Source organism: Malania oleifera, chromosome 1 (assembly GCF_029873635.1).
Source record: "Malania oleifera isolate guangnan ecotype guangnan chromosome 1, ASM2987363v1, whole genome shotgun sequence".
NCBI classification, from domain to species: domain Eukaryota; kingdom Viridiplantae; phylum Streptophyta; class Magnoliopsida; order Santalales; family Ximeniaceae; genus Malania; species Malania oleifera.
The window spans coordinates 81,819,964-81,964,142 of record NC_080417.1 but is presented as its reverse complement, the minus strand read 5'-3'; the positions used below and the strand labels follow the sequence as shown (position 1 = coordinate 81,964,142).

The 144,179-nt window shown below is 38.1% G+C and overlaps 2 protein-coding genes across 6 annotated transcripts; one reads left to right on the top strand and one right to left on the bottom strand.

Moving 5' to 3' along the window:
* The first annotated feature begins 49,966 nt into the window (after positions 1–49,966).
* On the top strand, positions 49,967–114,279 carry LOC131164255 (uncharacterized). Its single transcript, XM_058121704.1, has 9 exons — positions 49,967–50,428; positions 76,004–76,050; positions 76,128–76,230; positions 77,796–77,882; positions 95,277–95,360; positions 104,498–104,551; positions 113,537–113,617; positions 113,886–113,931; positions 114,026–114,279. The coding sequence occupies exons 1-9, from the start codon at positions 50,126–50,128 to the stop codon at positions 114,079–114,081; spliced, it is 861 nt and encodes a 286-aa protein (XP_057977687.1). The 5' UTR covers positions 49,967–50,125; the 3' UTR covers positions 114,082–114,279.
* Positions 114,280–114,552: 273 nt separating this feature from the next.
* On the bottom strand, positions 114,553–124,050 carry LOC131160792 (uncharacterized). 5 transcript variants are annotated; one of them, XM_058118245.1, is made up of 14 exons: positions 123,787–124,037; positions 123,232–123,329; positions 123,051–123,137; positions 122,798–122,966; positions 122,019–122,657; positions 120,563–120,705; positions 120,270–120,467; positions 120,088–120,178; positions 119,830–119,995; positions 119,334–119,444; positions 119,156–119,252; positions 115,688–115,728; positions 115,172–115,282; positions 114,553–114,897 (listed from the first exon to the last, which is right to left on the bottom strand). In XM_058118245.1, exons 1-13 carry the CDS (start codon positions 123,952–123,954, stop codon positions 115,263–115,265), a joined length of 2,028 nt encoding a protein of 675 aa, XP_057974228.1. In that variant the 5' UTR covers positions 123,955–124,037; the 3' UTR covers positions 114,553–114,897; positions 115,172–115,262. The 5 variants fall into 5 exon arrangements, with proteins under 5 accessions (XP_057974228.1, XP_057973454.1, XP_057975629.1 ...); XM_058117471.1 differs by lacking the exon at positions 115,688–115,728 and having other exon boundaries at positions 123,787–124,050; XM_058119646.1 differs by lacking the exon at positions 115,688–115,728 and having other exon boundaries at positions 122,019–122,582; positions 123,787–124,050.
* Positions 124,051–144,179: the final 20,129 nt, after the last annotated feature.

Below are 144,179 nucleotides of genomic sequence, written 5' to 3'. Positions count from 1 at the left end.
AATTAACTCAAATTTCAGTATATTTTCATCTAACTCAAGATCTGGATTCAGAAAAGCCTGATAACCATGAAGATCCTAAAATCACCTACTTACCCTGATTTTGGGATGGAGCCCGAACTTCTCAAACCAAAATTCTGCTCCAACTAAGTTGTAGAGAATCTCCCCAGAATCATCATGGTAACTTCTGATCGTCAAATTGGGGGAAAAACAGGGTTGGAATCTTAGAGAGAAGGTGGAAAGACCAAATTTTAGAGAGAGAAAGTGAAGAAAGCTGATTTTCTTGCCAAAATCTAATTTTTCTCATATTTATAGATGGTTGGCCACGTGGCTTCGTCGACGAGACATATGGACTCATCGATGAACCAAAGAAGGGAGTTCATCGATAAACCAAAGGGTCTGAACGTCCCCTTTTCGGTATCTCTTCGTTGACTAGGCACTGAAACTCGTCCAAGAGCCGTATATAGGCATTCGTCAACGAAACCAAGGGGTTCATCGATGAACCCTGATTTTATTCCTTTTTAATTTTCCTTTTATTTTTTAGGTCTCTACATTCTCCCCTCCTTATAAAATTTCATCCTCGAAATTTGCTATCTGTTCTATACACCATCCTCCTGAGGAAAAACTTGCTACTTATTTTATTAATTACCTTCACTTATGGTGGAGGAATATCATAGTTACATTCATGGTTCTGAGAGATTACAATTATATACATAAAATAAAATTATCCCAAAACCAAAAATACTACCTATTCCATAACGTAAAATACAACTTATACACACATTAACCTACTCTGCATATAATAAAACCAAACTATATTTACTTTACCTAAATTATTACCATTCCTTTTCTGTCTAATGCTAGTCCCCACTTAACAGATGTGGGTATTTCTGTTGTATCTCCTTCTCTAACTCCCACGAGGCCTCCTCCACTACATGATTCCTCCACAGAACTTTTACTAGTGGAATTTTCTTGATGCGCAACTCCTGTTCTTTTCTATCTAAAATATGTACTGGTGTTTCCTCATATACTAGAGTGTATTTGAGCTCTATCTCCTTGTAGTTGATCACGTGGGAGAGATCTGGGATGTATTTCCTCAGTATGGAAACATGGAATACATCATGAATCCTGAATAGAGCTGGAGGTAAAGCTAGCCTATAGGCGACTGAACCCACTCTCTCAAGTATCTTGAATGGGCCAATAAACCTAGGGCTCAGTTTACCCTTCTTCACAAACCTCATGGTTCCTCTTAGCGGTGCTACTCCCAAAAATACCTGATATTCTACATCAAATTTCAACTTTCAGCAGCGAGTATCTGTGTAGCTTTTCTGCCAACACTGAGCCGCATTCATTCTGTTTTTAATAAATCGGACTTTATCGTGTGCCTGCTACACTAACTTTGGTCCCAAAACTCGTCTTTCACCCATTTCATCCCAGTATAGTGGAGAATGACACCTCCTACCATATAATGCCTCATGAGGTGCCATCCCGATGCTGACCTAGTAGCTACTGTTATACGCGAACTCAACCAGCGGTATATACTGGGTCCAACTATCCCCAAAATCCAGCATATATGCTTATAGCATATCCTCAAGTATCTGTATCGTCCTCTCTGACTACCCATTAATTTGGGGATAAAAATCTATGTTGAATGATAACTGAGACCCCAAAGCCTCCTATAAACTCCTCCAAAATCATGATGTAAATCTTGGGTCTCGATCTGAAACTATAGATACTGGCACACCATGAGACCGAACTATCTCTTGTATGCATAACTCTTCCAGTCTGTTCATAGAGTAGTTAACTTTAATAAGAAGAAAATAAGCGGTCTTCATCAATCAATCAATGACCACCTAAATAGAATTCTGTCCATGTAACGCCAGCGGTAACCCTCTAACAGAATCCATGGAGATATGATCCCATGTCCACTTAGGGATGTGGAGTGGTTGTCGTTGTCCCGCCGGTCTCTAATGCTCAGCCTTTACCTACTGGCACATCAAGTAGTGTTCCACAAACTCAACAATCTCCCTCTTCATGACGCTCCACCAAAAGGATTCCTAAAGGTCCTGATACATTTTAGTGCTACCAAGATGCACTGTGTAAAGGGATTTGTGTGCCTCCTCTAGGATAGCCCTCCTAATCTCAGCATCCGTAGGTATGCATAGCCTGGTACGGAACCTCAGAACTCCATCATCTGAAATACTGAATTCCTCCCCTTGATCATTCTGCACTTTATCTATCAGCTCTACCAATTCTGCATCATTCCTCTGAGCAACTTTAATCCTCTCCTGCAAGGTAGGCTGTAACACTATGTTGGCAATAAATGACTGTTGATCATCCTCTACTAGCTCCACATCGAGCCTCTCCAAATCTATTTGAATCGGATGCTAAATCTCCACTGCTGACAATGCTGCTCCCACTGATTTTTGACTCAAAGCATCAGCCACCATGTTTGCTTTCCCTAGGTGGTAACTGATAGTACAATCATAATCTTTAATTAGCTCCAACCACCTTCTCTGCCACATATTTAATTCTTTTTGGGTAAAGAAATATTTCAAACTTTTATGGTCAGTGAAGATCTCACATCTCCCACCATAAAGATAATGCCTCCAGATCTTTAGAGCATGCACCACTGCAGCTAACTCTAAATCGTGTACCAGGTAGTTCTTTTCATACTCCTTAAGCTACCAAGAAGCGTGAGCAATAACCCTCCCATGCTGCATCAACACGCACCTGAGTCCCTTTTGGGATGCATCACTATATATAACAAATTCATCCTCTCTTGATGGAATAGATAATACTGGTGCAGTGACTAGTCGCTGCTTCAACTTCTAGAAGCTCTGCTCACACTCGTCAATCCATTTAAATCTCACATTTTTCCTCATGAGTTGTGTCAGTGGACCCGATAATCTAGAAAAGCCATCCACAAAACACATGTAGTACCCTGCCGGACCTAAGAAACTCCTGACCTCCTGAATGTTCCTCGGTCTCACCCAATTCACCACTACTTCTATCTTACTCGAGTCTACCTATGCCATCCCCAGAGATCACATGCCCGAGGAAAGTGACTTGCCTAAGCCAGAATTCACATTTCTTGAATTTAGCGTATAGGTTCTTTTCCTTTAATACCTACAATACAAACCTCAGTTGATCCTCGTGCTCCTCAAAACTCTTCGAGTAGACCAGTATATCATCAATAAATACCACAACAAACTATTCTAAGTACTGATGGAACACTAGATTCATTAGGTCCATAAACAATGCTGGTCCATTAGTCAATCCGAACGGCATTACCAAGAACTCATGGTGCCCATACCTGGTTCAGAAAGTTGTCTTCAAAACGTCCTCTACTTTAACTTTTACTTGGTGATATCCCAATTGAGGGTCAATCTTGGAGTAGACCTGGGTCCCCTAGAGCTAATCAAATAAATCATCAATTCTGAGAAAAGGATATTTATTCTTAACTATCACTTTATTTATCTCTCTATAATCAATGCACATCCTCATAATCCCTTCTTTCTTTTCACAAACAAAACTGATGCTCCCCAAGGCTACATGCTAGGCCTAATAAACCCTTTATCCAACAACTCTTGCAATTGATCTTTCAATTCTTTCAGTTCAGTTGGAGCCATTCTGTACAGTGTTTTAGATATCGATGCTGACCCTGGTAGTAAATCCGCGGTAAATTCTATTTCTCAATCTAGTACTAACCCAGGTAATTCTTTCAGAAAAACATCTGTAAATTCTCTAACTACTGAAATATCAACTTGTTTCAATTCTTCCTTTGACATCTCCTTTATATAAGCGACATACCCCTGGCAACCACCCTGAAGCAACCTCGTCACCTGAATAGCCGAAACTAACTGTGGTGAGGCGTGTACACATGACCCCACGAATCTGAATTCCTGCTCACCTAAAGGTCTAAAGATCACTTCTTTTTTATGAAAATCAATGCTGGCATAATTACAATTCATACCCAATATCACATTGAACCCCTGCATGTCTAACACCATGAGATCGGCTGGTAATACTTTCTCCTGAATGCCCACAAGATAGTTTTTTAAGTGCCTTCTACACCTCACTACTGATCCAGCCGGCGTGGCTACTAACAGTTCAACATCTAACAGTTGTGCCTCAACCCCAAATAATTTAGTATATCTCAAAGACACAAAAGAATGGGTGGCACATGAGTCAAAAAAAACAACAACTTATATGGTAAAACATTAATAATACCTATTACAACATCGCCTGCAGCCTCCGCTTCTCCCAGCGTCAATGCATAAACCCTCGTCGAGGCTGTGTTTCTCTACTGGCTGCCACCCCTGGGTGCCTAATTATGTCTTCGGATCTATCTAGGGGCTAGTGCACTATTCGGTAGCCAATGACATTCTCGTGCTATGTGTTTAGGTCTACCACATTTGTAGCAAACATTGTTTCGCTACCGGCATCCTCCCATATGTTTCCTACCGTAAATGCAGCAAATAGGGTATTTCTACTAACCCTGGTACCCATGATCTCCCCTCTCCTGTCTCTCAGCTCTACCATACATATCTCCCCTCCAATGGGCCTCGATTAGACCCTGCCTGAAATCCCAGAGGCGTGGGCCTCTTTCTCTAACTCAGGGTCCCTGCATCCCTCTGGCTACTCTCCTCAGCCACTGTGGCCTTGTCCACCAATTCGGAGAAATCCTGCACATTTAGAACTGCCACCTGCTTGTAGATATCCTGCCTCAAGTCCCTCTTAAACATCCTCACCTTTTTAACCTCATCTGGAACAACATAGAGGGCAAAGCATGACAGCTCAATGAACTTTGCCGCATACTGCTGGACCATGAAACTCTCATGGACCTTGAAATGTTTTCAAAATCATGAAAAATATGTTTAATGAAAGACCCAAGAAAAGAAGCCAAGCAGATTTTTAGTTAGAAATGAAAATTTGAGAAAATGAGGACTTCGGTCACCTGAACTCAAACCTCAGTAGCCTGAAGAATTTCTTTGGTTGCCTGAAGATTAAGTTCATTCGCTTGAAGAATTAAATGGAGAAGGCAGAACCTGGCCGAGGCTCTTCGGTCCCCTGACCTTGGAACCTCAGGCGCCTGAAGTTGAGTTCGGTTGCCTGAACTCGCAGGAAAGCCTAAAAATCAATTCTGTATTAAAAAGAAACGCGAGTATCTTATTGATCCAACGGCTAAGATTTATTCTAAGGGTAATATACTATATATTATGAATATCTAAACCCTAGAACACAAGGGAAGACACACAACAAGAAAAATATACATCTCATTGCAACACTTGAACCCTAGAGCTGATTTTCTACACTTCAATCTTCTTCCATCTTCTTTGGGCAAATCTCTACTGAAATCAAAAGGGCATTCATTCATCCAACTAAACTTTAATCCAGTATTAAGGTTTGATCTTTCAAGTTATTACTTTTCAAGAACCTCTCACTTCTTTACGTGTTTATCATTAGAAAGAGGTTTTGATCTTGAGTGTGTATTCACATATAAAAACTGATTTTTGAAAAGATCATGTTTTGAGAAAAACTTGTTAGCTTGGTTGATTGATTTGTGATTCAAGAAGTATATAAACACACACACACACACACACACACACACACACACACATATATATATATATATATTGTTCATAGGGCTTCTTATTGAAAAACCTACTTTGATTAAAATATTGGAACTTGAAAGAAGCTTTGTGATTTTGATTGAGTTTGTATTCAAGACAAAGATTTTGTCAACTAGTTCACTTCAAATATACTTGTGCATCTTTACAAAGTGAATCAAGAACCCTAATATACTCCAAAGCATTTCAAATATTTCTTTACTTGGGAGTTTTTAATAAAAAGGGTTTTGTGTGTTGAAGCATATCATATATAAAACGATTGTATCATTTTCATACATTCACGAGCTTCAAGTTATATCATATGTTAATGTACTAGGAAATTGAATTGTACTCACAAGCTTTTGTTAGAAGCATTGTTTTGAGTGTTATTTTCAGATTTCATTGTAAACACGGTTCGGGTTGTGAACTGGGTGTGAGAAGGAAGCTATACCTCTTGTGAGCAGTGGATAAGGAGGGAGCTGTACCTCTTGTAAGCAGCAGTTTGTAAAGGAAGTTCCGTCCCGCTTTAAGAAGTAGGGTTTTTAGTGAATCCTTGAGTGGTTGCTTAAGGCGAGGACGTAGGCCAACTCGGCTGAACCTCGTAAAATCGCATTTTTCTTCTCTTTTCCTTTTACTCTTTATTTTTCGTGTTATATTTAAATTGAGTATATTGCATGCATAGATAGGATTGTCACACACAAACATAATTGATTAACAAGAAGTAGTTGGTAAATTTATAAGAAGTTTGTAAAAGGAAATTAAGTGGATTAATTTTTTTTAATATCCAATTCACCCCCCCCCCCTCTTGGGATTACACCATAATCAACACCTTGGTATTGTTTTCCACAGTACCCTATAGTCTACAGAATCTAGCAACCTAGGCTCTGATACCAAATTGTAACGACCCAAAAATTCATGCCATTTATATATATATATATGCTATATAATCGTATTACTCTGATACCCCTGATAACATCTACTATAACATCTCAGTCCCAAAGTGGGCACCGAGGAATACTTGTTCATAAGATAACACACCTATGCATCGGAAAACATAAAATCATAATACCATAAATACAATACCAGAAATTTAGTATTTTTTCCAAAATATACATACACGTCACTCCAAAAACATCCACCAGACCTCCTAAGATCTACTCAAAAATACATCTCCCTAAAACACTTATCCTATAGACAGGGCTGTACAAACGTCATCTCTATCTCTGAGCCTGATCTGCTCATCTAGTTGGGTCGCCTGAAATGTGTTAAATTATTGGGATGAGAAAACTCTCAGTAAGATGAAATATGCAATTACCAGTGTGTGGCAGTTGAGTTTACATGAATATTATACTGTTAAAACAATTGTAACTGAGATAGCATGTAAATAATATACAGTATAACTCACACCTATGTGGCTTAAAATACAACTGTTTCTAAACTTTCTAATTAATCATACTTTTAGTAATTATAAATATATCTGTTGTTTTTCTATAAATCTATATATATACATAACCGTATAAACTTCCTTGGATGGTTGTATGTCAATTTAACCCCCCATGACAGGGTTGTGCGGCCCGTAGGCGGGACTAAACACTGGTTAGCCTACCAGTGCTAGTCTAACTATATAAATATGTTTGTAGCACGAAAGCCTGCTCAACCTGATCCAAACACCAAGGAGCCCTCTACTCTACCTGTGGCACAATCGAAATTCAACACCACACTCTATCTGAGATGTATGGTTGCACTACTATACTGTATAGCTACGGTACCATGCTCTGTAAACTATTTTGTTCCATCAGGGTCTGATACTAAGTAATAATATATCTATATAATTTTTATCTGTTTTACCATGATTTTGTATCAACTGTAATTACCATGATGCTGTAATTCTCAGTATTAACCATGAGGCTATAATATAACTGTATATTTGTATCAAAATTTAAAGGCAAGCAAGAACTTGAACAAAAATTAAATCTTTAATGAATTAAACAATAACTAGACACGATAAAAATACGAACTTTAATAAGAGTAACCCTAAACTAAATCAAGCTTCAACAAAAATTAAATTTTAAAAAGTACAACTAATTTAATTTTAAAAAAAAAAACACATTTTTTTTCTTTTTGTATTTTATTCTTTTTTTAAAATAAAAAAAAACCAAACCTGACTTAACTTAATTAAATAAATAACTCGAATCGCTAATTAAATCTACCGCTAAATTTACTTGAGAAAATAAATAAACTACAATAATAATAAAACACCTTAAACAATATTCAAAATTTAAACTTTTCAAATAAACCTCAATAAAAATTTAAAAATATTCAACTAACAAAAAAAGAAAAGAGGAGAGAGAGAGAGAGAGGAGGAGGAGGAGAAGGAGGCATCGAGCAGGAAACAAAGTCACAATTAGTGCATTCAAATTCCCAAACCGAACACAAAATCATAGAGAGAGAGAGAGAGAGAGAGAGAGAGAGAGAGAGAGAGAGAGAGAGAGAATGAGCCGTGACTATGGCTGCAGTGACCCTAGATGTGGTTGCAGTTCAGGTCTTCTGGAGTTCGTGGCAGCAACGACTCATGGGTGGCTGGCCAGCAAATCAGCAAGAAGCAATGGAGGATAACCGTAGCATAACAGGAGCAGAGGGTGGCTAGCTGGAGCAGCAGAAGCCTTAAGCAGTGGCTTCGGGTGGCTGGCAGGAGGAAGAACTCTTCACAGCAGAATTTGAGCTGGCAGCAGGTACTCTATTGTAGCAACTACACGAAGCTTGGATGGTTGGCTATGCGGGAGGGGCTCGTGCATGGTTGGTGTTGCTAGAGCAGAGGGGCTGGCAACGGCTAGATTACAGGACGACCTAAACAGAGAAGAAGAAGAAGAAGAAAAAAGAATAGTAGCAAGGGAGGGGAGAGAAATAAGGGAAAGGGAATAAAGGAGGAGGAGGGAAGAGGGAGAAGGGAAGCTGAGAGGTTAGAGAGGGCAGGGAAGGAAGGGTTATACCGCAGCTGGTAAAGAAGAGAGAGGGAAGGGAAGGGAAGGGAGAGTGAGAGAGTTGGGGTCCTGGGGGCCTATTCCAAAAGAGAAAATAAAAAGAATAAATAAAGGGGGAGAGGTGGGGATGCCCTACCCAGCGAGACCCATGGCTGGGTCACATCATTTGGTTTTGTATTTTTTTTTTTTCTTTCTTCTTTATTTTTTTTTAGAGAATGAGCCCCATTTTTACTCTCTTTAAACTCGTTTCTCTCAAAGCTCAAAACACAAAAATTTTAGATAATCTTCTTATCTTTCTCCAGAATTTTGAATCGTCTCGATCGGAACTTGGACGAAAAAATTATGCCTAAATTACGAACTAATGCCGGTTTTAACTCCCAATAATTTTTTTGCAATAAAAAAATATCAAAAATTCATAAATTACTCAATAAAACCCAGATATTATAAATATGACACCTTATTAAAATATTGAGATTAATTAGGCATTTAATTAAAAATATAAGGCCTAATGCCCGAATTAAAACGCCTAATTACACAGTTTAAGCGCATAATCACACCCCCCAAATAACGTTTTGCTAGTTTCTAACAAATAACATGAATGAATTTCAGGGCGGTATCCAAAATTACTAACTCCAGCAAACATGAAATTAATATCATTTCACATACAAGAATATAACTGAATTTCACACAAGCTTGTTCATATTCAACGCACACAACTCCGAAGCACGTCACTCATGCAAGTTTCATCATTATATAGCATTTAAAAATAGTATACCCACATGAAGTTAACCAGCGGTACAATTCAGAGTTAATGCAGTCATATAATTTCGAGTATAAACAGGTAAAATCTTGAGGTGTGAGTGATGTGTGTGACTCTACACCTAGGATACCAATGGACACCTACAAAACGATCATTTTGACTCAGCCTAACTGGTATACCCTCAAGAACACTCAAAAGGAATGGGTTCACTCGTCATATGTAAGGAGGAGTGTCGCGATCAAACATCCCACATATTGCAATGAACAAACGCTAAGTGTATGGAGTGGACTAGTCTAAAAATGATCTAGCCTATTTATGAGGTGTTGGGTCCTTCACCCTAGCATCTTCTCACCTACTCGCCATGTCCAACCGAGACCACCCTAGATCAACTTATTCACAAACTTGACGTAAATACATCTGAGGTAATAAACTGTTGAGGAGGAATCTTCATATGTGGAGAACATGTGTCGTGTCCTTGACTTTTTGTGGTATTTTTGTGGAGCAGGTATTGGCATTTCATTTCATGTGCATTTCTATTTCTTATTCTTTCTTCTGCTCATTCTTCATTTTCTGTCTTTTCTTGGTCAATTAGGACAATCATTACACTTCTTTTGTTGTCTTCATACCATCAATGGGAATTAAGTTCGAACAATAGTTCATGAACTAAGTCTATTTCTAGGGGTGACTCAGCCTTCACATCTTGAGCAGGCTACAAGATTTAGGTTTCTATCTACCCACTAGATGTCACCTCTAGGCTAGCAAGTCAAAAATAGAGACTAGTGTACAAAGAATCGTCCAGAAGAAAAGAGAACTAAATTTTGTGAACTCTGATTTGATGTTAACACTCAAAAGGATGATAAATAGCTCAAGGATATCTCACAAGGTGTCATAGTTGCCACGGGTGTTCTCTTAGTGCTCACAAGGAACCCTAAGTGCAATGAATCACGTGAATATGTCTATTCAGCCTCGTAAGATGTCATGTACATACAAGAGATTATATAGCCAGATTAACACGAGTGTACTACCAATCAATTCTTCATGGAGTTACAAAGTCGTATAAAGAGAAACTACACATAAATGACTCAAGTGTGTAATTCTTAGCTTATATGCAAGTATATGAAGGGTATAAGTCAGTGTTAATCATGGCATAATCGTTTATCCTCAATGCTCTTTCTTTCTTTCTTTTGATTTTTTTTTTTCAAATTAATATATAAAACTCAACAAGTATATGTGCACAGTGTCACATGCAAATGCTCACCCCCCCCCCCCCCCCCCGGAACTAAATTGGAACATTGTCCTCAATGTGAAAGCATAGGAGAAATAGAAAAACTATGCACGGGAGAAGTAGGGCATACCTGGGTGGAGAAGTAATGGAAAAGAAAAACTAAACTACAAGAAAATGTACCTGAAAATTAACTAAAAATAAAATGAGGCAAAACAAAATGAAAAGAAGAGAAAGAAAAACATCACAGTTATCTGGCGGAGGCTCTGGAGGAATTTCATCTGGTGCGTGCAAGTCTATAAATTGAACTAGCGGGTCTCCAAATTTGAGCCGCCTCAATGAATCAGTCTTCATACCTACACGAAAGTCAGCCTCAAATGAATTAATAATCTTCAAAATACCAGACAATACGTGTGCAAATTGACTTTCTTGTTTTAACAAGAAAGGGTCTTTATTCAGCATATTTTCAGGAAATTTACTTCTTTACGAACTGGTGTTTGAGGAAAAGTTGTTGGAACAGTTACCTTTAGTTCTTTAGAAGCATTAGCATTAAAATTTTTACCTGGTTCCTTGAAAGTTAAACATTCGCCATTTTACTCACCCTCTTTATCGGGTGTACCAATCATCTTACCACTACAAGGATTTGCTTCAGCATTGAACTCCTTCATATTTATTCCAGTCGGGAGTGACGGTTCCACAGATGCCAAGCTCTGAGGATAAGGTACCATAGGTTGGTACTCCTTATTAGTATCAGCCTCCTTATTAACTGACTGCTTCACTTCTAGGCTCGTTTCCTCTGATTTTTCTTTGACTTCATCTGTTTCAGCCGTAACTTTAGGTGTCAGGACAACTAGTTGTCCGGCGATGAGCATCGCAGGTTGGGGAACTTCTTTCCCACTTCTCAAAGTAATAGAGACCTCCGCTGTCTCAAGAGAAACATTATGTATTTGTTGTTGTTGCTGTTGGTATTCTTGAGGACTAGGCTGAGGTTCCACTGGAAATTCCTCTTTTTCGAAGTTATCCAACTGCGTGCTTATCGCATTAACAGCATCATGCAATTCATTTATGTCTTGAGTATACTAATTAACTTGAATCTTCATGAACTGCTGGAGCATATTCGCCATCTGCGTCATGCTATCATAAGGAAATCCTAAGCGCACAGCTCTGAAGGATCTGTTGTGGCTGATACTGAGGCAGAAGGGTGTCTGGGTAATATGTTGGCTCATATGTATCTCCACCACTGATTGTGCTGATGGGTTGTACTGTGATGGGTGCCTGATTGTATCGTGTATTCCACTGTGGGACACTTTCAGCTAGGTAATCAAAGAATGATAGTGCCTGATCTGGTTCCTTGCTGAAGAGTTCTCCGTTGCACATGTTCTGGACAAAGTGCTTGCAATTAGGAGTAAGAGCTGCATAGAAACAATTAACTAACCTTCATGATTCAAACCCATGATGTGGACAAGTACTTAAAAAATCCTTGAATCTCTCCCAACAAGCCTGAAAAGTCTCGTCACCCTGCTGCATAAACTAAATAATCTGTTCCTACAAAAATTGAGTTCGCTGTGAGGGACAAAACCTATGCAGAAATTCACACTCCATATCAACCCAATTAGTGATAGAGTGAGGTCTCAAGGAATTAAACCACATCTGCGCCCTATCCTTCAAAGAGGCAAGAAATAAACGTAGTCTAGTAGATTCATCAGTTCTAGCACGAGAGAAAAAAATATTACAAGTCAAATCGAACTCTGACAAGTGCCGATAAGTGCACTCAAATTCCGTCCCGTAGAACTGAGGTAGCAACGACTTCCTCCCGCACTGCATCATGAAATCAAGTTCTTCATTAGGTAAAACAGTTTAAGATGGTGTTATGGTGTATTGAAGCTGCAAAAAATCCATAAGCGTGCATGGTGCAGGTGCGGCCATATTTATTTTTATTTTTAAAAAAAAAACTTAATTTTTTTTTCCTTTTCTTTTTATTTTTCATTATACTAATTAAAATGATAGGAAAAAATGCTAATTTGAGACTAAGACTGACATTCCCCGACAACGGCGCCAAAAACTTAACTCACTCAAAAAATGAGTAGCTCGGAAGCTATCCCAAGTATAAGAGGTCTGTCGTGTAATATTCAACCCAAAGACTAGATCATCTTCTCAAGGAATATGGTTTAATCTCAAATTTTATGTATTACTAATCGAAAATAAAAAGTCAAGATTGTTTGAGATTTCTTTCGACAAATTAAACGAACACGCAAATTAAACCCTAATTCTAGCATGCACTGAATTAAATAACAAGAACGAAAATCCTACGTCTAATCAGGCAGACATCGAAACACGCGTTAAACTTTAGAATAGAAACTAAAGATGGTAACTTTAACACGTAACTAAAATATGCAATAATGGAAACTCAATCAAACACATACACGAACGATAAAAACCGAATCTTTAACAAAATCAAGAACATGAACCAAAATCAAAATTTTAAGGCAAGCAAGAACTCGAACAAAAATTAAAAATTTAATGACTTAAACAATAACTAGACACGATAAAAATACAAACTTTAATAAGAGTAACCCTAAACTAAATCGAGCTTCAACAAAAATTAAATTTTAAAAAGGACAACTAATTTAATTTCTAAAAACAAAAACAATTTTTTTTCTTTTTGTATTTTATTCCTTTTTAAAAAAAAAAAAAACCAAATCGGACTTAACTTAATTAAGTAAATAACTTGAATCGCTAATTAAATCTACCGCTAAATTTACTTGAGAAAATAAATAAACTGCAATAATAATAAAACACCTTAAACAATATTCAAAATTTAAACTTTTCAAATAAACCTCAATAAAAATTTAACAATATTCAACTAACAAAAAAAATAAAGAAAGGAGGAGAGAGAGAGAGAGAGAGAGAGAGAGAGAGAGAGAGAGAGAGAGAGAGAGAGAGAGAGAGAGAGGCATCGAGCAGGAAACAAAGTCACAATTAGTGCATTCAAATTCCCAAACCAAACACAAAATCATAGAGAGAGAGAGAGAGAGAGAGAGAGAGAGAGAGAGAGAAAGAGAATGAGTCGTGACTATGGCTACAGTGGTCGTGGTTGTGGCTGCAGTTCGGGTCTTCTGGAGTTCGTGGCAGCAACCACTCATGGGTGGCTGGCCAGTAGATCGGCAAGAAGCAGTGGAGGATAACCATAGCACAACAGGAGCAGAGGGTGGCTAGCTGGAGTGACAGAAGCCTTGAGCAGTGGCTTCAGGTGGCTGGCAGGAGGAAGAACTCTTCACAGCAGCATTTGAGCAAGCAGAAGGTTCTCTGTTGTAGCAGCTACACGAAGCTTGGATGGCTGGCTGTGCAGGAGGGGCTCGTGCATGGTTGGTGTTGCTGGAGCAGAGGGGCTAGCAGCGGCTAGGTTGCAGGATGGCCTGAACAGAGAAGAAGAAGAAGGAATAGCAGCAAAGGAGCGGAGAAAAATAAGGGAAAGGGAAGAGAGGAGGAGAAAGAGGGAAGAGGGATAAGAGAGAAGAGATTAAGGGAGAAGGGAAACCGAGAGGTTAGAGAGGGCAGGGAAGGAAGGGTTGTGCCGAAGCTGGCAGAGAATAGAGAGGGAAAGGAATGGAGAGTAAGAGAGTTGGGGTCCCAGGGGCCTCTTCCAAAAGAGAAAATAAAAAGAATAAATAGAGGGGGAGAGGTGGGGATGCCTTACCCAGCGAGGCCCATGGAAAAAATTCGACCCGGCTGCATGGTTGGGTCACATCAATTGGTTTTGTATATTTTTTTCTTTCTTTCTTCTTTTTTTTTCTTAGCGAATGAGCCCCGTTTTGACTCTCCTGGAGCCCATTTCTCTTGAAACTCAACATGGAAAATTTTAGATAATCTTCTCATCTTTCTCTATAATTTTGACTTGTCTCGAACAGAGCTTGTAGAGAAAAGTTATGTGCAAATTACAAACTGATGCTGGTTTTAGCTCTCGATAATTTTTCTGTGATAAAAAAATACCAAAAAATCATAAATTGCTCAATAAAATCCAAAGATTATCAATAGGACACCTTGTTAAAATATTGAGAGTAATTAGGCATTTAATTAAAAATATAATCCCTAATGCCCGGATTAAAATGCCTAATTATGCAGTTTAAGCACGTAATCACGTTCGTTCACAAAACCTGGGGGTTCGTCAACGAACCTTGCTTTTATTCCTTTTGAATTTTCTTTTTATTTTCCGAGCCTTTACACCTATGCTCGTCAATGAGTAGATACTGAGAGCCAGAAAATCTCAGAGCATAAGACTCATTGATGAGATGATAGACTAGTTGACGAGTGGGCTTCTTGGACTCGTCGACGAATCCCCTATTCTCGTCAACAAGTGCGCTTGGATTATGAGAAAATATTTGAATTTTGAATGTAAACGGTGTAATGGTTGGGGATTCAGAGGGAAAGCTCTGAGGGCTTGTTATATTTGCTCTTCTGGGCATATTTTGATAAGAAAAAAAAAAAGTAAGAGAGGGGTAAGAGAAGGAGAGAAGATCATTGAGTGTGTATCTTTAATTTCTGTAGTGAATCTCTTACTAATTGCTCCCATAGATGTAAGCTTTGCCAAACCACGTAATTCCTTGTGTTATTTTCTTATCTTTACTTTCTTTATATTTCTATGGCTATGGAATAATAATGTATTTCACCATTGGGATTGTTGCATATGGTATTGTTTGATCCTTTACAATGTTTATTCTGCTGTGCATTGTTTGAAGAGGCGTTATTTTCACAACAATAATCCAGTAGCCTTAATGAATTCTACCCAGACCAATCGTCAAAGAATGAGGGTAAATCGTCGATGAATGAGGCTAACTTGTTGATGAATGCTATTTGAGTCGTAGACAAATTTTTCCAGTTGCATATTATGTTTTTCAGCCCAGGTCACTCATCGAAGAAAAGGGGTAATCCATCGACGACTGCAGGTCACTCGTCGATGATTGGGTGCAATTCATTGACAATTAACATTAGGCCCTGAGTACCAACACTTAGAAAATGGCTAGTTCTTGAGCCAATCAAAGGGATTTCACACCCAACGGTCAGATAACGACTACTTGGGGTTATTGGCTATAAATATGAACTATTAGAATGAATTTGACAACCTTTTGGAGCATTATTAGTGAATATTTGATTTGTGTATTCATTCTAGGTTTTCATATTTGCTCAAAGCTCTTTTGCACCTTATTCTTGTTATATATCATTTGCTCAAAAGAGTAGTGTAAGGATTTACCTTGTATCATCAGCTCAAGCAGGAGAATTTTCTATATTCTCTTCATTTAATATTGATTGATTGTGAGATTGAAGGTTCTTGGTGAACCATTTGTAAGGATGTTCTTAGTGAACTCCTTGTTGTAACTCTTGGTGAGCAGCTGGGATTGGTTCTCGATTTGTAAATGCTTCTCCATCTTGAAAGGAAATTAGATAGTGAATTTGGCATTCCTTGAGTTGGTCTCAAGGCATGGACGTAGGCTAGATGCCAAACCACATTAAATCTTGATGTTAAGCTCTTCTCCATCTCATTTACTTTATTTTCTTGTGTTGTTTACTTTGCAATGTATTGTGATATAAATCACTTGTATCTTGCCAAGATTTATTGTTTTGTAGAAATATACATTATCTGCGAAAAATTTCTATTCTCTTCCCCCCCCCCCCTCCCTCCTCTAGACACGCTCTTGGGCCGACATCTTTGCATGCAACTAAAACCCAAACTAGGACCAGTCCAAGCTTAATTCTAAAACCCTAGGCCTATTTAAATTTGAGCCTGAAACTTGAAACCAATCTAACCCAGCTCAACCTAATTCAAACCTAGCCTAGTCTAGGCCTCATTATCCAAGACTCAAACCATGTGGCCCGACAAAAACCTACTCACATACTTAGGCCCAAAGCCAATTAGCCAAAACCCATAATCGGCCCAACTTTAAATAAAACAAACCCAAGCCTAATATGTTTAACCATAAACCCAGCCCAACAAAACCATACCCTAACTGTACCCTAACCAAGTATGACCTCACCTGACCCAAACTCCTCCCCTCACTGTTTGGCTCGCGAGAATATGTGAGAGGCTATGTAGGAAAAGTTGAGAATTATCTAGAAAAGAAAGGAAAACAGAGAGAGAGAGAGAGAGAGAGAGAGAGAGAGAGAGAGATATATATATATATATATATATATAGAGAGAGAGAGAGAGAGAGAGAAGGGGGTTTATTTATGAAATAATCCTAGTATCTACGGGTCATTTGGCAAAGAGCTTGAAGCTATTTGCACTCGTGTGTTGTGTCCAAGCCTGCAAAAAAATAGAGAGAGTGAAATCCGAAGAAGATTGAGTGTTAGAGAGAATGAGATGAAAAACGTAGAGAAAAAAGAATGATATATAAAAGGTCGAGGAAGAAAAATATTGAGGGAGAGATCAGAAGGTAAGAGTGAGAGAAAGAGAGAGATTAAAGAGAAAGAGTAGAGTCTACTTGAGACCACCAGTGGTGGTGGCGACGGCTCGTGGTAGCGAGTCTGTAGCGAGAGAGAGAGAGAGTTTAAGAGAATTTGAGGAAGAAAAATGGAGAAAATAAGGAAATTAAGGGAAAAAAAACAAGAATAATAATAAAATATATATATTTAATATTTTTTTTTTTAATATTTTCCATAGTGGGCCACATGTCACCCATTGGGTGGTGATATGTGGCACATCCTAGTCTGCTTATTTTGGGTGATCTCACTAGTGATGTGACACGATCTAGGTCATCCGTCTTGTGTTTTTTGTGGAAGGTTGGATCGCTGCCTAAGCAGTCCCTGATTATATCTTTGAGCTAGTAGCGAAGTGTCATGTCGCAGGTGATGTTATGATGACTTGCCACATGTTGTTTTCGTAATTTCCCCAAAAGAAAAGAAAATTTAACCTATTTTTTGTAGCCACGTGTCACCCTTGGATGGGTGACACGTAGTATGCCTTTGGCCTCTCTCTCTCTCTCTCTCTCTCCCCTGATCAGATCAACCCAATTTGACTTGAGTTAACCCAGTTCACCCTTGTTGACTAATCAAACTAGTTGAACTGGTTTGGCTCAATTTATCTCCCTGAACTGCTTTCCCTTTTTTTAAAAAAAAATTAAATTTATTTTTAATTCATTTTCAATCAAAAAAATTGAAAAAAAAATTGGAGAAAAATCTTGAAAAATAAAGAAAATTCTAAAAAAACTATTTTTTGCTCATTTTAATTTTGGTCATTTTTAAATAGTTTCTTGTGTGGTTTTCTTATTATGTGCTATGCTTGTAGCAGGAATCTATGTCTCTTCCTTTCTTTTATGCGTGCATATGCCTGCTTGTTTGTGTAGGAACCCGAACCCGGAAAATAAAAGAAATAAATAGAGGGAATAAATAAGAAAAGAAGAAAAGAAAATTTAAAAAGGGCAAAGAAGTAGGACTCATCGACAAATCCCCTGTTTTCGTTAATGAGTGCCCTTTTGTGACTCGTCGACAAAGTCCAAGCGTCGTCGACAAAGAAATCTCAAAATTTGAGAAATTTCAAGCTTATGGTTCATTGACGAACCCTTCTTTTGTTGACGAACGTTCTTCTGCAACTCGTCGATGAATGCTCCATTTCGTCGACAAATCCGACCGGGTCAACGGCCTATAAATAGGCCTTAAATAACTTAAACATTAAGAAATCAAAATCTCTCTCTCTCTCTCTCTCTCTCTCTCTCTCTCTCTCTCTCTCTCTCTCTCTCTCTCTCTCTCTCTAACCCGCAAACCTTGCCCTTCTCTCTTTGATTTCTCGTCGTTCGTCGCCCGAATCGATGATTGGAAGTCACCACGAAGTTGTAGGGGCGAATCTCTACAAGTTAAACAGAATGAAATCGTGTTTTGGGGTTTTCTAGGCATCACCCCAAAGTTGAGGTAAGGGTAGAAATGGGTTATATATTTAGCAGTTAACTGATTAAATGAGGTGTATGGGCTTGGGGATGTTTAATGATTATTATTCTGGGGTTGAGTTGTTTGAACTGGGGAAATGTGTTTTCAGGGTTTTTGGAGCCCCGTGTCACCATGGGTTGGGCTTTAGGAGCATCGTAGGAACTCTATCAGTAAACAAGTAAGGGGAATAAGTTAAGTCGGGTTTTTATTAAAGTTGAACTAATTAAACTGCTATATATATATATATATATATATATGTATGTATATTTATGATTTCAAGGGTTATTTTGAAAACTGACCGTTCAAAGTGGACTTTATAAATTTAGGATATATGAAATGGTATTTTGGATAAAACAAATGGTGGAAAACTAGGTTTTATCTTACGAACTTCATACTGTGTTTTCTTGGTTGTTTAAATGGCTATGTTCAAATATTGAAATTATGTGGCAGGTGAATAATCGGTATGGGTTATGGTATAATTAAATTTGGGTATGGTTGTGAAAAATACTGAATGGTTTATGAAATATACTCAAATTGTCTTTGCAAAATATTGAGTTTTATTTAATAGCTACAGGTCGGGTTTTACTTGACGGCCAGGGGTCGAGTTATATTTAATGGCCAAGGGTCAGGTTTTATTTAATGGCTATGAACCAGGTTTTGTTTGACGGCCGGGGGCCAGGTTTTATTAAATGGCAAGTTGTAAATGAAATGAGATTTATACTATAGTTTTTATTACTTAAATTACATGATATGATTTGAGAACCCTGAGGACCACTTGTATTGTGAGCATAGTATTGTTGCTATGGAATTATTTTGAGACCGAGTGCATCCACATTGTACTGAGAAGTGTAGGGTGGTCTCCGCCATTTAGCCTGCGTAGGATGGAGTACCTTCCCTGGAGTCTGGACCAAGAAATGGTAAGGCTAGCAGACATGCAACTTAGTTGTGGATGCCTATAGACTTACTTGCAGATGGTTACTTTGATTGTGTCTGAGTTGATCCCCCAGGGCATAAGTCCAGCTTTCGGACCGCACAACCTGTACCATGGGGGAAGTAAATGGTGGTTAGTCCTAGGGAGTGTCTTTTATCCATGTCTGATAATTTATGTAAATGGTGTTAATATGTATTGAACTGGTTTATGTTGATGAAGCAAATGCGTATGTTTTAACTGTAAAGGTGTAATTATTTTTCAAGTGATTTAAAATGCATAAATGTTTATGGTGAAGTAAACTCTCCACCCGAGGGCTTGCTGAGAAAGGCGATTGCCCTGATAAGTATCAGTTGCAGCCACACCAAGTTGCATAACGTATTAAAGCAGATGGGAGCTACATGTATGGGCTTGTAATCTCCCCTATCCTTGGGAACTTTTTCTAATAAATAATTGTGTGTCAGTGTGTGGGTATGGTTTTAGAATGGTTTTATAACTGTGGTTAGTTAACCACTAAAGATATTTTGCATACATTCAAATGCACGTTGGCCATACACTGATATTAACTTAATCTACCTTACTGAGAGGTGTCTCATCCCAATATACAAATCATCTTTTCAGGACCATCTCGAGATCGTGCTTAGTGAACTCCGGGGCGGGGTGATAGCTAGTTTCAGTTTTTGTGAGTGTTTGTAAGAACTCTAATGTAATTAACTTATGTTTGAAGTCCCTGGATGTGTATTAGGGTTGTATGGGCTGAGAAGGTTCTTGTATTATATTATGGTTTGTAATATGGATATTGGAGATCTTCATGTATAAAGGTAGTTTAGAACTCTAGTAATGTATTATGTAAAATGTATCATTTATTTCTGCTGCATTTATATAATTAATATGGTATGAGGTGCACAGATGTCACTGAAGTTGCACCTCGAGCCCCACGAGGCGAGTCGGGGTGTTATAGGTGGTATCAAAGCCTAGGTTTGCTAGGTTCTACAGACTTTGACAGTTGATAATTACCAAAGTATAGGTTGAGATAAGTTAAGGATAGGAACTGGTAGATTAGGCGAGTCTTGGTTTGGAAGCTTAGAGACGGTGATCCTTTGACGATCTTTTGAGTTTTTTTCTAGAATGGCAATTTCAGTAAAACCATGGTAAATCCATCGATGGTTTCGTTTCTAGGTTAAGAGGCTGGAACTTGGATGCGTAAGTTGGAACGTTAGGCCGAGTGAGTATATCGTTGTCTTGGTGCTGTGATTAAAGGCCGATACGTTAATTTGACTAAGTTTATACGAGTGACGGAGGGTAGTGTGGTTTGCAAGAGGCAAACCGTCAACGATTTTATGGAGGAATATAAAATCGTTGCCTGTTTTCTTCAAAAAGAGGTCTTTGCAATTTAGGTTTTCCGTCGCCAATTTTGGGACCCCCTAGAAAAATTGTTGACGGTTTTATGGCAGAATTGTTTAAATGATTCTTTTAACTGCAAACTCAAATGTTATATTATATCTTCTTTCCATACTTGCATCAACCATGATAAATGTAGAATTTCTAAGTTGGTTTCTATCCTATCTTCAGAATGGATTCCAGAGGGAAGGACATCGTGGCCGGAGGGGATAATCATGTGGATAATTCCAGTGAGGATGGTTGATGCCTTGGAAGTGCTGCGAAGTATAGCGCAACAGGCAAGGAAGGAAACTCGGAGAGACTCTAGAGAGCAAGATCAGCCACCGGTTGGTTGAGGCTACACTTTTCAGCAGTTCACCCGAACGAATCCGTCGATTTTTGTAAGAGGAGCGAACCCAGTCGCAGCTGAAGATTGGGTTCAGGAGATTGAAGAACTATTGGGTATGCTTAAGTGCATGGAGGAGTAAAAGGTGTGGTATGCCACTTTTAAATTAGTGGGGGAAGCGAAAAGGTGGTGGAGATCAGAAAAGCTAGAGGAGGAACAGCCAGGATCTGCGACTATAACCTGGAGCCATTTCAGGGAGGTGTTCTTCGATAGGTACTTCCCTTGTAATGACCCAAGGAATAATGGTATTTAAATAATAATTAAGAGAAAGGAAAATGGAAATAGCAAAGAGGAGGTAGCAGACTTCATTGACGATGTTGCACTTTGAGCTCGTCGACAAGGGTGCACTTCGTCGACAAGAAGATACCGAGAGGGGGTTTTAGGCAACTCTAAATTTCATCGACGAAGGGGAGAGTTCGTTGACAAATAGCCTCTTGACCTCATCGACGAGGTGACGTGGCTCGTCGATGAATCCTATTGTATAAATAGCCCAAACCTCATATTTTTATGCAAAAAAATCAGAAAAAAAAAATACCCTCTCTCTCTCCTCTACGGTTTCTCTCTCTTCTTACTTCGATTTTGGCTCCATCGTTCATCGAATCGACGATCTTAGGCCACCACGACACTCCTAGGGAAGTTCTCTCCAAGTCTGCTGAAGCGGATCGTTGGTGGGACTGAGTTGAAATTCATCCTTGGTTTAAGGTAAGGCTTTTTATCCAAATTTTGGTCTTGTCATAGTTATAGGAAATGTTATTCAAAGAAAAATACTAAAGTTTAGTTCTGAGAGTTGTCGTTTCAGGGTGTTGGACGGGGAACCCTGCGGGTGCAGGACAAGTACATTTTAGGGGGTTTCTTTTCAATTTCTCGTAAGGGAATAAACTAAAGCAGTTATTTTCTATGCAAACTATTATTATTTATTAGCAAATTAAAATTCAAGAAGCTTGTATAATATATATGAGAAGATTGGTAAAAATGCATATTTGGGAAAATACTACTATTATGTTGAAATGTATATATATGTATGAAATGCCAGAAATTATGACTGTAGAATATAATGTATGGTTTTATAAAACAATGTGTGGCATGAATATTATTTTACGTGAGAAGTATTATGATATGGAAATTGTATGAATGAAATATATTTTCAGAAATTATGCAATAATGCAGTACATTACAGTTTCAAAATACATGATAAATGATTTATTTATTCAAAATGATATGTACGAACTATTTAGCGTAAGGCCGTGATTGATAGTAGGTGCAAGGTCGTGTATGATGTATGATTTCGAAGCAAGGTCGTATGTATATGTATGATTTTGGCGCAAGGCCACAAATATGAAAGTAATCGGCGCAAGGTCGTATGTATTATGTTATTACAGAAAATGCTATCAATCTAATTATGTTAACCTGTATATTATCATGTATTATGTATTATCAGAACCTGGATTATGGTTCAGTTCAGTTACAAGTGCATGGTACCGTTGCTATATAGATCAGATATTATGTTCAGACTTGTGCTAAGGTGTCCGCTATGAATGTCAGATGAGTCCCCATTACCCTCGGGTTCGGGTTAACCTTATTATTAAATATGTTTTATTATATGATTAGATTAGCAAGTCGTTACATCCCTACTGCTACCAGAGAGGCTAAGGCAGAAGATTTCCTAAATCTAACTCAGGGACACTTGACCGTACAGCAACACGTGACCAAGTTTATGGAGCTATCCCGCTTCGCTCCATGCATAAACCCAGACGATCCAAAGAAGGCCTGGAGGTTTGAGAAGGGTTTGAGGCAGGGAATATGCGCATAGGTGGTGGCGTTGTTGACTCAAAGTTTTTCTGAGTTCGTGGACAAGGCCATGGCAGTTGAGGCCAGCATTCAAGAGGGCGAAAGACTAGCAGTAAACCAAAAGAAAAGGCCCTTGCCTCAGGGATTTCAAACTAGTACCAGCTAGGGTACATAGAGGAGGCCTAGTAATTTCACAAGCCAGTAGTAGGAAATGGGATATCAATCCCATTAGGGGAATCCACTGCATCCTACCTGTCCTAGATGCCATCAGAGGCATTGGGGCAAGTGCAAGGTTGGACCAGCGGGCTGCTACTAGTGTGGTGGGGCTAGACACTTGGTGCGAGACTGTCATGCGATATTGACTCACACTCCTCTATAGCATTAGTATTAGGGAGGTAACCAGGCACCCCCGAGGTTGTCACTAGAGGGGCCCCACCTAGGAGCGAGTGTACTTGCTTATGCCGGGAGATACGGAGAACGCCGGCGACGTGGCGACAGGTACTATTTCCATTTTGTCGAATAGTGATGTTGTGTTATTTGATTTAAGTGCGATGCACTCTTTCGTATCTTAGGGATTGGTTAAATTGTGTGGAATAGAGACTTAGTTGTTAGATGCCGAGTTAGGTGTGGTCATGCCAACAAGGTTAAATGTTGTGTGTAGTAAGGTGATCAGAAATTACCCAGTGAAGATTCAGGGGAAAATGCTGCTTGCTAGCTTAATTTTTTTTTATATGCATGGGTTCGACGTCATTTTGGGGATGGATTGGCTAGCATCCAACTATATGAGCATTGACTGCCACAGGAAGGAGGTAGTGGTCAAACCTTCTAGGGAGCAAAATTTTAAATTCATCAAGTCGTGTGTGCGCTTTACACCACAGATCCTTTCAGCAATTCAGGCAAAGAGGTTACTTTTAGAGGGTAGCCAGGGGTATCTTTCATTTGTAAAAGAAGCATCAAAGGAGGGACTTAAGCTAGAGGATATCCCAGTGATAAAAGAGTTCTTGGATGTTTTTCCTGAAGACTTACCAGGATTGCCTCCTGATCGCGAAGTTGTGTTTACCATTGAGTTAAATCCAGGGACAACCCCAATTTCTAAGGCTCCATATAGAATGGCTCCGCCTGAATTAAAGGAGCAGCTACAGGAACTTCTTGACAAGGGGTTTATCAGACCGAGTGTATCACCTTGGGGAGCGCTGATGTTATTTGTAAAGAAGAAGGATGGGTCGATGAGGATGTGCATCGACTACTGGGAAATTAATAAGATGACAATGAAGAACAAGTACCCGTTACCCCGCATTGACGATTTGTTTGACCAGCTAAGGGGCACACAGGTTTTCTTCAAGATCTATCTACAATCCAGGTATCATCAGGTGAAGGTGAAATTAGAGGATGTACCAAAGATAGCTTTCCATACCAAGTATGGCCATTATGAATTCTTGGTTATGCCGTTTGGATTGACAAATGCTCCTGCAGTGTTCATGGATTTGATAAACAGGGTCTTCCACCAGTATTTGGACCAGTTTGTGGTAGTGTTTATTGACGATATACTGGTGTATTCAAAGAGCCTAGGGGAACATGAGGAACATCTGAGAATAGTGTTTCAAGTGCTGAGAGAAAGGAAAGTTGTATGCTAAATTTAAGAAATGCGAGTTCTGGCTGGAACAGGTTGCATTTCTGGGTTATGTAGTGTCTAAGGAGGGAATTTCAGTGAACCTAATCAAATTTGAGGCAGTAGTTGATTGGGCGAAACCGAAGAACATGCACAAGGTTAGAAGTTTCTTGGGTCTAGCAGGATACTATTACCGGTTCGTTGAGGGGTTTTCGAAGCTATCAGGTCCTCTTACGTAGCTTAGGAGAAAGAATAGGAAGTTTAAGTGGACCAGTGAATGTGAACAAAGCTTTTAGGAACTAAAGCAACGACTAGTCACTGCCCCAATGTTGACCATTCCATCAGGAGAGGGTGGATTTGTGATCTACAGTGACGTATCTCATAAAGGACTCGGGTGTGTCTTAATGCAGCAAGGAAAGGTTATTGCATATGCTTCTCGCCAACTCAAGGAGTACGAGAAGAATTATCAGACACACGACTTGGAGCTGTCGACTGTAGTTTTTGCATTAAAAATCTGGAGGCACTACCTATACGATGAAAAGTACGAGATCTTTACTGATCATAAGAGCCTTAAATATTTTTTCACCTAGAAGAAATTGAACATGAGGCAAAGAAGATGGCTTGATTTGATTAAGGACTACGACTGTACCATTAGTTACCACCCAGGAAAGGCTAATATGGTAGCTAATGCTTTGAGTCGAAATTCGGTGGGTGTGTCAACTTCAGCAGTTTTTGTACAGCATCAAATCAAGATGGACTTAGAAAGGTTGGGTGTAAAGTTAGTATGTAAGAACCCGAACCATGATAAATGGGTTAAATAAATAAGAAAGGGGCGAAAATGAGAATTTGGCAGATTTCGTCGATGAAGCCATATTTTGTCGACAAAGCCTTTGTTCTTCTCATCAACAAAATTCAGAGACTCGTCAACGAGGAGAAGCCGAGGAGCCTCGAAAAAATCGGAGATGCCAGATTCGTCGACGAGGACATCGATTCATCAATGAAGTCAATGAAGGATTCGTCGACAAGAACACCATATCGTCGACAAAATTGCCCGGGGTCAAAGGCCTATAAATAGAAATTCCTTTACTTCCTCACTAAGAAAACTTAGATTTTATCTCTCTCTCTCTCTCTCTCTCAAAAACTCTCCCTACTCTCTCTCTCTCTCTCTAGATTTCTTCGCCGATCATTGATGGAATCAAAAATCTGAAGTTACTACGAGGATCGTGGAAGGATTCTCTACAATTTCTACGGATCGGAATCTCGTTTCGGAGATTTTTGGGTTTCAACGTAAAATCGAGGTAAGGCTCGGTTTTCAATTCTAATCCGGTAGTTTTGTAGGTAACTGTCTTGTGAGTATATTCTGTACTGTGATTTGTAGGTTTTGGAACTCGGTTCACTGTTTAGGGGCCTTGCAGTTCGGGATTGACTATTCGGGGAAAAGGTAAGGGAAACTATGTTTATATTGGTTATTTTTTAAATCGGACTAGGTGGAACTGTGGTTCATGGTCCTGTGTGTGTTTTGGCTACTCATTTGGGGGGATCTAATGGGGAAAACTATGGGTTTTTTCATTATTACAGTTTTGGGGAAAAGTGGGCGATAGGCTGCATCCCTGGTTTTGATGAAAACCTATGTATATGTTGATTTATACTTTGCTATTGGGATGGTCGTGCCTTGACTTTGTTTAAACTGTATTTTTTTTGGAAAACCATGATTTAGATTACCAAATGGGTGTGGTTTGTTTGGTTATATGAGCATGCATATGTGTGTGATATGTTGAAATGCTAGTAGGAATTGGGTTCCGAAATGATTTTAGGTACTGAGAGTGTCCAGCCCTATATCCGAGGGCATGTGTTTATCGCCTACCACGTAGGCAAGAGTGTCCGGCTTTATATCCGAGGGCATGAACCTATATCGGCAGATCAGGCTGAAGGGTGTGGATCCACCAGTTAGCGCTGGTACGATGTCATGGGAGTTGGGGACTAGCCATGTGCCGGTGGCGCCGTACTTCATGGGTTAGTTGGGCCAACTCCAGATTATCACGGATCGGCTTCGGGCCGAAGGGTGTGACGACACCAGGATTACTGATCATGTGTTGTGTGTGCGTGTATGCATTGTGTAAATTAGTACTGGATTGCATTCAACTGTGTGTATGTTGCATCATGATAATACTCAAATGCCACACATCGATATAACCTGTGTTCTTCCTTACTGAGAGGTGTCTCACCCCTGCTGTACGTACATTTTTACAGGTCCTTCGAGTAACCAAAACTAGCATCCTGGTGTAGGGAGCGTAATGGCTGGTGTAGTGCGTTTAGCGCTTGGGTAAGTGCTAGGACTGTATTTTTGGTGGGTTGCCATTTTGGGATGTGTTGGGCACCCAGTTTGTACATTTTGATAGAGCCATGTTTTGCTCTTGTATAGACTCTAGTATGGTACTGCCTATGTGTATGTAGATGACCTTTTTCTGCTGCATATATGTTTGTGATTGGATGTGTTTAGGGTGCCTGGGAACCCCACTGGGTCGGACCCTCATCTATTGTACTGTATCTTTAGATGTTTGATCATATACAGGGATGGTTTAGATTCCATTATCACCCCCGAGTCCCATTTCTGAGTTCGGGGTGTGACAACTTGGTATCAGAGCTAACCAAGTTACTAGATCTTGTAAACTTGGTTCGGCTTAGTTGTGAGTACATACCAGAGTATAGAATGTGGATATGGGTAGAGTTGGTTTAGGGTTGTTCGGTTGCTAGACCGGGATTTGTTGACGGTATTTCGTGTTTTTCCTGAGATGACGATTCCAGTAAAAGTAGGGCTGATCATTGATGACTTTCGTGTCGGTGTGACAGGATAGACCTAGACCTGGTAGGGAATAGTTAACACGGTTAGTGTAGATCATTGTGTTAACCGTATATGTCGAAGGGAATACTGATAGATTTCTATTGTGCTGCAGAATGGAGCCCAAGGACAATGACCTGGGAAGTGGCTTCGAGGAGACTGTGAGTGATGAGTCTCCTTCTATACCTCGAGATTTGACAAGGCAGGTATTGCCCGAGATCGGGTGGAGTGTGAGGAGATGCGAGTGCTCTCTTACTGCTGCGGGGTGCACCATTGAGAGGTTCACACACATGCATCCTCCGACGTTCTATGGAGGACCTGACCCGACGATAGCAGAGGATTGGGTGGACAAAACTGAGAGGATCTTGGAGGTTTTGCACTGCACAGATAGGCAGCGAGTCCTTTATGCCACCTTCCAGCTGGGGAGGTGGGTCGATGGTGGATTGCGTTGAATCTGCTGGAGAAGTAGAGGGGTGGTCCTAAGGAGATGACAAGGAGTCGTTTTAAGGAGTTTTTCTTTGATAGATACTTCCTGGCTTCCATACGTGATGTGAAGGAAAATGAGTTTTCTGCGCTGACTCAGGGGAGTATGACGGTGCAGGAGGATGCGGCTCAATACATAGAGCTGTCCCGCTTTGCACCATGTATGATCTTGAGCGAGTATGAGAAGACTCGGAGGTTCGAGAAGGGTTTGAGGAAGGATATTCGCAGACTAGTGGGTATGCTTCAGATCCGCAAGTTCTCGGTGTTGGTTGATAAGGCCACAGTGATTGAGACCGGTATCTGAGGAAGAGGACAGTACCTTCTGGTTCTCAGATAGGATCTCATCAGGGATCGTGGAAGAAGAGGAGCAAGGGTTTGGGCTAGCACCATAATACCGAGCACCAGGATTCTCAGGGGAGCCAGACTAGTGGTCGTTGTACCAGGTACCATAGATGGCACAAGGGTGAGTGTCGGTTATTTGAGGGTAACTGCTACAACTGTAGCCAGCCAGGCCACATGGCTCGTGATTGTCATGCATCGAAGCGAGATGTTCCTGCATTCAGTGGGGACTAAGGGAGCAACAGATACCTCAGGGAACCATTCAAACAAATACAACTCCGGCCAAAGTATACTCTCTTACTCCAGCAGACGCTGAGCATGCAGGTAACGTGGTGACAGGTACCTTATTATTGCTTTCGAATAAAGCTTATATTTTGTTTGATTCGGATGCAACCCATTCCTTTGTGTCTATGAATTTTGTGGGACGGTGTGGGGTTGAGACTCGAGATATGGATGAGGTGTTATCTGTTACTACGCCATCTGGGAGTGTATCTTTATGTAGGAAGATGTTGGTAGACTACCCAGTGGAAATTCAGGGAAAGCTGCTACCACCGAATCTTGTGGTATACGACATGTCGGGGTTCGACGTCATTCTAGGGATGGATTGGTTGTTCTCCAGTTATGCTGTGATCGACTGTCGTAGGAAGATGGTAGTTTTCAAGCCTCCTCGGGAGCAGGAGTATGAATTTGTGGGATCATGTGTGCATCTAGTGCCACAGATTCTGTCGACACTACAAGCAAGGAGGCTACTCTTAGATGGATGTTAGGGGTACCTAACTTGTATGAAGGAACCACCGTGGGATAAGTTAAGACTTGAGGACATTCGGGTAGTTAGTGAATTTCCGGATGTGTTTCCAAATGAATTACCCGGTTTACTTCCGGATCGTGAGGTGGAGTTTACAATAGAGTTGCTGCCTGGTAAGGCACCAATGTAACGACCTACTCCTTTTTTGCATATATTTTTTTTTATATAAATAAATTATCATCACATCATACATTCCAGCTCAGCAGGTCACAATCCACCTGGGCCCGTGGGCACCAGGGATATAACAAAACATACGGCAGAAGCCTACACAGCAGAAGGTACAAAATCATATACATCTCATCATAATGTGCATAACATATACCAGAGTCACTACAATTACTATCTCACAGTATATACATCTCAAAAATGAAATCTAGGGACAATCCCCACAAAACCTAACTGTCCCTACCAAAAACTTACCCTTCCAAAGAGGGCAAACAACTGATCTAAATCAGCGGGGCTTTTCCCGCTCTCCTATTAGGGGCTCCTGAAAAATGTATAAGATTTAAGGGTGAGACACCTCTCACTAAGGGAAATAAACTAATACCAGTGTGTGGCAACATGAGTATTCTGTGTTCTACATATACCATACATAACATATTCAATACTGTTTATCAAATCTGGGAATACATATGCATATCAACACATAGCAGAATATACTGCATTTTCATAAACATATCTCATCTCATACACTAACAATAACATAAAACAATCCTGGTAGGTTAGCTGGCTGTTGTCATGTATTACCCCCACATGACTGGGTTGTGTGACCCGAAGGTGGGACCTGACAATGGTTGGCCGACCACTACCAAGTCAAACAGTAGTCTGTAGGTCCGATAGGTCTACCCAGACTGGTCCGTACACCAGGGGCGATAACAGCACACTTCTTGAAAATAACCACATTGACCATCCAATCTCACACCACTCCGTACAGCGGCGTTAACACAGATATCATGATCACGAGGACCATGGACACATAGCAACGGTACCGTGCAAGTGCTAGCCTAGACCAAGCCAACCAGGTTCTGATATCATATACGTATACTAAAACCGTGATACATAAATATCTCATATCATTTATTTTCACATCAATCATATCATTTCACATATATACGTGTATCATGAAAATCATCAGCCCGTACGCCGGTATTACACATTTTAACATAGCACGGCCCGTACGCCGGCAAATCACATAACACAGCCCATACGCTGGCAAACCACATAGCACAGCCCGTACGCCGGCAAATCACATAGCACAGCCCGTACGCTGGCAAATCACATAGCACAGCCAGTACGCTGGCAAATCACATAGCACGGCCCGTACGCCGGCAAATCTCATCCACATAGCACGGCCCATACGCCGGCAAATCACATATACATATAAAAATATCTCGGCCCGTACGCCGGTTTTCCATCATAGAAATCCATATCGTCTCCATTCAAAAAAAAAATAGTATTTCACAACATTTTTATACTCATGCCACACTAAACAAATTTTCTACGTATTTAACATATCATCATTTAAACAGTATTTTCCAAATATAAATCATATATATAAATATATTTATTTTTCCTGAAACTAGATGCTATATATATATACATACATTTTCTCAAAACAAAACTAGCTTAGTTTATCCCCTTACCTGATTCCTAAAAAGTCCCTAAGAAAATCTTCCCCGTACCCACAAGGTTCTCAACTCAATACCTTGAAAATGAAAACTCACAGAATTAAAGTTTAGTATTTTCGTACGTACAATATTTTCTATAACTACTACTAAGTCAAATTCGACTTAAAAAGTCTTACCTCAACTTAGGGATGATTCCCAACGTTCCCAATCAATACCCTGGAACTGAAAATTTCCAGTATTAAAGTTCAGTATTTTTACACGTATATTACTTTCTTCAACTGTCAAAAATCCAAATATTGAATATAAAGTCTTACCTTGGATTTGGGATGAAATCCAACTTTATTTTCCTGACGATCCGTTCCGGCAGACTTGTAGAGAACTTCACCAGGAGCGTCGTGGTGGTTTCGGTTTGTCGATCCGGCGTAAAACTAGCCCGGAATCGAAGAGAGAGAGTCGTAGGAGAGAGAGAGAGAGAGAGAGAGAGAGAGAGAGAGAGAGAGAGAGAGAGAATGAACTCACATCCACCAAAAATCCAATTAAATTTGGATTTTACCTTCAAAGCTTCTTAAAGAAGCTTGTGTTATTTTATATATATATATATATATATATACACACACACACACACACACACACACATATATATATATATACATGCTTTAATATTTATATATATATATATATTTGTTCCTTATCATACTATTCATTTTACTTGTTAATTTAATTAATTAATTTTATTTTATTATTTTATTATTATTATATATATATTTTTTTCCCGGTTACTACATTCCTCCCCCCTTAAAAGAATTTCGTCCTCGAAATTTACTGTTTCCGTAACTCGCCATCCTTTAATCAGGAAAAAGGGTCTACTCATTTTATTACCTACCCTCACTTATGGCGGAGGAATACCGTGGTTACATCTCGAGTCTTGGAAGATTACATATACAAAAGAAAACCATTCTCCCAAAACTAAAGTACTACACTATTCAACCATTACATGTACCTGCAACAGAAAACTACTTAACTATTTACATTTATTTACTCAGACTTCTGGAAATAAATGCGGATACCTCTGCTTCATCTGCTCCTCAGACTCCCAAGAAGCCTCTTCTACTGCATGATCCCTCCACAAGACTTTTACTTGAGGAATCGTCCTGTTACGTAGCTCTTGTACTTTCCTATCCAGAATCTATACTAGTACCTCCTCATATCCCAGTGAATCACTAAGCTCCAACTCATCATAATTGATGACATGAGAAGGGTCTGGGACGTATTTCCTCAACATAGCAACATGAAATATGTTGTGAATCCTGGACAATACAGGTGGCAAAGCTAGCCTGTAGGCTACCGGTCCCACTTTATCTAGAATCTCAAATGGACCGATAAACCTAGGACTAAGTTTACCCTTCCTCCTAAATCGCATAACCCCTTTCATCGGAGCTATCTTCAAAAATACGTGATCACCTACGTCAAACTCTAAATTCCTGCGGCGATGGTCGGCATAACTCTTCTGTCGACTCTGAGCTGCACTGATTCTGTCCCTGATAAGACGAACTTTATCAGATGCCTGCTGAACCAGCTCTGGCCCCACTACTCGCCGCTCACCCACTTCATCCCAGAACAAAGGAGAACGACATCTCCTACCGTACAGAGCCTCAAATGGTGCCATGCCAATGCTAGACTGATAACTATTATTATACGCAAATTCTACTAATGGCATGAACTGAGTCCAACTACCCCCAAAGTCTAGTACACACGCTCTGAGCATGTCCTCTAATATCTGTATCGTCCTCTCAGTCTGCCCGTCTGACTGAGGATGGAATGCCGTACTAAACGATAACTGAGACCCCAGAGCCTCCTGCAAACTCCTCCAAAATCGTGATGTGAATCGTGGGTCTCGATTCGATACAATAGATACAGGCACCCCATGAGAACGTACTATCTCCTGAATGTAAATCTCCGCTAAACGGCTGAGGGAGTAGCTGATCTTGATGGGAATAAAGTGGGCGGTCTTTGTCAATCGATCAACAATCACCCAGATGGCATTATGACCATGTAACGTCGTCGGCAGTCCTGACACGAAGTCCATCGATATGTGATCCAACTTCCACTCCGGGATGAATAACGGCTGCAACTGCCCTGCCGGTCTCTGGTGCTCAGCCTTTACCTGCTGGCACGTCAAACACTGTGCTACATACTCAGCAATCTCTCGCTTCATACCACTCCACCAGTATAACTCTCGCAGATCTCTGTACATTTTCGTACTACCGGGATGAACTGTATACAAAGATCTGTGAGCCTCCTCTAGAATAGTCTTCCTGATCTTAGTATCGGCAGGAACACATAATCTGGAACGGAACTGCAAAGCTCCATCATCTGCGATACTGAACTCCTCCCCCTGCCCACTCTGTACTCTGTCTATCACCTTCACTAGCTCTGGATCTTCCTTTTGGGCAGCTTTAATTCTCTCCTGCAGGGTAGGCCGTACCACTAGGCTGGCAATACATACTGGGAGATCACTCTCCACCAACTCTATGCCGAGTCTCTCTAGATCCCTTATGATCGGATGCTGGATCCCCATAGCCGCCAACACTGGCTCCCTGGATTTCCTGCTCAACGCATCAGCTACCACGTTTGCTTTCCCTGGGTGATAACTGATGGTACAATCAAAATCCTTAATCAGCTCCAACCACCTTCTCTGCCTCATATTCAGTTCTTTCTGCGTAAAGAAATACTTCAAACTTTTATGGTCAGAGAAGATCTCACACTGCTCACCGTACAGGTAATGCCTCCAAATCTTTAGTGCGTGTACCACTGTAGCCAACTCAAGATCATGGGTAGGGTAGTTTTTCTCATATTCTTTCAATTGTCTGGATGCATACGCCACTACCCTGCCATGCTGCATTAATACACAGCCAAGTCCCTTCAAGGACGCATCACTGTAAATGGTATACCCCTCACCCCCACATGGGATGATCAACACTGGTGCTGTGACTAGTCTCTGCTTCAGCTCCTGAAAACTCTGCTCACAACTATCGTCCCACTCAAATCTAACATTCTTCCTCGTCAGTCGTGTCAAGGGTCCTGACAAAGCTGAGAATCCCTCAACAAAACGACGGTAATAGCCTGCTAGCCCCAAGAAACTCCTGATCTCCTGGACATTTCTCGGTCTAGCCCAATTCACTACAGCCTCAATCTTGCTAGGATCCATAGAAATACCGCCTCCAGATACAACATGCCCCAAGAACACGACCTTCTCCAGCCAAAATTCACATTTACTGAACTTGGCGTACAACTTCTTTTCCCGAAGTGTCTGCAAAACTTGCCTCAAGTGCGTCTCATGCTCCTCATAGTTCCTAGAATAGACTAGTACATCATCAATAAAAACAACAACAAACTGGTCTAGGTATTGGTGGAAGACTCTATTCATCAAGTCCATAAATACAGCAGGAGCATTCGTCAAACCAAACGGCATCACTAGAAACTCGTAATGCCCATACCTAGTCCTGAAGGCCATCTTTGAGACGTCTTCTGCTTTCACCTTCACCTGATGGTAGCCAGATCAGAGGTCAATCTTCGAATACACCCATGTACCCTGGAGCTGGTCAAACAAATCATCGATACGGGGTAGAGGATACCTATTCTTGATTGTCACTTTATTTATCTCCCTATAGTCTATACATATTCTCATAGTCCCGTCTTTCTTTTTCACAAATAAAACTGGAGCTCCCCACGGAGATACACTGGGCCGTATGAAGCCCTTATCTAGCAGATCTTGCAACTGATTCTTCAATTCTGCTAACTCCACTGGCACCATTCGATAAGGTACTTTAGAAATCGGCACTGTACCGGGAGGTAGATCAATAGAGAAATCCACCTCACGGTCGGGTGGCAAGCCTGGTAACTCATCTGGAAAAACATCCACAAACTCCTTCACTACAAGCGTGCTAGCAAGTTTTGACTCATTCTCTGACATCTCTTTCACAACCGCCACAAACCCCTGACAACCACTCAGCAGTAGTCTTTTGGCCTGAATAGCTGAAACTAGCTGAGGCGGGGATTGTACATGCGACCCTACAAACTTGAATTCTGCTTCCCCCGGGGGTCTAAATATCACCTCTCGTGCACGACAATCTATGCTGGCAAAATTAGCTGCTAGCCAATCCATGCCAAATATAACGTCAAACCCATGCATGTCTAACACTATCAAATCAGCAAACAATGTTTTCCCCTGAATCTCTACTGGGCAGTCGCGGAGTACCCTGCCACACCTCACTACCGACCCAGTCGGTGTAGATACCAACAGTTCAACATCTAATGATTGTGTTTCAGCCTCACATAATTTAATACACCCCAAGGACACAAACGAGTGTGTAGCTCCTGAATCAAATAATGCAATAACTTTAAAAGAAAGCATAATGACCATACCTGTCACCACGTCACCTGACGCCTCAGCCTCACCCGGCGTCAGAGTAAACACCCTGGCTAGAGCCGTATTCCTTTGCTGGCCCCCCCGTGGTGCCTGATAACCTCCCCGGTATGGTCTAGGAGCTGGAACTGCATCTGGTGGAGTAGGGCAGTCTCGTACCATGTGCCCCGATCTACCATAGCGATAGCACACTGGAGCTGCATCTGGTGGGGTAGGACAATCTCGCACTATATGTCCTGATCTACCGCAGCGGTAGCACACTACACCACCAGCTCGACACTTTCCCCAGTGTCTCCTACCACAAGTCTGACAAACTGGAGGACCCTGCCTTGTCTGCACCTGGCGTCCTCCCGTCTCCTGTCTCCGCCCTCTACCATGATTACCTCCCCTCCACTGACCCGGCCTGTGACCCTGCTGGTAGCTCGTAGATGCAGATCTCTTCCTCTGTCCCTGCTTATCCGCATCAAGACGCTCACCAATCTCTGCCAAGGCTGCCCTGTCGACCAACTCAGCGAAGTCCTGGATCCGCAGCACCACCACCTGTACTCCGCCTCAAGCCTCTCTCAAACTGCCTCGCCTTCTTCACCTCATCAGGAACAATGTATGGGGCAAATCGAGAGAGCTCGATAAAACGTGCTGCATACTGCTGGACGGATAACTGTCCCTGCTTCAAACTTAGGAACTCTTCTACCTTAGCCTCCCTCACAGTAGCTAGAAAATATCTGTCAAAGAACAGATCTTTAAACCGGTCCTATGTCATAGCTATTGGAGTCACCCTCTGCTACTCTAATAGTCTCACCGCAGTCCACCACCTTTCAGCCTCTCCTGTCAATTTATAGGTGGCAAAGAGGACCCTCTGTTCCTCAGTACATTGTAGCACAGCCAAGATTTTCTCAATCTCCTGCATCCAGTTCTAACCGGCTACAGGATCAACTCCACCTGAGAACGCCGGAGGATTCATCTTCGTAAATTTCTCTATAGTGAACCTATGGCCTGTAGATGGACCACTCTGCTCCCTCGAGCTCCTAGCAATCTCAGTCATAACCTGCTGAGCCACGCTACGTAATACCGCATCAGAGTCGGTCCTAGCTGTACCTGATGGTCCTGCTCCATCACTGCCACTCGCATGGGCACTATTTCCTTCTGGATCCATCCTGGAAAATAGCAGTTGCAATTCAGTAATCCTATCCTCATAATTTACCCACCTATCCTCACCACTCATCTCAACATTTCTAACTCATTGTTAATCCCCAGTCCTACATTCTAGGAACACAACCCGACAATAGCTTACTATGGTTTTCCTAAAATCGTCACCCCAGGAAAAACACAGAAACTACCACGGAAGTCCTACCTCAAGATTGTAGAACAAAACCTCAAATCATTTCCTAAACTCTGGTATTGTTCCTGCTGCACTCTAAAGTCTACAGAACCTAGCAACCTAGGCTCTGATACCAACTGTAACGACCTGCTCCTTTTTCGCATATATTTTTTTTTTATATAAATAAATTATCATCACATCATACATTCCAGCTCAGCAGGTCACAATCCACCTGGGCCCGTGGGCACCAAGGATATAACAAAATATACAGCAGAAGCCTACGCAGCAGAAAGTACAAAATCATATACATCTCATCATAATGTGCATAACACATACCAGAGTCACTACAATTACTATCTCACAGTATATACATCTCAAAAATGAAATCTAGGGACAATCCCCACAAAACCTAACTGTCCCTACCAAAAACTTACCCTTCCAAAGAGGGCAAACAACTGATCTAGATCAGCGGGGCTTTTCCCGCTCTCCTATTAGGGGCTCCTGAAAAATGTATAAGATTTAGGGGTGAGACACCTCTCAGTAAGGGAAATAAACTAATACCAGTGTGTGGCAACATGAGTATTCTGTGTTCTACATATACCATACATAACATATTCAATACTGTTTATCAAATATGGGAAAACATATGCATATCAACACATAGCAGAATATACTGCATTTTCATAAACATATCTCATCTCATACACTAATAATAACATAAAACAATCCTGGTAGGTTAGCTGGCTGTTGTCATGTATTACCCCCACATGACTGGGTTGTGTGGCCCGAAGGCGGGACCTGACAATGGTTGGCCGACCACTGCCAAGTCAAATAGTAGTCTGTAGGTCCGATGGGTCTACCCAGACTAGTCCGTACACCAGGGGCGATAACAGCACACTTCTTGAAAATAACCACATTGACCATCCAATCTTACACCACTCCGTACAGCGGCGTTAACACAGATATCATGATCATGAGGACCATGGACACATAGCAACGGTACCGTGCAAGTGCTAGCCTAGACCAAGCCAACCAGGTTCTGATATCATATACATATACTAAAACCGTGATACATAAATATCTCATATCATTTATTTTCACATCAATCATATCATTTCACATATATACGTGTATCATGAAAATCATCAGCCCGTACGCCGGTATTACACATTTTAACATAGCACGGCCCGTACGCCGGCAAATCATATAACACAGTCCGTACGCTGGCAAACCACATAGCACGGCTCGTACGCCGGCAAATCACATAGCACAGCCCGTACGCTGGCAAATCACATAGCACAGCCCGTACGCTGGCAAATCACATAGCACGACCCGTATGCCGGTAAATCTCATCCACATAGCACGGCCCATACGCCGGCAAATTACATATACATATAAAAATATCTCGTCCTGTACGTCGGTTTTCCATCATAGAAATCCATATCGTCTCCATTCAAAAAAAAAAACAGTATTTCACAACATTTTTATACTCATGCCACACTAAACAAATTTTCTACGTATTCAACATATCATCATTTAAACAGTATTTTCCAAACATAAATCATATATATAAATATATTTATTTTTCCTGAAACCAGATGCTATATATATATATACATACATTTTCTCAAAACAAAACTAGCTTAGTTTATCCCCTTACCTGATTCCTAAAAAGTCCCTAAGAAAATTTTCCCCGTACCCACAAGGTTCTCAACTCAATACCCTGAAAATGAAAACTCACAGAATTAAAGTTTAGTATTTTCGTACGTACAATATTTTCTATAACTACTACTAAGTCAAATTCGACTTAAAAAGTCTTACCTCAACTTAGGGATGATTCCCAATGTTCCCAATCAATACCCTGGAACTGAAAATTTTCAGTATTAAAGTTCAGTATTTTTACGCGTATATTACTTTCTTCAACTGTCAAAAATCCAAATATTGAATATAAAGTCTTACCTTGGATTTGGGATGAAATCCAACTTTATTTTCCTAACGATCCGTTCCGGCAGACTTGTAAAGAACTTCTCCAGGAGCGTCGTGGTTGTTTCGGTTTGTCGATCCGGCGTAAAACTAGCCCGGAATCGAAGAGAGAGAGTCGTAGGAGAGAGAGAGAGAGAGAGAGAGAGAGAGAGAATGAACTCACATCCACCAAAAATCCAATTAAATTTGGATTTTACCTTCAAAGCTTCTTAAAGAAGCTTGTGTTATTTTATATATATATATATATATATATAATAGTAAACATTTATTAAAGTGTAGCTTCTTGAAGAAGCTTTTATACTTTATACACACACACACACACACACACACACACACACACACACACACACACATATATATATATACATGCTTTAATATTTATATATATATATATATTTGTTCCTTATCATACTATTCATTTTACTTGTTAATTTAATTAATTAATTAATTTTATTTTATTATTTTATTATTATTACATATATTTTTTTTTCCCGGTTACTACAACCAATCTCTAAAGCTTTGTACCGGATGGCTCCAGCAGAACTTCAGGAGTTGAAGGATCAGTTATAGGAATTATTGGATAGGGGATTCATTCGACCTAATGTTTTGCCTTAGGGATCTCCAGTATAGTTTGTGAAGAGGAAGGACGGGTCGATTCGGATGTGCATTGATTACCGTGAGATTAACAAGGTAACTGTGAAAAATCGCTACCCTTTACCTCAAATAGATGATCTTTTTGACCAGTTGCAGGGGACGCGGGTCTTTTCGAAGATCGACTTGCGGTCAGGATATCATCAGGTGAGGGTTAAAGCGGAGGATGTAGCGAAGACTGCTTTCCGAACCAAATATGGCCACTACGAGTTCTTAGTCATGCCTTTTGGGTTGACAAATGCCCTGGAGGTGTTCATGGATCTGATGAACAAGGTTTTCCATGAGTACCTGGATCGGTTCGTAGTGGTGTTCATTGATGACATTCTGGTATACTCGAGGAGTACGGAAGAGCACGTGGAACATTTGAGGTTAGTATTACAAATTCTACGAGAGAAGAAATTGTATGCTAAATTGAAGAAATGTGAATTCTGGTTGAGTCAGATTGCATTCTTAGGCCATGTGGTAACTGGTGATGGCATATTAGTTGATCCTAGCAAGGTGAAGTTGTGGTCGACCGGGTAAGGCCGAAGAATGTGCAGGAGGTTCAGAGTTTTCTGAGACTGGCGGGTTACTATCGTTGGTTCGTAGAGGGTTTCTCTAAACTGTCTGGACCTCTGACACGGTTGACTAGGAAGGGAGTCCAATTTGAGTGGACCAGTGATTGTGAGCAGTGCTTTCAGGAGTTGAAGCACCGGCTGGTTACTGCTCCAATATTGACTATTCCTTCGGGGGATGGTGGATTTGTGATTTATAACGATGCATCTCTGAAAGGCTTGGGATGTGTGCTTATGCAGCAAGGTAAGGTAGTGGCATATGCTTCTCGGCAACTGAAAGAGTACGAGAAGAATTACCCTACGCATGATCTGGAATTGGCTGTTGTGGTATATGCACTGAAGATCTGGCGACATTGTCTGTACGGGGTGCAATGTGAGATCTTCACAGACCATAAGAGTCTCAGGTATTTCTTCACACAAAAGGAGTTGAACATAAGGCAAAGGCGGTGGCTAAAGTTGATTAAGGACTATGATTGCAGGATCAGTTACCACCCAGGGAAAGCTAATGTGGTAGCTGATGCGTTGAGTCGAAAGTCAAGGCCTACGGCTGTATCTGCGATTGTGACTCAGTATCATGTCAGGTGAGATCTGGAAAGCCTTGGCATAGATTTGGTGGTTGGTGATCATCAAACTTATCTTGCTAGTTTTGTGGTCCAATCGACTTTATTTGAGTGTATAAAAGTCACGCAGGCTAGTGATGCTGAGTTGGCAGAGGTTAGGGAAAAGGTACAGCAGGGACTGACTACGAAGTTTAACATCTCCGAAGGAGGTGTACTATGTGTTCCAAATGATGATGAGATCAGAAGGACGATTCTAGAGGAGGCACTTCGTTTAATGTATACGGTACATCCTGGTAGTACAAAGATGTATCGGGACTTGCGCGAGACCTTCTGGTGGTCTGGTATGAAGAGGCAGATTGCTCAGTTCGTCGAGTAGTGTCTGATGTGTCTGCAAGTGAAAGCTGAACATCAAAGGCCAGCAGGGCCGTTGCAACCTTTGCCTGTTCCGGTGTGGAAATGGGAGCATATTTCCATGGATTTTGTGACCAAATTGCTGCCAGCGCTTCACGGGCAAAATGCTATTTGGGTAATCATGGATAGATTGACGAAATCTGCTCATTTCATACGATGAAAGTTGGCTATCCTTTGAGTAGGCTAGCAGATTTGTATGTGTATGAGATTATGAGAATGCACGGGTACAGGTGTCCATTGTGTCAGATCAAGATCCGACGTTTACTTCTCGATTCTGGACGAGCTTGCAGAAGGCATTGGAGACGAAACTTACTTTCAAAACAGCATTCCACCCCCAGACTGATGGACAGTCTGAGAGGACGATACATATATTGGAAGACATGTTGCAAGCTTGTGTGTTAGACTTCGGTGGTAGCTGGATACAATTTATGCCACTTGTAGAGTTCACTTATAATAACAGCTTCCAGTCTAGTATCGGGATGGCACCGTTCGAGGCTTTGTATGGTCAGAGGTGACAATCTCCTTTGTATTGGAATGAGGTTGGTGAATGTCAGGTGTTAGGACCTGAACTTGTGCAGCAAGCGTCTGAGAAGGTGGGTTTGATTCGGGAGAGGATTAGATCAGCTCAAAGTCGATTGAAGAGTTACGCAGATGTTTACCGCCGTGAGTTAGAGTTTGAAGTGGGAGGTAAGGTATTTCTGCATATTGCTTCGATGAAAGGGGTGATGAGATTTGGGAGGAAGGGCAAGTTGAGCTCGAGGTATATCGGACCATTCGAGGTGCTTGAGCGAGTGGGTCTGGCAGCCTACAAAGTTGCATTATCTCCAGCACTTTCAAGGGTCCACAATGTGTTTCACGTATCAATGTTGAGGAGGTACATGTTGGATCCTTCGCATATTATTAGCTACGATGAGTTGGGAATTGGGGATACTTTAGCGTATGAGGAGATACCTATTCAGGTTTTGGACCGTAAAGTTCAGAAGCTTCGTACCAAAGAGATACCGTTAGTGAAGGTATTGTGGCAGAACCATGAGGTTGAGGAAGCTTCTTGGGAACTGGAAACAAAAATACGCCAGAAGTATCCACAGTTATTTTGAGCACTGGTACATGATCCTACTGTGGGTTAGGATGGGTGGTTAGTCATCAGGAGTGTGTGTATTATGAACTTTTGAGACTATTGTATATGTAATCACGATATTCCTCCGCCATAAGTGAGGGTGTGTATGTGTATGTGTATGATGGGGCTACGCTATAGTGGTCTCTAGTTTTCTTCAGAGTTTTGTCTACGTATCCGATTGTATGAATGAGGTTGTGAATGAGAGATAGCAAATTTCAAGGATGAAATTTTTGTAAGGATGGGAGATTGTAAGAACCCGAACCGTGATAAATGGGTTAAATAAATAAGAGAGGAGTGAAATTGGGAATTTGGCAGATTTCGTCAATGAAGCCATATTTTGTCGACGAAGCCTTTGTTCTTCTCGTCAACGAAATTCAGAGACACGTCGATGAGGAGAAGCCGAGGAGTCTCAGAAAAACCAAAGATGCCAGATTCATCGACGAGGCCATCAATTCGTCGATGAAGTTAGTGAAGGATTCGTCGACGAGAACACCATTTCGTCTACGAAATTGCCTAGGGTCAAAGGCCTATAAATAGAAATTCCTTTACTTCCTCACTAAGAAAACTTAGATTTTATGTCTCTCTCTCTCTCTCTCTAAAACTCTCCCTCTTCTCTCTCTCTCTCTCTAGATTTCTTTGCCGATAGTTAATGAAATCAAAAATCTGAAGTTACTACGAGGATCGTGGAAGAATTCTCTACAATTTCTACGGATCAGAATCTCGTTTCGGAGTTTTTTGGGTTTTGATGTAAAATCGAGGTAAGACTCGATTTTTATTTATGATCCGATAGTTTTATAGGTAACTGTCTTGTGAGTATATTCTGTACTGTGATTTTTAGGTTTTGGAACTCGATTCGCTGTTTAGGGGCCTTGGAGTTCGAAATTGACTATTCGGGGAAAAGGTAAGGGGAACTATGTTTATATTGGTTATTTTTAAAATCGGGCTCGATGGAACTGTGGTTCACGATCCTGTGTGTGTTTTGACTACTCATTTGGGGGGATCTAACGGGGAAAACTATGGATTTTTCATTATTACAGTTTTGGGAAAAAGAGGGCGATGGGCTGCATCCCTGGTTTTGATGAAAACCTATGTATATGTTGATTTATACTTTACTATTGGGATGGTCACGCCTTGACTTTGTTTAAACTATATTTTTTTGGAAAACCATGATTTAGATTACCAAATGGGTGTAGTTTGTTTGGTTATATGAGCATGCATGTGTATGTGTTATGTTGAAATGCTAGTAGGAACTAGGTTCCGAAATGATTCCAGGTACTGAGAGTGTCCGACTCTATATCCAAGGGTGTGTGTTTATCACCTGCTATGTAGGCAAGAGTGTCTGGCTCTATATCCGAGGGCGTGAGCCTATACCGGCAGATCAGGCTGAAGGGTGTGGATCCACCAATTAGCGCCGGTACAATGCCATGGGAGTCAGGGACTAGCCATGTGCTGGTGGCACCGTGCTTCGTGGGTTGGTTGGGCTAACGCCAGATTTTCGCGGACTAGCTTCGGGCCGAAGGGTGTGATGACACCAAGATTGATGATCATGTGTTGTGTGTGCGTGTATGCATTGTGTAAATTAGTACTGGATTGCTTTCAACTGCATGTATGTTGCATCATGATAACACTCAAATGCCACACACCGATATAACATGTGTTCTTCCTTACTGAGAGGTGTCTCACCCCTACTGTACGTACATTTTTATAGGTCCTTCGAGTAACCAGAACTAGCGTCCTGGTGTAGGGAGCGTAGTGGCCGGTGTACTGCGTTTAGCACTTGGGTAAGTGCTAGGACTATATTTTTAGTGGGTTGCCATTTTGGGATGTGTTGGGCACCCAATTTGTACGTTTTGATAGAGCCATGTTTTGGTCTTGTATAGACTCTAGTATGGTACTGCATATGTGTATATAGATGACCTTTTCTGCTGCATATATGTTTGTGATTAGATGTGTTTAGGGTGCCTGGGAACCCCACGGGGTCGGACCCTCATCCATTGTACTGTATCTTTGGATGTTTGGTCAGATACAGGGACAAGTTAGATTCCATTATCAACCCCGGGTCCGATGTCCTGGTTCAAGGCATGACATAGTAGAAGGGAATTCACATGCATTCATTGCCAGTTTGGTTATTCAGCCAACCTTGGAAGAGAAAATTAAATTCGCTCAGACGAAAGACGTAGCAGCGTTAATGGAAATTGTGGAGAAAGTACATATTGAGCAACAACCAGACTTTAATGTTTCTAAGGATGGATTTCTCAAATTTCACACCAAGTTGTGTGTACCTAATGACGCAGGGATTAAAAAGACAATTCTGAGGAGGCTCATCGCTCTCTCTATACTGTTCATTCGGGAAGCACGAAGATGTATAGAGATCTGTGAGAATCCTTTTGGTGGAGTAACATGAAGAGGGAGATTTCCAGATTCGTGGAATAGTGCCTGACATGTCAGCAGGTAAAAGTAAAGCCCCAGAGACTAGCGGGACCACTGCAACCACTTGATGTCCCTAAGTGGAAGTAGGAGCATATCTCGATGGACTTCGTATCGGGGTTTCCTTTAGCGGTGCATGGTCATAATGTCATCTAGGTAATAATGGATCAGTTGATGAAGACTGCACACTTCATTACAATTAGAGTAAGTTATTCTATGAATAGGCTAGTAGAACTTTATGTGTAGGAGATTGTACGACTTCATGGCATCCCAGTTTCCATTGTTTCATATCAAGATCCATAGTTCACCTCTCGGTTCTGGAAAAGTTTGCAGGATGCCTTAGGATCTCAACTCACTTTCAGTACCACGTTTCACCCACAGACGAATGGGTAGTCCAAAAGGACCTTTCAGATTCTAGAGTATATGTTGTGGGCATGTTTGCTGGATTTTGGGGATAGTTGGATTTGGTATCTACCGCTCGTTGAGTTTGTGTATAATAATAGTTATCAAGTCAATATCGATATAGCACAATATGAGGCTTTGTATAGTTGCCGGTGCCGATCTCCGTTGTACTAGGATGAGGTAGGCGAGCGGCAGATTTTGGGTCCGGAACTAGTTCAGCAGACCTCTGCAAAGGTCGAGCTCATCAGGGAAAAAATTATAGCAACACAAAGTCGGAAGAAGAGTTATGCGAATACTCACCAACGGGAGTTAGAGTTTGAGGTAGGTGATATAATATTCCTAAGGATTGCTCCGATGAAAGGGGTGATAAGGTTTGTGAGGAAAGGCAAGTTGAGTCCTAGGTTCATTGGGCCATTTGAGGACCTGGAAAGGATTGGTCCAATTGCTTATCGAGTGGCTTTACCCCCAGCATTGTCTAGAGTTCATAATGTTTTCCATGTATCAATGTTGAGGAAGTACGTGCCAAATCCTTTGCACGTGATAAGTTATGAGCCTTTAAAGATCGAGGATGCCTTGGCATACGAGGAAGTACTAGTTCAAATTCTGGATTGGAAAATACAGGAACTGTATACTAAGGACATACTGTTAATAAAGGTGTTATGGCATAATCATGTAGTTGAGGAGGCTTCTTGAGATTTAGAGACAGAAATACGCCAAAAGTACCCACAGCTTTTCAAAGAGGTTCAGTACTAGACAGGTAGGTTTGTTTAGTATTATTAGTTGTTTACGATTTTCGTATATGAATGGTCTTTGGGAGAGTTTTGTTTGATATTGTAATTTCCCAAGACATTATGTGTAACCATGGTATTCTTCCGCCATAAATGAGGGTATTTAATAAACTTGGGATGAGGTCGCTATATGGGTGGCTACCAACTATTCAGCAGAAATGGATCGTAAGTCAAGGATGTGACTAGTGATAGTTAGCGAATTTTGAGGACGAAATTTTTAATAAGGGGGGAGATTGTAGGAACCCAAACCCAAAAAATAAAAGAAGTAAATAAAGGAAATATATAAGAAAATAATAAAGGAAAATTTAAAATGTGCAAAGAAGTAGGACTCGTCGATGAATCCCATGTTTTCGTCGACGAGTTCGTCGACGAGTGCCCTTCTGTGACTCATCGATGAAGTTCAGGCGTCGTCAGCGAAGAAATCCTAAAAGTCGGGAAATTTCAGGCTTAAGGTTTGTCGATGAACCCCTTCTTTTTTCGAAGAATGTTCTTCTGCAACTCATCGATCAATGCTCCATTTTGTCGACGAATCCAACCGGGTCAACGGCCTATAAATAGGCCTTAAATAACTTAAACGTTAAAAAATCAAAATATCTCTCTCTCTCTCTCTCTCTCTCTCTCTCTCTCTCTCTCTCTCTCTCTCTCTCTCTCTCTCTCTCTAACCCGCGAACCTCGCCCTTCTCTATTCGATTTCTTGCCGTTCATCGCCCGAATCAACAATCGAAAGTCACCATGAAGTTCTAGGGGCAAATCTCTACAAGTTAATCGGAACGAAATCGTGTTTTGGGGTTTTCTAGGCATCACCCCAAAGTTAAGGTAAGGGTAGAAATGGGTTATCTGTTTAGTAGTTAACTGATTAAATAAGGTGTCTAAGCATGGGGATGTTTAACGATTATTATTCTGGGGTTGAGTTGTTTGAACTGGAGAAATGTGTTTTCAAGGTTTTTGGAGCCCCGTGTTACCGTGGGTTGGGCTTTAGGAGCGTCGTAGGAACATTCTCAATAAACAGGTAAGGGGATTAAGTTAAGTCCGATTTTTATTAAAGTTGAACCAATCAAACTACTATTATATATATATGATTTCAAGGATTATTTCGAAAACCGGCCGTTCAAAGTGGACTTTATAAATTTAGGATATATGATATGGTATTTTGGATAAAACGAACGGTGGAAAACTAGGTTTTGTCTTACGAACTTCATACTATGTTTTCTTGGTTGTTTAAATGGCTATGTTCAAATATTGAAATTGTGTGGCTGGTGAATAATCGGTATGGGTTATGATATAAATAAATTTGGGTGTGGTTGTGAAATATACTAGAACTGCTTTTGCAAAATACTGGATTTTATTTAACGGTTGTAGGCCGGGTTTTACTTGACTACCAAGGGTCGAGTTATATCTAACGGCCAAGGGCCGGGTTTTATTTAACGACTATGAGCCGAGTTTTGTTTGACGGTCGTGGGCCGGATTTTATTAAATGGCAGGTTGTAAATGAAATGGGATTTATATTACAGTTTTTTTTACTTAAATTGCATGATATGGTTTAAGAACCCTGAGGACCAATTATATTGTGAGCACGGTACCGTTGCTAGGGAATTATTTTAAGACCGAGTGCACCCACACTGTACTAAAAAGTGTAGGGTGCTCTCCGCCGTTTAGCCTGCGTAGGATGGAGTACCTTCCTTAGAGTCCGGACCAGGAAGTGGAAAGGCTAGCAAACCTGCAACTTAGTTGTCGATGCCTGCATACGTACTTGTAGATGGTTACTTTGACTATGTCTGGGTTGATCCCTCAGGGCATAAGTCCAGCCTTCGGGCTGCACAACCCATACCATGGGGGAAGTAAATGGTGTTTAGTCCCAGGGAGTGTCTTTTATGCATATCTGATAATTTATGTAAATGGATTTAATATGTATTGAACTGGTTTATGCTAAGGAAGCAAATGCTTATGTTTTAACTGTAAAGGTGTGAGTATTTTCAAGTGATTTAAAATGCATAAATGTTTATGGTGAAGTAAACTCTCCACCCGAGGGCTTGCTGAAAAAGGCGAGTACCCTGATAAGTATCAGTTGCAGCCATACCAGGTTGTATAATGTATTAGAGCAGAGGGGAGCTATATGTATGGGCATGCAATCTCCCCTATCCTTGGGAACTTTTGCTGATAAATAATTGTGTGTGGGGGGGGGGAATGGTTTAAGAATGGTATAACTGTGGTTAGTTAACCACTAAAGATGTTTTGTATACATTCAAACGCACGTTGGCCACACACTGATATTAACTTAATCTGCCTTACTAAAAAGTGTCTCACCCCAATATACAAATCATCTTTTTCAAGACCATCTCGAGATCGTGCTTAGTGAACTCCGGGGTGGGGTGATAGCTAGTTTCAGTTTTTTTGAGTGTTTGTAAGAACTCTAATGTAATTAAATTATGTTTGAAGACCCTGGATGTGTATTAGGGTTGAATGGGCTGAGATGGTTTTTGTATTATATTATGGTTTGTAATATGGATATTGGAGATCTTCATGTATAAAGGTAGTTTAGAACTCTGGTAATGTATTATGGAGAATGTATCATTTATTTTTGCTACATTTATATAATTAATATAGTATCAGGTACACAGACGTCACTAAAGTAGCACCCCGGGCGCCACGTGGCGAGTCGGGGTGTTACAGTTTGTGTGCTTATGTGCACTACCTTTATGAGGAATGCTTAGTAAATTGAGATTCTTTGATCCTTAAATATCTCCTGAGGGGTGGAGTGGCAAAATCACTTTGAATCTTTCCATTAGTGATTCTATTAGAATCTGTGAATTGTGGGTGCACATCTTGTATGTAATTTTTGAATGAATTTTATAAGTTGTGTGTTATGCATATGTTTAATTTTCTTATTTGTATACTTTTTCGTTGCCTATGTTTGTATGCTATTAAATAAAAACCATAAGGAATTTTCCTCCAATCTTGAAGGCTATGTCTTTGCATGCCTTTGAGGATTGGAGGTGGGAGTAAGGAAAATTTTAAGTAAATAATCCTCAAAAGGATCATTGAGAGTTGTGTTTTTAGCACGCTATGGGCATCTTGAGGTGAGGATACTTTTTTTGTCTTTTGCAACACTATCCAATATTTAAAGGCCAGCTAAATGAATAAACAAAAGAATTGAAGTCTTGATCAGTAAACTTTGAAGGTAATCCTAGGCTAATCAGGTACCGTCTGCTGGATGGGTGTCAGTCGAGGTGATCCAGAGATTTGTTCTCATCCCCTTGTCCGGGGTTGGTCCTCCAAATATGTAGCAGGTATACTGACATCTTAAGAATAGTGATGGATTAAAATAGGTGGAGTCCAGGGAATTCCAATTAAAATAAATATTCATCAATGATTTTCTTTGAACCCTTATATTTTTGCACTATTGAAGGATACTTATTAAGAGTACCAAAATGGAGTTTTGTGGTGTATGACGTTTGCGTATAATATTGCCTTGATTGAAAAAACTAGGAATGAAGTAAAATCTATGTTTGAATTATGGAAAGAAGCTTTACATTTTAGAGATTTTAGGATATATATAGAAATAAGATAAGATATAATTTCATTCAAAGTATAAGGATATTAGAAATGATTGAATTTGATGGCAAAAAGTTAATGGCAGTATAAGTTTCAATACGTTGGATCTATTATGCAAGTCGAAGGAGAAATTGAAGAAGATATTATGTATAGAGTTAAAACAAGGTAGGAAAATGGAGAAGTGTTTCACCTGTGTTGTATGTTTGTAGAATACCTTAGAAATTTAAAAGGAAATTTTTGTAGAAAAGCTATAAGATTGGCTTCATTAAATGAATCAACACGTCGGGCAATTAAGAAAAAATATATCTAAAATGTAAAAGTTGTTAAAATGAGAATTCTAAGGCGTATAAGTTGTGTAACTTTAGAAGACAAATTAAGCAATGAACATATTCACAATATGTTAACCATAACACCTATGGATAAGATAAGGGAGGGTTGGCTTAAATGTTTGGGAATTGCAATGTACATAAGCCAAATAGTGCATCTATGAGAAATAATAAGTTAATTATTATTAGTTGTAAAAGAAGGAATAAGGATAAATTTAAAATAATTTGAAATAAGGTAGTGATAAGGATGTAATACCTCTTAAATCATTAGAGGCAATTGCTAACGATCGTGCAAATTGGCAAAAAAAACTCATGTAAACAATTCCTCTTAGTGGGACTAAGGCTTAGTTCGTTGTTATTGTTGTTGTTATAGCAAGATATTATTTTATTTTATTGATAAAAAGTTATAAAGAATATTAAACTTTATATTTTAAAAAATAAAATAAAATATTAAAATTTCTAATGAAAGCATTTACATATTTATATTTTTTACCCAAAAAAATAAAAATAAAATGTAAATGTATGTATATGGCGTAATGTAAGCACTAAGTTTTGGTATTTCTCACTTGTAATTTACTTTAATACAACATTGCATAATGTTAAATATTACATTATAATTGTGATATTTCTCAATTGTAATTTACTATAACACAAGATTGCATAATTTTAAATATTACCATATAAGATTTATTATAACTTTATATTTTAGTTGCTAATATCTCATGGAATTTATATTCTATAATTTCAAAAGCTACATGTTTAATCAGTAGTAATAACAAAAGTTTTGGGGGGTTGAGAGTAACCAACGAGTCTCTTGGTGTTCAATCTGGAGCCTCTTGTTCTTCTCCAACGGATAGATAGAGCGAGGGTGGAGAGACTCGGGGAGAGAACACTGAGGAGAGAGAGAGAGAGAGAGAGAATGCAGATGAATTCAGCGGCTTCAATAGAGGGAGGAGCTATCCTCTGCTCCCACCAATTCGGCCTCCGTAGTTCACAGTACTTTCTCTCTCACCATCTTCATTCGCCAGCTCCTCGTCTTCACACTCCCTCAAGCCCCACAATCTTCATCAATTCACAACCTTTACTTCCGAAACATCGCCATCTCACACTCCTGTGCATCGCCAAAGCTGCAGATTCAACCCAGCCTGCCTCTGCATCTGCCGCCGCTGCCCCCTCCCCCGACAAGACACTTATTCCCGATGATGAGTTCTCGCTTGCTAAGGTATAATATGCATCCCACTGAATTTAAGACTTGAAATTCTTGCGGAAATTCCCGTTTTTTTATGGTGTTTTGTGGGGTTTTAATTAATGTGTTTGTCGTGGCTTGAAGAATTAGGAAAACTCTGTTCGTACGAAGAAAAAAAATTCACAGGTGAGATGATATCTCATGATTTGTTAGGATTTATTAGTGTGAAAAATTCAATAATTTTAAAAAATCATGGGATGTCACGTTCCTTGTGATTTTTTCGATTTTCTTGTGATGAATAGCAGAACTCAAAAAATTATTGTGCGAGTGTTAATGTTTGGAAATATGTTATTTATGCGCAGCAGTCGGTTGTGCTGATTGAATGTAGAACTCTGATGAGTATAAGTAGGTTGTTGAAGCTATATTATGCAATTGAGTTATTGGGGATACTTCTGGAGTTTGATGAGTAATTTTTGCTTTCCTCATAATGGTGATTCCAAAAATAAATTCAAGGAATGCATTGGCATGAGGAACCTTGTGTGAAATTTTTTTTTTTTTTTTTTCTGTTTGTCTAATAAGATATTTTTGGGGGGAGAGGGGCCGATTTACATTCATTAGACATTTAATTTGCTAATTTAAAAAAAAAAAGGAAAAAAATAGAGATGGAATTGGCTGCGACATGTGGCACTCTGGTTCTGCTTAGTCAGTTCTTGCATTCATCTGACACATCAAGTGATGATCAATTAGAGGTCCAGAATTCACCGTCTTTGTGCTTATACGATGAACTTGTAAAACTTATCCTGCAAAATTTTTATCCACCCTAAATCCATTTGTTCAAAGATTGTTCCATGGAAGCTTCAACAACTATACAAGAAACTAAAGATTCATCCTTTTTTCACTCCATCCCAAATATGTTTGGAAACCTATATTTTCAATTTTAGTGGATAGGGATTGAGGAGAAGCGTGGATTTTATTAAAGACACAACCCTATTTTATGTGATAGAAAGAAATTCACCTCTTTTAGAGTAGCATCTCAATCTTGCTCACAAATATTCATCGCTCCTATGTATCTGGACCCCAATGTACCATGAAGTGATGGGTTGCCAAATGTCTTCTCACAAACATGTTGCAAAACAATTGCTCTTGTAGCCCCTTAATGATACAACCCCATTTTATGTGGTGGAAAGAAATTCACCTCATCTCAATCCTATTCACAAATATTCATCGCTCCTATGTATCTGGACCCAAATGTATCATGAAGTAATGAGTTGTCAAATGTCTACTCACAAACATGTTGCAAGACCATTGCTCTTGCAGCACCTTCTCTAAACCATGCAAATCATTCATTCCTCAAGACCAACCATCTCAATAGTTGTTCTCTAGTTTGTTGTTACCTGTTCTTTCTCTAGTTTGTTGTTACCTATTCTAATGAATAAATTTATTCAAAATCATGTACTTTCAACCTTATGGTTTGTTGAAAACAAAATTCCCATGTTAGATATGGTCATCTTTTGGACCTATGTTAGTTGATTGCTCTACATGCTAACACAAAGAATGGTTGGCCTTATGGCATCTTAGGATTTTTTTTTTTTTTTATTGATAGATGTGCATCAATTCTCCTCTCTGCCCTCTTCTTCCTCTCTTCAATTTCTTCTTAATTCTCTCATGGCTGCAGACAATTGATGCTGCCCCTGCATCAATACCCTATACTTGTATCAAGATCCATTTCAATTTTTTTTTGGGTACAAAAATGGCCTTGAAACTATTGTTTATTAAAATTTTAAATACATAAACTATGTAACATTTGTAATATGTAATGTCATTTTTCCCATTGGTTGCTAAATTTAATCTAAAATATATCTTCCTTGATCGGAAAAAAAAAAAAAAAAATCTAATATATTGGAGTATTCTAGTTTGTTGAATCAAATGGCAGTCCCCAACTTAAAAAAGACTATTGTGCTCATTGAGCTTGCTGAAACTTAATTCAAAACATATCTTTTTGCTTAAGAGTAAAAAGGACTTATATATTGGGTGATGTAGTTTGTCGAATCAAACATAGTGCTAAATGTATTCATCTTCAAAAGTTGCATATTTTGGACGGAAATTGATAGAAGTATCTTTTAGAAGTTTTAGTTATAAACTTATAATGTTGGCATTACAAAGGTTTGACCAATACACATTTTCAAATTTGTAGTGTTTCTTTTATAGGCACACTTGCATGGGTATTATGAACAATCCATCAATATTATATATAACTCCAGAGCCAAGCTACCAGTAGGTCCTAGGTTCTATTCTTGTTGCCTGTGTTTATTGTTTATTTGTGCAAAAATCATGTTGTTCCCCATGGTGGGTTTTGTTCAATGTTTGTTTATCTCTCGTTCTGGGGAGTGTTCAAGTTTTGATATACATTGTTTGCCGACAACCTAATTGCTTAAGTAAATTGGTTTCTTATATATACATTTATGTGCATGTGTTGTGTATCATAATGTTATAACTTGAGAAAAGGGCAGCCTGATGCACAAAGCTCGCATATGCAGGGTTCAAGGAAGGGGCGGACCATAATGGATCTATAGTACGCAGCCTTACCTTGCATTTTCGCGAGAGGCTATTTCCACGCCTCAAACCCATGACCTCCAGGTCACATGGCGACAACCTTACCGTTGTGCCTAAGAGTGCAACTATAATTCCCCAAAATGCATAAGTGCATAATCCTTCACACTTTTTTAGACATGTGTGTGTGTGTGTGTCTGTGTCTGTGTCTGTGTCTGTGTCTGTGTGTCTGTGTGTGTGTGTGTTTGTGTGTTGTGTATCATAATGTACTAACTTGAGAGCATAACTAGAATTCCCCAAAATACATAAGTGTGTGATCATTCACATTTTTTTAGACCCCTCAACCCAAGATCTTTTGCACAATTAGTATGTGAACTCATAATGGGATCACAATACTCTTCCACTCAGATACATTATATCCCCAAAAGGTTCACTTGCCATTGATGTGGGATTCTAGGGGCAGTTCCAAATTTCCAATCATTTTGCCTAAGTGAGTAGCACTTAGTTCAAACAATGTTAGAGGATTTTTAATAAACTCAAGCATTAAGCATCAAATGTTGAATACAATTCCAATTTCTAAATCTACCAGGTTCTTCATTTAACAAGAATAATCTCTCAATCTAAATGCAAATTATTTTAGTCATTGATAACTAACCAATGAATATATATATATATGTGAGATAAGGAGAAGTGTGTTGTGGGGGATTGTGGAATTTATATTTTGTAGGGGCAAAAAAATACCCAGTAGATCATTTGAGTAGATTGTTACTAAACAACAACAGGAATATCTTTGATTCTATAAGAGGTAATTCAACCTCAATTAAGAAGTTTACACAATAGGATCAGTTCACTAAATTTATACCATTGAGAGTCCGTCCTCTATTTATAGGAAATTAGGTACAAACATGGTCTTAAATTTCCACAAAATTGTCGAAATTTCCAGTTTCCCTCACCCTCGAAATCAAAATGGCAACTAATTTCTATCTTGCATAATTTTCCATTAAAATCTCAATGAATCATTCAAAACTTAGCAAAACTTGTTGAAATTTTAGCAAAACTTATCGAAATTTTAACTATGCGATGAAATTTCCTCAAAATTCAAATGAGAAATTTAAGGGTGAAGTGAATTTCTCTCTTTATTTTTATTTTTATTTTTTTATCCAAACAAAAGATTATTACAAGTGCTTTTGAAATTATATGAAAAAAATAAACTTACAACGACATTTTATTTAACCATTCATGTCTATGTTATCATTATTTGTATAATAAATAATATTTTAGTGATTTATGAATTTCATTTGTATTAACTGAATATGTTTAATGCACATTATCTTACAAATACGTTTGATACACATACTATATTACAACTTTTCTACCTCATACACAACATAGATGTATTTAATTTGTAATATATTAGTCCTATAACTTACATGATTATGTGTTAACCATTCCTAAAGTTTCACAAAGAATTCCATGCTTTACTCTTGATTTCTGTTATTTTTTCTAATCAAAATCGAAATTGGCAATGAAATTGAAATTTCCATCGAAATTTCTGTACTTTTGGAGCTTCAAAATTTGAGTAGAAATTGAAATTTAAGACCTTGGGTACAAACAAATGAGACCTTGGTTCCACACAATTTTGGCTTATGGACTTTGAAATGTGTGATAAGCCAAAAACAATTGGATTCATTAAAACCCTCCCCTAGCAACAAGGGAAAAAATAACACATTAAAAGCATAAATAGGAAACTTATAAGCCCAAGATCTTTCTTCCAAATTTTTGGGGTTGGAATTTATTGGTGCCATCAGATATAACATTTGTAATAGTGAAGAAATATACATTAATATTAGTAAATGTTAAGGATTTAGTGTGCGAATGTTTAATTAGTAGTTTGTTCAATATTTTTTTAACATGAATGGGAAACTTTGCTTTTCAATGATTGTGCATGATGTTGGCTTGTCCCATGGCTATGTGAAAGATGAGCAGTGATCCCTAGCAAATCGAAGCTACCAAATGATGAAGCAATTCATATTGCAAGTACCAGAAGGAGGAAATTGCTAGTTAGAGGCACCATTGTTTTCAGGGTCCATGTTGATTATAGTCCTCATTTTCAACTTGTCAATAATTCTCTTACTCTTCACTTTGACAACTAAGGGTTGAATGTGCAAGTCATTGACATCACGCTTACTAATGTCTTTCAATCAAGGCCATGGAAACCATACATGTAGGAAAATGGAGAAGTATAACTACTAGAGTGTTTATTACATGTAATCTCCTTGCATGAAACCTTCAATATTTGTTAGTGTTAATAACACTCAACTCTTTGGCGTCCATCTTTTGTTTGGTCATGTGACAAGAGTCACAGAACCTGATTTCAAAGGGAGTAGGCGGCACTCCCAAGGGTTTCCACATACAGCACACTTCTTGTGTAAAAGCCACCTAATATGAAGCTCAAAGTCCTCTCATCACATCAGTAGAAGCACTCATTTCTTGGACAAGTTATAGACCACGTGGTCAAGGATGATAAGGAAATCCTAATTATTGACGGAAACATGACACCCTTGTTATTTTTTCTCTAAGACAATCCAATAGGTCTTGGTTTGGCTGCTGAAATCAAAGGCTATGCTGTAGTTTAAAGCACACCATGGTTGGTCCTTTGTGAAGCATGGAAGCATGAAGATCGACCACCTTGGACACCCCTCACTGTGGAACCTAATACTTGAATGATTCAGTTCAATTGACCTATGATGGCACACCTTGTTAAGGAAGTCCCATCATGGTACCATCATTATCCCATATTGCTAACACCTAATTGATGGGACCATTGTGTCTTTGTATCAAAGGGGACTCTTATAGACACAAGAGGATCGAACCAACCACCAACCACCCTTTTATTGCTAAAACCACTACAGGACCTCTTTCCTGGGATTAACACAATTACACTATTAAATCTTGATATACATTGTTGGCCCACAACTTAATACAACATGGCATCAGAGCCGGTTACCAGGAGGTCCTAGGTTCTAATCTTGTTACCTATATTTATTGTGCAGTGTTTGAAAAATAATTATTTATTCCCTGTAATGGGTGTTATTTATTGTGTGTTAGAGCTTGATATAAATTGTTGGCCCATAACCTAATAACTTAAGCTTTTAGGTAAAGTGGTATTCTAACACACATCATACCAAGACCTAGACCACCATACTCAACCCTGATTACCATGTTGTCACAAGTGTTGGGCTTTTGTGGAGCCTAGTTGCATTCAATCTGGATGATGACTCGACTTTTCTTTAATGAGAGATTTCTATCCTAAGGCATAGTTCATGGAGCGAAGGATTGGGCCGTAAGGCCCAATCTGTATCATATAAAATGATTATTTTTGGGTGATTAGGGTAAGTGGTCACACTTCGCGAGAGAGCGAGAGAGAGATCATTGTACCGCCGCACTTTCTATATTTTTCTTCCTGATAATAGTGAAATCCCTGCAACTCCGTGGACGTAGACAAAATTGTCAAACCACGTAAATACTGTCTTTGTGCGTGTGATTGATTTTTCTTTGGCGTGTATTCTTTCTCTATTTTGTTTCTCACAGGTTTTGAGAAGTTGTTGTTAATTCCCAACAAATGGTATTAGAGCCTAGGGTTAGGTTCGAGTAGGAGCAATGGTAGAGGAAGCAGGAAAGGCGTCTGGAATAGAAAAGTTTGATAGCACAAAATTTGGATTCTGGAGGACACAGATCGAGGATTATCTCTATGGGGAGAAGTTACATCTGCCACTTCTAGGAGAAAAACCTGCAACTATGAAGGACGAGGAATGGACTCTCCTTGATAGATAGGTACTGGGATTTATAAGATTAACTTTGTCTAGGTCTGTTGCACACAAAGTCGTGAAGGAGAAGACTACAGCAGATTTGATGAAGGCTTTGTCTGGTATGTATGAAAAACCATCAACAAATAACAAGGTACATCTGATGAAGAAATTGTTTAATTTGAAGATGGCAGAAAATGCATCAGTGGCACAACATCTGAATGAGTTTAATATTATCACAAATCAATTATCGTCTGTAAAAATTGATTTTGATGATGAGATTTGTGCACTAGTCGTTTTGGCTTCGTTGCCAAACAGTTGGGAGGCAATGAGGATGGCAGTAAGCAACTCTACTGGGAAAGAAAAACTGAAGTATAATGATATACGGGATTTAATTCTGGCTAAGTAGATTCGTAAAAGAGATACAGGTGAAACCTCAGGATTTGGTTCTGCCCTAAACCTTGAGACAAGAGGTAGAGGTAATGACCGAAATTTAGATTGGGGTAGATCAAAATCCAAAAACTATAATCGAAACAGAAGTAAATCTAGATCTAGCCAAAAGGGACAATCCTGGAACTGTGGGAAAACGGGTCACTTTAGGAGACAATGCAAAAGTCTTAAGAAGAAGAATGAGGATGATTCTGCTAATGCTGTAACCGAAGAGGTACAAGATGCATTATTTCTTGCAGTAGACAGTCCACTTGATGATTGGGTTTTGGTCTCAGAAGCTTCGTTTCATACCACTTCACTCCATGAAATCATACAAAACTATGTAGCAGGAGATTTTGGTAAGGTGTATTTGGCTGATGGTATAGCCTTGGATGTTGTGGGTATGGGAAATGTCCGGATGTCGTTGCCCAATGGGTCTGTTTGGTTACTAGAGAAAGTACGACATATTCCTAACCTAAGAAGGAATTTGATTTCTGTAGGACAGCTTAATGATGAAGGGCATGCAATGTTGTTTTCTGGTGGCACTTGGAAGGTTATAAAGAGAGCCAGAGTATTGGCTCGTGGAAAGAAATCTGGTACTCTATACATTACCTCAAGTTCAAGAGACACAATTGCAGTTGCTGAAGCAAGTATTGATACAAGCTTATGGCACCGCAGACTTGGTCACATGAGTGAGAAAGGGATGAAGATGCTGCTGTCAAAAGGGAAACTACCAGAATTGTAGTCCGTTGATTTTGACTTGTGTGAAAGCTGCATCTTAGGAAAGCAGAAAAGGGTGAGTTTCTTGAAAAGCAGCAGAACACCGAAGGCTGAAAAATTGGAGTTTGTGCACACAGATTTGTGGGGGCCTTCTCCCGTTGCATCCCTTGGAGGTTCAAGGTACTACGTTACTTTCATTGATGAATCAACCAGAAAAGTATGAGTTTATTTTCTGAAAAATAAATATGATGTATTTAAAACTTTTAAGAAGTGGAAGTCTATGGTTGAGACAGAGACAGGTTTGAAAGTAAAGTGTTTGAGGTCGGACAATGGAGGAGAGTACATAGATGGAGGGTTCAGAGAGTATTGTGCTGCACATGGAATCAGAATGGAAAAGACCATTCCTGGGACACCACAGCAAAATGGTGTGGCTAAGCGCATGAACAGAACTCTCAATGAGCATGCTAGGAGTATGAGGTTGCATGCTGGACTACCAAAAACTTTCTGGGCTGATGTTGTTAGTACTACAGCTTATCTGATTTACTGAGGACCTTTAGTTCCCATGGAGTTCAAACTTCCTGAAGAGGATTGGAATGATAAAGAGGTAAAGTTTTCTCACTTAAAATTTTTTGGTTGTGTTTCTTATGTTCATATTGATTCTAATGCTCATAGTAAACTTGATGCAAAATCCAAAATATGTTATTTCATTGGCTATGGTGATGAGAAATTTGGCTATCGGTTTTGGGATGAACAAAATAGGAAAATCATTAGAAGTAGAAGTGTGATATTTAATGAACAGGTTATGTACAAGGACAGGTCAACTGTAGTGTCAGATGTCACAGAAATAGATCAGAAGAAATCTAAGTTTGTTAACTTAGATGAGTTGACTGAAAGTATTGTCCAGGAAAGGGGTGAAGATGATAAGGAGAATGTAGAATCATAGGTAAATCGGAATACACCTGTAGCTGCGGTACGTGGATCTTCTAGGACCATTAGACCTCCACAACGTTATTCACCTGCTCTAAATTATCTCCCGCTAACTGATGGTGGTGAGTCAGAGTGTTATGATGAAGCCTTGCAGGGTGAAAGTTCAAGCAAGTGGGAGTTAGCCATGAAGGATGAGATGGATTCCTTGTTGGGGAATCAGAGATGGGAACTGGCTGAATTTCCAGTAGGAAAGAAGACTTTGCACAACAAGTGGGTATACAGAATAAAGAACGAACATGATGGTAGCAAGCGCTACAAATCCATATTAGTTGTCAAAGGGTTCTAGCAAAAGGAGGGCATTGACTTCATAGAAATATTTTCTCTAGTTGTGAAGATGTCAACAATTAGACTAGTACTAAGAATGGTGGCTGCAGAACATCTACATCTTGAGTAGTTAGATGTGAAAATAGCATTCCTTCATGGTGACTTGGAGGAAGACATCTACATGATTCAGCCAGAAGGGTTCACTGTCCAGGGACAAGAGAATTTAGTCTACAAACTGAGAAAGAGCTTGTATGGTCTAAAACAAGTTCCAAGACAGTGATATAAGAAATTTGATAGTTTTATGCATAAAATCGGGTTCAAGAGATGTGAAGCTGATCATTGTTGTTATGTTAAGTTCTTTGACAATTCTTACATCATTTTACTGTTATATGTAGATGATATGCTCATTGCAGGGTCTAGCATTGAGGAGATTAATAATCTGAAGAAGCAATTGTCAAAACAATTTGCAATGAAGGATTTGGGAGCTGCAAAGCAAATCCTTGGAATGAGAATCATTTGAGACAAGGCTAATGGTACATTGAAGCTTTCACAATCAAAGTATGTGAAGAAAATTCTCAGCAGGTTCAACATGAATGAAGCTAAACCAATGAGCACACCCTTGGGTAGTCATTTCAAACTAAGCAAGGAACAGTCACCGAAGATAGAAGAAGAAAGGGACCATATGAGCAAGGTGCCCTATGCCTCAGCTATTGGCAGCTTGATGTATGCTATGGTGTGTACAAGGCCAGACATTGCACATGTAGTGGGAGTTGTGAGCAGATTCATGAGTAGGCAAGGAAAGCAGCATTGGGAGGCAGTCAAGTGGATTCTGAGATATCTAAGGGGTTCATCAGATACATGTCTTTGCTTCACAGGTGCAAGTTTGAAACTGCAGGGTTATGTAGACACTGATTTTGCTAGTGATAATGATAGTAGAAAGAGTACTACTGGGTTTGTATTTACTCTGGGTGGTACGGCTATATCTTGGGCTTCAAATCTGCAAAAGATTGTTACTTTGTCTATTACAGAAGTTAAGTATGTTACAGCAACTGAAGCTGGAAAGGAGATGATTTGGCTACATGGTTTCTTAGACGAATTGGGTAAGAAGCAGAAGATGGGCATTCTACATAGTGACAGTCGGAGTGCAATTTTTCTTGCCAAAAATTCGGCTTTTCATTTAAAGTCGAAACATATACAGACAAAATACCACTTTATCCATTACCTTGTTGAAGATAAGTTGGTAATACTTGAGAAGATCTGTGGTTCTAAGAACCCGGCAGACATGTTGATTAAGGGTGTCACTATTGAGAAGCCAAAGCTGTGCACAGCTTTAGTTGGTCTTCTAGCTTGAGGATAGGAGGATGAGTTGCAGGGATGAGGGATTGTTCATTTGGAGGATTGCATTTGATATTGGTGATTGAACTAGTCTCCAAGTGGGAGATTTGTTGGGCTTTTGTGGAGTCTAGTTGCATTCAATCTGGATAATGACCCGACTTTTCTTTAATGAGAGATTTCTATCCTAAGGCTTAGTCCATGGAGCGAAGGATTGGGTCGTAAGGCCCAAGCTGCTGCATAAAAATGATTGTGTTTGGGTGATTAGGGTAAGTGATCACACTTCGCGAGAGAGTAAGAGAGAGAGCATTGTACCGCCGCACTCTTTGTATTTTTCTTCTTGATAATAGTGAAATCCCTGCAACTTCGTGGACATAGGCAAAATTGCCGAACCACGTAAATACTGTCTTATGCGTGTGATTGATTTTTCTTTGGCGTGTATTCTTTCTCTATTTTGTTTCTCACAGGTTTCGGGAAGTTGTTGTTAATTCCCAACAAGGTGCTCCAATTTCCCTTCTTAGTCCTCTTTGGTTGTCCTAGTTGGCATTGTGTGTGCTAAAGCTTGATATACATTGTTGGCCCATAACCTAACAGATTAAGCTTTTAGTAAAGTATAATCTAACATGGTATTAGAGTTGGTTACTAGGATGTCTTGGGTTCTAGTCTTGTTGCCCGCATTTATTATGTGATGTTTTGAAAATTATTGTATTCCCCGTAATGGGTGTTATCTACTGTGTGTTCATCTCTCTACAAGCTGTCTTGCTGCATGTGTGGGGAATTGCTAAAGCTCAATATACATTTTTGGCCCAAAACCTAGCAGTTGAAGCTTTTAGGTAAAGTGGCAATCTAATAGTGTGTAATGCCTCTCCCTAATTAGGACCCATAAATAGGTCATATGGTGTCCAAAGTGCATTCAGCACTCATCAAAAGGATACATTTTGTTATTCAATCAATTCTATAGCATCCAAAATGAGATATCTGTGTTTACGCGGTAAACAAAGTAGATTACCCCTAGGTTTTGTCTGTCTAATCTTTACTTTTTTCTGTGTTGAGATAGGAGAATATTATAAGGGATTTTCAAGTGGAAACTTACCATTGACAACTGGAGTTATCATTTTTGTGAATTTAATGAGTCAACTTTGCTGATTAAGGGAATTGTAATCAGTCGAGATGGGTCAAACTCATCAAGTTTTGGGTTCCAATTAATTTTTCCTTCAAATCAAATTGGTTTAGATCATAGAGCTGGATCAAAATCACTGTCATAAGCATGAGAATATGTGACATCATCATAGCACCACAAATGCAGCATGTTAATGCTTTATTGAGCTAAATCTTCTATTTGAGAACCCTACAAGGATCGCGGTCTTAAATTTCGATTTCGACTCAAATTTTGAAGCTCCAAAAGTACGGAAATTTCGATTTCGATGTCAATTTCGATTTCAATTTGAAAAAATAACGGAAACTAGTAGTAAAGCATGAAATTATTTGTGAAACTTTAGAAATGGTTAACAAACATAATAATATAAGTTTTAAGACTAATATATTAAAAATTAAATACATCTATGTTTTGTATGAAGTGGAAAAGTCGTAAAATAATATGTGTATCAAACATGCTTGTAAGATAATGTACATTAAACATATTTAGTTAATGCAAATGAAATTCATAAAGCATTTAAAATTATTTATTATACAAATATTGATAATTTAGACATGAATGGTTAAATAAAATATTACTATAAGTTTATTTTTTCATATAATTTCAAAAGCACTTGTGATAACCTTTTGTTTCAATAATATAATTAAAATAAATTAAAAGAGAAATTTCACTTCACTCTTGAATCTCTCGTTTGAATTTCGACAAAATTTCATTGCATAGTTAAAATTTCGACAAATTTTGCTAAAATTTCGAAGTTTCGATAAATTTCGGATGATTCGTTGAGATTTTGATGGAAATTATGCAAGACGGAAATCGACTGCCATTTCGATTTCGAGGGTGACAAAAATCGGAAATTTCGACGGAAATTTTGACAATTTCGTGGAAATTTAAGACCATGGCAAGGATACTATACCATGCCAAACCATCAACTTGCCTAGTTAGAAGTTAGAACCATTGTCTTCAATACAAATTTATAATGTCTCAACAAGCTTGATACCAGTTTGTTGAGATTTTTAGCTTCAAATCAACAATCAGGCAACACATTAGTTGCAACTAAAAACAAAATTGACCAGATATCTACACAAAAAAAGCACAAATCTTTGCACTTTTGGCTAGACTGATAAACCTAAACAGATAGAGATTGCATCCACAATTTTGTAGCTCAATTCATCATCTAGTCCCATATGGACCAGTTATCCAATCCTGCAGATTAGCCAACCTAGTAGGTTCAAATCTATGGACACAGGGAGAATTTTACAATAATTTCCTTCAACTATCAAAATAATATTGTAGAAATTTGACTCCAACCCATTCACGACTGAAGCTCCATCAATTGCAATCCTATGTTGATCAATCAACCAATTTTGCAGTTGAGGCCTAATAGGTGGCAAGCCTAGGAAAAGCGTCTTTTGAATGCTTTCCAAATTTGTCTAAGTGTATTTCAATTGAATCTGATTGGTATGATGTATTCATTGTATTCTATAAATTATACATACACACTACCTATGTTTGAATTTGAAGATAAGGATGGCAAGTACATAAGAATAGGATTCATAGCTAACAATCAGGAGAATAATGTTTATCTCCCATCCCAACCCTCTTCAAAGCCGAGAATTTTCTTGGAAACAACTAAAGATCATCTCAAAGAAAAAGAAAGTGGGAATAGGAGAATGGCTTCATAAAAATATCTGCAATTTAGTCCTCAGCTAAAATGAATTTGACAGCCAACTATTTGTTAGCCACTTGATAGGCTATTTCTTAGCATATCCAGAAATTAAGTTTTGTTTGAGATAGATCGCAAACTCACTAGTAAATTTGTGATCATCAAGACACTTTGACAATCTACATTCTAAAAAGCATCAAAGAAGTTGTAAAAGCTTGATATACATTGATGGCCCACAACCAAAGAGCTTAAGCTTTTAGGTAAAATAGAATTATAACTTGGTATATGAGCTGCTTACCAGGAGGTCCTGGGTTCTAGTCTCGTTGCCCATGTTTATTGTGTGACATTTAAAAAAATATTATTATTTATATTCCCTATAATGGGTGTTATCTATTGTGTGCGTATCTCTCCACATGTTGTCGGGTTGCATGTGCAGGGGAGTGATAAAGCTTGATATGCATTTTTGGCCCACAATCTAAGAGCTTAAGCTTTTAGGTAAAGTGGAATTCTAACAAAATGATTATTAAATGGAGAAAGAAACAATCGATATTGGAGTGTGTTATTTATCTTTACTCCTTAAGAGTACTTGTTTGCAATTTTGTATCAATGGGCATGTCCATTTGTCCATAACTGACAAGGTTTATTAATAGAAAATGCAAGATCAAGATGTGTCAAGGTAGCTCACTGTAAGGCATTGATTGTGCCATGGTAAAGATGAAGATTTACCATGGGCCGACCACCATGCTTAGGAATTGTTGAAGAATTGGGTAAAATGGAAGATCTAATCGTAACAATATGTCTCTCCCTGTTATTTATGATATATCAAGCACATAACAATGACCACAATACCCTTTCTAATTCATGCCTACCGAAATAGCAATAGCGCATGCTAAATGACCAAGACTAACCACTAACAACCAAAATAACCATAAACACTCCCCCTCAAGCCAGAGCATAGGTATCATATGCTCCTAGCTTGTTAGAAATGAATTTAACCCTAGCAACCCCCAAGGCTTAGTTGAATAAATCAGCAAGTTGCAAATCAAACTTCAAACAAGTGATTGTGATGAGCTTATGCACAAGTTTCTTTTGAACAAAGTTGCAATCAACTTCAACGTGTTTTGTCTATTCAAGGAAGACCAAGTTGGAGGCAATATGAAAAGCAACTTGGTTATCAGACATCAACTCCATAGACCAAGAATGTGGAAAATCCAATTCTTCCAATATGTTCTTCAACCGAGCAAGTTCAAATGTAGTGTGATCCATGGCCCTATAATCTGACTCAGCACTTGACCTGGCCACCACAATTTGTTTCTGACTCTTCCCAACGAACCAAATTGACATTTACCACAACAAAGATATAGTATCCAATCGTGGATCTTCCTTTGGAATGTGGCCAACCCACTTTACATTTGTAAATTATTGAATACAAGCGTGACCCCAATCTTGATATAAGAGACCTCTACTAGGTGCACCTTTGAGAAAGATATCTCAAGATGTGAATTACTACATTCCAATGACTTGTTCTTGGAGAATTAAGAAACTAACTCACAACACTTTTTGTGAAAGGTATATTTGGTTGAATGAGTGTGAGATAATTCAACTTTCCAACAAGTCTCTGGTATTGTCCTAGGTTGGGCAACAAATCACTTACACTAACTTACTATTAGGATCCATGGGTGCATCAATGGCTTTGGATTCTAACAGCCTAGTCTCATATGAAAAATCAAGAACTTACTTCCTCTGTGACATGATGGTTTTGTACAAGATTTTGGCACTTCTATACGTTAAAAACACTTCATGGTCACAAATCTTTGGTCTAAAACTTAGTATGTAGGAAATGCTTTAGGACCTAGATACCTTGATCATCATCACTAATATCATCAACATACACAATAAGTGGAATTTTGTTGGATGGAGTATGACAATAAAATGCAGAGTGATCTAGGGCACACCATTGGAGGCCAAATATATTACTTAAGTATTGCAACACTAAATTGACCAAACCATGCTCTGGGAGATAATTTTAAACCATATAATGATTTCATGAGCTGATAGACTAAGCCTAACTCTCTATGAGCAACAAACCCAGGTGGTTTCCATATAGACCCCCCCTCCTAAAACCACCATGTAAGAAAGTATTCTTTACAACCAACCACAGATATATAAGGAGGAAGAGGTACCAACTCCCAGATGTCATTGTCCTATAGTGCACCCATCTTTTGAACCATTGCAATCCTCCCCATAAATGGGATAAGGTTTCATAAATATATTTTGGAAAAGCAACAAAAAACATGGTATTAAGAAAACAATTAAACAAGGGTGAAAAGGAATCATAACAAAGAAAATTAGAGATTGGATGTTGGATACAAGTGTGTTTACCTTTCCAAATAACAATAATAGGAGGATCAACATCTTGGAAAATAGGATTATCGAACGAAGGAACTAGAGGCGTAGAAGTAGAAGTTGGAGGAGGCTATCCTCCCTTGAGTCCTCATGTTTACACCTACAAATTAGGATGATCCAAGTGACAAGAAGGACTCAAACTAGATGCAGATGTAGAAGGACTGGGCGAAGATAACATGTTATGGTTTGGAAGGGTAGGAGAGGAAGGGACTCATCAAGGGAACACAATGATGTTTTCCCAATTGACAAGACTCACACTCAAGATTAGGCGCAAAACTCAAAGTGGGAACTAGTTGTTTTAACTTTTCCAATTATGGGAGATAAAAGTGACAATGAATTTGATGTGGCGTTGCATTGGCAATAGGAGAGAGCGACTCAAAGTAGTAAAGTCCACCAACCTTACATCCTATGCCAATCGTCTTTCTTGTCATCAAATCCTAAATAATAATAGAATCAAGAAAGAAGGTTACAGAACAATTTAGTGAATTCATAATATAACTACCAGGCATGAGATTGAAGGGGGATTTTGAAATGCACAAAACAAAAGAAAGAAAGATGGAGGGAGTAGATTTACCATTCCTATCCCCTTGACTGTAGTAATGGACCCATATGGACCCATCAACAAAGGTAACTTAGAGGTAAATTTTTAGAATACTTGAGGGCAGAAAAGAAGTTTATTACACCTATCATATGGTCTATGACAACAGTCAATAACCTAGGGACTATTGGGGAGAGATACTCAAGGATTACCTTCTTAAGCAAAAGATGCAATGTGATGAGATTCTTTTTGGGGATGCTTGATACTGCATGAGCCTTGAATACCCCTCCTCTAAGACAGTTATGGTATGTTGTTTGCCCAAACAAGTGAGAGGTGAGGGAAGCATAATTTTGGGATTTGGGGACTCCATCCCAAGACACACACAACCTTGATAAAAATTAGAAATATACAACAAACATCATGGTTTTGGAATTTATGGACTCCATCCCAACACACAACCGAAAAAAACAAAAAAAATTAAAAAACAAAATAAAAAAACAAAAACATAAGAACACGATGAACAAGATAAAAATGAATCACAAACACAGCCAATGCCACTATTTTAGGCCCCAATGAACTCCATTAACATTGACAAACAACTTCGAGCAATACCGAACATTCATTCTTTGGGTGTGGCACGTAAGCAACTAAAAAAGGTGAGATATTTGGACAAAAAACATCACTAAAAACTTAAATAATGTGTTTATAGAGGGATTTTTGAACACTATAGGAGAAAATCAGGTCAAAAATTCCTAGAATAACCTTTATGTAATGGTGTGGGAGGTTAGCCTTGCCTGCCTTCAACTAGTGCATGAGGGCGCATGGAAGGAGTTATAGTGGTGGGATTTGGTTGGGGGGGCGGATTGGCAATGTCTTTGGGTGGCTAAGGTGTTGGTTTTGCAAAATCAAAGGGGGTATCTATGCTCCTGAACTAGCATCTGCCAAGAAATTTCTGGCGAGTGTTGTGGCTTCCAGCAACAACAACAACAACAAGACTTAAATCCCAATAGGTGGGATCAGCTACATGAATTTTTTTTCGCTCATTTATGCGATCATTGACACTTTCTTTCAACAAATTCAAGGCTATTAAATCTTTATTCACTATCTCATTCCAAGTTATTTTAGGGCTACCTTGACCGCTTCTACTACCCCTCACAGTAACTAACTAACTCTTCCACATTGGGGCACTATGTGGCCTACGTTGCAAGTGTCCAAACCATCTAAGTCGTCCCTCCCTTGTCTTATCTTCTACATGATCTACACCTAATTTATCATGAATATGTTCATTTCTTAATTTTCTTTCAATATTATACCACTCGTCCATTTAAGCATTCTCATCTCGACAACTTTTACTTTTTCGATATGTTGTTTCTTAGTCGTCCAACACTCTGATCCATACAGCACAGTTGGTCTTATAACCGTCCTATAAAACTTCTCTTTTAATTTTTAAGGGTGTTCTACAATCATAAATCACACTTGAAGCACTTCTCCATTTTACCCAACTTACTTTAACTCTATGCATTACCTCCTCTTCAATTTCTCCTTCAGCTTGCATAAAAAATCCATGGTATTGAAATCTACAAGTGTTATTTATTTCTTCATCATCAAGTTTAAATTTATCTCCAATATTACTCCTACTATTACTGAAATTAAATTTCATATATTCTATCTTATTTCTACTAATCCTAAACCCTTTAGATTCTAAAACTTTTCTCCATGGTTCTAAATTAACCTCTACTCCACCCCTAGTTTCACTAATCAATACGATATCATCTGCAAATAACAGACACCATGGAACCTCATTTTGGATACTCCTAGCAACTTGATTCCATCACTAAAGCAAAAAGATAAGGGCTCAAAGCAAATCCTTGATGTACACCTATTGTGATTGGAAATTCTAGTCTCTCCACCTATAGTCCTTACACTAGTCATTACTCTATTGCACATATCCTTAATGACATCAGTATACCTACTACATACACCCTTTTTGTCTAAAACCCACCATAGTGCTTCCCTCGGCACCCTATTATACACTTTCTCTAAGTCAATAAATACCATATGCAAGTCCCTCTTCTTTTTCCTGAACTTTCCCATTAATCTTCTTAAAAGATATATATGTATAGTAGATCTCCCACGCATAAAACCAAATTGATTTTCTGAGACCTTCGTTTCTAGCCTTAATTTTGTTCAATTATCCTTTTTCATATTTTCATCGTATGACACGTAAGTTTAATCCCACGATAGTTACTACAATTTTGAATATCTCCTTTACTTTTGTATATAGGTATTAAAGTATTTTTCCTCCATTCATCTGCCATTTTCTTTGTTTTTATAATTGTGTTAAATAAATTAGTTAACCATATAATTCCATTATCACCTAAGCATTTTTAAACTTCAATTAGGATGTTATTTGGTCCTATAGCTTTTCTATTTTTCATATTCTTTAGTGCAAACTTAACTTCATTAACTCTAATCTTGCGAATAAATCTCATATTTTTAGTCTTTTCCGCATTTTTCAATTCTAGTTTAAGTCTTCTATTTAATTTTCATTAAATAGCTTACTAAAGTAGCATCGCCATCTTTCTTTTATGTCTTCTTCCTTAACCAAAACAATATCATCCTCACTTCTTATACATTTTACAATACCTAAGTCCTTACTCTTTCCTTCTCTAGCTCTAGCAAGTTTAAATAAATCTTTTTCCCCTTCTTCTGTATCTAATCTATCATACAAATTATTAAATGATCTATGTTTAGCTTCACTAACAACGTTTTTTGCATCTCTTCTCGCCTCTTTGTACTTTTCAAAGTTATCCATTTTTCTACATTTTTTCCATGTTTTATACCAAAGTCTTTTTATATTTATCGCTTTTTAGACATCTTGATCCCGCCACCAACTTTCTTTGCTATTCGAGAATCTTCCTCTTGATTCACCTAAGATCTCTTTTTCTATCTTTGTAATAGAGCTAGCTATCCTACTCCAAAGAGTATTTGTATCTATATCATCCTCTATAGTCTAGTCACCATCTTTGATCATTTTATCTTTAAATTTTATTATATTTTCTCCTTTTAGGTTCCCCCACGTAGTTCTCTTACACTGGTTTATTTTATTTTTCTTTTCCACTTTTTAATACATATATCTTACACTAAACCTCTATGTTGTGTGGTTAAGCTTTCACCTGAGACAACTTTACAATCCTTACATGATAAACAATCTACCCTCTTAGTTAAGAAAAAATCTATTTGACTTTTATTTTGTCCACTTTTAAAGGTTATTAAGTGTTCTTCTCTCTTTTTAAAGAAAGTATTCATTGTAATAAAATCATAAGACATAGCGAAGTACAAGATCATCTCCCCAGGCTAATTTTTGTATTCATATTCGTATCCTCAATTTATTCTCTCATAACCTTTATTATCCCTTCCAACGTGTCCATTCATATATGTTCTTATGAATATTTTCTCAGTCCTTGCTTGTATATACTATTCATATCTTCCCAAAATTGTCTCCTAATATTTTCTGCTAATCCTACTTGAGGAGCATAAGCACTAATAATATTTATTATCTCTTGGGCTAAGACCATTTTGATTTTTATAATTCTATCCCTAACTCTATTTACATCTACAACATTATCTTTTAAGTTTTTGTCTATAATAATTCCTACCCCTATTCTTATGTTTTTCTTTTCTATTGTACCAAACTTTAAATCCTGATTTATCAATTTCTCTAGCATTCTCCCCTACCCACTTAGTTTCTTGAAGGCAAATTATATAATTTTTCTTCTAATCATAGTGTCCACAATTTCCATGCTTTTACCTGTAAGTGTCCCTACATCCAAGTTGCTAATCTAATCCTAATCTCCTGAACTAACTTCTTTAGTCGCCCACGTCTAGAATGATGCAGGAACCCTCGCATATTTGACACCGTACCCAGGCGCTAACACGACTTGTCACTTCGGAGCAGTGACCTAGCCCACCCTTGCCCACTTTTCACTACACCAGGTGGTATAGACGCAACACGTCACTCATAGGGGATGCCCCAACGAATATTTGTTAAGGATTCATATCATAGTGATCTGACAAATTTTACACTTGCTGTTAGCTACCTAACGCGATCCTCCCCCTTTACCCGGGTTTGGGACCAGCTATGCGTGTAAAAATTAGGACATTAAGTGCATCACAAGCAGATTTGTGGCTTCCAGCAACTGCTGACTACTTTTCAGGCCTATGGCAATGCTAGAAACTCTTGTATGATGGTAGACATGTAGTAGATTTAGGATTTTAGGCAGATGGTGGTTGTGGCAATCAAGATTTAGGTCTCAAAAGCATGCTTTTGTACCTTTTTGAAGAATTGGGTAAAATGGAAGACATAATCACAGTGATAGGTCTCTCCCTCTATTTATAATATACATTAAGTACATAACAATGACCGCAATTCCCTTGCTAACTAATGTCTACTAATAAAGAAATGACACATGCTAAATGACCAAAAATAATTGGTAACAACTAACAACAGAAAGAACAAGCATTCAAACATTGAGGTCATGGGTGTCTTCATAGGTTTTCCACCATCTAATTTGGTGTGTTTAAACAACTCCACCAATCTTTTTTGCTAAGTAAGAATAATTCCATTGGACTGAAAAAATGACTTGCAATCATAATCAACTCTCTTTCTACAGATATTAAATGGTATAAGCAATAGTAGGAGAATAACTACCAATGATAATTATGTCATCACCATAAACAAGAACATAAACTTAGACAACACCTTTGTATGTGAATAATGTAGGGACGATTTGGAACTTGTAAAACTGAGTTGATAAAGAAAGGATCTAAGTTGCTGGATGCAATACCACTTAAGACTTTATAAAGTATTTGTGGCTTGCCAACATAATAAGGAAATCGAGAATCAACAAACCCTAATAGTTTCCGCTTATATATTTTCTCAATAAGGTGGCCATACAAAAAAGCATTTGCTTTTGACAAGATTACAAAGAGGCCAATGGAGGGACACAACAACGATGAGCATATTTTGGATGATAGTCACTCCATCAGAATTTCCTAGTAATATAATCAAGACCTTCCCGTTGAGAATAGCATGTAGCAACTAAATGAGCTTCGTAATGTTCAAGACTATCTTCAACATTGCTGTTAACTTGAAAAACCCATTTGTTCCGGACAATATTTTTGTGCAATGACATTTCTAAAAATATATTTGTTTTGTGCAATAGAGAAAGAGCCAATGCCTATATGTCATTTTTAATGAGTGCCAAAATCTCCTTAGTCATGGCTATCTGATACCCGCCAAGCTGCACCTTTATTGGCTTGAGGAAGGTGGTAGGTTCAATGTCAAGTGTCAACAATAGTAAGAAACAAGACTTCAAGAAGAAGGCGTGGCATATGGCAAAGGGGTGTAATTGCATGGAACGGGGTTGGAATGGGTAACTTATAGGATATGGAATGATGGATAATAGGAGAATCGGGTGCACTACGAGAAGAGTATGGAGTTGTGGATAGGAGATTAAAATTTATAAGTTCAACAATGAGTACAAGTCTTTGCAAATTACTAATGAAAAGAGGGCTTTAATAGCATCAGACAAGTTGGGACTATTTGAACTACAGAGTGGAGTATTTTGAGGAGAAGGGATTGGGATATTGGGGTGATACGGTGGAGTAAAAGTAGGAGAGATAGGATGAAAAGAAGAATTTAAAGTTGGGAGGGAGTCATTATTGGGAGAAAAGGAAAAGGCATTATAGGAGACAGTAGAGGAAAAAAAAAAAGAGGAGAAAATGATGTGGGATGAGATGAAGCATTTAAATTTGGAATGAAGTTATGATTAGGAGAAGAAGAATTTGAATTGGGAGGAACCACCACTAGAATTGGATTTGGGCCAAAGCCATCTTGGAGAAAAGAGGCAACTACTAGTCAAGGCGCAAAGGTGGTCTGATGTGGCATATGGGGAGGGCTCCAAATACACATAGGTGAGGTAGAGAAAGGATGATTTGGTTTTGGCATGTCTGGCAATGTAGATATGGCCATAAAACTTATATCCTGGGTGATGAGGAGAATGCCCAAGGAAAACATTTATTGAGAATGAAAATTAAACATATGATAATTATACTTATGTAGGAGTGGATGAACAGTTCAACCAAAGCCTTTAAGAAATAAGTAAGAAAGAGAGACATGAAAAAGACGTTCAAAGGGTGACTACTGAGACAAAGAGGGGGAAATGATATGATCAGTAAGAAATGTGGTGGTTTTAAAGGGAAATGTGAATATTGAAAAGGAATTCTTGCATGAGCAAGAAGTGACTATCCAATATTGACATTAAGTTGTATTTTTTGTTTGGCGGTGCCATTTTGTTTTTCATGGGTTCAGGGGCAAGACAAATGATGAATAATGCCTTGTTTTTGCCAATGTTTGTAAATTACAATATTCTTCTCCCAATTAGAATGAATGTATTTTTAAGAACTAAATTGGTGTTCTACAGTAGCTTGAAATTGAAGAAAAATGGGAAAACATCACCTTTGTAGAAAATAGGAAAAAACCAAGTAAATTTAGGGAAGTCATCATTGAAAACAACAAAATAATGATGCCCATTGGAAGAAAAAGAGGAGTAGGGCCCTAAACATCCAAGTGAATAACTTTTAAATTAAAGAACTAGCATGACCCTTTGAAGGGAGAGAGAACAAATTTTCCCTAAGCAACACACTTTATATTTATTCAATGGAAGGCAACAACTAGAAGCACATGGCAATTCAAATTTCCAAACAAGCTAACAGTCCTAAAATTGGTATAGCCCTTGCATGTCAATCTCTAATCATGGCTCTTTCACCAAGCAAATCCTCTGCACCATTTTTGGGAAGTGGTTGCACGGTCTCTTGGAATTTTTATATGCCTTTGTTAATTGACCCTTGCAGAAGAGGAGTCTTGGTGGACTGATCCTTCACAGAAAATTAATGGGGATGAAATCAGAGGAGGAATTATTGTCCTTGGTAAATTGCTAAACAGAAAGCAGACATTTAGTAAAGGAAGGGACATGAAAAACATTCGGTAAGTCAAAAACATTAAAATTTGGATGAAGAGGAGAGGAACTTGTGTGTGCCATTTTTAAACCTTTACCAGTACCAACTTTGAGTTGATCCATCTCGTTATTCTTTTTTAATGCAGAGGCTAGACAAATGGAGTAATATGACTGAACTGCCCCACTGTTGGGATACCAATAAGTAGAGGAGGATGAATGTTGACATGCGACCATGTGTGCAAGGGGAGGAGGAGTAGGAGGATTGAATTGCAAAGTAGATTCATAGTGACAATAGCACTTGTCACTTGTCAGCAATATGGATATTCAAGCCACAAATTTGTCAAAGGCCTCTAAAGTTATTCCATTTTTCTTTGCAGTGGTAATTGGAGTTGGTTATATTTCTGCCATGGGATTGATGATTGGAGACTAACTATTCATTTGTTCTTAGTCAGAGAAGAATATTTTGAGTCAAGGACTCAGGATAGCCATAGGATTGACTTCACGAACACTTTTGATCAGTATCTCATAAGTAGTGAGTTTTCCATGCAGTTCACTAAAGGTAACGTGTTTGGGTTGCACCTATAGGGAAGCTATGGTATTGTGAAAATATGGCCCAAGATTTTTATAAATTCTTATATTATATTTAGAGTTCTTAAAGAATCAATTTGGTTTTATGCCTAGGAGATCAATAATAGAAGCTATTTATCTTCTAAGAAAATTAATGGAAAAGTTGAGGGAAAAGAAGGGGGACTTGCATATGGTCTCTATCTACTTAGAAAAAGGCATATGATAGAGTACCTAGGGAAATTATGTGGTGTGCTATAGAAGAGAAGGGAGTGCAGTCAATGTCATTAAGGATATGTGTCATAGAGTAACGACTAATGTTAGCACTATAGGAGGTGAGTCCAAAGAATTTCCAATCACAATAGGTGTTCATCAAGTGTCTATGTTGAGCCCCTACTTGTTTGCTTTGGTGATTGGTGAATTTGCTACAAATATCTAGATCGAGATCCCATGGTGTGTGCTATTTGCAGATGATATTGTTTTGATTGATGAAAATAGGATTGGGTAGAATCTAAGTTAGAAATTTGGAGAATAGCTTTATAGTCTAGTGATTCTAGGATAAGTAGAAATAAGACAAAATATATGAATGTAATTTCAGCCATGTAAGGAGGAACATTGAACATAAGATTAAATTTGATAACCAAGAAATCAACAGCACTAGTAGTTTCTGATATTTTGGATCTATTATGCATACGGAAGGAGAAATTGAAGAGAATGTAGTTCATAGGTTTAAAGCAGGGTGGGTAAAATGGAGGAGTGCTTCAAGTATGTTTTTGCGATTGTAGAATACCATTAAAAAAACTAAAAGCTCTATAGGATGACAATAAGACCAGTCATGCTTTATGGATCAGAATTTTGAACAACTAAGAAGCAATATATTCATAAAGAAAAAGTTGCAAAATGTGAATGCTAAGGCGGATGAGCAGTGTAACAGTAAAGGATAAATTAAGGAATGATCATATTCGCAATAACTTAGGCATAGCACCAATAGAAGATAAGGTAAGGGAGGGGTGGCTTAGATGGTTTGGGCATTTGAAGGGCAGGCCAAGTAGTCCACCAATGAGAAGGGGGGAATTAGTTCTTGCTAATGATACTTGAAGAGGGAGGGGTAGACCTAAAATAACTTTGAATGAGGTAGTGGGGAGGGATTTAACAGCTCTGAAATCATTTAAGGAAAATGCCCTCAATCGTGCGAACTAGCAAAAAAGGATTCATATAATAACCCCACTTAGTGGGACTAAAGGCTTCTTGTTATTGTTGTTGTATTGCATTAGATTCATAATGGGATAGAGGCTTCTCTGCTGCAGCTAATTCATTGTCTAGCAAGTTTGCATGTTGTGAATATTGGGCAAATGATTTTATTATATTTCTTCAGACCTTGATCTTCAATGTGAAGTTGTAACTATTGTGCTTGATAGATTTGAGTATTAAGCATGTGCCAAGGCTTTTCTAGAATTCAAAACAAGTGTTAAGACCAACCACACAAGGAAGTGTCTCTTCACATAGAGAGGAGAGTAACCAACTCTTTAGAAGTTGATCTTTTTGGAACCAAGTTGAATAGTGAGGATTTTGTTCTAGTAATAAAGTCAATGGGCTTTGAATTTGTTTGGGTGGAGGAGTTTTGGACCCATTGATGAATCAACTGCCGATTGTGAAAATATAGAAGAGGTAAAATTTGAGTTTTCATTGACAAATTATTGTTGGGATTGAGTTTGAAACCCTGTGATTAGCATGAGCTAAAATGGGCAATGGAAGAGTTGGATGTGGGTGGAATAACAGATGAAGGAGAGTTGGATTATGGCATTGTATGGAACTGATACCAAGTTGAAGCTGGTGAAAGATCTTCTATATTCTTATATGTGAGCTATATGCTAAGAATTTGATAGAAACTGGAAATACAAAATTAACAGGAAGTTGAATTTGAGAAGAATTGAATTATCTAAACATATTATGATTTTTTGGCTAGATTCACAAACAATTTACTCCTGTATGGTTGATCTGTTTGGTAAAGCCATCATCTTTGGAGACATGATCCCAGTGGATCAGTCATGTTTGCATAATGTCCCAGAGTAAAGGCTTTCTCATGTGTGTGTGTGTGTTTTCAGTAATTTTGTATTTATATATTCTCATGAACCAAATCATAGTATTATCTATTACCTTATATCTAATATTTTCAGGTTTCATTTGGTGTTATTGGACTTGGTGTTGGAATTACACTCCTGTTGTAAGTTTCTTTCCTCTGATTATATATAATATTCTGAAGAGTTTACGGTCTTTCATGATGCTCTTCTGCACTTACAGCTATGGTTTTGGGGCATACTTCACTGTCCTCCCTGGATCTGAATGGTCAGCGTTAATGCTAACGTATGGCTTCCCTCTTGCTATAATTGGTATGGCTTTTAAGGTAATGATTTTTCTTTGATGTATTTTTTTTTTTATAAACAAATAATTTTATTAAAAGAGAGAAGAATGTACATCATAAAATAAGAAACAGAAAGGAAAAGAAAAAAACAGGGAGAATAAGAAATCCTCCCATTACATCAATAGAAACTAGTTACAAAGAATGCAACCTAAACAGAGAACCAAACTCAATGTAACAGGACCAACCAATCCCACTGCAAGTCTTCCAGAGAAACATGATAAAAAAAACCATTTGCTCACACCCACAGTGACAAAAGATGTGCCACTCTAGTCCAAAGCAACTTCCATGTATTTTGTTACTACTGAAAACCTGGAAAATGCTGAATAACATTCATGCATGTTCATCCCCGGAGCTAAAAATTTAGACTCAGGTTATTCATACTTATCCAAACATTTCAATATAAAGCACACTTATTTTCCACATTCTGATGTGAGTGTTTCTATTAATTCCTACATGATACATTTTATTCCAGCGTGGAATGCCACCACTCCACCATGCTACTGTAGTTTTCAGGTCTTGACCTCCCCAAAATTTTCCTATCATCCTCCACTGTGGCCTTGGCAAGGTCCTGATCTCCACCCTCTTCCCTAGTCACCCCCCTAGCATCCGTCAGTGAAATCCTGTTTTGCAAAACTGCAGAGTGCTTTTTACCCACAGACATCCTTCTTGGAGCAGAGTGTCGTAGTCACAATCTTTCCCTGTCCATCCATGTTCCTTTGGCAGGGAGTTGGATATGGTACCATTTTTGTCCAAAACCTAAGTGTTGACCAAAATAATGTGCAAAAGTGCTCATCCTACAAGCTAAAAGCTCATGTTATTCATGCTTATCCAAGTATTTCTACATAAACAACCCTTATTTATTATTCCCTTCAGACATAACTTACTACTCACTCCTATACAGTAGTGTTCTTTCCCATGTGGTTTGCCACCACTCTGCTGCACTACATTGATTTTTGAGTCAATGGTGTCCCCAGAATCTTTTTTCCTCTCCAAATACGGCTTAGGCAGGATAACGGTCACCACCCCCAGGCATGGTTACTCTCCCGGTGCTCCTCTCCTTTCCACCATAGCCCAGGCCACACATTGAATTGTATTTGACAGACCACTGAGACTGTATTTTCCCATTCATGATTTTCCTAAAGTGGAGCATCTAATACATATAATACACACATATTTTTGTGCATTAAGTCAACACCTCCACAAGCTACATCTTTTACCAGCTATGTTTATGGGCTTGCTTTTCAGTTAACTTGGGCTTTGAACTTGATTCTGGCCTGAACTGGAAATCAAGTCATTCTAAAATTCCAAAAATGTGAAATGGATCATAAGAAAATGAAACATTGAATGTCCTTTGTGCAGCATCTGGAGTAACCTGAATAGTCTTGATAATTCATGTGGCTTTTATGAATTATCTTCTTAGAATTGTCTTAACATTATTCTTGTACAGAAAAGTGCAACATGCAATATTTTTCTGAGTCTTAGCTTAATGACAAACAAATACTGTTGCTGTTCATTGTTTTATAATCTAGCCTTCTATTCTTCTACAGTATGCAGAGCTAAAGCCAGTGCCGTGCTTGACATATTCAGATGCTCAAAAGTTGAGGGAAACATATGCAACTCCTATTCTTAAACAGGTAATGTTCATGGGTGCAACTTATATTTTACTAACATCTCTATGATAAATGATACATTTGAAATTGTTTTTAATGTTGCACTAATCAGCTTATTTTGTATCTCATTTGTTTTAACTCATTCTAATAGCCTGGGAAAATTTGACGAAGCCCCAAAGTTATTGACCTTCTGATCATCCTTGATTGTTTACATATAGAATGACAATTTTCAGTTTGCAGTTTTTTTAACATGGCCCAACTCTATCTCCCTAGTGTTTGTCTCTTGACCAGATATACAAAACATAATGCTGCACATCAACACATGCTGTTAAGGCTTGATATGCTTTTGTTGGTCCACAACTTAAAAGCTTAATCTTTTAGGTAAAGTGGTCCTCTAGCATGGTATCAGAGCCATGGTTGCTAAGAGGTCCTTGGTTCTAAGCTTGTTTCCTGCATTCATTGTTAGTTTGTTAAAAAATATTGTGTACCCAATATGGGTGTTTTTCATTATTTGTTTATCTCTTCATGTGCAATCAGGCTGCACATGTGGGGGGTAGTGTTAAGGCTTGATATAATTGTTGGTCCACAACCTAAAAGCTTAAGGTTTTAGTTGAAGTGGTACTCTTTAGCACATGTGAAATTGCCAAACATTGGAAAAAGTTAAAAAAACTGGGACTGGCATTAAGTGTTAGTGTAGCCCATGATACAGGATACTGCTCCAGTATGTTAAACACGTGCCAAGACAGCTCCCATGTGCATATTTATTTGACTCCATTTTAAGAATTCCTAGGGAGCGCTTTGGCTCTTATTCCTAAGTGTCATCCTAGAATCTCTTTACTAAATATTTTATGCCCAAGAATAAGATTACTATCACACAGGAATATTTTTGTTTAGTTCAATCGTTAGAATTTCTAGGAGTATAAGTTTATAGTGTTTGCGTGGCATATGTACTCTTAAAATTAGTTCAATAAGATTACCCAAGTACCCTTAAACATGTAATGATAAAAATGTTACGTATATTCATGTAATGTACAGATGGATATTTTAAATGCAGGTTCTTGGATGCGGATTGGAGGCAATGTTGCGTATAAGTAATGGGATGTAGGGGAGATTGCCAAGAGAGGAGAGATGAGGCGATCCTTAGAAGCTCAAGTATCTAATGGCAGGATGATTACATACAAAATATGGTGGATTTAGATAAGCTTTGGAGAAAAAATCTGTAATTAGAAAATGAGAGTTAAGAGACCTCGTCATGAGATAAGAAATGGGGTATTTATAATGCTAGCTAGGGAGAAGGCTATTATCCAATAAAGGAGGGATCATGATTGTGCATTAGGCTTCTTTTATCGGAAAAAAAGAATTGTGCATGAGGCTTCAACCGAAAGGAGAAAAATGATTTAGATTAACCAATGGTTTAGCAACACAACCAAAAGAAAATAGCAAGGAAATGCCACATGTTGCGAGTGACATTTGAGCTAGCTAAGGAAGGGTTAAAGGGGTTGGGTCATCCTTAACAAATCTCAGGTCAAACCTAACAAGCCAAATCTCTCTACAATGTCTTGACTTGGGATTGACCGAGAGACCCACCACATGTCTCATGATCAATCCCAGGCATGCGTACACCAGGTGCAGCCCCTGCAAAAATTGTGGGATTGAAAAAGTAAGTAAAACAAGCAATTAATGTTTGATTACTGACCGCAATAATATTTTGTAGTTGACACCAAGACAACATAAGGTATCTACATTTTGCCCCCTGCATGAAAAACACTTTTCATGCACTATAAATAAAGTGGGCTGCTGATTTTGTAGACTTGTACATATGAATATTGCACAAGGATTAAACCATGGAATTTTTTTTTTCTTAAGAACTTGTGATTGAGTTTGGGGGGTCATCACTATTTGTTTTGGAAAATATATACATGTATTGGCAAGTATTTAATATAAATACAATGCAACGAAGGTTCAGTGGGCATGCATGCAAAGTTATCATTGTTTGCCTGGCTTGCATAGAGAACACTAATAAAAAATAATAATAAACTAGGAAAGAGAGTGGGGAAGAAAGGAAAAAGGATTAATTATCAAAACTTCTATAAGATTTAATGCATCAGATCCCATCAAAGTTAAACATGCTTGGGTCAAAGTACCATTGGGATAGGTGACCTCCTGGGAAGTCTGTGATCCACCCAAGTCAAGTTTTATTTAAAAAAGAAAGGGCCCAAGAAATATGCTAAATATCTAATCAAAATGTAAACAATTAATAATCGCCAATTATAATTGATTTGTAAATGTCACTAATGACATTTATTATCACAATGATGAATGAATGTTGTAATTGCATTGACATGGAGATTCACCCTTGTTCTCTAAGATGTATCCACAAAAGGTGTGCATCCCAAAAGGAGGATGCATTCACAAGCAAGATGCAACCAAAAGGAGGACAAATCCACAAGGAGGATGCATGGATGCTCTCACAAGGAGGATGCATCTAAAAAAAAGATGTATCCACAAGGGGGACAAATTCAAGGAGAATGCATGGACACTCCACAAGAAGGATGCATCCCATCTGGAAGGAAGATGCATCTGAAAGGAAGACATTTCCAAAAGGAGAACACGTCCACAAAGAGGAAGCATTTGAAAGGAAGACATGTCCTTTTGCATCCACAAGGAGGATGCATCTACAACAAGGACACATCCAAAAGGACGATGCATAAAAAAGAAGGATACATCCACAAGGAGGACTCATCAAAAAGAAGATGCATCAACAAGAAGGATGCATCTAACATGCATCTAGGGGACATCCAAAAGGTGGACGCATTGAAGGGCACCCATAAGAGGGGAGAGAAACTCCAAAAGGAATATAAGGAAGAGAAGAAAAACAAAAGTGAAATGAGAAAAAGAATAGATTCTTGATTTTATATAATGTAGAATTAACTTAAATGCTCTAGGAGTAGCCGAGCAAGTGACTATAAAGCTTGGACAGTGGACAAGACATGCAAATTTCATAGCTATGTTCTTGGATGATTTCTAAGTGATTCTTAGAATCGAATTCTAGAGGGAGACTAAGGCAATACCAATTTTGTTTTTTGGTTCCCTTTGTTTTGATGGGAGACCACCCTTGCATGGTGTATACCATTGTGAACAAAGGAGAGATTCAGAAGTTTCTCTCTACCATGTGCATGCAGCCCAAGAAAGGATTAAGGGGTGAACAAATTTATCTTGCCACGTTGGTGGTAGATGAAAAAGCAGGCCAATAGCAAGTGCCTATTATCATCCAAGTTGTTGGATGAGTTCAAAGTTGTAATGCTAGACAAGCTACCTCACAACTTCGGTCCACATCAAGGTGTGGAGCATGAGATTGAGTTGTTACCAAGGGTGAAGCTGCCTGCTAAAGGGCCATATCAAATGGTGCCTGTAGAGTTAGCAGAGTCAAAGAAACAACTTGATGAATTTTTGGAATCAGGCTATATATGTCCTTGAAGGGGAACTTAGGCAGAATGGTAAGGTTGTCGTCGTGTGATCTGGAGGTCACGGGTTTGAGGCGTGGAAACAGCCTCTTGCAAAAATGCAAGGTAAGGCTGCGTACTATAGACCTATTATGGTCCGCCCCTTCCCCAGACCCCGCATACACGGGAGCTTTGTGAACCAGGCTGTCCTTTTTTTTTATTTTTAGGCTATATATGTCCTTCCAAAGCAATGTTTAGCGCACCAGTGTTGTTTCAGAGGAAATATGATGGGAGCAAGCGGATGTGTTTGGACTTTCGCACACTCAACAAGGTGACTGTGCGCAACAAGTATCCTATTCCCTGATTGCTGGTTTTTTTTTTTCATCAGCTAAGTCATATAAAGTACTTCACCAAACTTGACTTGAGGTCAGGCTACTATCAAGTGAGGATAGCATAGGGGGATGTACCAAAGACGAATTGTGTGACACGATATGAGGCATATGAGCTCTTGGTGATGCCATTCGGTTGACGAATGGGCCAACGATATATTACACCTTGATGAATTAGGTATTTCACGAGTACCTCGACAAGTTTGTTGTGGTATACCTAGATGACATTATTGTCCACAGTTCCACTATAGAGGAATATAAGGAGCATATGCGAAGGTGTTCGATAGGCTGAAGGAGAAGTATGCGAAGAAAGGGAAGTGTCTTTTGCTCAGTAGAGGATCAAATTCCTTGGTCATGTGATTGAGCAAGGTCATATCAAGATGGATATGGAGAAGGTAAGAGCTATTCAATATAGGAAGATCCTAATGACAGTGAAATTCCTTTCTTGGACTTGCCAACTATTACAGAAAGTTTGCAAAGGGGTATCGAGGAGAACTGCTCCTTTGAAAAAATTGCTAAATAAGGGTCATAGGTGAAACTAGATAAAGAATTGCTAAGGAGCCTTTGACATCTTGAAGGAAGCCATGACGTGAGATGCAATACTTGCTTTTCTAAACATCATAAAACCCTCCAAGGTGCCCTTGGGGGAGTCTTGTTATAGGAGGGACATCCTATTGCATATGAGAATTGCAAGATTAGTGAAGCCAAATAAAGGTACACAATTCAAAAGAAAAAGATGCTAGTGGTGATACATTGTCCTCGCATGTGGTGACATTACCTACTTGGGTTGAAATTTGTGGTGAAAACAAATAACTCAGCTATCAGTCACTTCTTTACACAACCAAACCTATCACCCAAGCAAGCTCGTTGACAAGAATTCTTGGCAAAATTTGATTTATTATTTGGGCACAAGGTAGGCTAGATGAACCAAGTTGCAAATGCATTAAGTAAGAATTCCAAGCACACTTGATGGTTAGTAAGGTTATCACGACAATGCGGGAGCACATTAAGGAGAACCTTGCCAAAGATCTAGTTGCCCAAAACGTCATAAAAAATTGACGGAAAAGGGCAAAGTTTGCCAGTTCTAGTTAGAAGATGGATTGCTGATGACACATGGTAACTGGTTCTTTGTGCCTTGAGTTGGAGATCTGAGGAAGACACTGCTGAGAGAATCATGCCATGTGGACAAGACATTCAGGATGGCATCACACTTTGGCATTGTTGAAGCAAAGGTATTGCTAGCAACACATGTGTGATGATGTGGTCAAGTATACCCAAACTTGTCTCACATGCCAACAAGATAAGGTGGAGCAAAAGAAGATTGCAAGACTACTAAAGCCCCTATTAGTGCCAAACCGACCGTGGGAGAGTGTCTCAGTAAACTTCATCATTAGCCTACCTAGAGTGGGAGATGTAGGGTCTATATTTGTGGTTATAGACAAGTTTTCAAAGTATAGTACTTTCATACTCGCACTAAAGTATTGTTCGGCAAAGGAGACAACACAATTGTTTTTTTCAAACATGTTGTGAAGTACTGTGGCGTGTTCCCCAAGAAATTATTAGTGCTCGAGACTCAAGATTCACTGGCAACTTCTGGATAGAACTTCTCAGAATCCTCAGTTCACAGTGTGACATCTCCTCGAGTTACCACCCGCAAACAGATGGATAGATGGAGAGATTCAACGGGCTATTAGAAGAGTACTTGCACCATTTCGTCTCCGCCAGTCAAAAGAATTAGGTGCAACTACTTGATGTGGCTTATTTCTGTTTCAACAACCAAAAAGGATCAACAACCAAGAAGAGTCCTTTTGAGCTTGTTACAGGCCAACCTTTGTTCTTACCTCACACAATGGACGAATCGTACAAAGGAAAGAGTCCAAGATCATACATCTTCACCAAAGAATGGAGAAAAAATGCAGAGGTTGCCTAAGCCTCCCTAAAAAAGGCTTCCAAGTGGATGAAGAAGTGGGTAGATCAAAGGAGAAGACTGTTGCACTTCAACGTGGGTGACTTGGTGCTTTTTATGCTCAATTCTAAAAAAATCAGATCACTATGGGGCCGAGATATGATACTATTTCGCAAATATGAAGGACTAGTCCCAATCTTGGCTAAATTCGAAAAGGCCTGTTACAAGATTGATCCTCTGAATTGGATGAAATTGCGTCCTATGTTTCACGTTAACTGTCTCAAGCCATTCAATGCCAACACTGAAGATCCAAGCAAAAGTCAATCAACTAGAGCACCAATAAAGACAGTGCAACCTGACAGAAGAGAAGTTGAAGTCATCCTTGCAAATAGATAGTTAACATCATCATGGAAGAAACAGCACGAGTTCTTAGTGAAGTGGAAAGGTCTTGAAGATGAAGAAATCCGTTGGATTTTAGCGGAAGAAATGCAACTGTTCATGGACCAAGTTGAAGAGTACCTAGTGTCAAAATCTATGAGGACGTTGGTTGCATAAGTGGGGGATGTTACGAACCAAGCCTGTTCAAGGCATAATGCTTGTTTGTGACCGCTTGCCTTGCTTGCATGGGATGGGTTACCATCACGTAAATACTAGTAAAGGTTTTATTGCTTTGAGTGTGCTTATGTCCTAGTGTAAAATAGGAGCACGACTCCTCGGACAGTTTGATGTTTACTAGTGTCGAAGTTAAAATAGCATATAAAGCTCTTTGGGTAAGGGTGAGTGCTCATTGGCCTACTAAAACTTACTAGCTTTTGTAAATGTGTTTAGACAACTTGCCTCCCTCACTACACAGACATGTTGCTTACGGAGGAGTTTTTTAATGAATTACGTTGCTTCAATATTACTGCTTGCTTACCATTTACTTTCATGAATTGCTTACTGTTGTCTGTTTCCACTTACTTTTCATTCAACTACTGTAAATGTATAATTGTAGTAAACCACGATAATCTTTGGCCAACTAGTTAAAAAAAAAAGTGCTTTAGCTAGTATTGCACGACCCTATGACATGTGGGTCCGTGGGCCGGGCTTAATTTCCTAACTCAAGTTTAAGCACAAATTATTTTTCTATTAACTAACCATTAACAATTTAAAAAACTGACAGAATATGAATCAAACCGGTTTAACTGTGGGTTCAGTTTTGTTCGACCAATGGTTTTCAATTCGGTATCAATTTGAAGTTTTTTAAAACGGATAATGCTGATTTAGTTTTCAGTTTTGGTCAAAATCAAACTGAATAAAACTGAATACACTTTTTTTTGTATGTCCTCTTGGGTGGCCGAGTAAGGGATGAATGTAGAAGTCCTTCCTTGCCATTTGTATAACACTAAGACATTGATTTATGCTCAGCCCATTATATTGAAGTCCATTTACCAGCAGATGAACTTGTATCATAAAGCATCTCTTGCACCCATTAGGTGATACTTACATCTTACTCAAATAGATAATTGCTTTTTGCTGATTTTTCTTTGGGGAAGATGTAGAGAGTATGCCCTTGTACCCAACTCTCTTTTTTATTTTATATTTTTCGTTTTTTTTTTTTACGAGGCAAGGCAAGGTTTCAAGATTGACATAAAGATGTATGCTCCATGGATGAAAACTCTATTATTTCCATATTCATTAATATAATATTCAACGGCTAGTCTTGTTGACCGCCTTCGTGAGATAGCCTCTAACCACTTGGCGAAGCACTTTTTGTCGGCTTTTTGCCAATATCCATAAATTATGGTTAATGTGTCTGATCAAATTGAATTCCCAAGTATGAAAAAGGCTACAAAGTTATCAAATTGAAGTTCAATCTCTGGGGCATGGATGGAGTGACCATGGAACTAGCATAGAGGAAGAATATCATTTCATGGTGGGTCAATTGTAGCCAATGTCCAAAAGTTCTTCTTGCTCCCTTGTTCTTCTTAATAAACACTAGAATTTACTTCTTTAAGAACTCACCTCAATAGGGGAAACACACCTCAGGTGTTTTCTAGAGGAGGAAATTTCTATACAATTCCCATCAATGCAAAGTACACTTTCGATTATTTCTAGATTACGCAGGCATCCTTGTGGTTAGTGGGGAGTGTTATATTCTAGAGAAATCAATGCATTGGCAACACCAAATAGCCTTAAACTTCCAAAAAAAAATTGCATTATGAGATATCTAGAGGTTTTGAACATACGAAAAATGTTTTCTAGAGTTAAAAGGCATCCTTTGCCATGGAAGTCCAAAAATATCCAACCTTTTGAAGACAATGATAAAGAGTAGGGCCTTCCTTAACACCATTGCTCATGAGCTTGTCTCAACTTCTTTTGGTCCATGTGATGAGTAAATTTATCTAGCTAAACTCTACTGGCCCCTCATGGTAGAGGATATCATGCATAAGGAAGAAATACTTAATCGCCGAAAGGCAGAGGAGCTCTTCCCTTATAGGAGTACATAAGACATCCTTGTATCCATCATCAAAATTTAAGAGTTTAGTGATCTTGCAAGGGAGAGCCCTTTTTAAAATTAAGATATCATATTTGTCTTGGCCATCTGAGATTGGAATTTTGGATGCTAAAGTGGCAAGAAGCGCTTGCTTGGCGTTGCGTTAATCTAGGAGCATGAATGCATTTAATGCTATGGAATTTATTTATCAAGTATTGCATTGGTGTTCTGTAAGAGGCAAGTGAAAGTTCCTTAGAATAAATTTTGCCCTCATTTGCTTGACAATTAGATTTGAATCAACATGGATACATACAAATTGAATATTGACACTAATAGAAACAAGAAAGCACTACAAGTGCCTCGTACTCACCTTCATTATTTGTTTGAGGAAAGTCCAACGTATAGACCAGGGAGAGTGGATCTTGAACTAGCACTAAGGAGATGAAATATCTACATGTTGCTCAAAAGAGAGAATCTCAACTTGACAAGATTAGTGTACTATGAGTGACCACCAGAAGGGTTTCTTGGCCTTACCAAGAAGAAGGATTCTCAACCTAGAGAACATGGATAAAGCAAGGTTTTGTTGAATTCTAAAGGTGGAAGCAGTTGCATGGATGCAAGGGAATCGGGTCCTTGACTTAGAACGAGGGAGGTAGGTTCTTGAGTTGTCTCCATGGAGTAGTTTCTCGACCCAAGATCAAGGAGATTAGTTCTCGATTTAATCCTGGGGAGATATCCCTTGGACATAGTAAGCACTATTTCTTCACCTCCTTAAAAGGATATTAAAGAGTCTTCAAGGTATAAAAGTATAAATTGTGTATGCTAGGAAGGAGGATCCTGTCCAAGAACCAGGGATGTAAGTTCTCAACATGTCTCTAAGGAATGTCTTTCTTGGCATGAGGTCAAAAAGATAAATTTTTGTCCCGGTGATGGGGAGACATTGGACATGGGAGTATAAGTACTATTATGGCGCCTCCTCCAGAGGATGTTAAACAGCCATCAAAGTAAAAGTTGTGGATCCCAAGGAGGGTGACCCTTAACCTAGAAATAGGGAGTTGGGTTCTCAACCGAGCTCTAGGGAGTGTTTCTCGGATTATGATCAAGGAGAAAAGTTATTGACCTAACCCCAGGGAGACATCCTCTAGACCTAGGGGTATAAGTTTAAGAACCAGGGATGTAAGTTCTCAACATGTCTCTAAGGAATGTCTTTCTTGGCATGAGGTCAAAAAGACAAGTTCTTGTCCCGGTGATGGGGAGACATTGGACATGGGAGTATAAGTACTATTATGGCGCCTCCTCCAGAGGATGTTAAACAGCCATCAAAGTAAAAGTTGTGGATCCCAAGGAGGGTGACCCTTAACCTAGAAATAGGGAGTTGGGTTCTCAACCGAGCTCTAGGGAGTGTTTCTCGGATTAAGATCAAGGAGAAAAGTTATTGACCTAACCCCAGGGAGACATCCTCTAGACCTAGGGGTATAAGTATTCTAGCACCTTCTCCCAAGGTTATTAAAAAGCCATCAAAGTAAAAATTGTGAGTCTCAAAGAGGGTAATCCTTGACCTAGAACCAAGGAGGTGGGTTTTCAACCTTGCTGTCAAGAGTGTGTCCCTTAACTTGGATCAAGAAAATAAGCTCTCAACCAGATTCTAGGGAGATATCTTCTAGACTTAGGGGTATAAGTATTATTCCAGCACCTTCTCCCGAGGATGTAAAAAAGCCATTAAGTAAAAACTGTGGATGCCGGGGAGGATGATCCTTAACCTAAAACCAAGGAGGTACTTCTTAACCTAGCTCAAAGGGAGTGCATTGTCAATTTGGGATTAGGGAGATTACTTCTCAACTTAGTCTTAGGGAGACACCCTATGGACCTGTCCGGCACCTCCTTCTAAGGATGTTAAAGAGCCATCAGTTTTTAAATGATGTATTCTAGGGAGGATGATCTTCAACCTAGAACTAGCAAGGCAAGTTCTCAACCTATCTCTAAGGAGTGGATTTCTTGACCAAAAACTAAGGAGACATACTCTAGAAATTAGGGTATAGTACTATCCCAGCACTTCCTCCAAAGGATGTTGAAGAGCTATCAAAGTATAAACCTTACAACTCATTTATAGCCATATGAGGTGATTTTCATTGCAGAACTCAATCACTAAGAACATCAGCTTACATGACTTCATCATGCTAAGAGGAAAATTGAGTGAGAAGATCTTAAAGATCTTGAGACTTGATTGCCTTAGGGCATGAGGGTATGAGCAATAAAAACCACTTAGATATTCTTTTGGATAGAGCTGACTCTGGTAGAAGATACTTGGAACAACTTATTGGCAAAGAGGTGATGGTGAAGCTTTTGTTTGGCAAAGTCAAGTTCCAGGCAATGCTTTTCACTAGCTAAGTAATTAAATTCACTTCTATGTGGAGATGATTCAAATAATATATTGGATGTTCTTGCTCATCCAATTCTTATGCAAGCAAATCAATTATTAGTAGAATTCGGTGGGAATATCTTTGACAATTGTCATGGTGGTTTGGGAGGAGAGGATGTTCTTGATTTCATCAAAAGATTTCTCTTGCCATGACCCTACTCAAAGGAATCATTCTTTTCACTGAATACTGAAATGGTGTGGAGATTTCGCCCAGAGCAAGGATCAACCTCCTTATATATAATTCCATAATGTTCCCTTTAATTAGAAGTTCTCTTCTACGAGAGTTTTACAATTTTTTTTGGTGTTCGTTGTTTGATCATTATATGAAAATGGTAGTATTTTAGATTTTATTTATCTTTGTTGTTCTTAGAAATTGGAAATATGAAACAACCTTATCATTAATCCATTCTAAAGAGAAAATTCACATTGTTCATAACACAGGGAAATGGGGAGATTTGGGTTTGGCATTCTACTATTATTCCTTGGCCTTCTGTTGAACAAGGAATCCTCCCTTTAGATGGAATCTATGCCTGCACTTCTTCTCCCAAAATAGAGTTGTCATTCTTCTATTTCTAAATAGAAATGTTACTCCCTTTGCAAATTGCAAATGATGGCAGAGCTAGGTTTTCTAGATGGAATTTGTATTCAATGAACATCCCTTGGATGCAAACTTTCACCAGCACCTTTTCCTTAATAACCCTTGGATGTCCACAACTCTTTCTTTGACATGTTCAACATAATCCATAAGTTCATTCAATCATTGATGTTCCTTTCCCAAATCCACTAGCATCCATTTTTGCTAATTTTGGAAGAAATTTTCATAAAAGATATGGCACATCTACGCCCAAGATTCTATAGACCTGATTATCTAGTATTCACCTTCTTCAGCAATGACTCAAACAAATTTTTAGGTTTTAGCTCATCATCTAGAACACTTAGATTTCTTCTTGAACTTTGCAAGTTGTTCCTTAGCATTGTTAGTCTTGCCATTAGAGCTCAAACTTAGGCTTACTTAGTTTTTCGGGTAGGCTTTGATGGCAACTTGGGTTGTGTATGGAATTTAAAATTTAACCTAGAAACAAGGGATTTTTTTTTTTCTTTTTGCTCAAGGATTTGTCAAACTTCTCTTTAGTAATGTAAGGAGTGAAGTTGGTGGTTCATGGCTGTAACGGTTGGAGGCATATGCATGAGATTTAATGGAATATGTAGGATGAATCTAGCATGTTGGCTTTGTGGGAATGGGGTGGGCATGGAGGATGCGGTAGGGATGAATGGATAGTCTCTTTAGGATAGGCATTGGGGGTTTAAATAGGAAGGGGCTTCTTGAGCCGCAGTGTCAATGTCTCCAAACCCAACTAGAGTGAGGATAGCATCTTTGTTCCCACTTAGGGTGGAGTTAATTGGAGGAAGAGGAGTATTGCTTTGGGATGCATGGTGGGAGTAGAAATTCGATAGAGGAATGATTTGGTTGATGGTGGTTACATATTGATTATGCAACTTTGTATTCTTGTAGATGATATCAAACAAGAGGACTGAAACATTTGTACCATTTGAACCATGTAAGAGGAAAAAGAACTCCGAAGCTTATCGCTCTATGGGATAGTCACTCACATTCGCCATGTTTCTCCTTCCTGAGTGAGGAGTTGTGTGTGGGATGGTTGTGGGAGGCTAATTGGCTCCTTTCTTGAGGGCATTTTTCTATGCAATCACTCCTCCCCAGCAGAGTCACCAAATGTAAATGCACATTTTTGGATGCGGATGGGAGCAGTGTTGTGGAGATTGCCGAGGAGAACTAAGTGATCATAAGGAGCTAGTATCAAGTGGCGAGATGTTTACATAGGGATGATAATGCAGGAGCATAGCAGCAACTTTCATAGCCATTAATAAATTCAATTAGAGAGAATTTTCCATTAACATGGTTTGAATTTCTTTTGAGTTATTTAATGTTTATTGCTGGCATTTCGGTTGTTTTCTAGTAAGTAGTGTCTTGGAACTATCTATGGCCTATCTAGAGACTTGTTTTAGTCTTGGGTCAAACTAGCTTTTATTATGTGAAGTCTTAGAGTCACATTTTGTATAAATACAGATCAAGTGAATGAATCCAGGATTACTTTGCCCCAGAAATCCGTTTTTGCGAGTATTCTTGCTTGTAGTGATTATTTTCCTCCTAATCAATTCAAGTGTATGGCTTGGTCACATTGAGTGGCATCCGCAATTCACAATGTTGAGTGGCATCCATCACCCAATTGAGTGACATCCCAGGTTATCCTTTCCTTGGTTGAAACCATGGTCTTAAATTTCCACGAAATTTCTGATTTCCGTCACCCTCGAAATCGAAATGGCAGTCGATTTTCGTCTTGCATAATTTCCGTCAAAATCTCAACAAATCATCTGACATTTTTCGAAATCTCGAAATGTACGATGAAATTTCGTCAAAATTCAAATGAGAAATTTAGGAGTGAAGTGAAATTTCTATCTTAATTTATTTTATCGAAACAAAAGATTATTACAAGTGCTATGAAATTATATGAAAAAATAAACATAGAGTAACATTTAATTTAACCATTCATGTCTAAATTATCATTATTTGTACAATAAATAATATTTAAATGATTTATGAATTTCATTTGTTTTAACTGAATATGGTTAATGTACATTATCTCACAAATATGTTTGATACACATACTATTTTACAACTTTTCCACCTCACACAAAACATAGATGTATTTAATTTGTAATATATATTAGTCCTAAAACTTTATATTATTATGTTTGTTAACCATTTCTAAAGTTTCACAAAAAATTCCATGCTTTACTACTAATTTCCATTATTTTTCAAATCGAAATTGAAATTGACATTGAAATTGAAATTTCTGTCAAAATTTCCGTACTTTTGGAGCTTCGAAATTTGTGCCGAAATTGAAATTTAAGACCTTGGTTGAAACCCCACTGGTTTTGATGTGATCTTTCTTTTGTGTGTGTTTCTACCTGCATCAAATTGGTATCAAAGCAGGTTGCACTCTGCTGTGTTGATTCTGGTTCAATTTCTCCTATTGAGCTACACTTGATGCCTCCTAGGCATAGATGAAATGTTAAGGAAGTTAATTTTCTAGCTCAAATAGATAATTACAGCATTATCATGAGGTTATGCAGCAAATGTTAGCAGATCTTCTTCAAAGAGTTCCCGGTTCTCCCGCAATTCTATTAGTGCGAGTGAAGAACGAGATGGTGAGACAAATTCTTCAAGTTATGCTGAAAAGTCATAACCTGTAGTTGGTGATCACTAGCTCATGGATCAAGTGGTGAGGGCTCTCGAAGGAATGGACAGAAGCATTCGAGTTAATGTGCCAGACTTTAAAACAAGCTTAATCCTGATGGGTATTGTGGATGGATTACCTCTTTAGAAGAATTTTTTGAGTGGAAAAATCTTACTGATGCACGAAAAGTTCGGTATGTGGCAACTAAATTGAAGGATCATGCTTTAATTAGGTGGCAATACTGTCAAAGACGAAGGGACAGAAGAGTTCCAAGGATCAGTGCATGGGCTGAAATGAAGTTGAAGCTAAATGAGAATTTTCTCCCCTTGGATCATCCTCAAATTATTTACAGCAAGTTTCATTAGTAATGCCAACGTAGTGATCAATCAGTTGCTGATTAAATTGAGCAATTTTCTAAACTAATGAGTCATGTAAGTTTGCATGAAAGTGATGATCAACTTGTGGCAAGATACTCGAGTGGGCTGCATTTTAATCTAAAGTCTGAATTATTGATGTATTCCATTCATTCTCTAGAAGAGGTATATCAATTGGCACTCAAGGCTGAAGTGAAGAATAAAATGGGTTTTTTTTTTAAAAAGGAGAAAGCTGTAAGGGTGGAAAGGAGAAGAAAGGAACAGCATTGGAGTGTACAAACCCAAGCATTGGGGGAGGAAACGAAGAGCAAGGCGCTGTCCTGTCTTCAAATACAAAGTGTTCCAGATGTGGTGAAGCTGGTCATCGCTCCTATAAAAGTCCTAATAAGAAGGCTGAAGTTAATCTTGCATAGGAGGAGCATGAAGAAGAGAAAGAGCCTACAATGAGGAACCTGAAGATGCAATTGAAGAAGAAAGCTGTGGACCAGATTTTGATGCTGAAGAAGGCTTGGTTATCCAACATGTCATGACTGTTCAAGAGGATGATCAATGGTTACAGAACAATATCTTCAGGACCTATTGCTTGTATTGTGGGAAAAAGTGTGTTCTAATGGTTGATATTATTATTATTATTATTATTAAGCTATTTTAATAAAAACTATAGTAAATTAAAATGTTAATATTTTTGTTGGATTACCGCTTTACCTAAAAGCTAAAGTTATTAGGTTGTGGGCCAACAATTTATATCAAGCCTTAACACTCCCCCACGTGTGGCCCAATTGCATGTGAGAGAATGAAAAAAAAAAAAACTACAAATAACACTCAGATTGGGAACATGACAATTCTTTTGCAAAAACTTACAATAAAAGTAGGACCTCCTGGTAACCATGGCTCTGATACCATGTTAGGTTACCACTTTACCTAAAAGTTTAAGTTGTGAGCCAGCAATGTATATCAACCCTTAACAATTTTTATGATAATAATCATAACAATAAAAATAATAATAATTGTAATCATTATTTTTAAATAATAATAATCAGAATATTGGGAAGAAGTAGTAATATTAATAAGAACAACAACGACGACGATGACAATAATAATAGCAACAACAACAATAATAATAATAGTAAACAAGAACGGGCAATTTCATCTAGGAGTAATGAATGCAAGGGATGTTTTGTCCATGAAGTTGGATTCTATGGGAATTCAAGATTACTGAAGGGAGAGGTGCGTTTTGAATTTCATGTTTTGAGGATAGCATTCCCCACCTCCCAAAAAAAAAATATAAGATACTTGCCACATAGGGTTTCCTTGGTTTCCAAACGTAGGCATCAAACATTCCAAAGACGAAATTCCCATCAACCCTTCAAGGTAACTCGAGCCAAATGCAACCACTCCCCCCCCCCCTCTTAAAAAAAATGTCAAAATCTGTATGATTCTGTTAACTCACCCCTTGCCCTAAAGGCTTAAGCTAATAGGAGTTGAATCTAACCATGGTGTTAAATTTTCACAAAATTGTTAAAAAATTTCTACTTTTTCCACTCGAAATTGAAATGGAAGTCAATTTTTTCCTAAAAAAAACCAAAATTTTCGCTGATAATTTGAAATTTATTGAAATTTCAAATTTCCAATTGAATTTGTCAAAGGAATTGAAATTTTAGATTCAAAGACTACAAATTGAAATTTGTGTCGTAATTTTTATTGAAAAAAAGGTTTATTACGAGAAGGGTGTGAATTATAGTTTTAAGAATTTTGAATTTTTAAGCAAAATTAAATTTAGATATTAACTACAACATTTTGTATTTGCTTAATGTCTAAATTAGTTGTATTTGCTGAGTAACTAATGTATGACTAATCTATGAATTCATTTATATTAATTTAATGTGGTTATGGTATTACAGTTATTTCGCCTCGTACACCACATGCCCATTGTAGACGTATTTTATTTCTAATACCTTATTTGTAAGTGATGCATTGAAGAGGAGCCTTGGCGCAACGGTAGAGTTGTCACCATGTGACTCGGAAGTCACAGGTTCAAGGTATGAAACAGCCTCTTGGAAAAATGCAGGGTAAGACTGTAGTATAGACCCATCATTGTCCGCCCCTTCCCTGGACCCTGCATATGCAGGAGCTTCGTGCAGCTGCCCTTTTTTTCAGTTCTAAATGATGCATTATTTTGTCTAGTACCAGTTTTACAAGTTTCATTAAACAATTCCATCATTTTTAAAAAATTGAAATTGATGAAATGGAAATCGGCGTTGAAATTTCCATTTATATTTCTGTATTTTTTAATCTTCGAATTTTAGTGAAAATGAAAATTTAAAACCCTGCACCCAACAATGTATATCAAGCCATCCAACAATTCCCCCTGGTGCAACTCCATCACACAAGTGCAGAGGTGAACAAATTCAACTTGAGTAGGTGCACAAGCACAAGGCAAAGTCCACTGTAACACAACATAGGAACAGCCACAAAACTTGAACCTGGGACTCCCTATAAGCAAGCTTTAATACCATGTTAAGTCACCACTTAAGATAAAAGTTTTAAGCTGTTAGGAAATGGGCCCAACAAATGTGTATCAGGCTAACAATTTATTAATGTACCCAGAAATTGGAAATACAAGTAAACAATAAAACTGTGTTCTTTGGATTTTATATTGTTTACAGTTTGGAAAAACATGATGGCTACCATAAATTTAACTTTGTGCTTCTTTATCCTTTTTGTTTGCTCTTGTAATCCTAGTTGGGCATCCATAAGCAAGGCTACATTTTCCTCAACTGCGTATTTGAGGTTGTAACAACCTCATAGAGATAAGAAAACCTTGCAAAAATTCATACATGCAGAACTTCGCACAACATCCGTAGGCTATAAAAACCTTAAACAGCTAAGAAAACACTGTAGAACTTCATGCGACATTCCAACTGGAGCACTGCACATATGCAACTGGAAGTTCAATATATCTACAGTTTTGATTAATATATAATTATTTGTTTGATATGTATGAGATTTCCAATATGCTGACTTCAACACTTCTGATCATGTAGTGAGTACCATCACCAAATGTTCTATACCATTCTATTATTTGGATCACGTACTTGCAGATGCATCAATTATTCAATGTCTGGATACCTTTTAACTTATTAACCTTTCTTAGGTCAGGAATGATGTTACTAGATACCGGTATGGGGATGAACAACATTTGGATGAAGCTTTAAAGCGTATATTTCAGTATGGTCTGGTATGTTCTTTGAAACCTCAGAAACCTTTTCACAAGCACTTGATTACTTGATTGTCAACTGCAGCATACTATTGCTGAGGCAGAGGTCTCTCCTGCTGGCTCCCAGCTCCAGAGACAATGAAACATGCAATATATATGTTGTCAATCCTGTTTCCACCCATGCTTTTTCTTGAATTATGAGAATTATGTCCTTAATTTTTTTCCCTTTTCTGTTGTCACATGGAATTAACATCCATGTAATATCTGCATTATATTCTCCTTGCCAAAATAGTTTTTTTTTTTTCAAGAAAAATAACAATGTGGAAAGTACCCTCAAGCACCCCAAATTGGTAAACATTTGTTGGATTTTCATGATTTCAGTTTATGGCATGCTTTGATTGGGATGATTAGATGTTTGGTCTGAGTTGGTGATTTGATTCAATCAAACAAATTCCCAAGTTTGTTTCTCGATGTGTGAAATTCTTACTCTATCCAGTTGGAGGTACCATCTTGTTGTAGACCCTATTAGACTGTCCTGAAAGTAGTGCATCGAGAGCTTATCGTCGTGTGCATATGTTGTCATTTTGCTACAATATATCAGAAGATGGGTTTGAGGACACTTGGAGCCATCATATTTTTCAAACTTAGGTGTCTTGAGTTTGTACAGTGTTAAAACTTGATATACATTGTTGGCCCACAACCTAACAACTTAAGTTTTTAGGTAAAGTGGTAATCTAACAAACGGTAACACAACATCAGAAACCAAACATAGTTTAAAAGTGTTTATTGGCCCCGTATAGCCATTTTCTTCCATTGCTTTGAGTCTTTCCTCAATCACTGCATAACTTTGATTGGTCTGATATGATTCCCCATAGTATTGCCATACTGATCCTTGGTTTTTTTCTCTGACCATCTTTGGCATCACTTTTGGAAAATCCTAAGCTTGTGGTAGCTTCCTTTTGATTGGGCTTTGAGCCTGAGGGTCTGATCCACACCCTTCCTTGGGAGTGAGTCTCTTCTTGAACAAGTTCTTCAAGGTCCACCATTACTCCCTTTCCTTTGATCATCTTGGCGACCATTGCCATGAGTTGATTCATCTATTCTCAAAGAGCCTTTTATATCTTGACTAACCTCAACTTGATTCTGTTCCAACTCAATGAGCTTTTTTTCTACCTGATCTGCCATTTCTTGTGTTTCACGTCGCATGAGGGGCACAATAGTGGCTCACCTTTTGCCAAGATTAGATAAACGCCCACTATACTAGCCAAGTTCTCCAATATATCTGGAGAAGGCATGGATGCATGATGACCATTTGAAAGTATGAGTGTATGAATGCATGAATATATTAATGACTATGTAAGGCATAAGTGCATGAAGCCGTGAATGTATGACCTTATGAATGTATGAACGAGTGTGGTTTCTGCAACCTATGACAAAGATGAATGAATGGATGGGTCTAGATGCCCATGATTATGACTAACTAACATACGGATGCCCTCATCCTAGGCTAGTGACTTAGCTAAATGATGCTCTCAAGTTGAGCATGCACAAATGAATCAACACTTGCAATGCTTGAGACCGTCGCGATGCTTGAGATTGTCATATATACATAGGTGCTCTTAGATTAGAAATGGGAACATAAATGCCCTATATTAGGAGAGAGGGCGATGCTTATGGGTCAAGCATAGATGATTGCATATTCATAAGTAAAGCATGAGAAGACAAATGGTCACATTAAAACATAGGTAGATGAATGCCCAAAGATTGGACATTGGAGATAAACACTTTAAGTTGAGCATGGAGAGAAGATGTTGGGTGGGTGGAATTCCACTCAATGAGCATATGTGGTGATTTACCCACAAATTGAGCATGGAAAGGTAAATCTTAGATAGTTGCTTACAAATTGAGTGTAGACCATTGTAGAATGATGAACACATAAAAAGATGTTTTAAGTTAAAGCCAATGGATGTTGGAAAGCCTAAAGGGTCCCATGCTCGCAGATTGAGATGGAAAAGTAGGTGCTTATGGATGCTCCAAGAAACACAATGGAAAGCATTAAGCTTATAGGAGGATGCTATTAGTGGAGCATAAGCGTATGCTAAGTTCGAACGAGGGCTTGAAGCTTTAAGATTGATCAAGCACAAATGGGTGCCTCAGAGCAAATGAATGCTCGTCGATTGAGAATTGCAAATTAATGCTTTAGATGGTATGAGTGGTGCTCCTGAATTAAGCACTGATGGAGTGGTGCCCTTAGTTTAAGGCCAGACGAAAAGATGCTCATAGATTGAGCAAGAATGAGATGCTCTCAAATAGAGAATAAATAGAGATGTGACTGGTTGATCCTGGGAGAGAATGCCCTCAGAGTAAGCATGGTTAGAGAGTTGCTCATAGGTCGAGCACAGAAAGAGGAATGCCCCTACCTTGAGGAAGCATAAATGAAAAAGTAGGTGCCCTTAAATTGAGTATGATCGATAAATCCCCCTAATTGAGCATGGAAGAAAGCCCCTTAGACCAATGATGAAATGTTGAGCATGAATAAAAAATGTATCAAGTTGAGGATGGAGGTTACATGTCCACAAATGGAACATTGGTAAATGAATGCTCAGAATGGAGCATGCATGGATGGATAAGTATTCTAGAATTGAGCGTGATGGTGAGTGCTCACATCCTGAGCATAAATAAGCATATGAAGGGTACATCAAGCCTAAACAAATGGGTGCTCTTGATTTGAGAATGTGTGCCTAAATATGGATGCTTAAGAAAGCTTCACCAAGGAAGATAAGGTTGAATATGCTGAGCATAGGTGATGACTAGATGCTCATGCCTTGGGAGTGGATGGATGCGCCTAAATTAGGCTTAGGGTGATGGCTGGATTCTCATACCTTGAGCATGAAATGGACGGATGCCCTTGAATTGTGCTTAGGGTGATAAAATTGATGCTCAAAATTGAGTTTAGGGTTAGATTGGATATGGTACATAGTGCCCTATGTTGTTATGACTGACTCCCCTAAAAATTATTTCCATGCAAAGGCATGAAACATGCTACACATTAGAGATAGAAAAACTATGCACATTCACATGTTTGAGCATACACAAGACAAATAATCAAGAATCATAATTTGACATCCACATGGAGAAGGAAGAGCCCTCTACAAGGAATGGATCTCTAGGGCATGCTTTTGAGGCTCTATTATGGGGTAGATGATTTAGGGTCTTTATGTGTCATTTGGCTCTACATCTTAAAGATACAAGGTCCTAAGTTATCTCCATTGTTGCCTATAAGTAGGCTAGTAGAGTCTCTGTCCTTCACCTTGGAGGTTCAAGAGGATACAATTTGAGCGGGATGTTTTGTTGGCTCTTGCAGAGAGTATTGTCTCACGAGAGCAAACACTATTCCATCCTTGTCTAATCCTAAGAGGACAAGCTCGAGTATAGAGCTTTCTAAGTGTGTACATGTCACATTACCCTATAAACCATAGCATATACCTTCATTCATGAAAAGCAACCAATCACTGAAGACATAGAAGATTCAAAGACCATGTTTGATTTGATGTTTGAACATTCTCAAACTTATCTTTTGGCATAATTCCCTAAAGTCCCCAATGGAGTCGCTAAGCTGTCAACACATGCGAACCAGGATCCAACACCTCGAAGGGGGTGGGTATCCAAAGAATGTGTTAAGTGTTCTTTATCTTGCACTTTAAGGTTTACGAACTCACCACTAACCTTTTTTTACCTATGTGTGGTTAAGTGCACCTAATTACTACCGATTAATTGGTCTCCAACTAATCCTAGGGTTCAAGAAACTAATAGTTTCTAGTCTACATTCCAAAGCCATATGCTAGAGTTTAATTATGTGAGGGAAAGGTATTAGGCACCCTCCTCACCCTCATCTTTTCAAATGGTACCATGATAAGCTCAAATTGTTCAAACATTAATCAAGATAGTCTTTGAGTCTTCGTTAAATTAGGTTACCTTTCCTTTATATATCATTCCACTTCACAACCATTGAGCAACCTGTTAGGGTTATAAGGCTTCCCTCACCTCAAGAACCCCATGAAGAACAATAGCATGTTCTTCAGGGATCTATCATTGGATTCATTAATATTTTAGGGGTTTCAAACATTTAATCCATTCTGATATAAGATAAGAAAACAAGTGTCAATCCACACAAGTTAAACCATATCACGGTATAACACCTGTACACACCATCAAACCCATGCATACATTCTAAATCACAACACATGCTTCAAATTAAATGTTAAATACTATCATTCCAACTACATTTTGACCTAAATAAATCATTCTAGCATTCACATATAAATAATAGCACACAAAACAATAAATTGGGTTGCACCAAGGGTCAAATTTTACCTTCTCTAGCTCTCACCTTCAAATTAAGAAGAAAATTTACTTAAACCCTTAAAAAATCCTAAAAACATAATGAAAAAACCTCTACAAATTTTTGGTATTTTCCAAGAATTTTATGCATTTTTTATGAATTTTTATTAATTTATAAAGATTAAAAACACCAAAAAAAAATAGAAATCAATAAAAAATAGTTAGTTGAATAAAAATCCAACTAAAAAACCCAAAATGTTTAAAACAATTTTCCTAAAATTATAAAATAGAAACTTAAAAAAAAAAACTCAAGAAATAATTTTAAAAAATTAGGGACACCCCACTTAAAATAAAAATAAAAATAAATACTAAATAAATTTTAAAAATTGGGAAAAAAATTTAAAATGAACTAGATTTTTTTAGGTTGCCGTATTTTTTTTCACAATTTCATGCAATAAAAAAGTATTGCTTATGATTTTTTTTAAAATCAAAACAAATTATTTAAATAAATAAATAAGGTTGGAACGATCAATCGACCGATGACCATGGCAACGGCCGAACTCTAAGGTTTCTGGGGCTGTTTCGACCTAGATCTTTGTGTTTTCTACCCTAGGGACTTTATTTACTATATTTTCTACCCTTTGGATGTGTCATGCACATACAAACATTGATTTTTCAAGCTCTCCTCTCCTTTGCTCTCCTTTCCTTTCTCTTTTTTCTGCTGGTGAAGCTTTGTGAGCCCCTGTCTTTCTCTCTCTAAAACACCTAAAAATCATGTATCTCACATAATCAAGACCTCATAGCAAATAAAATCAAAGTTTTAAGTCATAAAAATTCAAACTTTCAATGAAACAAAGCCAAAAATCCTACCTTTAAGCAATCTTACCTCCTCGCACGTATCGGATCATTGTTTGTGGCCACAAATCAAAGTTTAAGCATACCAGACGCAAGATCATAATGAGAAATTGAGATTGAAACACTTGCCTCGCATTTTGGTACTCTGAATCTTTGAGAAATCCCACGTTTTTGCATGTCATCCTTTAAATTTCGACAGAGTCTCCTTATTATTTTCTTCCTTTCTCTCCTCTCTCTCCCTAGCTTGAGTGTGCAACCCTTCTCTTGTGCTCCTATGTGCTCCCCTTTGTCTCCGAAAATCCCCTTCTTGTGTGCCTCTCATTGAGTTGAACGTATCTTTCTTCTAATCTCCTTGTGTGCTCTCTCTCTCTCTTTATGTGCTTCCAAAATTCCATTTCCTTCTGTGTCTCTCTTTATTTGAAACTTAAGCCCCTTTATAGAGTAAGATTAGGGCTTCCTTCTTTGTCCTCTTCCAAAAATGCCCCTCATCTCAAAAAGGAGCTTACTTTCACATTCAACAGGGGTGTTTGGGTCCTCTTTTTGCCGTATCCTTGTCTAATTATCAATAAAAATAAGTATCCTTCCTTAATTAAATGAGCATCAAATCACAAAATTAAGGCTCCATGCTACTCTAAATGCAAAATTTGCACACTGAAATGTAGGGAAAGATAGAGAACCTAAATTAAATGCTCTTGAAATTCAATTGACCCCATAAGTTGCTCTTCTAATTCTCAATTAGTTCCAATTCTAAATAAATTGACCCCAGACAAAATAAGGTGTTAAAAGTATGCTAGAGTGATCAATTGCCATGGCTACTTCTAGGCTCAATCTTGCATTTGTGGTTGGCAAGCTTACTAGGAGTATTCCAGGTAAATACATTTGTGTATGGTACATAGAGATATTAAATAATGAAGTGAAACTATGGTTTATTGTAGATGTTGTTATGGGTATCTATCATTTCTCGAAATTTTTTGCCAATAATAAAGATCACTTGTCTACTAGTGGGTGAATTTTCCCTCTTGATGGGGATCCCTAGAAGCAATCGTGTATTATTGATTCTCTACAATGGCTGTGGACTTTATAGCATTTGCCATTACAATTAACGAAGTGAAATGGCTTAGGATATATTATTGGAAATTCTCATATGGCATGATCTATGCCACCAATTTCTTTACATTGTCATAATCAAGCAACTTGTAAACATTTGTAAGTTGGGACATATTGGTCATAGCCCTAGCTATGTATGACACTTAACACGAGATGGAGTTATAACGTTGTGCTGTAAATCTGAAGTAATCTAAACGATTAATTAAGAAAATCGAGAACTTAGGGTTAGACAAGGAGAAGAAGGAAGAAGAAGAAGAGGGTGTCAACCAAACCTAGGAGTTGTCAACAGACTAGACCCTATTTATGTTAATAATAAAAAATCGGAGGACAAAAACACCCTCAATGCACCAACTAAAGACTAAATAGACTATTCCTCTCTTATATTTGTTAGAGTAGGCTAAATTTTGGCAGTTTATCTAACGTAAGGATTTGTAAAAGAAATGTTATCTAGTATCCAACAAAGGTGGAACCTCAAATCAATTCATAAAAGCTTTGTATCTTTGAGTTTGCTGAATGACAGTTCATTATATGATTGGAATATTGGATGCAAACACTGTAATAAATGCCATCTAATGTTTTGTTCCATAATAGTGTGAGGTATATACCCTTGTAGTTGTAGGTCTATGACTTCTTTGTGCATAGTATCTTAATTATGAAGATTCTTAAATAGATCCACCTATGTGTGTGTGGAAATGGTTGTTTCCAAGGGTTTTAAGTGCTTCGACTCCAAACTGGGGGTGTATTTGAATCGAGTCAAGTCGACACAGTCAAATTCTCAAACTCGTCTCAACTCAAAAATGTTAAGCTCAAAAACTCAACTCAAACTCGATCGATTTCATAATTTTTAAACTCAAATTCATCTTGGATACAAGATCATAAAACTCGAGCTCCACTCGATTAAGCTCGAAACTCAACTCGAATACTATTACTAAGCTCGAACTCGACTCATAAAATACTCGAGTTTCTCAAACTCGAGTAGAGTTGAGTTGAGTCGAGTTTGGGGATGAATCGAGTTCGAATAGCTTGCGAGTAAACTTGACTCACTTATACCCCTACTCCAAAAACTCATGAAAGGATTTGGATGCAAAATCTTTAATATTGTTATGTAGTAATTAGTAAATGAAAACTATCAAGGAATGAAAGATTTTTTTGTGGGATATCTAGTTATTTAAATTAGATCTATTTCGAAGACTTGCCTACTATGCAATTTTAACCAACTTGGATGTGTTGCCACTAATTGAAGGTTTCCCACCTAGGCAAAGCACTTCCAAAAATAATCTAATGTCTAGCTTAAAAACAAAATTTTATAAATTATAATAGTAAAAGGAATAAAAATAATGAGAGATTAGACAATGACAACAAACCAAGTCTTAAGTCCTACTAGGTGGAGTCAGCTACATAAATCTTTTTCTGCCAGTTAACACAAATAAGGGATTATTGAAGATTTTTCAAAATAATGTTTGGCTTTGGTTTTCAAATATGGGGAAAAAAGAAGGTAATTAGATTTGTCCTGTATTGGGAAAGGAAGAAAATGCTAGTTGCTTTATATACATGAGGACTCTTCATATATTAAGAAAAAGAGGCATCACTTGAGTGCAATCCCATATGGATGGCACACATGCTCATGCACTCTTTGCATTTAATATACATGTCGGCAGAGGTGCGATTAGGATGCATAAGTTTATGCATACAGATCATGTCATAACACAATACTACCAACCCAACAGTTAAGTGTGTCAACCCAAGGAGCTCAACAACTCAATCTAACTTAGTCCAACAAGTGCAATCGGGCGTCATAAGGTGGTGCAATGTGGAGTCACCAAATTGCATGGTGCAAATTTAAATCTACCCAACAAGATTAAAAAGTTGTATTACAGTCTATAAATCTATAATGGACTAGGGTTGTAGAATGCCAAAAAAATGCTGCAAGCAAATACTACCAAAGTGCAATACTTCAAGCAAATATTGCGGGCAGTGTCTTTCCTCCCATGTAGGTCCCCTTCCTTGGCTAGGTAAACTAGTTTTTTTTTTTTTTTTTTCTTTTTGTATACACATCCAAGACTTTGTCCTCTGCTAGGACAAATACTTTGGAATTACAATCTCGATTCTCTAGCAAGTGTTCGAGGGTTTATCTTCATTTTTGCAAATGCGAGTGGATAGTGGCTTCTCTGTTTCCTAGATGATATTCATTTCTACCATTGCACAAAAAACATGGTGGGAGCAAATAAAATTTTAAAGAAAGCAACTTTTGTAACTTGTCTTGCTGCTTTCTAATACTTCAGTATAATGAAAGATAATTCATCACAATACTTGGGTGTACAGGGTTTGGAAATACCTTCTTTTCTAACATGTGTATAGTATTTAGTTTCATATTACATATCATCTTTGTAACTTGAGTTGCCTCTTCTTGTTTCTATAATCATCACATCAGTGCAGTATGAGTTTTTATGTATGTGTGTATTATCTTCATCTCGTCATCTTTCATGTCTTGTAGGTAAAATATTTTGAGCTTCGAACCGATTATGTTGTTGATAATGTAGTCCCATATCTTGGACATCACATCCTGTAGGTTGTGTGCTTGCCATATGGTATTCTACAATCTCCTGTAAAGGCACAATGCTTCTCAAGGAGAGCAACTAGTGCGGTTGATTTTAGCTCTTTTTGTTTATCTAATGTAGAGTAGAACCTCAAGCAAAGAGGGTATGGGAAACAAAATAATAAAAGGAGACCTTATAGGCCCAAAAAACCATGCTTTGCTTATTCAATTTCAATTCTACTGTTAGTAGATTTTATTTAATATAAAATATTTCCATGTTCACTTTTTTAACATAATGTTCTTCTATCTCTCATTTTAGGGGGGAGGAATTCCACGGAGGAGTGCACCAATTCTAAAAATGATTCGTGAAGAAGTAGGCTTCTCTACCTTAAATATATGTCCAAAAAACTAAATTATTTTGTTTTTGAACTTTTATAGTAGATGATTCTTGCTAGTTCACAACTTCTATGAACTTTATTGTTATAACTGTTTTTTTAATTATTATTTTTTTGGAATCTCTCCTTTCATGAAGGCAAAATATCAAAATAACATTTCTTTTTGTCAAACTTTGGATATTTTTTTCCTTCATTCTGTTTACAAAGATGGAGATGCACATATATAGAGAGTATTGAGACCTTTATTATGGCTAGAATAAGGGGTGACCCTTGAAACAAGTGATTTACATTCAAGGATCATCCCTATAATCTCTCTAATTTTAATGATAGCTCAGGCCAACACTCCCCCTTAAGTTGGTGCATACAGATGTCTTATGCCCAACTTGTCAAGTGAGTTGTAGAAGTTCTTGCTGCATATTGCCTTTATAAATATGTCCGCTAACTGGTCTTCAGATTTCACGAATGGAAAACGAATTATCTTGGCTTGAAGGTTTTGTTTGATGAAATGTCGATCTACCTTCACATGTTTTGTGCGATCATGATGGACAGGGTTGTGAGAAATATTAATAGCCGCCTTATTGTCACAAAACAAATCCATCTCGGAACTAGGAGCAAAGCCTATTTCTGTCAATAGTCTCCTTAGCTAGAGGAGCTCACAGAGACCCTTAGTCATTCCACGGAATTTGGCTTCTGCACTTGATAATGCCACTATCTTTTGTTTCTTACTTCTCCATGTAACCAGATTCCCTCCAACAAACATGAAGTAACCTGAAGTGGACTTTCTGTCCAAGATATTCCCTGCCCAATCTGCATCAGTATATCCTTCAACCCTTAGATGATTATTCTTTGAAAACACAAGTCCTTTCCTAGGAGATGACTTTAAGTATTGAAGAATCTTGATCACTACATCCATGTGATCCTCACTAGGACAATGCATGAATTGACTTACTATACTTACAGCATAAGCAATATATGGGTGAGTATGTGAGAGAGAGATATGTTTTCCAACCAACCTCTAGTACCTTTCTTTGTCTGTTGGCACTTATAGATATTCTCCAAGTCTATGGTTCTGAACTATTGGTGTCTCTGCAGGTTTGCACTCTAGTAATCTCACTCAGATAGTAGATCAAGTATATATTTTCTCTAGGAAAGAACTATACCTTGCTTTGATCTAGCCACTTTAATTCCCAGAAAATATTTGAGCCCTCCCAAATTCTTCATCTCAAAATTAGTTGCCAATTGCTTTTGGATTTTCAAAATTTCTTCTAAATCATTTCCTGTAATACTCATGTCATCTACATAGATTATCAATGTTGTTACCTTGCCCAGTTGATGCTTTAGGAAGAGTGTATGGTCTGAGTTGCTTTGTTGAAAATCATATTTTTTCATTGCCAAGCTGAATCGCCCAAACCATGCTCATGGTGATTGCTTTAGTCCATACATTGCGCATTGTAACTATCACACAACCTCAGTCGTTAAGGTTGTCGTGTAACCTGGTGGAATATCTGTATACACTTCCTCCTCAAGATCACCGTGAAGAAAGGCATTCTTTACATCAAACTGGTGTAGCGGCCAGTCAAGGTTTGCTGCTAGAGATAACAAGACTCTAACTGTATTCAACTTGGCTACTAGTGAGAACATTTCATTATAGTCAACGCCATATGTTTGTGTATAGCCCTTTGCCACCAGCCTTGCTTTGTATCGTTCGATAGATCCACCTGCCTTGTGTTTGATGGAGACCACCCATCTGCACCCCACCGTCCTTTTTCCTTTAGGCAACGACACAAGAGCCCATGTTTTGTTCTTTAGTAATGCCCCCATCTCTTCCTTTATAGTCTAGGTCCACTTAGGGTCTATTAGAGCTTCCTCCACATTAGCAGGAATATGGCACGAGGAAAGTTCGTGTGCAAATTTTCTTAGGGGTTTGGATAGTTGCTTTGTAGATACATACTTGGCAATCGAATACCTTGACCTTCGTTCCTCAATTTCTGGAGAGTACCTATTTGGTGGCTTTCCACGATTATGCCTGAAAGGTAAGATATAGCCAGCAGAGGTATCTATATCATTATTAGTTGGAAGTGCAATAGGAGAGTTTACCTCAGGGATATGCTCAAGAGATGGCTCTTCAGGTACTAAGGAGTGGGGGAATTCTTGTTCAGCTTCAGGTGGTGTAAATGTTGCTCTTAGAGTGATGTCATCCTCCAGAGATGCATCTGGAGTTTTATTAGGTTCCCCATTGACTACCGTATTTATGTCATTAAACCCCAGCCAGTCAAATCTTGACCAATTCTGCTCTTCGACTTGGATCTCGCCCTGAAGAGAATAATTGGATATCGAGGGACTGTAGAACATGTCAGATTCTAAAAACGTTACATCCATAGTTACATAGGTGCGCTTGGTGGTCGGGTCATAGCATTGATATCCCTTTTTATGTAAGGCATACCCCCAAAAAAAGACACCAAACAGCACAAGGATCAAGTTTATTGCGTTGGTTCTTATGGAGATCTACAAAAGCTACACATCCAATGATCCGAGGAGGAATCATTAATACTATGGGCAAGGACATATAAGTTCAAATGGGTTGTAGGGGTGTCTCAAAATCCAAAACTTTGGATGGCATACGGTTAAGGAGGTGCACAGCTGTAGTAACTGCATTAGCCCAGTGCTGGTTGGGTATGTGAGCGCAAAGTAAGAGGGCACGAGCAGTTTCAAGTATATGTCAATTTTTTCATTCAGCAACACCATTTTGCTGAGGAGTCCGTGGGCAAGAAGTTTCATGAATAATTCCATTGTGTTGGAAATAATCATGGAATCCCTAGTTGACATATTCACCACCATTATTGGACCGGAGAATATGTATCTTCGCTGAGAATTGAGTCTGAACCATGACATGAAATGATTTGAACACACTCAATACCTCATCTTTATGTTTCAACAAGTATAGCCAAGTCATGCGAATACAATCATCAACAAATATTACAAACTAGCGATTACCAAATGCAGTAGAAACAAGAGAGGGACCCCACACATCAAAATGAATTAAAGTAAGTGGGACATCACTTTTATGCATACTCAATGGATAAGTAACTCAAAAACTTTTAACACGAATGCACGTATCACATTAAAGTCGGCCGTTGATATATGTGAAAATAAACTAGGGAACAAATGTTGCATATAACCAAACAACGGATGTCCTAATCGACGATCTAAAAGCCAAATTTGTCTCTCATTGGTATCTTTCAGATGACGCATTTGATACGCTCGGCCCACCCACACTGAAATCATCTATGTAGTATAATCCCCCCCCCCCCCCACCCCCCTCTTAGTACCACGCCCAATGATCTCCTTGGTAAGAACATCCTGAAGAAGACAAAAAGTAGGATAAATGAGCACAGTACAATTTAAGTCTGTTGTTACTTGGCTAACAGAGAGTCACTTATGAGACAGAGAAGGAACCAATAAAGTATTAGATAATGTGAGAGAAGGTGACAATGTCACTGTGCTAGCCTTGATGATCGAAGAAACAACCCCATTGGCATTCACAATGCTTGTGCATTGCGGTGGAGAAGCGAGTGAAAAATCTTTGGGGTCAAACATCATGTGGTCGGTAGCCCCGGAGTCAAGTATCCAAATGTCACTATCAACATTTCGACAGCATTAGAGTTGTCGAGGTTGCCAGTGTCCTCCATTGATAAAACCCTTATCACGAAAACAACTCCAAAATAGCAAAATTGATATGCAAACCACGCGATACAAAATTTTCAACAGCTCAAAACACGACAAAAAACGGGTAGAAAGTACAAATAGAACCGTTCCTAGATTTAAAGCTCTCCAAAAAAAGCAAAATTGCAAACCCCCAATCTTCAACGGATCAGCTTAAGATTTGATCGGGTGCCCACCAAAATTTGCAATTTGGATCCTCTCGAGAGTTGCAAGCCCAGATCGGGAGACTCTGAGGAGCGTAGATGGGGAGACTCTAAGCTCGCGGCAGGTGGTTCCCTTAGGGCAAATCGCGAGGTACTCGTCAATCAGCCAAGTTCAGAGTTCAGGGTTGGTCGAGAAACCACCGATCCTCACCAGCACCATTTTCCCTTCGGTTTCTGACTCTTTTCTGGACTTGGACGATACAGGGAAGAAAAAACAGCAGATGGGAAGCTGAGACGCAACTAGGGTTTAGAGAATCAGAGGTTGTTCGGGTTGTTTTCATTGGCAACATTGCTGCGATTGTCGGCGAATCTACAGATGGCGTCAATTGATCCGCTAGTAGCGAAAGGGTCGGCTCTTCCGAGGCACTCAGGGAGCACAGCTGGACGTTGTCGTCTGTCCTTATTGCGACAGCGGTTTCGTGGAGGGAATCAACTTTGCGCCTTGCTCTGATACCAATTTCTCTAATTTTAATGACAGCTCACGCCAACAATTTTATCGTATGCCTGAGAAGACTAATGATAATTGTGATTGCTAAAATACATTGATCAAGAACAACAACAACAATAGCAAACTAAGTCTTAAGCCCCACTAAGTGGGGTCGGGTACATATATTCTTTTCTGTAAATTTACATAATCATAGGCAAGTTTCTATGACAAGTCCAAGGCTATTAAATCCTTCCTCACTATCTCATTCCAAGTTATTTTAGGTCTATCCATACTCCTTTTACTGCACTTGCTGGTAACTAGCCCACTCATCCTCACTAGTGCACTATTTGGCCTATGTTGCACATGCCCAAACCATCTAAATCACCCTTCCATTATCTTATCTTCTATTGGATCTATGCCTAACATATTGCACATATGTTCGTTTTTAATTTATTTGTTAATGCTATATCACTCACCCACCTTAACATTAACTTTTACTTTTCGAACCTTATATGAAGCTTCTCTCCATAATTCTAACTTTACTTTACCCCTACTTTCATGAATCAGGATAATATCATATACAAATAACGTACACCATGGAACCTCATTTTGGATACTACTAGTAGGTTCATCCCTCACTAGAGCAAAAAGATAAGGACTCAAAGCAAAATCTTGATGTATCCCTATTGTAATTGAAAATTCCCTAACCTCTCCACTTGTAGTCCTCTAGTCATTACTCTGATTTACAATTCCTTAATGATATCAATATATCTATTACATAGCTTCTTCTTCTTCTTTTTTCAAAATCCAGCATAGAACTTCTCTAAGTACCCTATCATACATTTTCTCTAAGTCAATAAAACCATATGCAAGTTCCTCTTCTTTTCCCCAAGTTTTCCTATTAATCTTTTTAAAAAATAGCTTTGTAGTAGATCTCCCAAGCATAAAATCAAATTGGTTTTTTAAGACCCTTGTTTCTAACCTTAATCTTTGTTTAACTACTATTTCCCACAGTTTCATTATATGATTCAGAAGTTTATTTCCACTATAGGTATTACAATTTTGAATATCACATTTATTTTTTTATGTAGGTATTAAAGCAATTGTCCTCCATTCATCTATCATTTTCTTAATTTTTATAATTGTGTTAAATAAATTAGTTAACCATATAATTCCGTTATCACCTATGCTTTTCCATTTTTCATTTTTTAATGCAAACTTAATTTCATTAACTCTATTTTTGCGAGTAAATTTCATGTTTTTAGCCTTTTTTTTCCTCATTTGTCAATTCTAAGGGCCTATTTGGTATCAAAATTGTTTTTAATTTTTTGTTTTTGTTTCTTTACTGTGAAGAAACAAATATTGAAAATGCCTTTGTTTACATTATAAATTTTTTTTCCATTGACGGTTTTAATCTATTTGCGAAAAAAAAAAAATTGAAAACCACATATTTTATAGTTTTCGATTGTTTTAATAACCTATTGCTAGAATATTTTAGCATCCAGAATTAACTTTTTGGATTACATCATTCATTTTTCATACTTTTTAATTAAAATAAAAAGATTGTGTGAATTTAAAATATAATTTAAATAAAAATGCCCCTAAGATTTTTTAACTAAGATTTTTTAAAAAAATCAATAAAATCCACAAAATATTTTTACTATATTTAAATTGTCTTATACAATAAGATTGTCCTTGTAAAGTGAATTGTAAAATATAATAATTAAGTAAAATGATTATAGTAATTTTTATTTTATTGAAGTATTTTTAATACTTTTATTATTTGTAGTCATGTTTTGTAATTGTTCTTTGATTCAAGGACAAAAATGAGCATTTGTTTAATCAAAATTTTAATTTGTTTTGGCTATAGAAATATCAACCAAACAAGTTTTTGGTTTTTGGTTTTTAGTTTTTATTTTTGATTTTTAGTTTTCATTTTTTATTTTTGTTTTCATAATTTTTACAATGATACCAAATGGCCACTAACTTTAAGCCTTCTACTTGGTTTTCATTAAATAGCTTACTAAAATAACTTCACAACCTTTCTTTTATGTCTTCTTCCTTAACCAAGTCAATATCATCCTCATTTTCTTTCTTTTTGTAGTACTAGCAAGTTTAAATATATCCCTTTCCTCTTCTTTTGCAACTAATCTAGCATAAAAATTATTATACGATCTATGTTTAGCTTCATTAACGACTTTTTTTCCATTTTTTTTTGTCTGTTTATACTTAATTTTTAAAGTTTTCCATGTTCCTACTTTTTTACCATGTTTTATACCAAATTGTTTTATCCTTACTACTTTTTTGGACATCTTGATCTCATCACCAACTTTCTTTTCTATTCAAAAATCTTCCTCATGCTTTACCTATAATCTCTTTTGCTATCTTTTTAATGGAGGAGGGCAGCCTCAGACAAATGGTAAGGTTGCTCCATTGTTAGCAGTTGGTCACAACTTCGAGTTTAAGGAAATGACCTCTTTGCATAAAAACAAGAGTAAGCTTGAGTACACTTTATGACAGCCCTCACCCTACCCTCTCCAGGTGGTGGGGAGCCTTGTGGCCTAGCAATGCCCTAGCTTTTTAATAGAAATAGCTATCCTACTCCAAAGAATGTTGTGTCTACACCATCTTTTATTGTCCAATCACCATATTTGATCATTTTATATTTAAATTTTATTATATTTTCTCCCTTTAAGTTCCCCCACCTAATTTTCTTGCACTAATTTATATTATCCTTTCTCCCTTTAATACATATATCTAACACTAAATTTCTCTGTTGTATAATTAAACTTTCACCGTAAATAAACTTTACAATCCTCACATGACAAACAATCTACCCTCCTAGTTAAGAAAAAATCTATTTGACTTTTATTTTATCCACTCTTAAAGGTTAAATGTGCTTTCCTCTTCTTAAAGCAAACATTCACTGTAATAAGATCATATAACATGGTGAACTCTAATATCATATCTCCAAACTCATTTTTATCTTCATATCCATGTCCTCCAAGTATCCTCTCATAACCTTTATAATCCTTTCCAATCTATCCATTCAAATCAACTCCCATGAATATTTTTTAAGTCCCTAATATCCCTTGTATAATACTATCTATATCTTCCCAAAATTATCTGTTAAGGTTTTCTCCTAAGCCTATTTGAAGAGCATAAGTACTAATGACATTTTTTACTTCTTGGCGTAAGACCACCTTGATTTTTATGGTTATATCTCGTGCTCTTTTGACTTCAACAACACTATCTTTCAAGTCTTTGTATGCAACAATTCCTACCCGAATCTTACGTTTTTTTTTTTTTTTTTTTTTTCTGTTGTACCAAAGTTTGGATCTTGGTTTTTCAATTTCTCTAACTTTATCCCCTACCTACTTAGGCTTAGTTTGGCCTCCCTGTGGTTTTTTAAAAGGAACTTTTTAGAAGAAGCCGATGAAAAGGAGCTTTTCAAATAACTACAAAAGTTGCTTGGCCCCTATGTGAAAAAGAAGTTGTTGAAAAGAAAAAGTTGGTGTTAAGTGTTTGGCAAAAAAGCTATAATTTGATTGAAATGTTTGAAATGACTAAATTTAATATTAATAACATAAATTTTAGATATTAAAATATATGAATAATATATTTAAAATGGTTATTAAATTATTCATCAAAAAATTATTTGTATAAAACAATATCATTACCAATATGGGCCCTAAGTTGTTTATTTGAGTTGTGAAAAAGAAGGGAAAAAATATGAACAGAAGAGGGCGAGAGAGGTGAATAGGTAATTTTGTAATATTAAAAAATTATTAGGGACATCCATGGAATAGAATTATCTTCCAACCAAAAAGCCAGCTTTTTGCTTTTAAAAACTAGAAAAGCTATTTACCAAACACAATAAACCCAGCTCTTACTTTTAAAAAGGATAAGTTGAGGCAAAGGGGGGTGAAGCAAAACTCACACTTAGCTTCTTGAAGGCAGATTTTTTTTTTTTTTTTTCAATCATTGTGTCCATTATCTCTATGTTTTTACTTGTAAGTATCCCTATATTCCAAGTTGCTAATCTAATCCTAATCTTCTATACTAATTTCTTTACCCGCGTCACGTCCAGAATGATTCGGGAACCCTTGTATATTTAACACTGTACCTGGACGCCAACATAACGTGCTGCTTTCAAGTGATGAGCTAGCCCATCCTCGCTTATTTTTCACAACACCGGGGTTGGTATAAGTGCAATTTGTCACTTTTAGGGGATGCCCTAGCTAATAATTAGTAAGAATTATCTAATGCAACCCTCCTTTACTTGAGCTTCAGACCGGCTGTATGTGAAAAGATTAGGACATTGAGTGCATCATCGACGGAGTTGCTCAAATACATTGTTCCATATTTAATTTATGGGGGAATATTGAACCATTTGCTTCTATAAATTGTTCAAATTTTTGAAATCTATTTGCTATTGAGCATACTTTAAATTTACTTGATAAAAGGTTGAATTATTGAACATCCTTTAAATCTCCATGGCTTGATTAATTGAAAAGTGGAATATAATGACTAATTATTTTATTGACATTTAAATGAATTGCTGCCTGCAAGTAATGATGACCATCACTTGGTTGCTTCTGCCTCATCAGGTGACTGAAGATGGTAAATACTGCTTGGTCCTGGTGTTTGAGGCAAAAGCTCTGCAATTATCAGATTTTGAGCAAAGACAGGTAGAACCCTCATTTGAATCTGTAGTAGCCTTCTCTCCTTGCATAGACTTTGGTCCAGAGGCAGAGATACGAAATTCTAGACTGTCTTCAGAGTTATGCTAGATTATATTTGAAATTCTTAATTTTTTTTTTTGTATTCAACAATGATAACAGCAGAGGTTCCAGTGCGCTCATGCATATTGCTGTTTGTAATATCTGTTTAGGTAAAATAATGTGAAAATTTATTACTGCATTACTAACAATTGAGCCTGCAATAATGAATTTATAGGAAAAATTCACTTCATTCTTTGGACCAGGGATCACAGCTGAAGTTGGTGAGATATAATTGCTTTAGTTCACATATATGTTGGCGAGTCTTAGAATTTCACCTCACTTATTGGAGCATCATTCATGAACTTTTGAGTGCAGGAAAGGGAGAAGATGTTCTATATGAAGTTCGACTCATTTCAAATGCATCACAATGAAATTCATTATGGGTTCTCTCATTTGGGCTGGTTCTGAATATTACACATTGTATAGCCGCTTGCTAAAGAGTGAAAAAGAAAATACGATTGTACAATGATCTTTTGAGGGGGGGATTGTGGGAATTATAAGGTGGCTAAAATCAATTATAGCAATGAAAAGATCAATGATTAACATAAAAATGGGAATTATTTATTTTACCCCTTTGACTTGCATTTGGGAGGAATATGTTTATTTTTTTCATAATTACCTAGTTATAATCCCAACATAATTGGCTCACAAAATGGCATCCAACACATTTCCCCTCAATTTGTTCGTAAAGATAGCTTTGGATTGTATGAAACTTTACTATGAATGCAGGATCCAATATTTCTTTCCCTGTCTAATTATAATGATCTTTCATTCCCATTCATGTTATGTATTAGCATGGTACAATCTGGCTTTACATGAGGACTTATTTTTGAGAAGGCACGTTAAACCAAAGGGAGCTAGCAATTAATCAATGCTAGTTCATGATTTTACAAGACAAGGGAGCCAAATGGTGTTACATTCTTCAGTAAGAACCTATTTTCCTACTAAAGAGAGTTGCTGGATAGTCTCGGGCATACATACAACATCAGACATACTTCTTGTATTGCATTGATAAGCACAAAGAACTGATTATCAAAAGATGCAAGAAATCAAAATTTGTTAATTGACACTTTGCAAGCATGATGGCTGAACCAAGTACCATATGCAATCATAAAAAATGAAAGCAAAGTAACAAAAAAATCATGTAGCAACCCCATCCTTCCATGCTCTACATCTCTGGTCCTGTTCTGAAATATCCAAAAAAAACAGTAATGGTTTTGAGCCAGGAATATCTTCTGATACAAGTGAAAGCAGAATTTGATCATGCAAGCTATAACACTGACAGTGCACCCAACGAATGAAAGTTAAAATTGCTTCAACGTGTTGATTTTTTTTCTGTGTTTTTTATAACTTTATTGAGAAAGTTTGGCCAAATAATAATAATAAATACCTACTTGATTTGTGCCTAAAATCTCCCACACATGAAATATGAAGCATATGTAAAAGAGAGTACTACGATACCTCAATTGTAATTCATGGAGAAGGTGAATTGTTGAGAATCATGCTTGGCCTGTCTCGCTTCCTGGAGGAGCAAGTGTATGGCTGACCTTTTTTAATCTATGCTTTTTTTCCCTACAACAAAAACAAGAAAATATACATGTATTGAAAATTTTTAGTATGTCTACCGTCAAACAAGAACAAAATGATAAAATCATAAATTCATATCTCAATGCATTACAAAATAAAGAAGACTGGTTCCCCTTCTCATTTTTCTTGCATATCTTTCATCACAAAATATCATTGAATGCCCACCCTTTTATGTTTAGAGAAACAACAAACGGACTGCAAATTATAAAAAGAAAATGCTCTGAACTGCTTGAAACTGTTCATCCACTCTTTAACTGATCTGAAAACTGCTCATTCCAATATGACGCATTTTAATAGTGAAGATATATCACACATATCTAGATGCATTACATTTTTAAGTGCATTCTCGTTAATGTGTTCTATAAATAAACAGAAGACATGTGCCCATACGTAAATATATCTTGCAGTCATTCTCTACATGCACACATGCCCTGCAGATGAATAATAGAATATTAATTCATGAAGTCTAAATTTCTCATCCTGGACAATTCTATCTTTCAAAGAAAGGTGCTTCTTCAGTGCAGTGTCGTGCAAAATATCAAGGCATAGCGGAAAATCCGAGTCGGATCATACAATGCAACAACCAACGATGAACAATACAAAAACAATCAATCACACAGATAATAATGAAAAACAAATAAACAATGACACAAGAGATTACGTGCTTCGGCAATGTGCCTACATCCACAGGAGCAAGTGGCTGAATTTTCACTAAAAATAAATCAAACAAGGGTTACAATATTGTTTATATGCTAACCCTACACATACAATAGACTTAGAAACTTCCCCAAGTATCCTTATAGCAATCCCTAGAGGAAAATCCTCTAAAATCCCCAACCTACTAATCTTCCCAATTAAAATTTTGAAATCAGTGCCAAACTAGACTATCAATGGTTTTAGCAAACCGTCAATAGCTTGGACTGAAACCATCAATGGTTTATTCCCTCGAGTAAACTATCAATGTAATCGTCGACCAAATAGTCGATTATTTCCTCTTACAGCATGACTTCATTGTTTTTCTTTACCATGCTTTTCCTATGCATGCATTTTACTCAATATGAATTACAAACTCCAACAATCTCCACCTTGACAAATATTCACCCCTTAGGAAAAATATGAAGGCATAACCCACAGCTCCACCTGGGATAGTCCCATCTGCAACCAGAAACATTGATCAAGTCCAAACAATGCTTGAACTTGTCCATTGTAACAAGCTTTGTCAACATATCTGCTGCATTCTCAAACGTGCGAACTTTCTCAAGTAGTAGTTCACCACAAGCAATCAATTCTCTGATCCTGTCAAACCACATATCTATGTGTTTGGTCCTCGCTTGATACACTTGGTTCTTTGCCAAATGGTTGACACTCTGACTATCACAATGCAATTGAACACCACCTTACTAAATACCCAACTACTTAATTAATCTTGTACGCCAAAATGCTTCCTTGATAGCCTCGGCCACTACCATGTACTCCAATTCAGTAGTAAATAAAGCAACAAGTGACCACACCATAGATCTCCAACAATGTGCCTACGTCCACAGGAGCAAGCAACTGAATTTTCACTAAAAAAATAAATCAAACAAGGGTTATAATATTGTTTATATGCTAACCGTACACGTACAAAAGACTTAGGAAGTTCTCCCAATACCCTTGTAGCAATCCCCAGAGAAAAATTCTCTGAAATCCCCAACATAATAATCAACCTGATTCAAAATTTGAAATCAACGCCAAAGTAGATCATCAACAATTTTAGTAAACCGTCAACAATTTGGATTGAAACCATCGACAATTTATTCTCAAGGGTAACCATCAACCAAATAGTGCAACCCGACTTCCTTGTTTTTCTTCAACATACTCCCCTTGTGCATGCATTTCACTCAATATGAGCCACAAACTCCAACATGCAACATTGGGACTTTCTATTCGTACAAAATTGGCTTTACTAATACAATTCATTAAGTTATTATATCTTAAAGAAGACAAGTCAAAATTATTTTTATCACTCTAGCTAACAAGCTTTGCTGAATTGCAAAGGACTCAAATCTCCTTAAGTCCCACCAAGTGGGGTCGATTATATGAATCCTTTTCCGCCAAATTATGCGACCATAGACCATTCCTTTTAACAAATGCAAAGCTATTAAATTTTACTATCTCCTTTCAAGTTATTTTAAGTCTACCCCTTCTTTTGCCCCTCATAGTAACTAACTTACTCTTCCTTACTGGCGCACTATATAACCTACGTTGCAAGTGTTCATACCATCTGAGTTGTCCCTCTCTTATTTTATCTTTTATAGAAGCTACACCTAACTTACCACGAATATATTCATTCCTTACTTTATCTTTCAGCGTTATATCACTCATCCATCTACGTATTCTCATCTCAACAACTTTTAGTTTTTGGATATTCTGTTTCTTCATTGCCTAACATTCTAATCCATATAGCGCAACTAGTCATATAGTCATCCTATAAAACTTCCCTTTTAATTTTAAGGGTATTCTACGATCACAAAACACACTTGAAACACTTCTCCATTTTACCCAACCTGTTTTAACTCTATGCATTAAATCATCTTCAATTTCTCCTTCAACTTGCATAATAGATCCAAAGTATCAAAATCTACAAGTACTATTTATTTCTTCATCATCAAATTTAACTTTATCTCCAATATTCCTCCTACTATTACTAAAATTACATTTCATATATTATGTCTTCTTTCTACTTATCCTAAAGTCTCTAAATTCCAAAGTTTTTCTCCATAATTCTAACTCAACCTCTACTCCGCCCCTAATTTCATCAATTAATAAAATATCATTTGCACATAGCATACACCATGGAACCTCATTTTAAATACTCTTAGTTGGTCCATCACTAAAGCAAAAAGATAAGGCCTCAAAGCAAATCCTTGATGTACAACCTATTGTGATTGAAAATTCTCTAATGTTTCTATATGTAGTCCTTATATTAGTCATTACTCCATCATACTTATACTTTATGACATCAATATACCTATTACATACACATTTTTTTCTAAAACCTACCATAGAACTTCCTTAAATATCCTATCATATACTTTCTTAAGGTCAATAAATACCACCTGCAAATCCATCTTCTTTTCCCGAAACTTTTCCATTAATCTTTTTAAAAGATATATAGTTTTTGTGGTAAATCTCTCAAGCATAAAACCAAATTGATTTTCTAAGACCTTCGTTTCTAATCTTAATCTTTGTTCAACTACCCTTTCCCATAATTTTATCATATGACTCATGCATTTAATTCCACGATAATTATTACAATTTTAAATATCTCTTTTATTTTTTAATAAGTATTAAAGTGCATTCCCTCCATTCATCTAGCATATTCTTAATTTTTATAAATGTATCAATCTAAATTGATTTCTTGATTTTTTTTTTTTTGTTTCTAATTTATTTTTGTTGCATTCCTTATTTTTATAATGTAGACCATTTGAAGTATCAACAAGAATTGCTAGAAGTTCCCCCCAAGGCGTGGTTCAGTTGGCAGGGCAGATCCTGGGAGTGCCTCTCAACAATTCCTGCGGCTGGGCTCCTAAATATTTACCCTCCTTGTGATTTGTGGGGCCAGCTACACAGGGCATGGGACCATAAAACGGACATGGACACCCTGGACATACCTAAAAAAAAGAATTGCTAGAAGTTTGTTACCCACACAGCAGACTTCATGAAATTTCAAAACCAAAAAGACAAAGTACACTAAGGGGTATGGATATGGTTTCCTTTTTGGAGGGAAAAAAATGCAATAAACAAATCCCTAAATGCCAATAAAACTTGGAAAACAACCAACTATGTAGAGGAATGACACCAGACAATAAGTATTACCTTAGAAAAGATATATATTTTTCAATCACTTCTCTCTGTTCTACGGTATACACTGACCACTTTTCTCTGGGTATGACCGCATCCCAGCTGCTCACTTCTGTACAATGGAGAAAGAAATACTACATTAAGGCTCATAATTTTTCCTCTAAACAGGTCAAAATAATGCAGATAAACGAACCTTGAAGCAAAATTTCTGGTTCACGAGAGTAGCCTTCTAACCTCCAATATACCCAACCATTATCACCCAAAACAATGGGATCCGTTCTAACAGCACCCGAGATTTGTTTCTCTGCAAACATCATAAGCAAATGTGAGAATATATTATATCCCTGCAAGTGAAGGGTCCACAACATATGATTACACCCCAGGAGGAAAAAAAAAATCAAGGGAAAGTTTTTAAATAGGGACAGTGATTCAACTAAAGCTAAATTTTCTCAATGCACCATATTGTATTGGTTTGATATGCAACTGTTCAAACAAACAAATGCGTTGAAGTAAATGACGTTATTTTCTGAATTATAGTGCACTAAAATTGTAAAATGAGAAATGATAAAATCAAAGGGAAAATGGCATGACAAGAAACTCAAGTAGAACTCCTTAAAACAGAAAAACAGCATATACAAGTGAAGAATATTCATTGCATGAACTACTGAATTTAAAAATCCAGCACGTACTGATAGGTTCAACTTCCATTGCCTCCAGAAACTCAGCATGAGCTTGGTCTGTTTCCTTTTTTATCTGTGAAACAATAGCTTCATGCTCAGAAATTGAAAGAGCACCATTTTTTGCAATAATAGCTTTGGCAACTTCATCCTGCAGCTTCTGCTTTATGCATTTTTTCTGTACAATGTATTAACGTCAGAATAGAGATCACCTAAAGGAGCAAAGTTTATTTATGGTTGCACAGATGGTTTCTAATTAAGTTCTATTACCTTTTTCCTTGCAGCCAGAACCTTTCCTTTTGCTTCCTTCTTTTTAGCAATAAATTTTTTATTTTGATCTTCAATCCAAGCCCTCATGTCCCTGGAAGAAAATTTTGGTCATATTTTTCTACACAAAAAAATCAGCATCAGGAAGAAAGGTGCTGCAGTAGCCCTCATCAGTGGTCACTTACGCAGTGCCAAGAGTTTCATCACACAGAAAATTCAGGAGCTTAAGCTTTCTTGAGAAGTCTAGTTTATCATATCCATTAGTACCCCGATCAAAACAATCCAAGGGAAGTTCTTTCAAAGCACACTGAGATTCAGAGACACATTTCCCAAGAGCTTGCAGCCAATAATTTTTTCCATTTGCCAGGCTCAATGATGGTGACCTAGACAGAAAATACAGTGAAAGAATCTATAAATTGATTCCCACAAGAAAAACAAAAGCATTTACATGAAGAACTACTGGAGCAATGATTTATACTCTTCTCCCGAATCCTTCAGTATCAAAGATAACAATTGGATATGAAATTGAACAGTTGAAGAGTATTTTGCTGGCCGCCCACTACGCCCATGGTTTAGTTCTCGAAGTATGGATTCTGGCTGCCCTTTCTTGACATCAAGTATCTGATAACACAGGTTTAACAAAAAAAAAAATCACTTGTTAATACAATAGTGCACATTTCGATTATCTGGAATTTTTCCTACATGGCAAGACACATAATTAAAATAAGAATGAATCCAACATTTGGAAGAAAAGGGAAAGACAGTTCTTGGAATAATCAAATAGAATTTGACACTTGATACTTGTTAGATTACCACTTCAATTAAAAACTTTAGCTCTTAAATTATGGGGTAACAATGTATACTAAGCTTTAACATTCCCCCACAGGTGCAGTCTAACACGTGGATAGATAAATAATAAATAACACTCATTAAAGGGAATACAATAATTTTTGAACACCCCACAATAAATGTGGGCAATGGGATTAAAACCTAGGACCTCTTCATAACCAGTTCTAATACTATATTATCTTACCACTTTATCTAAAAATTTAAACTATTCAGTTGTGGGCCAAAAATATACATCAAGCTTCAACAATACTAATTATATATCATATAATAGAATTCAAATTGCAAATGAATGTTCACATGATAAAATAGTAAATTAGTAAGATTACCTTGGTTCACATTATGGAGTATAAATTATGCAAGGATACAATAATTTTCCAAAAAAAAACATCACTACTAAAACTTAAGCGCTGTTCCATCTAACATAGAATAGGAATAAACATTTCATAGTAAATTTTCGGAAGAATTCCTTACCCATTCCATATTATAATTTAATACAGATTTTTTACATTATTGTTTACTTTATGATGGCAAATTTTTCTTTTGTAAAGCTATCAAGTCCCTTTAATATGATTATTCCATAATTGAGAATAATCATTTTGCAAACCGACCATGTTGGAAAGGAACAAAGATAAAGTGATTAAGAATAGTTTACACTTTGCACTTATTTCTTTTTGCATGAACAATTCAGGACCATCTCAAAAAACCAAGGGGAACCAGTAAATGAAAATGACTTGATAATAACGTACTAACTATCCATTATATCAGGCAAAAGAAGGCGTTAGTAGCCTGTGATCAGCCAAAAAGAACACTTCAGGAAAAATCACATGAGACATTTAAAAATAAATAATTTTAAAAAAAAAAAATTTAACCCGTTCTGCTCCATCCATGATCTTCAAGCTATCTAAAATAAAATGGGATAATCATTACTGCCTACTAGGAGCAGTCAGAAATAAAACATAATCCACAAAATGTTCAACAATACTTGAATTTATCAACTGTCTGAGATTTAGGACTACAATCAAAGCCAACCATTTGCCTAATCAAATATTCTGTCAAATGGAAACTAAATTGGGAGATTCACTTACCTTTCCAAAAGCTGCACAGAACTCAAGGAATTGCAAAGCATCTCCAACATCATCAGCTGGCAACTCTATGCCAGCTACAACTGTTAAGTCAGCACTTTGAGGAAGTGGAATACCAAATTCAAAATCTGCATTCGCAATTTTCTCCTTGTGGTTCTTGATCTTATTATAATTTACTAGTTTCTCAGGCTTGACTCCAGCGTCATCAATATCCGCACGGTCTAAAATTTCAACATTTTTGAAAAATGTGTTATCTTTTTCGCACTTTTCTTTTTCAATCGGGTCTGAAGGCGCCTTGGGCATGACACTATCATCATTTTTCATGCTCACTGACACTTCTGCATCTGTTCGAATTGCACCCTTCTTTTCTTCTTCATTCTCATCACAACCATTCCCATCCGCATTTACTTCTTTCTTAGAAGCTTCAATGGAGAGTCTTGGCTTTTTAGGATTCTTCTTCTCCAAAAGGGCATTATCATCTATAATGCCATTGTGCATCTTTTTTTCTCCTTCCTGCTTCTTTCTCTTTTGTTTAATCTCATCAAGATTCCGTGTTAAATTATGAGCCTGTGAGTTTAAATCATTGTTTCCATCAAAATAATTTTCCTTCCCCCTTTTCCTGGGTGAAACAACTACTGGTTCCTGTAAAGAGTAATTGGTATATAATCATGCAGAAATACAATCCGCATTTTTTAATCCCCTCTCCAAAAAAAATAATAAAGATAAAATAAAAGCAAGATAAATGCTTCCTGCACATTGCCCAAGAGAAAAAAATATTATACCTTCTTCAAAGGAGCAATCTTTTTTGGAGAGACAATATTTTCGTTTAAAGTCCTGTTATGACTAAGATTCTCGGTAGCCTTAACAGTCAGCATCTCTGAAACAGAGGAAAACCCAGATGCCTTGGCTCTGAGCACAAGTATACCAGTGGGTTTGTGACCTCTTCTCTTCCTAAAAAAAATAGCATTTTACACCTGTCACCGAACCAAGCAACCACAAAGAGTAGCAGAAAAGTTCATGTTTGTAAACGCTTACATGCAGACACTGCAATTGCATATGCCTCTGCACTTGGGACACTTCCAGGCATTCAACACATCCATTTCTTCTGCCTTCTCTCCATATCTGTTTCAAGTTCAAATAAATGAACCAGAGGGGGAAAAAACTTAGATGCAGAAACCCACAAAAAATCTACAAGAAATATGTTAGCATCTCTTACCTGTTCTGGAGGCATTTGTGGCAGAATTTAATGGGACAAATCTTTTCGTTTTCCCGATTCTTGCAGGAAGCCATAAAATCCCGCGTCTTTTGCCGACACTTCAACATTTAATCCAGCCAGAACAAAGTCAGCATGAAAGAAAAATGAAACAGAAAATTCATTTCGATTACTCGCGAGAACTTAAAATCCAATTAAACGTTTACGCTGATTGAATGAATGCTGAGGAAACACATGAATGCACAAGACAATTTCAGATTTTACGTTCTCATTGTTTCAGTTTTCAAGAAGAAATGCGTATTTTAGACTACCAAAAAAGATGAAAAATCGAAGATCCAAAGATTTAAGGTTCCTTTCTTCACCATTCTCTCGTCAGCTAAAATAACTAATTTAACGGGGCTGTATAAATTACCCAACGGCTCAGTGAGGTCCAACTTTTTTTCTCAATCATTAAATCCAAAAAATAAATAAATAAGACTGAACTTCTAAATTCATTTCTCTTTCCTACATTTTGTGGGCAAATAAACAAAACGGCTTAGTGGCGTTGTATCGAATTACCTGATGACAAGTCTTTCCAAGCTCAGAATCATAGATCCTGCCTCCGATGACCCGAACTCCAGGACACTTGGTGCGCTTTGGCAGCCATTGTGGCCGACCAGCATCATCAACCCTTGAAGACAACTCGACCACTTCATTTTTCTTACTCTTCCGCTGCATCTTCGTCATCTTCCGACTCAACCACGAGGGACTGTTCTTGGGAAAAATTAATTTTTTCACTTGGGTTTCCCAGGAGAGTGGAGAGCGGTGGAGCGAAAAGATGGGGTGGTTTGTTTGGAATGGTGGGATTTCATATTTCAACGTTCCACTTGGAGTGGCGGGAGAACTGAAAATTTTGGCGAGAAACTCACTTTCCCGAATTTGGAATTTGGGACTTTTGGAGGGGCCTACTTTCCCGCCCATGCTTCCACGTGGACAGATGTACTTGGTCCTCCCTCTCCAATAAAATTATCCCATGTAAGCAATTCAGGCCGTCAAAACTAATTTCCGTAAAAAACAAAAATTAAATTAAATGTCTCATATTTTGATGCAATTTGGTCACCTCATTAGAAAGATGGCTGCAATTTATTTTGTCAAAAGTGGTTGCGTTAGCACTGGAGGAGTCTAAAGTTGTGTTTGATATAGAGTGAACACTAATTTGATCCAAAAATTTAAGCTTATTAGTCTTGAGCTACATCATATATATAAGTACCGATCAAATACTCAATTTTTCCAATGTGAGACAAACTTGACAAGTAAAATTCTCAACAGGCTATTGTTTGGTGCAGCAACTCCATTCACCTTTTGACAAAGAAGGAAGGAGATAATTGGACTACAGTGATCTCCTCCTATAAAAGGAGTGCTTTCCCTCCATTGTATACACAGAGAGAGTGAGAGTGAAGATATATTAATTGTGAGTACATTGTGAGTGTGTACTAAAATGAGTGAGTTGAGTGTGTTGTAATCCTCCTCCTCCTTCACTGTATACACACACACACACACACACACACACACACACACATATATATATATAGTGAAGTTACTCATCTCCCGTGGACGTAGGCTAAATTGGCTGAACTACGTTGTTAGCTTTATCGTAATCCCAAAAGGGAGTGAATTGGTATTTTCAAATTTTAACCCCTAGGTCAATCCACTAACAGCAGTATTACTCAAACCTAAGGTCAATCTAGTACAAATAAAGTAAATCAATATAAATAGACAGCGGAAATTAAACTGTACAATTAATTTAATTAAGCATGCACAATAAAACAGTAAATAAAGATGACACCCAGAAATGTTATCAAGATTCGGCAAACTGCCTACGTCCCCACTTTGGCTAACAAGTACAAGGATTACCACTATAAGCTCACTTAACGGGTGGAGTGACACCTCAACAATCAGGTCAATTAGCACAGGGTTGACCTCAACCTTTACATACAATCCTTATCGGGCTGGATTACCGCCCCCTTAGACCACGCCTCGAATACAATAGATTTCACATTAAAATTTGCGTACAATCAATATGTTTCTCAACTAAACAGATTATGTACCAATGTAATCAATACACTACCGAATGATATGATAAGATAAGCTCAGTGTAGTTTTAATGTCTACTCTAAAAGATTTATGCAAATATTGCAATCAGTACGTGAAAGCATAAGTGATAGGATATTTGAGTCAAAATAATAGTTTCAATCACAATCCAACAAACAAAGATCACAAGCACACTTCAAATATCTCAACAAATATTTTTCTCAAAATAACCCACAAGAGATATTCAAAGATGATTTATAAAAAATTATTTAATCTTTGTGTCAAGATGATGATATCAATCAAAAGATATAGCAACAAAGATTTTCAACACTCAAGCAAATATCTCAAAATATATTTCTCAAAGATAAGCACAAAAGATATTTTGAAAATGATTTGTAGAATATTTTTGGCAACCAAAATACAATGAGAACTTCTTAAGTATTGCAATGACAATGCAAAATACAAAAACTCAATGAAGTATTCCTAAGGAAAACTTATTAACAAAATCTCCTAGAAACACTTAGGGCTTACTCTCAAAATAAAGAAATTTCAATCAACACCAAACAAGTGAGAGTGTAAGCCTAGTGAGAAGAACACTCAAGCACACTTACAAAGTGATTTTAGCAATAAGAATGAGTAAGAATGAATGTAAGATGCTTAAAAATGAGAGTAGGAATTTTTGAGTTTCAGAGGATTTTTACTAATTAAGTTTGCTAATATGTCCCTAATTTTTGCAAATGAGGGTGAATATATAGAATTCCCCAGAATTATAATCGTTCAACACATATTAGTCATTTTTGAAAAAAATTAAGTGAGGTTAATAAAAATAACAGCGTATTTGACCTCAGTAAAATTCACCAACTTAAGAGCACCGGTCGATCATACTTAAGGTTCGGTTGATCGAGTGTCTGGGTTCGGTCGACCGAGAGTATTTTTGAACTGGAAGGATAGTCGACCATACTTGAGGGTTTCAAAGGCGATTTTCCAAATCCGCATGGTTTGGTCGACCGAATCATTTTGAGTTAGGAGGTTCAGTTGACCGAGCAGTTAGAAATTCCAACGTGGGGGTTCGGTCGACCAAGGTGTTGCCTATATAATCTTGGCCGGTGGACCGAGTGGTCAACTTATTGACCTAGGGAGGTTCGATCGACCGAACTTCCCTATGTGTAAAGGTTTGGTCGACCGAACATGCTAAATTGGGCATTTTCAGTCATTTTCTCTTTAAAAAGTTGTTCCTATTCATATGGTGATTAATTTAATTTTAATAGGGCACTCTTTTATGCATGCACGGGGGACTTAATGTAACACCTCGAACCCTTAAACTCGGGTCTGGTGCGTTATACCTGATAATATCCTGATAAATTATAATCCTTACATACATACGCGGCAAAAAATATAATCATAATCTCCATATACATAGTTCTATAATACCAACATTCCATAATACCAGAGTTTGCTATTTCCTGTTTAAAAATCCATAAAATTTATCTATCACTTGCATTTCCATAAATACACACATCTCCATAACATTTCAGTATTTTCACAATCATTCATCCCTCAACATCCTAAAAACAAAATGACATAAAACATAAATATTTACATCCCCAAAATAGTATCTACCTATACACTTTCTTTTATACTCCTCAAAAATGCTAAAATACCCTCGAGCTCCTAAGTCCGACCTTGAGGATGTCCTGAAAAAGAAACATTCATATTCAGGTGAGACACGTCTCAGTAAGGGAAGAAGTATACATATTAAAACAGCGTGTGGCTAACATGAGGTATATAGATATCATTTTAATGCATTTGCAAATCATTAACATAACACTGAAATCATTTTCTGAATCTAAACAATCACAAACAAAGGTTTAACTCACGAGATTACCCAAGGATAGGGGTGATTATCCGCCCATACAAGTAACACCCCTCTGCTCTGATACTTAGGTAACCCTAAGGTCACAACTAAAGCATACCAGCGCACTCACCTTACTCAGTAAGCCCTCGAGTGGTAACTTGATCTCGTACTCACGCATTCAACAATAGTTATCGGAAAAGGCCCTAAGGATAGGGAAATCTACTCGCCCATACAAGTAGGTTTCTTCCGCCCTAACACATCATGCAGCTATTGCTACATCTGAAGCTACTAGTGCACTCGCCTTTTTCAGCAAGCCCTCAAGCAAAGAGTTTTCCTCGCCCAATCGTAACATGTTCTACATACATAAATACTTCTAATATCATAATACTTTATTCTTTTATGTCATTATTCATTCATACACATCTGTTTATGTTCACAGCTTTAAGCATTGCATTTCATTTCACTTTAAGTGACTCATTCCCATTTGTATCATTCACATTTGTCATTTCATTCCATGGTCATTCCATTGTCATTTCATTACATAGCATTTTCATTTCATTCCTTCGTACCGCAGCTGGTCTTTAGCCATCATTTGTTAGTCCACATAGAAATGTGCTAGAATCTGCTACAATTAGTCCGCATAGAAATGCACTAGAATTTGCTAACATGGTTGTCTTTCAGCTGTCTTACAATTACATGGTTGCATTTAACATACACAAGTAACATTGTCCATATCATATTTTATTCTCAATACTTTACTTACTTAGTCTGCATCTCATACATTTAACATATATTTGCACAAAATCTCATGTCACACAATTTAACAGTAAAATTCATATACATTTCTTACAAAATAAGTCAACCCATATTTAACATTTATATGCTGAAAATACATTTCATTCCTTACTTACTTCCTTAGAAAATACCTTTTACTTTCATTCGTTTACTTTCACATATACATAGCTATATAAACAAACTTAGGCTTAGAAATAATAATTTTACATAGTTGGCATTTTATACCCATTTAAAAACATACATATATAAATAACACATGTTCCATTTTAATTCAGGAAAACCTGATTTAATATATAAATTTTCCCCTTACTTGACTTCAAACTACGCTGGCAGGATCCCCGAACCGATACCCGTAGCGTTCACTTGGACCCTGAATCAAAAATCCTAACTTAATTAAAATAAATTCCAATCAACTCAAATCTTAAGAAAAATGCTTATTTACTATTTCCTAGGCTCCATGCAACATTATTCATTAAGGAAATCCCAAAATAATTCACTTACCTTGATTTTGGGATATTTTCCAAACCCCTCAATCCAACGATCAACTCCTACAGCCTTGCAAAGAATGATCCTACAAACCTCGTGGTGGTTCCGGATCGTCAAACTGGGTCAAATCTGGCTCAAAATCGAAGAGAGAAGGCTAGGATACTGTTTTAGAGAGAGAGAGAGAGTGAAGAAGGTTAGTGAATTCTCGCTGAAAAATGAAGAACTCTCTATTTAGAAGTAAGACTTTGTCGACGAGACACGTGGATTCGTCGACGAGGCACTATAGAGACTTCATCGACGAGAAGATCGTCAACGAAATTCAGAGTTCCAAAATATACTCTCACGGGATTCCTTCGTCGACGAGGAACTGGATTCGTCAACGAGCTTTAGAAGGACACTTGTCGACGAGGATTGGACATTCGTCGACGAGGCTTGCTGTTCCTTCTAAAAATCCTTCCTTTTCCCTTATTATCCATTAATCCATTCCATTTATTATATTTTATAATTATTTTAATTTTCGGGTCATTACACCTAAGGTCAGTTTAGGTGTTTTTAAGCCTATCTATCTAATTATGCATGTAATGCATTGGTTATTAAATACCATTTCCTATTTACTATTACAGACCCAAATAAGAAATGAATTGAAATGCAATATAGTATAGTTTTCAGGGTCTTCAAGCTCTACTTCATGTGCCATCAATTTGATTTGCTAATTATATACCTGCACATAAACTAGATAATCATCAAATACTTAAGTATTTGTCATTATCAAAACCGGGTGTGGCCTATGAGGTCAATATTCTCCCCTTTTTTGATGATGACAAATACACCATGCAAAAAGTGGGTATTGCCTTGAAAGGCTCCCCCTGACAATATGCATAATGCAAACAAAAAATTTCAATGCAAATAATTTTTCAAGGACTAAGTACTACTACCTAATTTTTGCCTCTCATCTCTCTCCCCCTTTTGGCAATAGCAAAAAAGGCTATGAAGTTAATAGTCATAAGCATTGGGTATGATATATTAATACACAAGATAAGTTTGAAAATTTTTTAAAATTTTGGCAGCATGCCATTTGAAAATATGACATTTTTCAAAAATAAATATCTGTATAAAAATGACATGTTTTGAGTTTTAAGATTAACAATTTATTCACAACTACTTAACCCAAACAGTTCCAATATGATCAAGACGTAAAACATAAATACAATTATCATCATGCAGTAGATATGAGAATTATGCATTGCAAAACGTAAATAAATTCATAAAGTCTAAACCAATGAAAGATACCAATAGTTATATGTTGACCCTATGGGTCATTCCCAATTTTGATAATGACAAATAGTCTTTGTATTTGATAGCTTTCAAGTTTGTGTACAGGTTTTTATTGGCAAGTTCATATTTGATGGCACGTGAAAGCTTGAAGCCCCTAAAGACCCTAAAGATTAGTTGATGTTGTAATTTATATTATCATTCAATTTGGGTTTGTAATAGTAAATAGGAAAAAGGTCTGTAATATTTAATGCATATCATGCATGTAGGAACTACAAGCTCAAGACCTTAGAGAGCAGTCGACCGACGCCAAATTTTTGGGACTATCTCAAAACAACCTTAGAAAAGACCCTAGGTCTTGCACAATCTCTTAAGTAAGTCCCCAACATCACTCTTCATATCAGGGGAATTAAATTTGGCTAAAATGGACCTTAAATTGAAAAGGTTGAGAGGATTCGGGCGATCGAACCCAAGCCATATAAAACAACTCGGATGACTGAACAAGTCAACATGTTGACTTCATGTTTCAAGCACCCAAACCTATATTGAGCGTATCTTCCTCGGGCACTCGAACCCGTGTCTTGAGGGCGCAGTCCTTGTCCTTAGACTTTGCCGTCTCTCTAGATAAACTCTCCTTCGCTATAGTGGCCCTGTCAACCAACTCTGAGAAATCCTGGATCCTCAGTACTGCCACTTGCCTGTAAATATCACGCCTCAAGTTTCTCTTAAACATTCTAGCCTTCTTTGCTTCATTGGGGACAATATATGGGCAGAAATGAAAGAGCTCAATAAATCTCACCATATACTGTGGGACAGTCAACGACCCCTGGGACAGACTTAAAAACTCCTGTACTCGAGCATCTCTGACTAAAACAGGATAATATTTATCAAAGAACATGTCCTTGAATCAGGTCCAGGTCATCTACACTGGCATAGCCCTCTGCTCCTCCAACAACCTGGTGGCTGCCCACCATCTCTCGGCCTCCCCCGCTAGCCTATATGTAGCATATAAAACTCTCTGCTCGTCGGTGCAATGGAGTACTGTCAGAATCTTTTCTACCTCCTGCACCCAGTTCTCAGCAACTGCAGGATCAGTCGCTCCAGAAAAAGCTAGCGGATTCATCTTCATAAATTTCTCTATGGTACATCCCTGAGCTAAGGGTAGACCTCCTTGCTCTCTAGAGCTCCGCGCTATCTCAGCCATGACTTGTTGAGCCACACTGCATAACACAACATCTGAATCCCCACCTGCTGCGCCAGAAGGACCAACACCATCATCCCCACTGGCGTGAGCGCTATTGACTCCTAGGTCCATCCTACAAACACATAGAACATCATTTCAAAATTCTATTTTCTTACAGACCCAACTTATTCAACTAAAACTCCAAATCCTCTATTAATTATCCCTCATGCTCCTAATCCCAAAATCCACTCATGCAACCCAAACACATGACTCGTCGACAGTTTTCTATGGTTTTCCTAGAATCGTCACCCCAAGAAAAACACAGAAACAATCACGAAATCCCGTATCTAGATCACAAATCAAAACCTTAAATCTCTTTCCTATATTATGGTATTGTTTTCTGCTACACTCTAGAGTCTACAGGAACCTAGCAACTTAGGCTCTGATACCAAAATGTAACGTCCTCAAAATTCTTACCATTTATATATATATATATATATATATATGTGTGTGTGTGTGTGTGTGTGTGTGTGTGTGTGTATCTACATCCATTCGTAAGCAGCGGAAACACAAATCATACAACCATTCACATATACGCTATACAAAACCAAAATCCAGTATATACAGACCATAGCCATACAAAAATACCCCTCTAGCATCATCTACTCAAAAAATATACACAACTCTGTCAAAAACTCACCCTATAACTAGGGTAATCAAACTACTCTCTGTCCGCGAGCCTGATCTGCTCTCCTAGCTGGCTTACTTGAAAAATGTTAAAGGAATGGGGTGAGTCGACGCTCAGTAAGTGGAAATATGCTATTATTAGTATGTGACAACTAAGTTAAGGATACTTTTAAATAATAACTGAACTGTAATGCAACAAATAACCTGTAAAGCATATCTTTCTTTCTCAATTTAAAATATACTGTATTGTCTGTATTTTCTACTTTTCATACTGATAATATCATACTATACTCGTCATATACTATAAAACTATATATATATATACATAACTGTGCTTTATCCCTGAGATTCTGTACATCATGATTTGACCCCTCATGATAGGGTTGTGCAGCCCGTAGGCGGGACTTCATCTGGTCGGCCCTCTAGATAAGTTAATATACTCTACACTACCTCAACCCGGCCAAACTGCATCCACTCCTAAGCTTGGGACTGGCTACTACCTCGTCAAATTGGCCCCCTCCACCCAATGAACTGGGGAGCTACAATCTCTCCGAGCATAGCTGACGATAACCACACACTATCTAAGATATGTGGTTGCACTCTATCTATATATAGCAACGGTACCGTGCTCTGTATTCTATATCTGTACTGTATCTGTCTATAATCTTTCCATAGGGATCTAATATTATATATATACATATATACTCTTTTACTGTTTTCATCATATTTCCAAAATTACCATAACGCTATCTTTCTATAGTGTAAATACTGTAATTTCTGTATACTGTATCTGTAGCATCTTGATGCTACCTCTGTATATATATCTGTATACTATATCTATATACTCTGTCTGTATACTCTGTATGTTATGGTAATAGGAAACATGGCATGCTATAACTCTGTATATACTATTTTGTATAAAACTGTAATATATATACTGATCTGAGTAAAACTGTATACATGTATATGTATATATATATATATTTGTTTCATGAAACTATTCGTATAAAGGCTGTATATGCATGTAAATTTCTCTATATAATCTCTGTGAATATATATCTATATCTGTATATTCTGTATAACTCCATATATTGGGAAAAACTACATATATAGTCTATATCTGTGTATTCAGTATAGTATGACATATTATAAAATCTATATAAGTTCTTCATCACATGAAAATCTACTCAGGCCACACAAGCATTTAAACTCATATTCTGTAAATACTATATAATAAACTGATATAAATATGTGTCTATGAAATCTCTGATAGCATTATAAAAACTTCTAACATAGCATATTTCCCTTACCTTAACTTTGAAAAGCCCCTATAAAATTCTAGCTATATACCCGCAGGGTTCCCTACTCAACATCCTAAAAACAAAATCCCCCAGAACAAAATATCAGTATTTTCTTACCTACAACATTTCTTATAACTGAGAGAAGGGCAAATACTAAATAAAATGCCTTACCCTGAGATTGGGACGAAATCCAAACCAACTTTTCCAACGATCAGCTCTTGCAGACTTGCAAAAAACTTTGCTAGGAGCGTTGTGGTAACCTCAGATCTTTGATCCGACGAGAAACAGGCCCGAAAACGAAGAGAGAAGTGAGAGAGGGACGTAGAGAGAGAGAGGAATCCGAAAATGAGATAAAAATCCGAGTTTTCACTATTTATAGGGCCAGATTCGTCGACGAGACAAGTCACTTCGTTGACGAATCCTTTAATAATATCGTCGACGAACCTTACCTTCTTGTCAATGAAATTCAGACTGCCTAAAACCCTCTCGGTATTTTCTCGACGACGAGATGTGACTTCGTCAACGAAGTCCCTTATGCGTTCGTCGACGAATCCCCTGTATTCGTCGACGAACCCTGTGCAAATATCCTAGGTTGTTACAGTAGATGTGTCTCATGCTCCTCAAAAATTCTCGAGTAAACCAATATGTCATCAATAAAACTACAACGAACTGGTCTAAATATTGTGAAAAATTATATTCATCAAATCCATGAATACAACAGGAGCATTCGTCAGACCAAAAGGCATAACGAGGAATTCATAATGCCCATACCTGGTCCTGAAGGCTGTCTTCGAGACGTCTTCTACTTTAAATTTTACCTGGTGATAGCCTGATTTGAGGTTAATTTTAGAATAAACTCGCGTACCTGAAGCTGATCAAACAAGTCATCTATACAGGCTAGAGGATACCTGTTATTGATTGTCACCTTATTAATTTCCCTGTAATCTATTTATATCCTCATGGATCCATCTTTCTTCTTTACAAATAACGCTGGAGCTCCCCACGGGGATACACTGAGCTGAATAAAACCCTTATCCATCAATTATTGTAACTGATCCTTTAGCTCTCCCAACTCTGCTGGAGTCATTCTATAAGGAGCTTTAGAAATCGGTGTCATCCCCGGAAGTAGATCAATAGAGAAATCTACCTCACGATCAGGAGGCAACCTGGGTAGCTCGTTTGGAAATACATCTAAAAACTCCTTCACCACAGACGTAATAGAAAGCTTTAATTCATTTTCTAACATTTCCTTTACAAAGGCCACGAACCCCTGACAACCGTCTAGGAGTAGTCTCCTCGTTTGTATGGCTAATATTAACTGAGGCGGGGGTTGCACTCGTGACCCTATGAACTTGAATTCTGGTCTTACTGGACATCTGAATATCACTTTTTTCAAATGACAGTCTATACTGGTGTAGTTAGCTGCCAGCAGTCCATACCAATATTACATAGAACCATGCATGTCCAACACTGTCAAGTCAGCTGGCAAGACTTTCCTTTGAATATCAACTAGTCAGCTTCGGAGCACTCTACTACACCTCACAACTAACCCTATCGGTGTAGCTACTAATAGTTTGGTGTCTAATAACTGTGTTTCTGCCCCACATAATCTAATACACCCCATAGATACGAACGAGTGTGTGACACCTGAATTAAATAATACAATAACTTTAAATGAAAGCATACTAATCAAATTTATCACCACATCGCCGACTGTCTTAGCATCACCCGACGTCAAGGCGTAAACTCTCGCTGGAGCGGTGTTCCTCTGCTGACCTCCTTGTGGCGCCTGATAACTTCCCCAAACAGGTCTGGAAGCGGAAGCAGTTCCAGTCTGAGCCTGATAGTCTCTCATCATATGCCCTAGCTCCCCACATTGGTAGTAGACACCTCACACGAATCGACACTCTCCAGGGTGTTTCTTTCCACGAATCTGACAGGCTGGGTATGACTACGTACCCTAAATCCCACAACTCCCTGACTCCTGCTTTCAATCCTTATAGTAGCCACCCTTCTTCCACGAACCCCGACTGGATCCCTGCTGGAAACTTGAAGGCATGGATCTCTTTTTTTGTTTTTGTTCCTCAGCATCCATTCGATCTCTGGGTTCTGCCACAGCTTCTCTATCTACCAGCTTGGCAAAGTCCTGCAGTTTCAGTATTGCCACCTGATTATATATTTCTTGCCTCAAGCCTCTTTCAAACTATTTTTCTTTCTTTGTCTCGTCCGGGATAATGTACAGGGCGAAGCGAGATAATTCAATGAACCTCGTCGCGTACTGCTGCACTATTTTTTGTCCCTGCTTCAGATTTAGGAACTCCTCCACCTTAACTTCTCTAGACATGGCCGGAAAGTATCTGTCAAAAAATATTTCTTTGAGTCGGTCCTATGTCATCTCTATAGACATTGACCTCTATTGCTACAGGTGTTTCACTGTCGTCCACCATCTCTCGGCCTCTCCTGTTAGTTTATACGTGGCAAATAGAACCCTCTGCTCCTCTATACATTGCAGCACTACCAACACCTTTTCAATCTCCTGCATCCAGTTCTCAGTGACTGTAGGATCAGTTCCTCCTGAGAAAGCCGGAGGATTCATCTTTGTAAACTTCTCAATCGTACACCCATGGCGTGCAGACGGACCTCCCTGCTCCCTAGAGCTTCTAGCAATTTAAGCCATGACTTGCTGAGTCACGTTGTGTAATACTTTGTTTGAGTCGCCACCAGCTGCACCCGAGGACCTAAAACCCTAACTACCACTTGCATGCACACTACCACCTCCAGGGTCCATCTTGAAAAGACAGTAAACTTGGCTTTAGGACCCCATTACCATAACATATCCAACACATTTCATCTAACTTATATATCATATTCTTAATTGATTTATCATCTCTATTCTTTATTCAAGGTTCAATCCTGCAGCTTAAACACCCAACCCGACAATAGTTTGCTATGACGTTCCTAAAATCATCACCGCAGGAAAGACACATAAACCGTCACGGAAGTTGTGCATCTAGACTAAAAAACAAAACCTCAAATTCCTTTGTCTTATACTCTGGTATTGTTTCCGCTGCATTCTAAAGTTTATAGAACCTAGCAACCTAAGCTTTGATGCCAAACTGTAACGACCTACCTATTTTACCACAATTAAATTTTTTTTTTCTCTCACATACATAAATATCACTCTTAATAATAACCCTGATACCAATATATAAAAATCAACCCGAACCCATGGGTGCCGGGGATACACCTATCATACACAGCAAACACCTAAGCAGCAGAAAATATAAATTACATATATACCATCCAACAGTTACAATACCAAAGTGCTACTAATCTATCAAATATATATATATACATCCCAAAAAAATCAAAAGGGTAAAACTAGGATCATAATCTAAAAATCATCTGACCCTAACTTAGCAACTCATCCTCCCACCGGGATAGTCTGAACTGCCTCTATTGACGTGGAGTTCGGTCCGCCTGTCTAACTGGATTCCCTGAAATGTTTTGTAAGCTGGGCTGAGACACCTCTCAGTAAGGGGAATAAACTAATATTAGTTGTGTGGCGGTATGAGTATATTTGTGCTATAGTAGATAAACAATATATAACACATGTCTCGATAAAAAACTAGTGATATAATACTGGGTAAAACATACATAATCAGGATCATGTTAAATCATACTATATTTCAGTTATTATAAAATCATTTGCTATAACAGATAGTACTGAAATATTACGCAAGATGGATAGCTAGCTGATGTCATGTATTACCCCCCATGATTGGGTTGTGTAGCTTGAAGGGGGGACCTGACAATGGCTGGGCGACCACTGCCAAGTCAAATGTGTCTATAAGTACGATGGGCCCGCCCCACCATGGTCCGGACTACCAGGGGACGCTGGTGATTAGAGATTCTGGGTTCGATATTTTATTACTTTTGAAATTGTACTATGGCTTTTGAAGCCTTTTTAAACTGATTGTACAACTTATGCAACAAAATTTAATTAATAGTACTTTTTGAACATCTCAGAGTTCCATGTGTTTTTTATCTCCCCTCCCCCTAAGTCCTCAAAGGTGTATGTTCCTGGCTTGATTTTTGACGCCACTCGGTATGGTCCCTCCCAATTCGGCTTCAGTTTGTTGGGTCCATGCTCTGTTAGGTTGGTTCGCATCTTCTTGAGGACCAGTTCTCCTGGGTGGAATATTCATGCTCTAGCACGAGTATTGTAGTACATGGCCACTTTTTGTTGGTACGCGAAGATTATCGTATGTGCTTGCTCTTGTCTCTCCTCAAGGAAGTCTAATTCCACCCTTAGTTCTTCACTATTGTTCTTTTCGTCAAAATGTTGTCTTCGCTAGGAAGGGATCCCAACCGCGGCAGGAATGAATGCCTATGCTCTAAAAGTGAGCATGAATGGGGAATCACTGGTTGCTGCTCGTCGGGTCATGTGGTAAACCCAGATTATGGACGAGAGCTCTTCCACCCATCTGCCCTGTGAAGTTTTGAGTCATGTCCTTAAACTGTGCAGTATCGTATGGTTCATGTTCTCCACCTGGCCATTGCTCTGGGGATGTGCAACTGATGCAAAATGAAGTTTTATGGATAGGTTGGTGCAAAATTTCTTGAAGCGCTCATTATCGAACTGTTTCCCATGGTTCGTGACTATGGCCCACGGGATTTTGAACTGGCAAACAATCGAAGCCCACACGAATCGGGTAATGTTTCGCTCTGTTATGTGAGCTAGGGCTTCTACTTCTACCCACTTGGTGAAGTAGTTGATTGCCACCAACAAAAACTTCCTTTGTCCAATCTCTTGAGGCAGTGGTCCCAAGATATCTAGTCTCCATTGGGCGAAGGGACAAGGATTGGTCAGGGGGGAGAGAAGGCTGGACGGCATGTGTGGAGTTCTCGCACACCATTGGCACCTGTCGCACCGTTTGACTATTTCGATTGCATCCTTCCTCATTGTGGGCCAGTAGAATCCTTACCGTAGGGCCTTGTGGGCTAAGGCTTTGCTAGTGAGGTGATTTCTGTATACTCCTTCGTGAATTTCCCTTAGCACATATTATCCCTCTTCGGTACTTAGGCACCGTAAGTATGGCAGTGTCAGAGATCGCCTGTACAACTCTTTGTTTATGAGTGTGTACTTTGCCGCCCTCCTCTTTACCTTTATAGATTGTTTCTCATCTTTTGGTAAGGATCGGTCGTGAAGGTACTGCATCATAGGGGTCCTCCAATCCTTTTCATTAACTTCAATTACCATCAGGTTGACACTGACCTCCTCGTAAGAGGGTTTTTGGACCCGCTCCAAGTAGACTACACTCTTCCAGTCTAGCTTTGTAGCCGAGGCTAGTTTGGCCAATGCATCAGCCTTTGCATTCTTCGTTCATGGCACGCGCACTATCTCAAACTCAGTGAACTCTTTGATGTGTTCTTGGGCTTTGGCTAAGTATTTCTTCATTTTCTGATCCTTAGCCTCGAAATATCCCTTCACCTGTTCCACCACTAGCTAGGAATCCCTCGCTACATTAATTCCTGCTACCCCCAGTGCCTTCGCCAAGCGCAGCCTTGGTAATAGGGCTTTACATTTGGCATCATTGTTGGTCATTGCGAACTCTAACTTCAGTGCGTATATTGTCTTCAAACCGTCTGGTGCAGTGATGATTAGTCTTGCTCCTCCTCTGACTACATTAGACGACTCGTCTATATGTAATGTCCACACCTCTAAGTTCTCTTTTGTTTTGTAGGATTGTTCTGCCATGAAGTCAGCCAGTACTTGAGCTTTGATGGCAGGCATTGGCTGGTATTGTATGTCGAACTACTTTAACTCAATTGACCACCTCATCATTCTCCCATAGCTCTCTGGTCACTGAAGGATTTTTCTTAGCGGTAAGTTTGTCAGCATGATTATCTTATGCACCTAAAAGTATGGTCTCAGCTTTCGAGCTGCACAGATAATAAAGAAGGCTGACTTTTCCACTATGCTACAATTCACCTCAACTTCGCTCAACGCTTTACTGGTGTAGTAAATGGGTTTGTGCTGCCTTTCTTGTTCTCTAACCAAGACTGAGCTGGCCACATGTAGAGTCGAGGCCGCATATAGGTAGAGATCTTCTCCTGCTTTTGCCTTTGTTAATAGTTGGGGAGGGAGGGGGGGGGGGGAACCAAGGTAATGTTTGAGTTGATTGAAGACTTTACTTTGCTCCTCCCCCCATTCAAATCCTCCTTTCGTTCGCAGTGCCTGAAGAAAGGTAGACCTTTATCTTTCGAACAAGAGACAAACCTGCTAAGGGAGGTGATCCTTCCTGTCAAGATCTGGATCTCCTTCTTTGTTTGAGGGGCTTTCATCTCTAGTAGTGCCCTTATCTTGTCAGGGTTGGCTTCTATCCCCCTGTGTGTCACCATGAAGCCTACAAACTTCCCTACAGAAACACCAAACACACATTTGGAAGGATTTAATTTCATTTGATACCTGCGTAGCAGCTCAAATATTTACTTCAAATCCTTGCAATGCTCTCATGCTTTTAGGCTTTTCACCAGCATGTCATCTACATACACTTCCATCATTTTTTCGAGTTGATTTTTGAATATCTTGTACACCAGCCCCTGATAGGTTGGCCCTGCATTCTTCAGTCCAAAGGGTATCATTTGGTAGCAATATAGTCCTCTTTCTATGATGAACGATGTTTTCTCCTCGTCCCCTTGGTACATTGGGATTTGGTTATATCCCGAATACGCATCCATAAAGTTCAAGAGCTCATATCCAGACGTCGAGTCTACCAGCTGATCGATTCAAGGAAGGGGGAAGCTATCTTTTGGACATGCCTTATTCAAGTCTGTGAAATTGATACATGTATAACACTTTCCATTCGGTTTCTTTACCAAAACCACATTGCTTAGCCACTTCGGATCGTTGACCTCCCTGACGAATTTGGTCTGCACTAGTTTCGTTACTTCCTCATCTATCACCTTGATCCTCTCCAACGCGAAGCTCCTCTTCTTCTGCTTTATGGGTTCATGGTTGGGGTCTACCTGCAACTTGTATTCCATGATTGTAGGGTCAATTACCAGCATATCATCGGTCAACCAAGCAAACACATCCGTGAACTCGTTCAATAGTTTACTCAATTCTGTTTTCAAAGGGTCAGATAAGCGATTTCGATCTGCACACACTTCTCCTGATTACCATTTATTGGTATGCATGTAAGGTCATCATCCAGCGTGCTAATTTGTGGGTACTCTCCCCTCACCTCTAGGTCTTCAACGATCAAGGTTTCCCTTGCTTTAGTCTTGCCTTTTAAGGCCATCACGTAGCAATTTCGAGCTGTTGCTTGATCTCCTTTGATCATTCTCGTCCCGTGTGGGATAGGGAATTTCATCTTTAGGTGGTAAGTGGATGTTATGGCTTGAGCCACATTAAGCGATGGGCGGCCCAATATAATGTTGTATACTAATGGTCGATCAACCACCAAGAAATCCGTCAATGATGTGATTTGTTGTGGGGCTTCCCCCATGGTCACTGGTAGCGTAGTAGTTCCTACGGGATGTACTATGTCTCCTCCAAACCTGACCAACGAGGTTGATATCGGTTTGAGGTGTTCCCAACCAATCTTCATTCCTTCGAGCACCGACCAGAATGTTATGTTGGTCGAGCTCCCATTGTCTATCAGCACGCGCCTCACTTTGTAGTTGGCCACCAGAAAGGATACTACCAGAGCATCGTCATGGGGCTATTGTACTCCTTCTTCATCTTCACTACTGAAGGTGATAGATTCTTCCTATTTTGGTCTTTTGCTGTTTGGTTCCCTTTTCTCTATTAAGAGCACCTGCTTGGCATTCCTCTTTCGAGCGCCTCCACTGTCTCTGCCACTAGCGGAGCCGCCAAAGATCATTGCGATTTTTCCAATGATCTGTTCCTCTTTCTCATTTTTGTTTGGAATTTTCTTCTCACAAGCTTCCCCTTGACAATCCCATTTCTTAATGAACCTTGATAGATGACCTCTTTTTATCAAGGTCTCAATTTCATTTTTCAGTTGAATACATTCCTCGGTGTCGTTCCCCTGATCCCTATTGAACTGACAGAACTTTGACATGTTCCGTTTATATGAGGGTGTTCGCATAGGTTCGGGCCACGAAACATATTCCTTCTTTCTTATATGCATCAACACATCGGTTCGTAGTGCATTTAAGCGAGTATAATTCTGAAACTTACTGGTGTGCCCTTTCACCTTAGAGTTGGCCTGTAGCGTGATGTTTTCTTGTCTTTTCCTAGGTTTGGAGGGTTCGTCGATCTCTCTATTACCCTTCATTTTCAATTCGATCCGATTTCCTCTTGTATCTATAATCTCTTCTAGGTTGACATATTTTTGTGCTCTGGCCATTAGCTCTCCCATATCAGCTAGCGGCTTCTTCCCTAATGATTATAGGAAATTCCCTGACTGAAGGGCCGTGGTCAGGGCTACCAATGCCACTCCCATGTCCAAGTTGCGGATCTCCAGGATCGCGGTGAGGAAGCGGTACATGAACTTTTTTAATGTCTCCCGTTCTCTTTGCACCAAGCTCATCAGATGAGTCGAAGTTTTGACAATTCTCTGGCTACTGATGAAATGGCTGGTAAACTGCTGCTCCATCTTAGAGAAGGAGCCTATCGATCCAGGCCGTAGGGTTTGGTACCAATTCTTGGCACTACCTTTAAGGGTGGCTGCAAATGCCCAACACATGATGGCGTTAGGTGCGCCTTGCAATTGCATCAACACCTTGAAGGTATCCAGATGATCGATCGGGTCAGTTAAGTCCTCATACCTTTCAAAAGTCGGCATTTTGAACTTGCTGGGTAGTGGGACCTCTATCACTTCTTTGGTGAACGGTGGCTCCGAGGATTTTAAAGAGGTTTCCCTATAAGAAGGGTTGGTTTGACCCCTTTTCATCATCTTCTCTATTTGATCTATTTTTTTTATCCTATCCTTTAACTAATTCAATCTTTGCTTGTTTACTCCTACGCTGTTCGCGTCTTCCACCTTTTTAGTGAGGTTATTTTTTTCCTCACTCTCCTCCGGGTTCTCTGCTTTCTTAGGTGAGTCGGGGCTGATCTGTTGTTGGCACGGGACATGTTCTTCCTTACTCTTTTGCTACAAAAGTAGGTTGAACATATTCTCCATCTTCTTCTGGGAGGCCTCCATTCTCCTTTTGAAGGTGAGGAATTCCTCCCTGGTGACCCCTGAACGTTCTCCAGGCATGGAATGAACGGACTGGGGTGTTTCTTTACCAGTGGTAGGGTCGAAGCTTGAGCCATGGGTTGTTGTCATTATTTGGGAATCGGAGGTTGGAAGCAAGATGAACACCTTTTAGAAGTGTTTCCCACAGACGGTGCCAACTGTTGCGGGATAAAAATGGTGATGACCTGCGACATTGCTCTCCGAATTTCGATGACTTGAAAAGGATGAAAACAAAGCAGGCTTGGAGGACCCAGGGTGTACTCCGGGGGATCACTCTGATGCCTAAGTAAGGGAACGCTTCAAAGAGGTTGAATGCAACAGTAATATTGGGTTAAGAATGACTTACCTTGGCCTCTCACCCGAGCCCCTACTTATAGTGGCCAAAATTGACCCAAGGGTGTATGGATATTTATTGGTGAGCTATGGCGAGGGCGTGAATTGCTCTGGATTTTAAGGAGCCAGTTACAGCTGTTTGTGACGCGGGCGTGGATCGCTTTAGCTTGCATAGGGTTGACCTCTTCAGAGCAGCTGTCCTTGAGCGATAATGACCCAAATTGCTACTGCACCTTAATGCTCCTTTATGGCAGATGGAAATATATTTAGGATATATCAATGGATATAGCAAAGTACCAATTTCTAAGGCACTTGACTTTGATGTGTTTTAAATACAAGCATTATCGAGTGCATATCAAACATATAGTCATTCATACCACCTATCAAAAACATTTTATCAAATGACATACATACATTTTATCAAATGTCATACATACATTTCTTCATTCCCAAATATGATAAACACTGTAGATATATAATCATGGATTTCACTGTAGAAATATAACATACTCTAATAGAAAGCTAATATTTATATCCTGGAATTTATATTGTACAAAAATAACAATATTTATTTGCATGTCTTTAGTATTCATGTATGATTGTATATAGGGAATTATAAAATTGAAAACTTAAAAATTAGGCTAACATGGTATGTATTTTTGTTGTCTAAAGAAACCTTTGACACTCTTTCTTCATGGAAACTAATTGTTGTAAATGACTTCCTTCATATCTACTTGGAATATTTGATTCAATGAAGAGAATTTATGGGAATATGACACCCAGAGGAAGATGGCAGGTCTTGTGAGCAATTACAAGTGCTAAAAAGGCATGCTAGTAGATCAATCGTCAGAGGAAGACAAAGCTAAAGCATAACGGCTAGAGGAAGATGAAGCTAGAGTGTAACAGCTGAAGGAAGATGGAAGGCAATGTGAGAAATTAGGTCACCAAACACAAGAATGTAAGAATGGAAGAATGACTTTGTGTTTTAGGACATAAAAGGAATTGTTTTTAATTTAACTAAAACACATAAAGGGCAAAACTGGTATTTTAATTTTTAACACCTAGAGGACTACCAAATATATTCCTTTATGCTTTTAGAAGTAGTTTAATTCTGATTTCACCTTTCTTCATTATCTTAGCAAAAACATATATTTTCCTTGAATCCCATGTCAATCTTTGTACCTCTACGTCAATCTCTATGTGAAAATTTTGTTCAAGTTAATTTTGAGCGTTTGGGGACCCTACTTAAAGTTTCTTTGTTCAAGTCTGCCTTGAGCCTCCAAGGATTCCACTTGGGATGTCCTATTCTCTCACAAGGCCCATAGGTGCAGTTTCTCTCAAATAAGTTTGTGTGATTAATTTCAAGAAAAAAAAAAATCCAAAACTCCCTTAAATTTTACCATTTAATCCAGTTACAATAAAAAAATCCAAAAAAAAAAAAAAACAAAAAAAAATGTTGAGTCAATTTGATCTCTTTAAGTTTAAAATCTCATATTAAGGAAAACTTTCTAGATTTTGTTCCAATAATTCATTTTTTCTCTTTTGAGTGTCAAAAATAAAATCATTTCCATTTCTATCTCTCGCTTTATTGATCTTACTTGATTTTAGCCTTACTTAGGCTCTCAAGGTGGTTTCTATCCTTTGCATTGGCCCGCAAAGCAAATTCTCTCTCTCTCTCTCTCTCTCTCTCTCTCTCTCTCTCTCTCCAATATTTGTCAATGGATAAGATTGCCTCCATAAACACAACAAGAATA

What these genes read in the sequence shown, in the direction of transcription:
- LOC131164255 (XM_058121704.1), top strand. Translation starts at nt 50,126, where the DNA reads ATGCAGATGAATTCAGCGGCTTCAATAGAGGGAGGAGCTATCCTCTGC. An exon ending in ATGAGTTCTCGCTTGCTAAG is followed by an intron (nt 50,429 to 76,003) that starts GTATAATATGCA and finishes TAATATTTTCAG; the next exon opens with GTTTCATTTGGTGTTATTGG. An exon ending in CAGATTTTGAGCAAAGACAG is followed by an intron (nt 113,618 to 113,885) that starts GTAGAACCCTCA and finishes ATGAATTTATAG; the next exon opens with GAAAAATTCACTTCATTCTT.
- LOC131160792 (XM_058116885.1), bottom strand. Translation starts at nt 123,954, where the DNA reads ATGACGAAGATGCAGCGGAAGAGTAAGAAAAATGAAGTGGTCGAGTTG. An exon ending in AGATTGCTCCTTTGAAGAAG is followed by an intron (nt 122,658 to 122,797) that starts GTATAATATTTT and finishes TACTCTTTACAG; the next exon opens with GAACCAGTAGTTGTTTCACC. An exon ending in GATGAAACTCTTGGCACTGC is followed by an intron (nt 120,179 to 120,269) that starts GTAAGTGACCAC and finishes ATTTTCTTCCAG; the next exon opens with GGACATGAGGGCTTGGATTG.